Source organism: Quercus robur, chromosome 6, assembly GCF_932294415.1.
Source record: "Quercus robur chromosome 6, dhQueRobu3.1, whole genome shotgun sequence".
NCBI lineage: Eukaryota > Viridiplantae > Streptophyta > Magnoliopsida > Fagales > Fagaceae > Quercus > Quercus robur.
The window spans coordinates 700,670-803,225 of record NC_065539.1 but is presented as its reverse complement, the minus strand read 5'-3'; the positions used below and the strand labels follow the sequence as shown (position 1 = coordinate 803,225).

The following is a 102,556-nucleotide window of genomic DNA, read 5'->3' as shown; positions in this document are numbered from 1 at the left end:
CATATGATGAGCTTACTGTCTTGAGCTCTTGAGCCAAATGTCAGCCACATCAAAATAAATAAACATTGTATACAATATTTTTAAGATAGTTAACACATTGTGACGAACAAAGTGCTCAAAGTGGCAGGGCCATGAAAGTCACATTCTCTAATGCCATTAAGTGCACATGCATAACTAGTATTCCTTGTGATGATAGTACCAGAGTCAAGGCTTTCTTCATCAGAGATCTTTAGAACAAAATAGACAAAAAGTGAAGTCCAAAAGACGTGGATTCTTCTAAATAAAAGACTTTGCTTTCTTTTCTCTACTTTGAACTGCAACAGCACAAATGACATCAATTCAAGCCAGCTCTTCAACTCTTATACTTCATTTAAATTGTTTATCCAGCACCTAAAAATAAATGACCTAGTTCATTCCAACAATTAATCTCTATTCTCTTTGCCAATCAACTTCACCCTTGAATAGTCTATATGGATCAACAATACAGCTTCTAGAACCTAACCATCCTGAAAACTAATATCGTGCTAAGTTCCACAATTGTAGACAAATTATTATTAATCATTGATTGGTCAAATAGGTCTTCACAATACCCGAAAAGCCCAATTTATCATTCAAGAAATTAGATTCAAGATAATTTTAAAAATGTTGACACGTCTCTAAATGAGTAAATATAAAGCAGATGAGTGGAGTTGCAAATAGCCTCACAGTTTGCAAGTTCCTTCTCCTTGGCAGCTGCTAACCTCCTAAGTTTCGCAGCTTGTGCAAATGTGGATGGCCTGCAATTAACAAAGAAGCAAATCATATTGTATTCATATTTAATACACACTCATTGAAACTGTCAATTTGAAACCAATATAACCCAAAAGGAAAGAATATATGCTCAAGTTTTTCCAAAAAAACATGAAACTAAACAGAAGCTAATCATATCAAACAAGAAGCTATAAACATCAGAACAACTCAATTCTAAATGCCCGTGGCATTGACAACAAACTGTGATATGATGGATTTCGACGATGAGGTTGGAGAAAGACTTTTCATAAACCTCTAGAACCACTCACTGTGACAAGGAGCTCGCCTCTTTCAAGAGTTGCTTTATCTCTCCACGAAACTGGATTACTGTAGCATTAGTGGATCCTCTCTGCAAAGAAACCACATGACCAAAAAAGAGTATTTTAATAACAGGCAACTTAAGTATAAATCAACTTCATGTGCATCACTGCCAATATTTATTAACAATATCAAATAAATTGACAACCTTAAAAGATCTTTATCCCAAAAATCCACACTATAATTACTTGATTCCTGTACAACGGATAAATACAGTTTGGCAGCGTTTTTATGAGAATCTGAACTGTGTCAATAACTAATTTAATTTTTTCTTAGATTTTTGTTTGATTGGCAAAGAACATTGGGAACTTTGCTTGCTCCTCCTCTTTTTTTTTTTTTTTTTTTTTACTCTAGACTTCTTCTTTTTTGTGTGTTGCTTAGCTCATCAGGGGCGAATGCCCCTAGATCACCAAGCAACTGGTTTTGGCGGGTGGGATCAGTTGCCCGTAGGTTTAACTAGCCAGAGGCGAGTCTAAATGGCTAGTGTGCCCTTGTAAAAGGGCTTCCCCAGTTCCCCCTTGCTTTTCGACAATAGAACCATTATAACCAGGCAAAACCTAGGTACAATTCTATAGGTGTGCATGATCTTAGGTTCTCCAATTAAATTCAACCACGTGGGGGTGCATTGAACAAGGCAGCATAATCAGTGTTATCTTAACCTATTGACAATTAAATTCAACCATGTATAGTATCATTGTTTGAAACCAACAAATTGCAAGCTAACTCATGATCTATGCATTTCAGAATTGTGAATAAAATCAGCAAATTTCAAAAAAGAAAAATCTATTGGAATCTATCAACGAGTATCGTAAATCGTAAGCAACATGCAATGCGATGTCACATGAGAATAATTGAAAATTGTATAGATTCTGACCTTCTTCTTTAAGCGTTCGAGCCACCCGGAAAGGAGCTGAAAGGTGATGACAATCGTGAAGGTTAAAGGAGCTGCAGCCGATACTCGATGCCCCACGGATTCTACCTCTTCTCCCATCTCTCTCTCTCTCTCTCTCTCTCTCTCTCTCTGCAAATTGTATTGGTTAATTTGGTTATTGATCGGGGCGGGAGGGATTAGACTGGACTACTGGACTCGTGGGTTCTTGATTTAGATTTTAGAGCTCGGTCCAAGATCTTTTTTTTTTTTTTTTTTACTCGTTAAACAAATAAAAAATCAATAATAAGATATGAGAACTTTTTATATTGAATTTTTATTTTAAAAATCCAATTGAGAATAATAATCACTGGTGGAAGAGCATGATTAAAATTAATAGTTGAGGACAAAATTAAAATCATAATGTTAATTAATACTAACCTTTAAGCATGTGCATGTGCTCACGTGAGTGTTTAGAGGCTTTTTTTTTATTTTTTAATTAATAATTTTCATTCATCATAATTAGGGGTTGTTGTATTTTTCAATCACAAAATATATAAGGATGTGATGATATTTATATACAAACAAATTATTTTACCCATAAAAAATTAACTTGAGAGCAAGTTTTTATTTCATAAAAAATTTAGAAATAGCGTGAGATTACGAGTAAGGAAATCGCAATAAAAAATATATATATATATTGTTAAGCCTTTTTTTTTTTTTTTATGTGAAATGGTTAAGACTTATTAAAGGTAAAAAAAAAAAAATTGAAATTTTTTTTTTTTGAAAACGTGAGTTTAAGTAGTTGGAGCATTTTAAATATTTGAATAGAAAATGTTCCTATTTTGAAGTCAGTGTTTTAGTACAAGTTAGATATGTTTTTTTTTATTTGGCTTATCTTAAGTACTTTTTTTAACTGGATATCTCATTTTATTTTAAATAACAATAGCAAGTAGTAGTGGGTTTTAATCTCCACATTTTATTTAGTTAGCGGGTGATGTGGTAGTTTCTCATTAAAATAAAAGGAAATTTCAGTTAAAAAAGTATTGGAGGTAAGCCAAACCCTATATTTTTACTTGACTATCTTTTAATTTTGTCTCTACTTAAATTTAGGAATGTTGGGAAATTTTTTAACAAACAAAATGTTCAATCCAAATAAGGGAAGCTCCTTAAATAGTAGTATAGATAGAGACTGTTCATATTTTATAGGTAATGTTTTAATGCAAGTTAGACATGTATTTTGATTTGACTATCCTTTAGTTTTGTCTCTACTTAAACTTATGAGTGTTAGGGATGTAGGGATATTTTTGAACTAACAAAATGTTCAATCCAAATAGGGGAAGCCCCTTAAAAAATAGTATAGATAAGTAGAAAATTCTTAAATAATTGAAAAAAGATTCTAATTGGTTTATCTAATGTAGGGGTGTCAATATTTGACCCAACCCGCGAACACGACACGAACCCGACACAGGTTTTTTCGGGTTAGGGTTAGGCCTTAATGGGTTTGGGTCATAAACGGGTCAACTCGAAAGCGACACGATAAAAAATGTGTCATAAGTGAGTCAACTTGCGTAACCCGCAATAGACATGTTTGACAAGCCAATTTATTTGTGTCAACCTAAAATGACTCACTTAACACAACCCGTTTAACTCGTATAACAAATAAATATTTATTTTATTTTAGATTTGTCAAATACCTTTTATATCCAACATATATTTTAAATTTAAAAAGAAAAGTGAGTAATTACAAAAATTTACAAATGATATAATTGGAAATTGAAACTTTATAGACCCTAGAACTACTAATATTTTTTTTTTTTTTTTTGCATAAAACTTGCACAAATGAAATTGGATAAGCTTGTGGAAGATGTTATGAATTTAGACATCAACAAAGAATCTATGGATGATAATCGTGGTCATAGTCAAGATTAGTCTACTGTTTGCTCAAATTATTTCAATATTGATACTTAGCATTTGGCGAATTCCAAGGATATTATATATTTTGTTGAACTATGTTATTTTATTTTTGTTAAACTTTGTTATTTTGAATTTGGGTTGAAGTATATGCACTTCTTTTGGAGTGTAAGGAGTTTATTTCTAGATGAATGTTATATTTTTGTTGAACTATATTATTTTGAATGTGGGTTGAAGACTTGAAGTGTATGCATTGCTTTTAGAGATGTAAAAAAAATTATTTCTAAATGGATGTTATAATTAATATTATGTAGGTTGAAATGGGTTGTGTTACATTCATGTCAACCTAACACGACTCGTTTATTAAGCGTGTCAAATGGGTTGGGACAGGTCAACTTGCCTTATTACAGGTCGGGTTAGGGTTAAAGGATCATGAAACGATTATTAAATGGGTCGAGTTAGGGTTAAGCCATTTAGTCGAATATCCCTACCTCAACACGACACGAACCGGACACGTTAACCCGAATTGACACCCCTAATCTAATGTAATCATTTATATCTATTCTATTTGAGGGGCTTCCAAGCTGTTTTTTTTTTTTTTTTTTTCTTTTTCTTTTTTTTTCTTTTTTTTTGTAAAAAACAAGCACATTTTTATTTTTCTATATTTTATACTATTATTTAAGGGGTTTCCAAGCCGTAAACTCTAAGTGTTCCAAGCCATGGAGTCATGGACTATTCATGATTTTTCTTTTCTTTTTATTTTTTTAATTTTAAATTTTATTCCACTTAAACGATATTAATGCCTTACATGCATAAGGGCATGAAGATTGCACATATAAAAAGTAAAATAAAATATAGATGAAGATGTGAAATTTGATATGTTTTGGGGATTTTTTATTTTTCTTTTCTTTATCTCTATTCTATTACTACTTGAAAACGTGAATCTGATATGTTTTAGATTTTTTTTTCTTTTTTTTTTTGGGTTTAATAAATCATATAAAAAAAATGATAGATGAAGTTGTAGAATTTGATATGTTTTGGACTTTTTTTTCTCTTCCTTTTATATATATCACTTGAAAACATGAATCTCGTATGTTTTGGTCTTTTTTTTTTTTTTTTTTGGTTCCCTTTCTTTTATGGGTTTAATAAATTATATTTGTAAGGACCAGATTTGAAATCCTAGTCCAACGGATAAATGGACTGAGGTCCAAAAAGTCCAAAACAATGAATTTGTAGATAATGGGTTGGAAAACTATGCTCTAATGAATCAGACAGACACAAACGTAGATTTAGATAACAAGAAGATGTAAATTGACAGGTTTATAATGAAGAAAAGTGTTCTCAACAAAGTCCAAGGAGATTCGTTCTTATATATTTCTTTCAGATTTGATTACAAAGTCAATTATTGATGCTATAGTAATTTTCTCTCTTTTTCCCTCCTCCTTAATCCATGGAGGATCTCCTATATTATATAGTTCCTCTTGGACTATCTTGATCCTACTCTTGTTGATCATTTGAGCCATTACTTGAGTGTTTGTCCCATCAGACATCTTCTTTGGCTTTTTGTGAGTTGTGGTAGCCAAGGCAGCACTGTTCAGGGGTCTTCTCCACATATATACGGCAAGAAAATTAACTGCAGGACATTTAATGCAGTGGCAGCAACTTTTCCTTAGATATTTCCTAACTCCCATTCTTCCAGTACGTTCATAATGCACATCTTTCTCAGTGGAATTTCCTAAAATGTCATTTTGAGTGATAGAATACGCATTTGATCTATGCTTTTTTCATCCGAGGGGATGCTCCTCCTCAAACCACCTTCCCCAACCTTTCTGTTTGAATCTTACTCATGGGATTCTGAGATCAACACCCTCACTATTGTTTATCAGCTCTCGGACCAACTAACATCCTCGGCTAAGGCCCAAGGCCCAATATACGGATTTGGGCCCTCACCCCTACAATATTAAAGAAAAAAAAAGGATAGATGAAGATGTGGAATTTGATATGTTTTGGGTTTTTTTTTTTTTTTTTTTTTCTTTCTTTCTTTCTTTCTTTTATCTATACCACTTGAAAACGTTTATCTGATATGTTTTAAGTTTTCTTTTTCTTTTTCTTTAATTTGTTAATATTTTATTCTACTTTGTAAACTAATCAGTAAATGGAACTAATATTTTGTTCACAGAAGCCGTGTTCATTTGTTCTACTCTACAAAAGCTACTTCTTTCTATTGGGATTTGGTAATGTGAGGACTAAGGTAATTGTATAGAACACTCCACTCAGGTTTGAAAATGTGAATCTAATATGCTTGGTTTCTAGTGCATTAGGGGTCCCTTCCCACGCGTGTGCCCACATTATAATGAACAAACATTGATGTTGATGCTCAGAAACTCTTCTATTTTTTTGAAAAAAGTTAATAGTTTTCATTCATCATAATTTGAAGTTGCTATATTTTCTAATCACAAAAATATCTAGAGGGGTACTAACAAATTTTCAAATGTTATGTGCAAGACTTTTTTTTTAAGAGATTGTAAGACTTTTTAAAATCAACTCAAAAGTAACAATTTCTATTCTTACTATCTTGTGTTGTGTTTATTGCAAAATATCTTAAAGACTATGTAGCATTATAGATTAATTAAAAAAAAAGTATAACAGCATATAAAATTTGGTACATTCGTTAGGGATGTTGCAATAATATACCATCTTTTATATATATATATATATATATATATATATATATATATATATATATATTGTACAATATTCTTGTAATTGTAATTTTTAATGACTTGTGAATATATGCCATACGAGATTACAATACTCAAAATTAATGGTTAATATTTGAGTGGTACCATACCCAAAAAAAATAGTGTGAATTTATGCCTTTTATTTCTCTTAGGTTCTCCAGCCCCATTATGTTCTTTATTTTGGTTCTTGAACTCAAAAAACTTCCGACTAGTGTCATCTCTCTACTCCTCTTTTCTTCTTTCTTCTTATATAACATCTCCCAACTGCTTCCATAGCCATCATTCCTTCTCTCCAAACTAATTTCTTAGCTTATATAACAATACAAACAAACAACAAAATACACAAATTTCATAATATCGCATAAGCTTATCTTCCTATTTTCGAACATAAAATAAAGTTTATTTTTAGAGAGTTTCAACTTATGGTGTCCGTTCTTGATGATAGTTTTTTATCATCAGACCAAAACACCAATCAATTTTTTGATGTAGGCGGGGATTGAACCACATATCTCTTATAAAATTGAATGTCTTATGCTATGACATGTCAACCTATAACTTACAATCAAAATGGTCATTAAAAGTCCATTATACCTGTAGGGGCAAAGGCCCAAAATCATGTAATGGGCCTTGGGCCCCATCCGGGACAATTAGCAATGTCCGAGGAGAGGAAATGGATGCCAAAATGATTTCCAACCCAGCTCTCGTAGACAGGGGGGCATTTGAAGGATGGTCTGAGGATGAATGCCTCATCGGACGTGATGAGTATGGCTCAAACATGCACTCTGTCTATTAGAAGGACCCACCCCAACAGACATTAGTAGTAGGGATGCGTCCCACAAACCCGCAGGAAACGTAAAATATCTAAGGATAGGCCGCTGCTACTGCATTAAATGCGTTACAGCTACTTTTCTAGCCGCATTAATGTGGAGAGGACCTGTGAACAGTGCTGCCTTGGCCACCACAACTCACAAAAAGTTGAAAGGGGGTGTTTGATGGGACAAGCATTCAAGTAAGGATCCAAATGATCAACAAGTATAAGACCACGATGGCTTCAAGAAGACTATATAAGAAGGGGAGTTCCCATGAGGAAGGGGATGGAGAAAAAAGGAAGAGAGAATACTGTAGCAGTACAAACGACTATAATTTTCAAATAGTGACCGACATATATTCATCTTATCTCCTCGGACTGAGGATCTATGGATACTAACGTGTTTTACTTGTATTCAATTGTTGTATAGCCCAATACTAACCGCTGTCCAATTCGCTAAGACCTAGTTCTACAGCCCACTCTCTACAAATTCATTGTTTCTGGGCTCCTTGGACCAAGACCCCATACCTTTTGGGCTTGGGCCCTGAACTGTGATCCTACAATACCAATGCAGTTACTTTTTCCTATGCGGTGGTAAATGGTAATGGTGTGGTGAAGTTTCTTCATATCACTTTTAACACCAAATGCCCTAAGTTTTGAGATTGTAGAGACCAACTCCATTGCCAACGGCATTTTTCTTGAGATGGAATGAAGAAAGGAGTTAGGAAAATTGAGAAGAAAGTGCAATTTTCAAAAGATTTAACGGGTCGAAATGTAATACGTGGAGATATGGGTTGTGTGCTTCAAATTCAAGTGTAACGTTTTTTTAAAAATTTAAGGATTGGTGAATTTTTTTTGGAAGATTAGAGGGGTAAAAGTATAATTAATTAAGAGTGGAGATGTGCTTCATTACTGTGAGGGAGTGATTTGACAAAATTGACATAGACCATTATAAGTGTGTTTTGATTTTGATATATATATATATATATATATATATATATATTTATATATATATTTATAAAGAAAAGCATCCAAACTTTTTTTAGTATCCGACTATTTCCTCGAGTATATGCAACCCATCGTCCCACACACACACCACATTATTACAGGGAGGAATCCCTTAGGAGTGGCCCCAAGATACTGGTAAGAGGTTTTAAACCCAATATCTCATGGATATCATGAGGTCTTAACAACCACTTAGCCAATCCCTTGAGATTAAACATATTTTAATCTTATTCCTTATGTTTTATGTTTTTTGTTCATTAATGTTAAACTAGCTAGTTCTAATTACTTCTGTTTTTTTTTTAGGCCAAATAAGAATTAGAGAACTAAAATTTTAAAATGAATTGAGACAAAGAAGCTAGAGTAAAGATTAGTAATGGGGATTAAAAATCTTTGCAGTTGTGGTTCTGTTGTCTCTATCTTTGTTCTGTGTATTTAGCTATATAGACATGTTGGATTAGGAATTTAGGCATCTGTTGTATTGGTTTAGTGTCCGTGTTGTTTGGCCTTGAAAATGGGTATTGTTTGGTTCATCTATCCAAATCAAAGAATATTCATTTTTCTTTTAGAAACATCCTATAACATAACCAAGGTCAATCCGATCCATACACCATGTACCTTTCCTCCCTAAGCCCACCTCCTTCTATGGTCATCACCACTTGCCATCGCCATCGTTGGCGACAACAATGACCCGACCTTAAAGTTACCCCTCAACTCTTAGGCCTTGTTTGGATTTAGTGTTTTCAATCACTCATCACTCTATTTTCATCACTCATCACTCAAAAACTATGAGTCCCATGCACCTCTTGTTTGGATCAGTTTCTACTTCTGTTTCCATCATTCATATTTCAACAAATTGAGTTATGAGTGATAGAAAATGAAAAAAAAAAAAAAAAAAAAAACCTTGTTTTTGAGTTATAAAAACAAAGTTATGGTGGCATAATGGTAATTTCTCTCATAGAATGGGACCCACAATTATAGTGTTGTCACATGACAGTTCAAGCTTTGCTCCCCATCAACGGTCATAATTTATTTTCAAACCAACCAACATTTTTCCTATACGTCACACTTCATTTTATTTTTCTTCAGCTCCCAAACCCATTGCTCTACTCCCTCCCATTTCGGTCTAAGACTCCATTTGAATGAGAAGTTTGGTGTTGGTCGGTTTCTTCATCTGGTGTCCTCTATTCTTCTACACAGATAAATTGAGTATGCTTCAAATGTATAACAACAAAAATGAAGAGTTCAATCAAATGCTTGAAGGTTCAAAGAAATGCTTAAAAGTTGGAACCAATACCAAATTGAAGAACATAGTCAAGAGCTTCCATAGAAAATTTACAAACTAGAATCTACAATGCAATTAACTCATCAAACTACAAACCTAATTGATATAGAACAAGTAGTGAAATTCAACTCAATAATCAACTTAATTCCTTTGCCATATTCTCACCCTTTTATTTCCTTAGCAACAACACCCACATGGCAAATTCCAATCTCCACCCACTACTCCCAGCCAACATGAAATCCCAATCGAATCATTACAATTTGAAACCAATACCACATAAAAAAAAAAAAAACCCATGTATACTAGTATCCATTCCTCATTTCATCTATCAACATAGACACATAAACAACAACAACAATAAAGAAATAAACTCTATTGAATACCATGACATCCCCAGAAAAATATGCTCATTTTTTGCCTAAAATTTCAGAAAAGATGAGGGAAAAATTCATACACTACTCTTGTTAATTTTCCTTTGAGCCAAACACCTCGCAAACGAAGGGATAAGAGCAACGGTGATCGGAACTCTACGAGCGAAGAAGGGGTAAGAGCAACAGTGAGTGCGAAACCTCCAGTGGTCGATGCAGCGAGCTATGCTGTCTGACTCCTCATATTATTGATCACCATCGATCTGATCGAGGAGCAGAGCACGTAATGGAGCTTTCTGTGTTTAGTGTCAAGGCTGAGGATTACGGAAGGAGGTCTAAAACTACTTTATGGGTTCGGTATTAGGAATGAGGACAAAGGAAGACTATTAAATTTACCAAGAAAACATTCCACTGTCTCAAGTAACATATAGTAATGCAAAATCATAGTGTTTTGGAGTGTCGCGGAGAATTTGAGAGAATTTGGTGTCTAGGGTTTTAAATTGGGGATTCCTTATGAAGAAAGCGATAATTCGTTATTTCGGTTTAGTCTAACTTAGACCGCATCACTTTTGGTGCTCGTGCTTAGATTTGCTGTTAGAATTTAATAACAAAATACTGAAAATAAATGATAGGGGAAATTAAAATAGAGTTATCTACACTGTTTATAAGAGGATTATTTTTTTTTTGACTGAACTTTTATGTAGTTTAAAAATATCTCTAAATCTTATGTTTAAGAAGGAAAAAACTTGAAAATAATTTAATAAAAATATATCTCTAATTCTATTTAAAATACCTACAAAATAATATACTCTCCTACTAATCCATGTCTTTGAAACAAAATCATCCAAAATTAAAAAAAAAAAAAAAAATCCGTGTCTTTGAAGAGTAATAGGGCATTTCAAAAGCTCATTAGTGTAATCCGTTGGATTTTGAGAAGAAAGTGTCAAAAAAGTGTGATTTGCCCTGTAACATACATCATTAACAGCCTGGTCTAAAATATCAAGACTACGGTTTTACATATATACCCTTCAAGGAAATAATATCCGCAAAATCGACATCAGTAGCTAGCGTGAATCGTGAGACGCATATTTTTATATTGGACCTTTTGATAAAGCTCCAACTACCCAGCCTTGAAGGCTATATTGGTCATTTCACCTAAACAACCCAGCACGCACCAAATAATTTGTGTACATTTTTATCCCTCCCCGAGCGTGTGCCACCGAATTCTGGGCCACGTGTCCACTCCGCAGCAAGTTTACGAAGAAACACACAAGGAAACACAAATGAGAAGAGCCTGAGAGCGAATAGTGTAAGATCACACGGATCGATGACGTGGCGAAACATTTTTGAAATCCCGCCTAAACCCGGACTTCAATTTTTTCGCGATTCAATTTTAATTTTCGTTAGCGTTTATTTTTATTTTTTGGGCATAGCATACCCTTTCACAAAGGCCTTCTTATCCCTCATCACTCCAACAAAGCAAAAGCACATATCTCTCTATTATCTCTATCTCCAAAACTCTCTCTCTCTCTCGCTTTCTCTCTGCGCCGAAAACCCTAACCCTAGAGGTAAACTTCTTTGACTCGGACCGAGTCACGCCGATTCTCACCGTTCCGCTACCGATTCTCATCGTTTTTCGTCGTTTTTTTTGCAGAGTTTCGCCATGAAAGGTGGTAAGGCAAAGGCTGATACCAGAAGAACTGACAGCAGGTGAGTTTTTCTTCGTCTTTGATGGTACCGAGTTAGATCTCAGATCTGTTGTAGTTTAACTCACTGGTGTATGTGCGGTTTTTTTTTGTTGATTTCAGGCTGAAGAGTAAAGGTGCTGCAGCGGCGGGAAAGAAACAATCGAAGAAAGCTGCGAAGGATCCAAACAAGCCAAAGAGGCCTGCTAGTGCTTTCTTCGTTTTCATGTATGAATTTTCAATCTCGTACAAAATTTTTTCGCAGATCCATAATTTTCTCAGTTTTATTTTTTATTTTGTTGACTTTTTTGAGTTTTTTAATTGAAAATCATTGTTGCTTTTTGTTATAAAATGAATAAATAAAGGGAGGAGTTTAGGAAGCAGTACGCGAAAGAGCATCCAAATAACAAGGCCGTGTCTGCGGTAAATAATCGAACACCTTCAGATCTAAAAGTGTTTCTTTCGCTTTCATTTTCGTTTTTACATGCTTATTCGATTTCTGTGAGTACTTATAATTTTTGTAAATTTTTGTGAATGATTTAGGTCGGTAAAGCTGGTGGTGAGAAATGGAAATCGATGTCTGAATCTGTGAGTATTTTCATAATCAGTGATTATTTTCTGGTTCAAATTCGTAGAAATAATCGAATATTTGTTATTCTATTTGAAAATATTTTGAATGTTTATTCGTCGAATTTTAGGACAAAGCTCCCTATGTGGCTAAGGCAGAGAAGAGGAAGACTGAGTACAATAAGACCATGCAGGCTTACAATAAGAAATTGGTAATTATAGCTTGTGATTTTGTTAATTAATCATTGGAATTAGTTCATTTTTATTGTGAAATAATTATTCAATTGTGATTTAATAGGCTGAGGGTGGAAATGGAAACGATGAGGAAGAGTCCGACAAGTCCAAGTCTGAAGTGCACGATGATGAGGATGAAGAGGACGAGAGCGGCGAGGTTGATTTCGATATTTGAATTTCATTCTTCAAAGTTCAATTTTGACAGTTTATGTATATTTTTTGAAACTGACCGTGTTTGTTTGTTTGTTTGTGTATGTAGGATGAAGATGATGATGAGTAGATTGACTTGCATGGAGGGAAGAGAGCCATTGGTGTAGTAGTTATTGTTGCTTAGGACTTTGCATTTCAAATTTGACTCTCTTTTGTCTTCGATAAATAGCTGCCTTTTTATTTTGCTTTAATGGTAGGAAGGAATTAGAATTAGAGAAAAAAAAATGGGGATTGTTTTCAGGCTCTGCCTGAATTCCAATATGGTTCTGTACCTAATATTTTCAATGCTCAATCATTTAGTTTGACATTTGCCTGATGCTTCTTTATTCATTGCTGTTCATTTCTCGCTTTTAATTTGTCTTATAGAGTAGTGTGCAATTTTGGTTCACTGAATTACCTTGAGGAATTAAAGTCTTGGGGGGGTTGGCCTCGATTGCAAGCTTTTCTGGTGCGGTAAAACTTTGGGGCATTATTATTGCTCTATGGGAATGTTTATACTTTTGAGATGTTGACTTTGGATATGGACCTTTTTTTAGCTGAGTTCGTTTTGTATGGAGTAGTTATAACTTTTTGATACTGCTCGACGTCCCTTTTGTTGTGGCTGATGTTGATTGGTTTGACTTGTGCTCTCTTCTCCCTGCCCCAGGAGGGCCCTCTCTCGTTAGAATTATCATGGTGGATCTCTGTTGGTAAACTTTTGCCCAATGATTTCGTATGAATTTTGCCCTGAAAGTATTGGTTTATCGCTTCTGCCATCTTCAGTATATAAAATCTTTCGTCTCGTTTCCTGTGGTAATTGGTTCATCTAATATTTTGTTCAGTTTGTTAGGAAATGTCAAATGGTTCCTCCCCCAACTCCTTTTGGCTTTAGTGAATAGTAATGAGTAAGGATGGATTAATCTATTCGGAACTTGATTCGGTCAACGTACTGGAACGTAACGATATTTGTTAAATTCGGTCGGGCAATGTGTTTTTTGATTTTAACTTTCAATAGGCATAAATTCCATTTCCACCTCTTTTTGGGGGGAAAGGGTGCATTACATACAAAAACTATAAATCAAGTGGAAGTGCAACAAAGGATTGAGGTTAGATACAAATGTAAATTAGAAGTTAAGAAATACCATTGCACACTTTTGATGTAATAATCATTTTACAAATATAAGTGTTTATGGGATGTAGAGAGAGGTCATGGTTCAAGTCTTCCGGATGGAGGTTTATACATATCTTGATTAAGCTAAAATTTTTATCTTTTATAAATAATAATAAAAAGTTGGCTTTTATCGTTTTGATATGTAGACTAAAACGTGAGAGTGAAAATAATATTGTGGTTCGGCAATTTTATTAATTTATTCGTTGAAAGGTCAGGTGTCTTATATAATTTGCTAGGGGATGAATGATGATAATATATATGGAGGAAAGTTTGAGCGAGAATAAGAATAGTCGGAATATTTTTGAAATCCCATCTATTTTTAGTATTGTTTTCACTTTTCACTAATGAAGAGTCATAACATGAAGGATGGTGTTACTCTCAAGGGTCATCGAAGATGAATCATGCAGTCCAAATAATGTATAATATCCTATCGTTAAACAAAACATTATTTTTTGAGGATGGAATAAAGTACATGCATCATGCTACGGTGTGATCTTTATTTTTTATTTTTTTTATTTACTTAACTGAGATGAATCAAAAAAACCTGAGAGGCTGAGACGAATCATGAATATATATATATATATTTTAAATTTTTTATGGCTAAAACCCACTAAACATACGCGTACCACGTCTAGCATATTTGATTCCGAAACCCACTATCCCATTACCACACTACCCCCACCATTCTCGCGTGCATGGCTACACAAAACCCCCGGTCCCCAAGCCAGTCATCATCACCAAATATGAACTAAACCTGTTCAATACTCCACAGCCCATACATCAATGCTGCCAAAGTTGTGCCGAACTAATCCATACATAAAGATTGTCGAATTTGTCGTGTAGCCAAAATGACCATGCAAGTTTATATTTTTATCTTTTATGGTTATAACTTATACGTGACTATACGCATTTAATTTTTTTTTTCAAAAACATGTTATAGAAGAATCCCTATTTCTATAAGTCTTCCACCGATAGTGAATTGAACTCTAAATCTCTCTTTTAAATTAGGCAATAAACATTACTAAATTATGAATTAATTTAGTGACAATTTTTACATGCTGACATTATTTGTTACGATTAGTGTATAATAAAGGGTAAGACTTTTTTTTTTTTTTTTTTTTTTGAGAATAAATGGCAAAATAAAGGGCAAGACTTAAATATAGTATTTAGGTAATATTTTTTAGGTTCCTCTCTTAAAATTCTGTCATGTGAATTTTTTGTTATGGGATAGAAGTGTATTTTTTAGTTAAGTAGCCATATGGTTGAATTTTGAAAGGGAACCTAAAGACCAACACTTAAAGTACTGTATCTAAATTTTATCCTATAATAAAAATAGTGTCTATAGTAGGTTCATGTAAAAAATTATATTATTTTAATTATTATTTATCTGCTTAACAAGTTGTAAAAATGGTTTTTATTTTTATTTTTATGTTTTGTTTTTGTTTGGTATAACATTATTCACAAGCTCATTGGAAAGAGAAGTAAATACTTAAGAGTAAAGTAAAACAAAACATTATCCGCAGTTTTCAACCTTAAATTATTATTTTCTAATTAGATATGTGCCGTATTGGCATGGTTTTAAAATTGAGATCTAGGATTGATAAGATAGTATTTCAAATTGGATTGTAAGTTAAATAAAAAAAACCATAAGATTCTTTTTATAAAAAAAAATAATAATAATAAAGTGAAAAATCATCAGCAGTAATGATGTGTTCCAACATATAACAATGATAATTTATGATATCATGTAAATTTCAAAAACTTACAAAAAAGAAAAGTAAATTTCAAAAAGATAAAGTATAAATCATTAAATTTAGATCCTACCCCAAACGCACTACTTAAAGATTCTAGTGCAAGTTGAATTGTTTGACAATCTACAATCGCATCCTGTTTGGGATTTTATTAATTATTGGTACTATTAATGCATTTGAGTTAACTTTGTTCCATTAGTTCATCAGTTTATGTATAGTTTTTTAAAGCGATTTTCTTTACGTAATTATGATACATGCTTCATGTTGATTGCTTTTTATTATTAAAACAAAACACTAATTTGTTTTTGATGTAGCTAAGATTCAAATATAAGTTTCTTATTTGATGACAAAAAACTTTACAAGTTTAACTCCAGTATTATATACTGTACTTTTGTTTGTCGACTTTTAACTTATACACATATAGATTCTAAAAATTAAAAAAAAAAAAAATTATACACATAAATTACAACACATGTGATATAAATAAATATTTATAAATAATGTAAGGAGTAGATTTATGGCTCAGTTCAGGATGAATGCACTTAGGTTCAAAAAGTCCAAAACAATGAATTTGTAAAGAGTGGGTCAAAGAACTAGGCCCTAATAAATTGGATAATGGCTAATATGGAATTGGATAATGGCTAATATTCTCTACTCTCATTTATACTACATCTCTCCCTTCATCTTTACCCTACACGTGGACAATTGATGGTTTATACTGATACTTGTCCCATTAGCCTCCTCTAGAATTCTTTGGGGGATGGTTATAAGTCTGAAAAAGTACTGTTCAGCGTCTATGGGAAGAACTTGTGTAATAGTGAATGCAACGCTTAACTATGGTAGGATCAGATCCACACCAAGCAGAGTCTTTGGATCCCAACATGGCAATCATTTTGTTAACCTTGGGTAGAGAGGTAACCGTGAGGGAATTGTGTATACCACACATACTGATAGGAGTCAACCTCAATTGCACGGGGAGGATTGCTAAATGGAGCACAGTTCTAGGGGCTTTTGACATTAAGTACATGCCTCGTACCTCTGTCAAGGGCTAGGTCCTTGCGGATCTGGTTCACTGTGCCTCCATTAGAGGAAGTGGCAGTGACTCAGAGCATAGATGGAAAATCAGTTGGCACAATCTCCCTGCAAGAACCTTTATTTTGGAAGGCGTATGTTGACGGTGCAGCAAATTAAAGGGGCTCCGGAGTGGGGCTAGTTCTGGTTTCTCCTGAACAAATCACTATTGAAAAGTCACTAAGACTGGGCTTCTCAGTTACAAATAATGAGGCTGAATATGAAGCTTTGCTGGAAGGAATGTCCATGGTTCAAAGAATGGGGAGAAAGCAGTAAAGATGTTCTCGGACTCAAGATTGGTTGTTGGCTAAGTGAAGGACGAGCTAGAAGCAAGAGATGAAAGAACTCAAGGGCATCTTTATAAGTGGTTGAACAGAACCTCAGACATGCCTGATTTCTCGGACCACATGCTTTGAGGAAATTAACACACCGTGACATCTTTATAAGTAGTTGAACAGAACTTTAGACATGTCTGACTCCTCGGATTACATACTTTGGGGAAATTAACACATTGTGACATCTTTCTAAGTGGTTAAATAGAACCTTAGACATACTTGGCTTCTTGGACCATATACTTTGGTTTTTCACTAAGTGTCAAAATAGATTCAAGATTATATTCAGCCCCTTGGATGGTTGGCTTTGAGCAAGTTAAAGTCCTTAAATTATTTAAGTTTTGGGTAGAATAAATGATTTTAGTTCTTGTGAGATCAAAACCCCACCTTTTTTCATCGGATAAGAGGGAAAAAACTGGAGTTTTGAGGGACTATTGTAGGGGTAAAGGCCCAAATTTATATATTGGGCCTTGGTTGAGAGAGTGAGTAGTCTGAGGACGAACGAATGGTAATGAATGGTTCAAACTCAGGACTTATTGAGTAAGATACAAATGGGAAAGTAGTGCGGGGAGGAATATCTCCTCAGACAAACTAAACATAGATTAGATATAGATTCTCATGATCAAAGTGACTTTCCAGGAAGTTTTAGTGATAGGGATGTGTACCATAAACGTATAAGAAGGAGGGGAACCCCAAAATATCTAAGGGAAAGCTGCTACCACCGCATTGAATGCTCTGTAGCTAACTCCCTAGCCGCATTAATGAGGAAGTGATCTCTGAACAGTACTTTTTCAGCCTTATAATCATCCCCCAAAGACTTCTAGAGGAGGCTGATGGGACAAGTATCAGTATAAACCATCAACTGTCCACGTGTAGGGTAAAGATGAAGGGAGAGATATAGTATAAATGAGAGTAGAGATCCCAGAGGAAAGATATGGAAAAAAGAAAGAGAAAGAATACTATAGCAATCAAAATTGCACTTGTACTCTGTTTAGTTGATTTATATGAACACTTGCCTTCTCGGACAAGAAGTTCATTCATATCAGTACTTCTTATTTATGCATGATTGCCATCTAATTCCATATTAGCCGTTGTCCAATTCATTAGAGTCTAGTTTTTTGACCAACTCTCTACAAATTCATGATTTTGGACTTTTTGAGCCTAAGTCCATTCATCATGAACTGAACCACAAATCTGGCCCTTACAAATAACTTTCTATAAAACAATTTTATTTTAATAATGATTTCAAATCGACACTGTTTTGAAACCATTTGAGAATTTATCATTTTTTTTCTAAGATCTTGTTTTGGAAATATGTACTTGTTGAAAACTTGAAATCATGTTGTACTTAAAATTCAACTAAATTAACTTGTATTGTGTTCCTAAAACACGATTTTATGTGTTGAAGCATGATTTTAAAGAAAAGATTGTATCCCCCAAATAACTTCAAAATTGTACCAAACTCATGTAAAAAAACAAAGAAGTATCATCAATTAAAATAATTAATATTAAAAAAAAAAGTATTTTGCAAATTTTGTCAAAAACTTCAAAGTTCAAACAAAACCCGGTGGTCTTTTGCTAAACATAAACAAAGCAGAGAAATGGCAGGGCCCGGCAAATGCTTCCTCGTCACCGGTCCTCCTGTAAGAATTTCCATTCTTCTTCTTCTTCTTCTTCTTTAATATTGGAAGTTTCAATTTGTTTAGCTCAGCCCCATATGTGGTTTTTATGTTTATTCTTGCAGGGTGTGGGTAAAACCACACTGATCATGAGAGTTTTTGAAACCCTCAAAGCCTCTAACCCCAACTTAAAGGTTCAAGGATTTTACACTCGTATGCTCTCTATCCCATTCTCTCTATTAAAATTATATGAACTTTATGTATAATGATGATGATAGCAACGGTGATTTTGTAGGTGAAATCAGACAAGGAAGCGAGAGAGTCGGGTTTGAGGTTGTCACTTTAGACGGTCGCAGAGGTCCACTTGCCTCCACCACTATTTCAAGGCACGTAAAAAAACCTCTCTCCTTTTTGCTTCTAAATTATGTTTTTGGGTCTGAATGTGATAAAATGTAATTGGGTCTTTGCTTATTTCTATGGATTCAGTATGAATAGGGTTTATTGCTTTGTTACTAGATTTGAGATTTATATGGACTTTATAGCTGGTATTAGCATGAAATTCATTTATGGTATGAATTGGTTGGACTAAATATTTGTTATACACTATACTCTACCTAAGGTTACTATTGTGTTAAATGCTATATAAAAAGACCCATATGTTAAATTTTTGTTGGGGGAGTTGGGGGAGGGTAGTGAAGACCATTATTCTAATTTGGGATCTTTAGTATTGTCATTTTGTATATTACCGATTTCAGTTCGCATACCAGTACAGCTTCAGTTTGAGAGGTGTGGAATATTGCTCACACGATTACATTATTCTAGTTTCTAAATGGTGTTTATGCTTTGCAGAAGTAAATGAAAACTGTTGGGAAGGTGAATGTTTTCTTTTGAGATTGGTCAGTGTTAAAGGGAGAGAATGTGCTGTTTTTAACCAATGAGTGCAGACTCTATCTACTGATTCAACTTCTTTTACATGAAAGGATGGTCAGATATCTATTTTCACATCTGTCTCAAGAGTTGAACATTTTTGCTTTCATTTAAGAACTTAGGTTTTTTGACATGCACCTAATGTGTTTTGATTTTGAACCCATGATCTTATTGTTTACCCGTTCTTATGGGAGGAGGTGTTGTTTGAGATAGAGCTTATTGGTTAAATATTGAACCTTGAAAAATAACAAAGACTTGAGAAGAATTTTAGGATTTTTTGTTGAATTAATCACACCCCTTTTATCTCTTACCTCTCTAGAAATTCCACTAACGGTCAGGACATTTTCTTCTTTAGTAACTCTGACTATTGAATGCATTGCTGATGAACTATATCATGCTTCTCTTAGTTGGACATACATGTGAATCTTTCTTAGTTATTGTGTTTAGTTGATTTCTAGAATTGTTTTTATTTTTGTTACAAATTTCATGTCCAGCTAATGGATCCTTTGTAATGGCAGCCCTGAGTCTCTTAGATGGCCTAATGTTGGGAAGTACAGAGTAGATATTGCGTCATTTGAGTCACTAGCACTACCTGAGTTGCAGGTTAGCTGATTTGTCAAAGATGGTTATTTATTTTTTATCATATGTGAGGTTATTTATCTTTTCGTGATTTCAAGAGGTGGTACTCTAAAAGCTGAAAGACTTGTTAATTGTTATTAGGTCAGAGAGGATACTGATCTCTTCATCATTGATGAAGTTGGTAAGATGGAGATGTACAGTTCATCTTTCTTCCCCGCAGTTTTAAAAGTTCTAGAATCAAACATCCCAGTTTTGGCTTCTGTCCCTATTCCAAAATTTGGCCGTGATATACCTGGAGGTACATTTGACTGACACATAAATCCATTATTTTCGGTGCTTGTGATAATTCTTTTCTAAATATTGAACCAAGAATCTTAAGGAAATGCAAAACATTATTGTATATTTTGAAAAACCTTTTTGACTCTCTACAATGACATCTCTCTTCTTTTTATAAACTGAAACACAAGGATTAGTCAGACATTGTATGACAAAGAAAGTTGCTATTTTTTTTTCTAGCAATATAGCTGTCTCTCCTCTTGCGTTTGTGCTGGTTTTATACATGACTAGGGGTCTGAATTTCTGCAGTTGCAAGGTTGAAGAATCATCCAGGGGCAACTATGTTTACATTGAGCACAAGTAACAGGGATGCTGTTAAAGATCAGATATATTCCATACTGGTAGACTCGATGAGAAAACAGTAGAAGTTGACCAATTCTTTGGTTCCTATTACCCAGATCAGATAAGCAGACTTCCTGTATTTTTGAGGTGTATGCAGTGCATCTGGAATAAGACTCGGTGTTGGTGTTACCATAATGTACTTTGTAGGTTTCCAAATTGCAGTATTGAGACTTAGATATAAGGCTAAGAGCCTAAGAAGGTATTTCCTTTCCAAATTTTTTTGTTTACAATTTTTGTAATCTTACAGTGCCACAAGCTTAGGTTCAAGACTCCCCCTAGGGGGAGAAATTATACTGTTCTCTGATGGACCACGTCACTTGTCCACCATTTCATTAAGAAACTTTCACTTCTTTAAAATTGCTGAGTCAGTAATCAGTTTCAGTTTAAAATTTTTTTTTTTTAACTCAGCAATTTTAAACAAGTGTGAGTATTTTAGTGGAATGGTGGACCACGTTACTTGTTCACCATGTGGACCTTATAATTTCTCCCCTAGGGGCTCAATTTCATTAATTACATACGTTGTCCTTATCTTAACAATTATATCTATCTAAGGTGATAAAGGTGTTTTATAGTTTGTCACCTCTTTCTTCTTTGAGCTTAGTCTCAACTCTCAATTGAATCTAAGCTGTGCAAGACTAAGCAATTGAATGAAGGCCATTGATAACTTTTTTTTTTTCTTTTTGAGAATGAGTCCATTGATAACTTGTGTCTAAAACTAGACTGATATATTTGCTAGTCATGGTTTCAAGGATCATATTCATATATGAAGAAAATCAAAACCTAAAGTGTGACACGATGTTAGCTGCACCTAGAAGGCTTACAAGATATAACACTTAGTTATTGGTCACTAAAATCGGGGGTATCCATGGGTTCTTAAGGCAAAACAACTTACCATTTTAAACTAAACGCATGCTGTGCTGCGCTGAAGAGTTATACATAAAAGGTGGAGGTGGGTAACAAAAACCCCATATGGTTTTGCGGGCACAATATTTTGTATCTAGGTAGGACATGATGGCAAACTGTTTATCAATGAGAAAGGACTAGGCTTTACAAATGATCTGAACCATTGGCTGTTGCTGAAAAGTTTTCTATTTAGGGCCGAACAACACACCATTTTCAATTGAAAGCTTCAGAATTCATTTCGGGTTTATCATGTTGCTTTTAGCCTTTGTAAATATAAAAGAAAACGTGAAAGAATACATATCTCCATCTATTAGATATGAACATAGCTAAGAAAAGATTTCTTTACATGTATGATGTATCTGTCCAAATGCCATCCACTACACACCGCAACACACAAATGCCCTCACATGGATAATGAATATACAAGCCAACGAATTGAATGAAGGTAAAAATAAAAAATTAAAACTTTTCATAAATTCACAGTGGTGTAATCCAGTTGAATATCGATAAGGCCCATATGGCTTATTAGCTTTGTCTATGTTGTTCAGTTCGTAGCACTTGTTCTGCCATAGATGAGAATGACTTTGCTGTGTCTTGCATCTCTGTAGCTCTCGAGTTGATGCCCTGCTCAATGGAGCAAAAAACTTCCATTAATAATACTTTACAACATTGAGATTTGAGACCCTTCTCTTCCTTAGAGTATAGTTGCACAAAAAGAATGCAATTGCAGGTAAATCAATTGCAAAATAAATAAGACCGAAATGCCCGTGAATCATCTCAAATCTAAGTGGAGCCAGCATCCACAAATCTCCCTTTTTCAATCGTTGGAATTCTTTCTTAATGGGAAAGAACCTAACATTGCTGTCTTGTCTTAGTATTAAGCAACATCTAGAAAAGTCACTACCTGACATTACAGTGTTTTAACTAAAGCCAAATTTGTCTACAAAAGGAATTTGTTTCTGAGATTTATACAATAAACAGAAAACATGAACTCTTAGTTCCTGCAACTTGATTAGAGAGGTACCTGCAACTTTCTCAAATTGTCATGGAGTTTGCTTTCTGCCATTTTAGCAGCACTAGATTCCTGCAATCAAAGACAATGAAATGATGCATTTCATCCAACATTTTCGAAAGATGCTGATATTGCTAGATAGAATCAGTTTTAAAGCATCCCAAATAGATTACAAATTAAATATTAGTGAAAATAATAGAGAATGCCTTAGCTAGATGGTGACTTACACCAGAGAAAGAAAATCCATATTTCTTCTTAATTTGATCGACTGCACCACCTTTCTCATCTTGTTGCTCCTCCTTCGTGGAACCTTTTGGGTTCTTGACCTTCATCTGTTTGAACTTTCCTGTAAGTCCTGTCAATTGAAACATTTTTTTTCTTCTCAGTCAACCAGTGTGACTCTAGACATTCTTCTAGTCACTGTCTTCAAACAATTTAGGTAGTGCCTTTAGGAATAGACTGCTGCAATCTTTATAATTTCAAATTCACTTTATCATGCAGTTATAAACTTTTGCCTCAAGTACCATATTATTGCCAACAAAGTTCAAAATATTAGCGTAGTTCAAACCAAAGTCATATATAAGTTAAAAAAACCAATGCAGCTTTGCAATTTTAAATTTATGGTTTACTGCCTCAAATTTATGAAATTGTTAAGGCTAATCTGACGGATAAGATCTACTGTTATCCAATATAGTACTTAATTTTTACATTTCTCACATAAGTTGAGCCTAAATAGAAATAGAATTGCATTAGCATGCAAATGCTGATACATTCAATGTACTGTAATTAGACACATACTGCTTAATGCCAAAAGAAGCCACGTATGAAAATGATATGACCAACAAGAAAGTGTAAAAATGAAGTTTAATTGCTTGCACATACAGGGATTTATCTTTGTACCAACCTTTTATAGCCTGAATGCTTGCCAATTTCTGCTTATTAAGAGCTGCCAACATGTTTTGTTCTTTAGGCCTTTCTCCCAGATCTCCAAGGTCGATGTCATCTTCACAAACAAAAGATAATGTAGTTGGCTATCTCAAAGATCCTTTTGGGATTACAAGAAATTATAATATAATATGCAAGGGAGAGTTTGCGTTCAAAAGCATATGGGGAGACTAGAAATGGAGTCATATTTCATGATTTTTAGGCTCTTAAGAACTTGAGACACCCATATTTGGTCATAAATGAACAACATAAGCACAAACTTCCTTTATTTGCCATGGACATCAAGGATCAATCTTATTAATTGAAATCCAGTAAACAAATATGTTATGAACATGAAAATCATACCTATATCTAAGTCAATATCATCTTCATCCTTGACCAGGTTATCTCTAATCTCAGTGTCACTTGGAAAGTTAGCAGTCAAAAAGATCGTGTAAAGTTCTTTGATACTTTCTGTAGCATCTTCTGTTTCCACTTCAGGCAAAGGCTTAGCTTTACTGCCTGTAAAATCTTTAATAACCGAGCTAAATATTCCCTGACATGCCAAATGATGCACAAAACCATTATTTCAGAACAAGGTCATAGATATAGGTCAAAATTTATCAATGTACTATCTACCTTCTTTCTTTCCTTGTGGACAACAGCCCCTTCTTGTGAAACAATCAAATCCTTCCTGTAGATGTGGCCGACAGTGTCCAAAAGCCTTAAATGAAGTCGAGCAAAGTGTATCAATAGTGGCCTTGAAGGCTTGAATGCACATTTTCATTACAAATCTAGTTATTAAAATAGCTCTCTTCTCCCCTCCACCCCCCAAACAGGTTCTTAAACAGAAAATGGATAATAATAAAAAATCCAACCCACTTGGGAATTTCTTCTACAAACCATGACAGAAATTTCACATTTGAGAGGGAATGAGTAATTCAAATAAATAACCGAAGTTATTCTAAAGAACATGTTTATACCTAAAGTTTTCCTTTTGGAACAAAACTGAGATGACAAAAATTTCTTGATCACTGTTCACCTGTACAGGAAGGAAGTTAAGCAATTGATCTGAACATCTTCAAAATTATTTTCCCAGCAACTTATTGAAAATAGCAAGTCTGATCTTTCATACCATAACAAGTTCTCCTTCCCGTGAAGTGCATATTGAAATGTCGGATAATGAATTTGGTTTTAAAGTAGAATTAGTGAAACCTCTTATTGAAGTCTCCTTTATTAAGGATAGCTCTGGCAAGGACCTAACATTTCACACATTTAGTTAGGGAAAAATAATTTGAATCACTTATATCATACCTGTAAAAGATGCACAAATGACGAACTAAAGTAATTAATTGGTTTAAATCCCTTTCAATGCACGTGTTGTTTGTTTTCACCGTGAATAATAGAACTACCTTATACAAGACAAAAGCAGCTCAAAATACTAGTTTTTTGCTAAACGAGCCTAAAACCATGTACTCTGCCACATTCCTTTCTATGTAAAAGAAAATTTTCCAGATTACTAATAATCATTAGTCTTTATCCCTTTCTTATTATAAAACATAGTTCTCATTTATAATATAGGCATCCAGTATAAGATTAATGTTACATGATAGAAGCTAACTACGTGCATAGAGCATTAAATGGCTAACAATGTATCGTCTTATGTATAATGGGACCTGACATAGTTGAGAATCTCTTTCGTTTCTTAAAAATAGCTACTATATCCATATGGAGGTGGAGTTAAATATTTTGTCCATTGACAAATGGGCACAAGTGGTATGACAACAATGACTCCTCACTCATCTGAAATTTATTCATGAAACTTGGAAAATACAGGTTAAGAAAACTTCACCTTATCTGAATTTTTCCACTAGTGAAAAGGAGAATAAGCCCGTTAACATCAGAGGAACTGTAAAATGTTGATGCCCAGCAACAAGAAGAGGTTTGAAACTTCTTCTTGTAGTGCACCTTCTTAACTCCCTGAAACAAAGGAGAAGGGAAGGTTAGGTATAATCTTATGTAGTTTCCCAGCTCATTGCCTACATAAATAAAGCACTGGTTACCTGAAAGATGTGTGTTAAAGAATAGACATACACAGCTTTCTCAGAACATAGCAAAACTAACTGCTTTGGTATGGCATCCTCCAATGAATTCCGTTTGCTCAGATCTGGAGCATTTGAATCCTGCCCATCTGTGAAGCATTCAAATATAATTATTTCGGTCAAATTCTTCAATGCTCTCAAGAGTATATTAACTAACCATCAAAGAGGTAATACTTAAGGATATCAACATGTATGACAGATTTTTTATTGCTGCCAAAAATGAAACCTGAAGCCAATAGCACTTACCCAAGCTCTGCATCAATAGAGCTTTCGAAGGTTTCTTGGGTTGAACTCTGCTAGTGGTTAGCATGTTTCCAGTCTCACTATCCAGAGTCAAGACAGATGAATCCTTTGTACCAACCACTAAAACATTCTTCTCAAAACCATGTAAAATGCAGGTTTGGAATTGAACAGAGATGACACCAGTACAAATTTCACTTGCAATGTGGTTTTGATATAATAGAGTAGGTCCTTCTATATCAATTACTGAAACCTGTAAGAAAAATGAGTTGGTGTGAGCTAGATTTATGTAACAATTACATAAAACCTGATAATAAACAAAACTTAATTGAAAAACAATGAAACTAAACTCTATAGTCTGAACAGTATAGTATTATTAATGTATAAAGTTGAATACAACAAACACTACAACAGAAAAGTATCACAATCCAGTTAAAGTAAATATAGAATGCGAGTGTCAGTTGTTAACTTTACAATGTCACACACCCTACTTATTTGCTCCTAACTCAAGAGAAGAGGCAGGAGTTTTTTTACTCATGTTTTTCAGTATTTTATTCTTATTTATTTATTAAAGGTGGTGCATTTTTTAGTAATTAGTTGAAGCTTGTTAATATTATCAATGCCATGTCTATTAATAACATAATAGTTTTAAAGTCCTCCATAAAAAATAAATTTTTTTTTTTAAGTCCAATCTTAACCCTGCTACTTTCTATCAAAATTTGTCTTGAAATACTATCTATTATCATTAAATACCATATCAAGGCTCTCTAATGTTTGTCAAATTAGTTTAATTGGAAAGATTTGAACTTAGGATCTTCCCTGACCCCACTGCACATCTTTACCATCTTAGTCAGGGCCCAGGGACTTTTCCCCTATTCAATTAATTGATACTTAATATCATTACCAATGTCTCTCTTCTTAAAGTAACTCCAAACCCAGATCACCTTTTTGATCTGTAAATTTGCACATACCTAATGTGGCAACCTAAACTAGATAAAATGAAACTTGCTGGGTAGATGAGTCAATGACATAAATCTGAGTTGAGTATGCAATCAACAACGCATTGATAATAAAAATAAAAAGTGAGAGAAAAAAGAAAGTAAACTTACATATCCTTGCTCAGATCCAACAGCAAGATGTCTTGAACTGCAGCTGATGTTCATAGAAAGCACAGAGCCATTAATCTTTATAAGTTTAACACTATGGATGATGTGATTGTTTCCTTTCTTTATACTGCCTGTAAAGGAAGGATGAAGTTGCGATTGTCACCAGTGGACACAGATGTGAATCATAAGAACTTGAGAATTAAGGCAACACTAAACACTTAATAGTTATAAATCATGCACTTAATAATACCTGGGAGTGACATGAAACTGCCTGTGGCATATGGCTCAGGTTTAAATTTAAAGATGCGAACCTGTGAATCATATATATATTAAAAACCCAAACAATTTCCTAACATTAAATAATTGATCATATACTCAAAATCCATCAACAGCAGCAATTCACCATTCCACTCTGATCTCCAGAAACAAGAAGCTGAGACTTGCCATCAAAGTACAATGCTGTCAATGCTATACCACTTAAAGAAAAGTCATCCTCACTCTGCATTAAAAAAGAAAAAAAAGAGAAAGAAAAAAGAAGTACAATAAGCACAACAGAAAAACATATATCCATTACTTAGCAACATTCTAGTAGAAAAGTTTAGAAATTTACAGCTTAAAAATCCATCTATGACTAGCTTGCATTTTAAAATCCCATTAGAGAAACAAGGACAATCCCAAGAAGTAGCTAGTCAAAAGATGCAGAATTGACTAGAAATAAAAATTGTTAATTCTTTACTCATTTTTGAGAGCCCCTTTTAGTAGCTCTGTCCTCCAAGCATACTCTTTATAGAAGTTAATTATAGTGAAAAGTCAGAGCAATGGTCATCTAGGCAGCCATGAGCAAAAAGCTTGGACTGATAAAATCGAAGCTAAAAAAAAAGTAGTCACTCATTTCTGTTCAGGTAAACAACGTAAAAAATGACTTAAAAATTACCTGCTGCTTTAACGAGAAAACTGGGATAAGAAAGGGACATGATAAATCCCAAAAATTTATGGCTCCATCACTATGTCCAGTTATGTACAAGTTTTTAATCTTCAAAAATCCACTGAAGTGGGCTGAATTTGATTGGATTCCATCCTTCTGTTTTGTCTCAGAGGGCAGAAGTGGTGGAATATTTCTTCCCATCACAATGTAATCCTAAATGACAAGAAAATATAAGGCCACACCACTGAAGTATTTGATAGTCACATAAATGTATGAAAAGAAAGAATAGAATAATTACATAATGCTAAGGATAAGAACAGATTTGAGCCTGTAAAGGAAAATTAGAAATTGCATTACCTCATCTGCAGGACTAATCATGCATTGATTGTCTGTGATAAATTTTGCTATAGTTATGCTTGAATCCACAAATGGCATCTTCAACATCAACTCCTTTGGGAGTGAGGGTGGGGACCTAGATTGGCATTGTAGAAGATACTTTTCAATCAAGCAATCATCATAAGCATAAACATGTCCTGATATTCCAAGCAAAAGGAGACAATCTTGCTTATGCTTGCTTTGCTCACTGCTTGAAATGATCTCCATGTCAATACAAGCCTCAGGCAAATGAAGTCCCAGCTTAATTGTGCGGGATTCAGTATGCTCATTCAACAAGACCACCTGCCTCATCAAAATATAATTTTTACAATTTAATCTCAAATTGTGACTATAATCCAAAAGCTGTATGTATATATTGCAGAATTAGCATCAAAATGTAATCTTGATCCAAACAAACCCAAGAAGGGGAAGTTAAGGTGACGTTTTCACACAGAATGTTAATCTGTTCACTGTGATACACTTGTGTCGATGACTTGGTCTGAAAAATACTAATCCTATCAGACCTTGTGGTGGCACCGAAGGTTTCAAACTACCTCATTCAACTGAAAATATTTATTACAAAACCAAGAAACTTCTAAAAAATTATTCAGCATACTTCTTGAATATAATTCATGAATAGGTTTTTCAGAAAGACAGACTCCCAAGTCAAAAAGGTAAGCATACTTGCTTCATTGACACAATGATATTGCAAGAGTAATTGCCAAATACCTGCAACAAGTTCACAGACACAGAGTTGGAGGCACCCATAACATATAGTCGACTTGCTTTCCCATCTGCATAAGCCCATTTTAATGATGCTATAGGATTTTTCTCTGTCTTGTACCCAAGATTGAGTTTGCATATAGGAACATTTTGAGAACCACGGTTTGATGCTTCAGTACTTGGATTTGCAGTAGAGGGAATACTCCAGATGAAAATCTCTCCATTGCTGTACCCAACAACAACTTTACTTCCAAAAGGGCATGCCCAGCATGCAGAAGTCACTTTCTTTGCTTCATGATATTGTAATTGCAACATATTTCCACCTGTTGTGAAAATGGATTTGCTTTCTCTAATATCCCATAATGATATTAAGCCATCTCTAAATATTATAACAACTCTGCATTGAAACAGATAATATAAGAGAAAAATGAGGATTTCATAGATTAATCAAGATGAGGAAAAAGCCAGAAAGGTTGGTGAAACTACCTTTTACTTTCAGCTGTTGGTTGAGGTAGTATATGCAGCACAGCATTATCATCAGAAACTTCAGTTACATTCCCTAAACAAGATGATTGAGCAGGTCAGATATTACAATAAAAAAAAATGCTTTGCAAAAATGTAAAGAAATAAATAAAAAATTATCAGACAATTTCGACAATGTCAAATACAAATTAGCCTGTAGTTTACAGCTGTTAGGTTACTATTCTGATTGATCAGATTCTTTTTCTTTACAAGTCTTAGGGACAAATTACTTGAACAAGACCAAATTTACATATTAACAGGTACAGTATGCATAGCAGTGTATGCTAATCTAACACACACCAACACATAGTAGCAAAAAACTCAAGAGGAATACAGAATCATCAATTCATTAGAAAAAGATAGATAAACAGATTAACACAAAGATTGGACTAAAACGTATCTCACCATGAGAAGCTGAGAGAGGTATGGTGTACTTCATTTGTACTATATGAAATGGTTCTTCATCAAGCTTCAAAACTGATATATTACCATCAGAATATCCAATATATCTGCCAAAAAAGATTAGTTGCTGACTCAACTTAGTTTGAAATAGTGTAGAATCCCAATTTGAAAGCAATAAACACTTACATAAAGAGACTATGTTGCATGACTGTAAAGGAGGTAATTTCTCCCTTAAAAACGTGCACATGAGATAACAACTTCTTGTCTATGTCCCAAACCTAGTAATAATATGGTTTGCAAATCAATTCCCAAAAATAGTATTCCAAAGGCAATGCATAAAACATAGACTGACAGCAGATTTTGATCTTTGAAAGCATAACAAAATTGACACGCCCTCTTATCAAACAGAGAAAACTAGAAGGATTATAAAAAATCAGCAACTAGTCTAGTGAAAGAACTTGCCTCAAGGTGATTCTTGGAAGTTGCATTTAGAAGGATGCCGCGGTTCTTCATGAACTGAAGATAAAGATCATGAACGATGTTAGATTATCAATATTCTGAACAACCTGATGGAAATCAATTTTTCAGGACATCAAGAAGAATTAGTACACATGACAGGCAAAACAGTAAATGAAAGGAAAGGAACACAAGACCTGTAAAAATTTGCTTGGTGATATCTCGTTAGATTCAAGTAAAGCTTGAGTGTTATCTTTTCCAAATAATTTAATTTGGCCATCCCTGAGTGGAAGAAATCAAATTTCATGTCAATTATACTTCAACATTTTGATGAGATAAATATCCATCTATTCAAAATTCATGCAGTGCATAGTGACTAGTTAAAATGATTTAGAATTAAGATTTTAGAGTCAAAGCTATAAAACTACTATGGACGCTAATCATTTCATTTTTATAAAATGTTTAAAATAACACCAAATGTTCATATAATTTAGTTATAAAGGCTCATACTATAGAAAGTCTTCATTCTACAACATATTTAAAATGTTGAATTCAATCAAATAAAATAAAAACATGATGAGGAAACTTAGTTTTTTTCCCATTAAAGGTTAATAATCTACTGTCGAAAGAAAGGTTACAATAATCAGCTACAAAGAACTCTAGCCAAGGTTGCAGTGTAAACTTCTCTAGTGCCCATTTCACCAATTAAACATGTTAGAAATACTAGTGTTTTAGGCTAGGTAAAAATAACATAGAGCTATTGAAATACATAAGGGCACAACTTTTGTAGCTGAGGCAAGATGAAAAATGAAGACCAAAGAAATGAACAAAAGCAAACATGGTAGACCCAGAAGGATCGGAAATGACAACTTACTTTGTAGAAATTGCAAGTATCTTTTGAATGGAGTCATAAGCAAACATGGTAGACCCAGAAGGGATCCCATAATGGAATACCACTCGTGGGTCTACCTCACTTGATTTCAAACCATCTTCATTCCCTCCAGGCTGCAACAAAAGCAGCAAAAATGTCAAGCTCAAGAGAGAAACTTAAATAAAATTTTCTGGCTGGCTTGTTAATTCTGATTGTCATATTTGATGAATAGGCATTGAGTTTTCAGTTTTAGCAGTTTTAAGCTTTTAGCACTTAGCAATCACCTGGCGAATTATCAGGAAAGTACACAACCTTAAGGTAAAGGTTTTATGTTAAATTTCATAAATAACAAATATACACCAAACTAATTCTTTCAGGCATTTTACACAAAGGACAAAGCTTGGTATTCTTAAAATATAGTTAATGTGTAACTCCACACCAATAAAACTAAGTCACCTTATATAAAAATTAAATTTTCACTCGAGTTATGAGCTTATGTCATTTTATTTTTATGAGAAAAAATAAATTGGTTTTTGGAGATAATGGGTCTTTCAGGTTTTAGAGAAGCTCCCAGAAATTCTGATTCAGCTTTTGTTAGCATAGTAATGTTACTAATGAATTGCGAAGACATAATTTAGCGGCCTGCAAATAAATTGTGCCCCCCACCATAGGAGCAGAGCTAAACCCAGCAATACAGCATGGCAGCATTGGCAGAACTCATATTAACTACATCATTCAAATTTCACCTAAACAGAGAAAAGTTATAAATTTTTTTTTTTTTTTTAAAAGCTTTATATTTTAATTGAAGATTCTGACATTTGGTAAAAATCATTGACCATCAAACTCATTGAGTCTATCCTGTAGATAAAAAGGACATAGCGGTAAGTATCACTCATACATTAACCACCGCCCATCACGTGGACATGTTGACGGTTTCATTATTTGGATCAACCCGTTGACTGGTAATCCATCATATATACCAAGCTCTTATCACCAATTGACACCTCTTGAAGTTTTTATTATTTAATGTCCCCATCAAAAAAATTCTTCAAATTAGGTTCTTCAAATCTCTCTCTCTCTCAAACTGAGTTCAAATTCAAAGAAATATTTATTTATTTATTTTTATATATGTTATATCAATAAGAGTTATTGACATGTTTATTTGTAAATATTTTATAACAATTGATAGTAACTTTAATATTTTTATATAAACATTTACTAACAACATATATATATATATATATATTACTTTTTCTTTTATTTTATGATAGTTTGATAACAACATATATTTATATATATATATATATATATAACTTTTTATTTTATTTTATGATAATTCGATAGTTACTATGGAGAATTAAAATCCTGAATGTTTTAATTGAACTCCAAAAAATATCAGCTAGTTGACTAAAACTTATATACTACTGCTACTAATAATAATATATCAACATCAACAACAACAATTATTTTGCACCATTTCTCTTTCATCCCAAAAGTCCTTTGTCCCTTGGTTTGATTTGCGTTATTGTCTTTTCAAGATTTTTTTTTTTTGAAAACATTGTCTTTTCAAGATTAGAAGCAGCTTCTTCTTTCTTTCCTTTTCCCCTCTATAACAGATATGTAGTTACTTAACAAAAAAAAAAAAAAATATATATATATATATATATATAGCAGACATAGTTATATGAATACACATAATACAGATATACCATTGTATTTGTGGCCCCATTAATGTAAAATGTGAATGTTTAAAGTTTAAACTGAAAAACATATATATATATATATATCATAAAAAATTTGATTTTTTTTTTTTGAGAAAAAACAAAAAAATTTGAACTTAAGATTTAATTTGTTGCCTATCACTTATCAGGGAAAAAAAAAAGATTAAAAATTATGAAGCAAGATCAGCGGATCATATATGGTATTTATGTATTAAAGAAAGAAACCTTGATTTGCAGAGCTGACAGCTATTATTTTAAATGCAGGTTGTCTTTTGAAAAAAAAATTCAGTAGTAAAGCACAGATGGAACTAAATCTATGGATAACAAATTAAAACAGTGAACTCCAAAAGTTCCAGACAGAGAAATCAGTGATCAATCAAACCCACAAAGGTGAAACATTTCACGTCAATATTCATGTTGATCTTTGATTCCAGAATGAACAAATATAAGAGATCAAGCAAAGAACAGAGAAAGAAAAAAAAAATCACTCACTAACCTTCTTTGCAGCCTTCTCAACAAGCTTTCTGACAAACATTGGATGATCTTAGAATAAATTCTCGGACAAAATGGAAAAAAAGGAATCCAAGAACTTGTTAGTAACCGATGAAGAAAGAGTAGTGAAGCCAAACTGTGCTTTGAGATAACCGACAAGAGTTGGAGCAGTTGATTTCAGTTTCTTTTTTTTGATACTAGACTTTGAGAAGTGAGACAAATCGACCGGTTTTTATGGGGGCAAATACGTGAGTTAGGATCACAAGGTATGTACACGTGGAGGTTGATTAGGTGACATAATCCAAACCTTGCTGATATGGAAAAATATTAAATTTCACCTTTTTTTTTTTTTTTTTTTTCTTTTTTCTTTTTTCTTTTTTTTATGCAAAAAGAAAAAATTAGCTAGATGCTTAGAAATAATAGTTTTATATGAAAGTAATTTATTCCAATCACAGTTTACCATTAGGAAAGATATTCTGCCTACCTGGGAATGCTTTTGAAAGGGTTAAAAAAGTACTCTATGGGGATTGAAAATATTTTAACTGAAATTGCCAGTCTTTTTTAGTAGTAGGAGTTTTAAGGAATTTTTTACAGCTAAGAGTTTAATATGGTTTGGTTTGACAGCTTAAATCCACAATAAAAGAATATTAATTATTGCTACATCTTGTGTATTCTTATTTGAGTTTATAATGAATTTAATATAAGGTTGGTATACTGGCTGGAGAACTCTAGCTACTCAGTTGAGTTTATAATAAATCTAATATAAAGTTTATATACTAGTTATAGAACTCTAGCTAATCATAGACAAAGCTTAGAATTAATGAATTTGTTTTACAATTATATGAACCTGTAATATGTTTTAACCTCTTAAACTATAATATTTCTAACATCAAAATGGTACAATTCACACCATTCATGTATTATAAATCCACATTTAAAAAAAAAACTATATTAAAGCTTTACTTCTTACCATGATACAAAACATGCACCTTTTGAACAAAAAAATTGTCCTAAACTGTTTGACCATCGAACTTCTTATCCATTAACTCGTTAAGCCGAAAAGGCAAAGATATTAATGGGCCAAAAAAGAGCTAGTGAGGGAGTGACACATAAAAGCAAGCAAAGTTATATATTATTTGGGCCAAGTGACCAACCAAACCAGCAGGTGGCCTTCCTAGGACAAGTCGGACAACAACACGTGTCACAATAAATGTCGGTGTGGGACCTATATCTGGTCGTTGGTTGTTAGCAAGGCACGTGGCATAACCGAAAGGGGCTTGCTTGCTTGATTGTATTTCAATCTTTTGGCTTTTTAGAATTCAATAATTTGTACTCATTCCATTGGACTTCGCTTTTAAACGGTTCTTTCTTCTCTAGCTCTCTCACCAGATAATAATCTTTCTTCCTGTTCTTTAATTTATTGATTTTGCAGAATCATCCAATGATATACACCTCTTTAGTAAGGATTTGATGGATCAAATTTTTATGATTTGTGTAAAAAAGTTTATCTGGTGCGATCAATATCATATCTTTTGCTTCTTTTTCTTTTTTTCTGCATAGGTGTCAATAATATTGGACCAGTATAAATTGCAGAGTGTGCATTAAGTTATATAGAACCTACTAGTAGTGGACACGTCCTATTGATGTTTTACATTTTAAATCGCAAAGGTCCTACCTGGAATTTTGATCTGCTAGTCAATATTATCAATCAAGAAAGTTGTTTATAGTAATTAAAAAATCTTCCTAGGATTCTTCTTGTGGGTGGCTCAACTGCTGAACTGTATTGGTAATTGACATTTACGCTATATTTGGTTGTAAATAGGAGAGAGAAGAGGAAAAAAGGACAATGGAATAGAAAGGATAAGGAACCAAATAACAAAAACATGTTTTTCTCTTGGACATAGTAAGAAAAAATAAAGAAAGAAAATTAAGGTTTTCAAAAAGAATACAAAGGAAAATTAAATGTTTTTTTTTTTAATCCATATACCTTTATATAAGTAATTTTATAAACTGATTTCTAAGGTTTTGGTGAATCGTTTGAAAAAATTCCTTGCCTGTGCTATTCCGGAAACTCAGAGTGCATTTTTATCAGGTAGACTTATTTCAAATAACGTACTTGTGGCCTTTGAAACTCTTCACTACCTTAAGAGGAAAACCATTGGGAAGGTGGGTCAGATGGCTTTGAAACTTGATATAAGTAAGGCTTATGACAGGGTAGAATGAGAATTTTTGGAGCGGGCTATGCGGCATCTTGGGCTGGGGGAGAGGATTGTGTCTCTCATTATGTCTTGCATTAGCACTGTGACCTATTCGGTTTTGGTGAATGGTCAGCAAGTTGGTAATATCAAACCTAGTCGTGGTCTACGTCAAGGAGATCCTCTGTCTCCCTATCTTTTCCTTATGTGTGCCATGGGTTTACAAAGTCTGTTGAATAAAGCTGAAATGGAGGGGCCTATCAGGGGTGTGGCCATTTGTAGGAATGGACCAAAAGTCTCTCATTTATTCTTTGTAGATGATAGTGTGCTGTTTTGTAGTGCTAAAGAAGCTGAGTGCCAGAAGATTCTTGATATTCTGGCTATTTATGAGAGAGGGTCAGGGCAGAAAATTAACCGGGAGAAAACTAATTTATTTTTTAGCTCCAATACCCCTCATGAGGTCCAGGTCCGGATTCAACAGGTTTTGGGTGTCCCTTCTATCCGTCAATTTGAGAAATATTTGGGTTTGCTGGCATTGGTGGGTAGGGCAAAAAAACAAAGCTTCATCTACATCAAAGAAAGGGTATGGAAAAAACTTCAAGGGTGGAAAGAAAAATTACTGTCACAGGCAGGTAGGGAAGTGCTGATTAAGTCAGTAATTCAGGCGATCCCGACTTACACCATGTGTTGCTTTAAACTTCCCAAGGGCCTTGTAAAGGATCTGGAGAGCATGATTCGCAAATTTTGGTGGGGATATAGTGGAGAGCATCGGAAAACTCACTGGGTAAAATGGGAACGATTATGTGAAGCCAAAGAAGTGGGTGGTCTGGGTTTTAGAGAGATTGAAAAATTTAATGATGCCTTATTGGCTAAATAAGTCTGGTGAATGATCAATAATACTGATTCTCTTTGTCATCGTGTCTTTAAGGCACGGTTCTTCCCGAATTGCTCCATTTTAGATGCAAAAGAATCAAGTTCCGGTTCTTACGCATGGAAGAGCATTATTGGTGCTAGAGATGTGATTCGAAAAGGTATGGTTTGGCGTATTGGGACAGGGGAGGCAGTGCGTATTAAGGAGGATAGGTGGCTGCCTGGACATGTAAACAGTTCAGTCATTTCTCCCCTTCCTTCTATGGCCCCGGATGTGAAAGTGAGTTTTTTGATTGATCCAGATAGAGCAGCTTGGAGAACAGAGGTTGTGCAGCAACTATTTCTACCCCATGAAGCCGACATGATCTTGGGTATTCCATTGAGCTCTCGACGCCCCGATGACCGCATTATTTGGGCATACACACCATCTGGTATGTTTACATCTTGTAGTGCTTATAAACTACTGGTTTCTTGTGATATCTCTACTAGTGCAGGTGGATCAAATCCGGACAGCCAGAAAAAATTCTGGAAAGGTATCTGGCAGCTTCGGGTACCCAACAAAATAAGGCATTTTGCGTGGAGAATATGCAACAATGCTCTGCCTACACTGGTCAATCTTCACCGATGCAGCATTGTGCCTAGTCCGATCTGTGCTCAGTGCCAAAACTACCTTGAAGACGCTCTCCATGCAATATGGTGCTGCGAAACCATCAAAGGAGCTTGGTCGGCCTTGGAGTGGATCCGTCAAACTACACTGCCACAGCTTGCATCCTTTAGCAAACTACTAGCTGGATTCTTGTCCTGCGGAGAAGAATTCAGAGCTGAGATCTTTGTGACCAGTGCGTGGTTCCTATGGAATAGAAGGAATGCTGTTCATTTCGGCTGCCCCCCATTGCCCGTGGATAGCATATGCAGCAGAGCAGGAAACTACTTGCAGGAATTTTTGCAGGCTCAGATAGATGAGCCAATTCCAATTCGTCTTCCTCCCAGTCAGCAGTGGCGTCCTCCGGATCATCATTGCTTAAAGATAAATTTCGATGCCGCGGTGTTTCGTCGATCAAGTAAGGTGGGCATTGGTGTCGTTATCCGCAACAATGCAGGTGAAGTTGAAGGTGCTCTGTCCTCTTCCATTCCCATGGCCCATTCAGTGGCTGATCTTGAAGCCTTAGCATGTTTGAAGGCTGTCCAGTTTGCTCTAGAACTGGGTATTACTAGAGCAGTGTTTGAAGGCGATTCAGCAGTTATCATTAACGCCCTTCTACACGGTGCGGGTGCATTTGCTACTTTTGGCAATATTTTGGATGATATACGCATGCTTTCTACGGTTTTTCAGTTTGTAGAATTTATTTTTGTTAATCGAGGTTGTAACTCTGTAGCTGATGCTTTGGCCAAAAAAGCTAAGCTTATTGTTGGGGCACAGGTTTGGCTTCATGATGTGCCAGCAGACATTGCCCCCTTAGTTAGTCTTGACGTTCATTGATTCTGTCAGTTTTCTTTCAATAAATTTTCCAGGTCCTTGATTTGGTTTCTCAAAAAAAAAAAAAAAAAAAAAAAAACTTAGCGTGTATTTAGATTGAAATGAAAAATTAAAATTATTTCATTATTTAGCTTATTTTTGCTATTATTTATGGGCCCCACTGCACTATTTGACACTATTCATGACTCTCACTGTATTATTTCAACTAACTTTTACCTTTATTTTCAGTACTTTCAGCAATAATTTTTCAATTTTAGCAAAATAAACTGTATCTAAACACACTCTTAAAGAAAGAAAAAGGAAAACACATCATCAATTTGGTTTTCAAAAAGAATACAAAGGAAAATTAAATGTTTTTTTTTTTAAATCTATATACCTTTATATAAGTAATTTTCTAATCTTTTCTATCACTTAGCGTGCCTTTAGATTGAAATGAAAAATTAAAATTATTTCACTATTTAGCTTATTTTTGCTATTATTTCTGGGCCCCACTACACTATTTGACACTATTCATAGGTCTCATTGTACTATTTCAACTAACTTTTACCTTTATTTTCAGTACTTTCAGTAATAATTTTTCAGTTTCAGCAAAATAAACTGTATCTAAACACACTCTTAAAGCTTTGTAGTCCAATTGCGTAAAAACAATGAATATATATATATATATATACCCAAATTTGGACAGAAAAAAAAACATGCAAGTATGGTAGAAAACTCTCCCTCCACGGAAGTAAAAAATTATTTTCCCTCCTTTTTATTTTTAGAAACAAACACACATAGAAGCACAAAGTTACACCAAATGTCAACCAAACACATGAAACTTATTCCTTTCCCTCTTATTTCTTTCTATCCAAACAAAGTATAGGATTACAAAATTGGTTGATTTTTTTAAAAATAAAATTAGAACAGAATTGGTTAAGTTTTTTTAACACTAGATCAAATGCAATATGTTTGTCATCATAATTTGTGTATTTTAAATGAATGAATTTGAAGTGTGATAGAAACAGAAGTAAAAAAATATTGTTGCAACTTGCACACTTAAAGGATTCTTATAGTAGAACCAAAAGAATATGAGAAGAACAAATCAAGATGGCATCCGAATCAAACAACAAATAGTGCCTAATATAATTGCAAAGATGTTGTGGCCATCTCCTGCTGTTTTCTTTCTTGGGCTGGGCTATAGGCCCAACTATTGATTATACACTGATGTAGTCTTGGTTCTGGGCCTCTACAAATGTGAAACATTTTTATCAAACCCAATTCACAATTAACAGCCCTTTGAAGTTGCTAGTGTCTACCACATCATCTACCCCCGTTTTCTTTCTTGGGCTGGGCTATAGGCCCAACTATTAGTTTTCCACTGATGTAGTCTTGGTCCTGGCCTATACAAATTTGAAATATTTTTATCAAACCCAAATCCCAATTAATAGCCCTTTGAAGATTCTTGTTACAATACATGGCCCACTTCAATCCAAGCTCACTGATCAATGGCCAGGCTATTATGGGTCCAAATTGAAGTTTTCAACCATCATTTCATTTGATGGGCCACACAAGTTATTAATAGCCATTAGAATTAGGATAAAAAAAACCCAAGTCCACGTGCAGCACAGCCGCCCCCTAATTATGCTGAAAGGTGACCCCCACAAGGTTCCCTAAAGTCAGTGAGGGCCGCCTCAACAAGATAATAATAATAGAGTGCAACATTTAGCAACAAAGACTTGTCCAGTTGGGATTGTGCCACGTGGTATCTAATCTAAAAGCTTGTGGTTAGGCATAGGCCTAGGCCTAGGTGCTAGGCCCCCATTGGAGGACCTAATTAACCAAACAGAGCTATCATGCAGTCACGTATGTATCTCACTTGCACAGAGGCTTTTGAGTTTTGAAGCACATGACGAACGCTCTTGGCATCATTAGTTAAAGGGTCACTTTACAACCTAAGCCCTACAATAAACATCATCTTCATGAGTTGTCGTAAGATAAAGAGAGATATATATGGGTTTCTTTCTCTTTTTCTTTTTTTGGGGAACCACGCTTTAAAATATCAAAACTTTTTTGAGAATTCCCTGTTTATTTAATTTTGAAGTCTATTTTAGTGTTTCAAAGGCAGCTCTGTATGTTGCTTCTCTATTCCATGCTTTGATGCTTGTCTCCTTTGCCTTTCTGCGCAGAGGACCTCAAAAATTTTAAACTCATGAGTAGCCAACTCTCCTCTTACATCAACTCCCTAATATATATATATTTTTTTCTTTTGATTGGCCTAATATATATACTTGTATCTTAGGCAATGTGGTTGTGAATTAAGTAATTAAATTGATAGTAAAATAATTGTATATCTATTTTTTTTTTTTTTTTGGTTTCCTACCGTGTTTTTTCAAAACTTTCAACTAGAGACTAATCACTGTTTGCGACAAGTAGGTCCATAGCGGGAGTTTTTTCAAAGTACTAGTGCCTAGACTTGAACTAGGAAGCTCCTAGTCAAACCCAAGACAACCACTTTGAAACCGAGTGCCTAACCACTCGACCAATCCTACTAAGTTAAATGTATCTATAGTACAATATGTAAAATACAAATTTGCTCTACATAATTTTTAACGAACACATTAAAAGAACTTGATTATACTAATTTGTGCTTCTTGTGCATGTTTTTGTCTGAACTGATAATAAAATAATTGTATATCTAGCTCAATATGTAAAATACAAATTAGCTTAATTTACATACTTTCCAACTAACAAAATAAAATAACTTGACTATATAAATTTGGGAAAAGATTCTATCTAATTGAAATAGATCCACTTAGTTTAAATATATTAAAAATTTTAATTATGTATCTGGTATTACATAATTTAAAATTACCATGTGCTGTATACACAATTTATATAATAAATAATAAATTTATCCTTGTTATTTCATTTATTTCTACAAAGTTGTGCTTCTTGTACATGTTTTTGAAGAAATAAAGACATTTACAATTACGTTTGTTTAAAAAAAAAAAAAACACTTATTTTGATTTAAGTTTAGTAGTTATTATGCAAAATCATAATGAAATATAAGAACGAAATATATTATCAAACATCTACTATCTCAAAGGAGAAAAAAAAGAGAAAAGGAAATCTATTAACATTCTCCTTTCTTCAATAGGAACAAAAACTATAATCCAATAATGACAATTTTTAAAGTATTTTGGTTTCAAACCATAATACTACACCGCCCATTCAGACAGCAAGGCGCAAAGAAAAAAATCAAATAAGCGGCTCTATCATTCTGGACACAATTTTTAAATGTAATTCAAAGCCACCAAGCGCTCCCTCCAAGCGTGTATTTCAAGCTCAAAGTACATCATCGTTTAATAGTCAACTAGCCAAATATTTTAAAAATTGAGCTTATTTATTTAATTTTATTTTGAATAGGAGGCAAGTTCAAGTTTATCATCAAATAAAATTGTATGTTTAAGTTTAGTTTATGTTTTTGTTGAACAAATTCAAGTTTACTCACGAGTTATTTAATTAACTTAAAAGGTAAGTTGGCCTACAACTTTTTTGTTTTTTATGTCAAGCTTAAATTTAGACTTGAAATTATGGTCTATTTGGTTAGATATTTTAGGGCATAAAAGTGCATTTTTAAACCCAAATTATAAGTATAATTTTTAACAAATATACATATAAAAATATAACATTAATCAAATATCATGTTTTCAAGTTTTTCACAAATATATTATTATATTTAAATTTGAATCATTTAATAATCAAAACTAAATTTTAGTTTGAACTTGACTTAATTACTAAAAAAAAAAAAAATCATAAATAAGTGCTTGAATATGCAGTTGGGAGCGTACTCCGCACGAGAAAGGCGTATTGGTGCGGAAGGAACCAAAAAAAAAAAGAGAGAGAGAGAGAGAGAGAAAAATAAGAATAAAAAAAGAAAAGAAATTGGTGGCGCCAAATGGAGCTGTCGTGGCAATATCAATTGTCGCTGAGCTGTTGGGTACGTGTTACAACAAATCAAATCCGTTCTTTTTTTTTTTTTTTTGATAAGAATCAAATCCGTTCTTAAATAATGAGAAGCGACACTTTTTTTTTTTTTTCTTTTAATTGTCACCATAATGTTATATCTCATTCATTCTAGAGGCTTTGAATATCTATCAAAAGTTAATATTCTTTTTGCTGGTTTTATTTGAATTCTAATCAAGAAGAGTAGTTAATGTTTTTTTCAAAACATAACATTTTAAATGTACAAACTTACATCTTTTAAATATGACTAGTAAATCATCATGTACTTTTTTAAATATGATTAGTAAATCACCACGTATTTTTGGTACAGTAGTCATTTCACAAATATAAGTGCTTGTGGGGTATGAGGAACAAGGACCGATGTTCAAGTTTTCAGAAAGAAGATTTACACACATATACACTTAGATTAGTCCAAAGTAGAATTTCTTTCTTGTATAAAAAAAAAAAATCAGAGGAAAAAAGTATTTACTAATAATTAAAGTTGAAAAACTCTTATATTTGTTTTCTTATATATTTTTTGGGTGATACTTCAATCACTACAAATAATTTTTTAAAATATAATAAAAAATAATTCAAAATTTTATTTATATTATGTTGTTTATGTGGCATTAATAATATTTATTGTCACGTTAATTAGTAATACAATTAGTAACAACTTTAATATTTTTCTTTATCTATTAATAATTTTAAATGATCTCATTTTGTTTGATTCTCAAGCTTTCTTCAATATGAAAGTTGAAATAATCATTATAGTTTTTTTTTTCTTTCCTTTTTTGATGATACATTACATGATCATTTGAATCTAGATCAAATAATGATTGATTTAATAGCTTTAAAAGGAACCCTAAATGTAAATTGCAATGCATATTTTTGCAGGATTCACTGTACATACACGTGAAATTGTAAAAGCAATCGAGCATTTCTGGCTTCAAAATTTTGTAATAATTTGTCCAATAAATTCAGACATAATATACTCGATTCCCTTTTTAAGTGCCTAACCACTACTTACAAATTTTTTTTTTTGCTGAATACCACTACTTACAATTAAAAATCTGTTTGGAATTTCATTGACCAGACCTACATGTTTTTCTAATCATCGGAATCATTTTTACCCTGGTCAGTCAAAATCTTACTTTTATAGTTTTCTATGGTCCAACTAACTTATAGACTTTAGGGCTTTTTTGTTTTTTCCACACCTAAATGATTCCTAATCTTCAATGTTTACGACACAAACTATCTGATTATGAAGCCCTTCACATTTTGAGAATATTATATTATTCTTTCTTCTAAAAGTAAAAATTAAAAAAAAAAAATCTGAAAGTTGTTTCAAATTCAATTAGCTCTATTAATAAATATCATCATTTAATATGGTACCTAGATTTTTTTTAAAAAATCCACTTATAGTAAAAATAAATTAATTAGTGTCTTGATAGTAAAAGATAATAAACATAAAACAGATAACACAAGTTGAAATCTGCTTGAATTGGGAAAAAAATAAGTAATAAGAATATTTAGGACACTCTTAACTTTCTTATTATTAACCCGTTCATGTTTCAAAAAATATTATCTCGTTTATTTCTTATCATAGCAAAAATAAATGTTTGAGAATTTGTTTATATTAAAAAGAAACTTACTAGTGGTGGCTTAAGGGTTTAACCTGGTCCAGCGGATGCTATCATGTATTCAGAAATTGCCACATAGTATCCTATTGTATCTAATGTACAGAAAGCACCGGACTTAAGTCTCTATTATGACTTAATATAATGATAATGAATAATCATTATAGAACGAACACTACAAGTAAAAGCTTATAAGTGTCTTGATCATAAATATTAATCATAATAAAAAGAATGTCATAGGTACAAATTCATTAATATTTTGGCATCATGGCAAGAAAATAATGGAGCTGATGGCACTGCTTCTAAGTTATAATGCAATTCTATTTATATTATAAAAATAAAAATATTTTAGAAAGAATAAGAAGGAGAATAAAGAAACCAAAAGCACAAAAAAGGAAGATGTAGAAAAGTTTGCAGCAACGGACTCTTGCTTCTACTAACCAAAAAGCGTTTGCTTTTCCTGTAACATTATTATTGTACTATAATTACTATTACATTTTTTCTTCATTGTCTTTGGGGGGGCTCCAAACAGTGTACAAATCCAAGCTTTGAATTTCCACTTTTCATTCACCGAACAAAGACTCTCTCTGTGTGTGTCAAACTGTCAATCATGGCTTCTCTGATTTCTATGAACTTTTTGTAGTTTTACACACAAATCCATTTCTGGGTCTCTAAGACGCCGAGGTTGTTTCACTCTGAAACCCGACAATTCCGTTGCTGATGCGTTGTTACTTTGGACCCTCACCACCTCTTTGTTCTCTCAACGGTACGTTTTCGAATTATCACTTTTTCAGTGACGCTGAGAAAGTTTAGCAAATGGGGTAAGAAAATAATGTGTAAAAATCTATGCTTTGAATTGTTTTGGTTTTGGAACAAAATGAAAGTGTCTCAAGTCTCAACCAAGTCAATCTTTTGTAGTAGGCCTAGTTGACTTGATGTTTTGTAGTTTCAAAGATTCAAAATTTGTATGAATTCGGCTCATAGATTTTTTTTGTTACTTTTTGGATTTTTATTGTTCTCTTTATGTTGGGATTGGAAAGAACTTTCATTGCTGTATTATCATTTACAAAAAGATGAATCATATAAACTTTGAATCTAAGGCATTTTTAGTGTTGAAACTTGAAACTGGTAAATTGTTTAGTTTTATTTTCATTGGGGTGTATGAGCACTTATGCTCAGTTTTTTCTGGATTTGGATTTGAGGAAATAAATTCCTTGTCATTTTAAATTCACATGTAATTTAGGCTCCAATCCATCCACACACGCATATGTACTATATTATACACACTTAATTTAAGCAGTTTGAACTTAATTTTGATATCAAATTCCATGGCCGAATATCCGCCTGCAATCCTAAAGATATCTGGGTATTTTGTGCTGTTGCAGGGTATGAGGTGAATACAAGACAGTTACTTTTGGTTCTAATGGGGATAATACATATATAGAAGCAGTGATTAAGCGGTAAGGGGATGACAGCCTTTTGGTAGCCACTGGCTGCATGGGAGGCTTCTTGCAGTTTTTTTACTTCAATCAGGGTAACATGGCCAAGAAAGTTCATAAACAGAAAAGAAATTTAGGCGGTAAGTATCTTTGCCTTGTCTATGCGTCAGCAGAACAATGTTTATGCTAGGAAGGAACTCTTGGCTTTAGAATGAAACACATTATCTAAGGGGCCTTGGACCTTTTTTTATTTATTATTTTTTTTTATTGAGTTCTGCAATTATACTTTGACTATGTTTTCATTCCAAATTTGATAAAAATCTAGTCAAAATAGCTCCATAATTTTCTTGCTAATGGTGTAATTGTATTGCGATGCAATAAACATGGCTAAACAGTTAAGATTGGAAAGTTCGGGATTTTAATATCTTGCGTGAAAAGGAAATTCACCTGATTTATATATTAAATAAATATTGGAGTCTTTTGTGGTGTTAGCTGAGGTTGTGGAAATGTAGTCCTTGCATCACACCAACATTGTCCCTCCCAAAATTGAGACAATAATTTAAACTGTTTCATTCTGATCTTATTTCCTTAATCAGCTCAGCATAGAAAAGTGATGCGGTTATTTTGATTCCTTTGCAGGCCTTGAAGCTCCTCGGAATAGTCTGGAGTTGCAATTAGAAACTTCTCAAAGTTATTGTGCTGTAGGGGATATACCGGTAACTTTCATCTCATGCCTTGTTATAGCTTTAATTTGACAAGGTGGTTGTATTGTGTAGAGACTGCAATCTTGGGTAGTGACCATGTGGGTTTCACAGGTGTGTATTAATGGTTCTTGTTGAGTCATAGGGACTTGGTAGCCACTACTTGTGGGAGAGTTATATGCTTGAATCTTTACTTAGTATTGCAATAGAAGAGTTCTGTTTCGACTTGGGGTACTTTGTGTTAGCTTTTTCAAAATCTTCTGCTATTTTAATCTCATTTTTAGTGAAAATTCTTGTCTTATAAATGATGTGTTCCTATGAGAGTTGAACCTCATAGATCTGTGTTATGGAATCAGGAGTCCTGTAATCATTTTTTATTATTTATTTATTTATTTTTAAGACTTTGCTATGTTCTACCAGTTTAGCTAAATGTACTGCTATTAATTATCAGTACTCTTATCAAGTGGAAGAAGACTGGTCTGAAAAGAATTGTTATCCAATTGAGGCTTCGATGAAGAAATTGATAAATGAGGAAGTATCTAAACAATCAAGCACCAGACAAAATGCCCCAAGCATCGTTGCCCGGCTTATGGGAATGGACATGCTGCCATTAAATACAAATTCTGTAGTTCAGCCAATTGATAAAAAGAATGAAAATGCAGGAACAAAGTTCTCAAAGAAGGAAAGGAATGGAAAGGGTTCAGTTGGTCACACATCATCTGACTCAAATGCTTCCACACTGATGGAACTTGACTCATCTTACCATAATAAAGGCAAAAGTACTGATAGATGGAGCAGTGAGCAAAGGTTAGGAAAACCAAGGCGTCGAGAACATCCTCAAGAGGAGGAACTACAGAAATTTAAGAAAGAATTTGAAGCATGGCAGGCGGCAAGGTTTAAGGAATGTTCAAGGGTTATTGAACTTGATGACATCTCTGGACAGTTGCTTGCTCAAGAGGACCTCAACAAAGAAAAGATGGCACGTTATGCAACTTCTGGGAGAACAGCATATGAGAAGCCCATAGAACCTAAGAGTCATACATTAAAGGCAAGGTCACATGAGAGAGGCGGTTTACATCAACGTGGAGATAAAACAGAACTATTCCCATCTGAGCAAAGGGAATCTTTTCCTTTAAGAAGCAGGACCATGAGTAGAGACTTTGATGAGTCCACCCTTATGATTTCTAGCCAGAAACTAGATAATTCTTCTGCTCCCACAAAGATAGTGATCTTGAAGCCTGGTCCTGATAGGATTTGTAACCAAGAAGAGTCTTGGACAAGTTCCTCGGGAATTGTAGAGGAGAGGGGTAGTATAGAAGATTTTCTTGAGGAGGTTAAGGAACGGCTGAAATGTGAACTGCAAGGGAAAAATCTTAAGAGGAGTTCTGTGGGCCGTGGAAGTGGAATCGAGACCCCTTTCAGTGAAAAGCCATCAGATCCAAAAAGAATTGCTAAGCATATAGCAAAACAAGTCCGAGAAAGTGTGACTAGGGACCTCGGAAGAAATTTGCTCCGATCAGAATCAACAAGATCATATAAAAGTGAAATTCAGTTCAATGGACCAGGTTCCCCGGATTTCATTAGCAGAGATACTAGGAAATTCTTGTCAGAGAGACTAAGAAATGTTCTCAAGAGAGAATCACATCTTGACGTTCCCATAGTGGTCAATGGCAGCTCTACTTCATCTGCATTTGATGATGAAAAGGTCAAACTAAAACAAGTTAGAGATTCATTGAAGGCAAGGAATGAAGTGAGCCGCTGGGAAATTGTGAAAGATGAACCAGAAGTGAAAACCAGATCTTTCAGACATGGGTCAGATGATGGGGGAGTACTCCAAAGTGAATTATCCCCTAGAAATCTCATTAGGTCTTTGTCAGCTCCTGTATCAGGAACGTCATTTGGGAAGCTTCTTCTGGAAGACCGTCACGTTTTAACTGGTGCTCATATCCGGAGAAAGCATGAAGCCACTGATAATGGGTCAGTGGATATTAAAAAGCAGAAGAAAGAAAGGTTTAATTTTAAAGAGAAAGTTTCCAATTTCAGATACAGTTTCGCTCTAAGACGGAGATTGTTTGGCAAGAAGATAGAATCAATGGTGGAATCACATAGCTGTGAACTCGATCTTATGAAAGACATGATGAGCGGACCAACAGTTATTATGAACTATGGCGAGAGGCATGTAAGAGTATAGTATGTTTCTTATGTATTATTATTATTTTTCAATGAATAAAAGGATAGGATAGGCTCAATTGTTTTTCATATCTGCTTGTTCTCAAATTGAAATATCTTCTATCATGTGTTCTTAGGAGAATTCCACTGAGGTTCCCCCTAGTCCTGCATCAATATGTAGCAGTGGTCAAGAAGAGTTCTGGAGGTCTGCTGATCATATCAGCCCAATGTCTACACCAGATTTAACTTCAAGAGAAGATAATGTTGTACCACTGCTTTTTAGAGAAATCAGCTCCGATCTGAGTGGTATGGAAACAACTGATTTCTAGCTTTGACATATAAAACCCTGCACTGATGTTCTAAATGTGGTGTATGTATGAATGCAGAGTGTAGAAAACTTGTGCTTTATGTGCCTCATTGAATGTTTAGGTCTCAAGAAGATTGGAAACACCAAACTCTTAACTCAACAAAATGTGTGTGGACTGTGTTGCAGTAATAATTAATAAACTGTATCAAGCAATTTGTTGATTTTTGGTATATAATTGTGACTGAGTTTAATGGTTCACTGATTTACTCTATTTGACCTTCCAATTTGGCTGTCTACACTTCTGTTTCTGAACATGAAAAAAGAGCAGTAGAAATGAGAATTGTGAAGATCAGTGTACTTATCTGATGTCTTTCAACATGAATATATCAGCTATTTAATGTATGGAATAATAAATGATCATGTCTTTATGTAATGTGTGTGTGTTATTAAGAAATGTATGGATTATGGGCATTAGTCTCTACCCCCTGGACTATCTGATAAACCATGCATTCCTTTCCATTGTAAAAATTTAATTGTCAACAAAAATTGATAGACAATTCTGCAAATTTTTGTTCGGATACTCAGCTAACCTAGAAGTGTCTGATATGTTTTCTTCTGGAATACAACCAGCCAAGTGAATATCTAATGGTGTTCTCTGTTTGTTCATTTTACAGAGTTGCGGAAGCAACTAAATCAACTTAAGTCTCATGAGCCTGAAGAGACAACTGAAATGGAGTTTGATGAGTGTGAGATGGTTGAGCTAGAAGACCCAACAGAAGCTTACATAAGAGATCTGCTTGTTTCTTCTGGCTTGTATGATGGATCATCTGATGGGTCTTTATTCAGGTGGGACACATTTGCTAAGCCTATTAGCAACTCCGTCTTTGAAGAAGTGGAAGAATCATATAGAAAATTGGCCAGGGAGGATGAAAGTACGATAAAGGATCACAATGCAAAGTTAGATCACAAGTTGCTACTTGATTTATTAAATGAAACACTTTCAACGATTCTTGCACCACTTTCAACCACGTCTACATTCAAAAGAAAGATTATTAATTCCACTATGGTGCCACCTTTACGTGGAAGGAAGTTATTGGATCATGTGTGGGAGATTATCCATGTGTATTTACACCCTTCAGCTGACAAATCCCATTACTCACTTGATAGTATGGTTGCCCTGGATCTAGGATCAGTCCCATGGTCTTTATTGATGGATGATGAGGTTAATGTTTTGGCAAGAGGGGTGGAATATCTGATAATTGGAGATTTGGTTGAGGAAATTGTAAAGGACATACAACTATGATCATGTGAGTATTAAACTTCTTTGGTTTGACCATTCTCAGGTCAGCAGGTCATGTCTTAGTAGACAGGCAGAGGTTTTCAAGAGATCGGCGGTGTATATCTGGAATTGAAGTATATACATGCTTACATAGATATTCAAACTAAGGTTGCCATGTTTGCTTGATATAGTTAGGTGTTAAAATGGAGGATTGCATGTCCATGTATATATGTTCTGTGTTCATGATTTAGGAATTTGATTGAGTCAGGGCTAGACATAATGTACTAGTCGTGCGTGTATTATTAGGTTATCTACACCCCCCCCCCCCCCCCCCCCCAAAAACCAAAAAAAGAAAAAAAAAAAAAAAAGAAGAAATTTTGATTTATTATTTATTTGGGGATTTGTTGGATGTAATTCTTCTAGTATTGTTTAATAAGAGAATGTCAATATTCTATGTCCTAACAGTTTAACATACAACTGTCAGAAATCTAGTTGCTTGCTTGAGAACTTGGGTTGAGTGAGATGCTGGTATCAGCAGCTATATTTAGGCACATTTCATGTTGTTAATTCATCCATGCTCATCTTTTTTAAAAGAGCAACTTAAGCTTATTCCACAGCTGTTGCTCCTCTTTTCCTGATGGCCTTTGGGCTAATAGCTAATAGTTATCTCATGCATAAGATATATTCATTATCCTTCTTATATTGTGTGGACTCCATAGTCGTTTGGAACTTATAAGCTGTGAGAGGAAGGATGCATATATAGTATGAATGAGATACCTTCTCATAAGATAACTTGGTTGTATTAGAAGCTTTTAGTGGGAAATGTGGGATGTAGATGGGGAGGGAAGGGTAGCCCTAGAGTTTTGATGGTCCACAACATTCATCACCATTTTTAGCGTAGTGACTGGGAAAAGTACATCTAGAAGATCTACTCCCAAGTCCCAAATAAGACCAGTAAGTCATGGTTTGAAATTTCCACAAATGAATTGGTCCAAAATGTGTCTCATAGTCGAAATTGTAGATACTCCAGTCCAGACTATTAAGTTGTGTTCACGAGCTCAAATACATATTGTTTTTGTACTATTAATTTGCTGATTTCTTATTTGCTTAATGTATTGTAATAAAATTTGGGGGTGTGTGAGGCTGTCAAAATAAGTTCAAAAAGCCTAAAAAAGAAAAGAAAAAGAGAAGCTTTATTGGGCTTGGCAAAACGCACTCTATTGCCAAAAGTGTGTGTGAACAAAAGAAAGAAAAGGCTAAGTTGTTAGATGGGATTGCACCAGTCATCAAGTTAAGCCAAAATGATCTTCCAAAAAAAAAAAAAAAAAAAAAAAGTTAAGCCAAAATGACCCAAAAGTCCATTGTGAGGAATTGACCAAATTATCCAACTATAAAATATTGGCCACTAGGAATAGAATGGTATAAGTCATTTTTTGACCGACAGTAAATCTGGGAATGAAAGTGTTGAGACCAGAATATTCAAAACAAGACCTAAGAAGATCTTCCACTAATCATGGAAAATCTTGTGGAAACCACGAGAATTCGTTAAAAAATAGACCGACCACTTAAGAATCTTGGTGTAGACATTAGAAACATTTAGACGAGGATCAACCAATAATGCCATTCTACATTTTTCTCCGAATATGGACATAAATACTTTACGGTTTTGTTAGGTGCACCACCAAATTTGTCCTGTTCAAAGTTAGAGAGAGAGAGACAAAGAGAGATTATCATGATTCATGACCTCCTTCCTAACCAGAAAATTCTCAAGCCAGATTGAGCCTTTCAAGTCCAAGTATATGTGATCAATTTGAGCACAACCTTCTCTACCAACAGTAATAATATTCACAGCACACGTACAAATTTCACAATATTTTTTACAATAATTGATATTTTTTCTTTTAAGAAAACAGTCAAAAGACAATAATTAAGTTGATAAGTTTTTACTAATTTTTATTTAGATCAATTATTGATATCACTTTTTACTAAACATTAACAATATATGCCAATATAAAATGTTTTGTCAAATTTTTTTATATTTATAGATTTTCTCACATAAATAACTGTTTAAAGCGGGTAGATGGGTTCCACCTCTAACCAACAAACCTAAGGTGGTACTCGCTCCGTCGTTTCTTATTGGATTTGGGTCTATTTTCTTATTTTATAATGGAATTTATTCTAGCAACATAGAGATATACTATTCATTGCTGAATATTGAGTACTTCTTGTCTGTATGGTTGACAAGACGAGGCAGAGAACCAATCAACCAACAATATATGGGCCTAAAGCTTAGCTTAAGGTTAGTTTGGAGGTAAGAATTAAGATTGTTCAACGAATTAAAATGTAATGTATCATGTTCTCACATAAGGATGAGTTTGACTTATGAGTCCCGCACATGGGATTCAAGTAACGTGAGAGGAGGCGTATTATATTAAGTGTACAAGAATTATTTTTTGACAGCATTGATTAGGTTGCAAAGTTCATACTTTAGGTAGTACTTCAATCCTTGGACTTTTTTTTTTGGCTGAATCTTCCATCCTTGGACTTGGGGTATTAACAAAAGGACGAAATTTGGTAAGGCTTTTTCGGTGTAATTTTAGTTTTTTCAATCAAATTCAAACACGTCTTTATCACATTTAATTCTCATTAAAAATGATAATTTTATTTATGCTCTATTAATCAATAAAAACAAATGTTTGAATTTAACGTGTTGTACAGTTGTACTAAATTTTATCTTTAATGAAATACGTTGATATGCTTACTTTGACTTCCACGTTTATTTTTTCAAGAGTAATTTTTTTTAACCGAATTGTTACCAATTACGCCATAATGCATGTGTTGTAGCTTCCTAGCATGTGACAAATTTTGCTGCCAAGATACATGAAGCAACAATTGCTTTTCTTGATATTTCTCCAAGATATAACACCTTTAACAAGAAAGAAAATATATCATGAAGTAGGATTTCTTATGCCTTCCACCTAGCGAAATTGGAATCCAAATAATCAATCACTACCTCCTACTAATTAGTATGTCTACAAGTTGAGGTTGTAATCCTTGGTTCATTACAAGTATCTTGTAACATTTTTTGCAGCTTCCCAATGTTCTAAACTAGGGTTACTTCGATATCGACCTAAATACCCAATTGCAAACTCATCATCACGCCTTGTATAGACCTCATGCACAAATACCACCATCAAGAAAACCCTAAAAATTGCCCCCTCAAATCACATAAAGGGTATGCGTTCTATCATCTCGTTACCTTGAAAATTTTTGTTGAAGTTTATTTTGCAAGTCTCTTAATGGTCTTTAGTCTAGTGAGTAGGTCCTTTACTTTTAAACAAATCACTAATGAGTCGTTGGACATTCAAACTCCGTGCTCGTCGAAATCCATTTCACTATTCCAACCATGTCCATTTGTCAAACAAAGCTTTAAAATACGAATGTGGCCGTTGTATTCTTGGCTTTACATAACGCCAAATTATTATATATACTAATTATAAAAGTGGGACTTATAGACTATAGGAGCCACATTAGAAAACTATGGATGGAATACAGGCCTTTGGATCAAATGTGACATCAAATCTGTCGTGTGGCGCCCTCAATTTTTGACCCGGTGCTGAAGGTGGAGGTGCACATGCTATGTCGGGTCTTGCTCCTAATTAATTGTCACTTTTAAAGAAATCAAAATGAATAAGCCAAATCTTGTAAATGTAGCCTAATTGGATTCTATAAAGCTTTTACACGTGTCAAAAGCTTAGCGCTTGTATGAACTTTTTAAATGTTTTTTTTCTCACATTAATTAATCTAATTAGATTTCACAACAAGTCTGTAACATGATTAGGTCAAACACCACATAGATTAGTCGCAAATTTTCAGGGGCAGAATCACTAAAGTTGTGGATTATGTTCCAAATACACTTAACGGCGGTTTAATCAATGGTCTAATTGTATATAGTGTCATGATAATTGATACACAATGTAATCGAAGATCACATGCATGTTAAGATGAAGACATACTATTACATGTTAATATATCTACATTTGCATGCCTTGAATCTTCTTTATTAAATTAGAAAAAATGAAAAAGACGAAAAGAATGCATTTTTATTATTTTGTTATTGTTATTATTTTTTTGCTAAGGCACTTTTATTAGATTATATCAGTAATGGCTGAATACATTTCTTGTATAGTATAGTAAAGTTGCATAAGTTCTCACAAGGTTCCTGTATAGAGGTGTGTTTGGATAAGCTTGTGTTCGTAATATTTTAAGATCTAAATAATAATTTCAATAACTATGCTTTTTTGATATTATTTTATGTATAAAAAGTTGGATAAAATTGACTAATAGAGTTATATCTAGAAAGAAAGAAAAAAAATGAGGTTTACAAAATTATAAATATATTGGTATTTTTATGTTAAAATAAATAGACCCTACAACAACATAATTAATTTAAAGATAATTACCATCAAATAAATTAAAGATTTTTTTTTTGGTAAAAAATTAAAGAGATTTATGAATATGCAAAACTTGCAACTAGTACATTAGCATAGTCGGAAGTGTTTGGGTGCTTTTTTATAATAAGGCTAAGGGTACAATTTTATTTTACAATATATATTTTTTGACAGTTGTTAAGATAATATGCTAATATTATGATTTGTACTAATAACGATGATGTAAGTAATAAATAAATATGACCTAAATTTTAAATTTTATTATCTCTAAAATATTATAATATAAAAAGTATTTATTAAAATTTTGGTATGACGATGACATCAACCATATGATTGCTACCGTGTAATCTTGGAAATTATTGTTTTTGTTAAAAATAAATCCCCTAAAACAGGAAAAATAAAATAAAATTGGTTGTGAATTCTCAATAGACAGTAGTGACCTCTATTTTCTGGTGTGGATCACCTGTGAAAAAGATTAACAGCTATTTTCCAATGAGTAGATGACAGCAGCTATTCTCTCTAAACACAGTTGATTTCAGACAGAAAGCCGAGTGTGTGTCAGAAAGAAAGTGGGAAGCAGCGGTAGAACGGTGCTCCAAAACTGAAAATAATTTGATATTATTCTGTCCCAAGTTATTTGTATTATGATTCAATAAATAAGATATATGTAACTATTCGATAATACATGTTTTTTATTTGTTAATAAGATAGTTATTTTTTATTGATATATAATTTACTCACTGAATTTTAATACTATTTATATAATATCTTTTCAAAAAATATATCATATTTTGAATGCATGAGTCTCATCTCCTCTGCGAGAGTCGATCTCACGCAGACCATGCGAATACGAGATCCACCTTGATATATTTCTTATATCATGTTTTGAAGGCACAAGTCATTCTCACAAGTCAGGCCCCCGGCACTGGCAGTTGCACTTATTTTAAGCCACCCATGAGTATGACCCACCCGGTGTCAAAAACAAGACAATCAAGGCCCTGGCCCTGGCAGGCTCGCACTGGCCATGGTGACAATTTTCCTTTTTGGTTAAAATTAAGGATAGATTCATAAAACTAAACATACATCATATGTTATTAGTACTTATAAAAATATTATAATAATTGAACATTGGATGAGATAACAAATGACATACATTCCATCCATCGGAAGTAGCTGCTTGACCCATGTAACAGAAGTTGTCGGTAAAACCGTGTTTGTGGATGGGAGAGTCGTACTATGGGAATAAAACGATTTTCCACCGTTTAGTGAATAGTGATATGATTTGATGTGATTAACTGATTATTATAGCATCGGCGACAGGCTCAATGTATTTTTACTCTAATTGACCTCAAAATCTCTACTTTTATTACTTTTTTTTTTTTTTTTTTTGAGAAGATACTTTCATTACTTTAGGTAATGTATTGTTTTACATATCACTGCTTCAATCTTAAAAGCATCTACGTCAGTACGTGGAAAAAAAAAATTTTATTTTGCATATTGAAAATTTTATTTTTTCTATTTTACACACCTATTTTTATAAAACATTTACATCAATTTGTTTATTATACATGTTTATTTAAATAAAATATTTATTTCTTTAACCGTATCATCTCTCTCACTGTCCCAACACAACCCACACACGATCATCTTTCACAAGCCCGAAACAACCCAAACAACCACATAGCCACCATCAGAACAATCGGAACCCACACAAGATCGACAGATCGGCGATGGGAAAAGGATGTGTTGGCCTATAACAGAAGTAATTCCATAAAGAACAGGAGGAATTTCCATTTCCATTTCCATTTCCGTTTCAGGTTTGGCTTCGGTTGTTAATTTCACAAAGAGAAAGGTTAGCCGAAATGGGAAGTGGGTTCAGGAATATGAGGTGATTTGAGGCTGAAACTGAAGGAATTGAGAATTGGGTATCCCAAAAAGACCCATAAAAGCATGAAGTTTCGATGAGAAACATGAACGTATCGGGTGAGAAAATCGGTTCGGACTTAGGGAAGAATAGAATGGTTTGGAATTGCTGTTGTAGGCCAACAGATCGACGGCGTGGGTCGGTGAGAGAGTTGATTTGATGAAATGAGAGAGAGTTGATCGGTGAGAGTGAGGTGAGAAAGGAAATGAGAAAAAGAGAGTGAGGTGAGTTAGAGGTAGAGAGAGGAGAGAGAAAAAAATCATTTAGACATAGTGTATATTTGCACATTTTTACAAAAACTGATGTGAGTATTTTTTGGGTTAGAATGTGCAAAATTGGGAACTATTTGCATTTTACACATTTTTGCAACCACTGATGTGGTTGCTCTAAGAGCAACCGTATCAATCATCGCAAATTTTTCATTTATTTTGCACAAAAATATTATTATTTTTTATTTTACACATCTATTTTTACAAAACACTCATATTAGTTTATTTATTCTACACATTTATTCAATAAAATATTCATTTTTAAAATTTTTTTTATTATTTCCTCACTTACTACCCCTCTCTCTCACAGACCTAAAATACCAAAAAATTCTAAAATATTAAATGTAAGAGCTATAATAACCATGCATATATATACGGTTACTGTAATACTTGTGCATTTATACACAATTTTACACCCAATGATGTAGGTGTTTTTTGGGTCACAATGTGTAAAATGAAGTAGTTTTTGTATTTTGCAAGACTTTGCAACCACTGATGTGGTTGCTCCAACACTCTATATTCCATTTAAATATTACTATCTCCTCATTTTAAAAATCATCTTAGGTGGTAAAAATCATCTCAAGCAACACCACAACCTAAAACCAAACAAAAATGAATTCATAAGTTAATCCAAACCAAATAATCAACCCATAAATTTTCAGTCTACGAGCCTGCAGTGATAACATTAAGGGAAAGAGCATGTCCAACGTCAACAGAGAGAGCCAAATCAAAGCACCACCATCAATGCGAAGCATCTCACACCTTACGGCACCATCACTATAAAGTTCTTGCTAGAGCAGCGTCACTTTTACATTGGCTTGTTAGTAACACTCTTTTTGTTACATACATATTATATACATCATGTGAATGATTATAAATAAAGATAAAGTTGAAAAAAAAAATGTGTCACTAAATGCAATATCCCAATTGAAATAGATTAGAATAGTTTGTGTTGTATATATAGGTATATACAAGGAGAGGTTGTAATAATAATATTTGAGTTTGGAGAATATGATTTCATAAAGTTAAAATTCAAGTTCTAAAATTTTCTAAGTGAAAATTAAAAAACCAGCATTTTCAATCGGTTGAAGCTTTGGCTCGATCGATTGAAAATGGTAAAAAAATAAACCTGGAGTCTCTAGATAGCTTGATTGTTGTTCGATTCTTGTTCAACCAATCGAAAAGAGCACTCACTCGATCGATCGAAAACTGTGAAACAGGATTTTCTACAGAATTTTCTATTGAAGATGTTTCAAGCCTTGTTAATGGTTTTATGAAACATTTTTAACTTTCCATATGTGCCTTTTGATGAAATATAACCCTATGGGTATAAATAGAGGCTTATGTTCATTTGAAAATAGTAAGTTAGAGAGAAACACAAGAAATCCTGTGGTCATTCTTCAGAATTGCTATCTATAGAACCGAACATCTTGGTTGTATCATGGAGACAAATTTGCGATAACTCTTTAACAACAATAGTGGGGGGGGGGGGGGAATATTGTCTAAGAAAAACCATATATTGCCTCCAAATTATCTATTTTCTGTTTGTTTTTTGTGTTAACCTTATTCTTCCATTATTACTTTATGTAATATCCCCAACAGTTTGTGTTGCTAGATGTGTACTAAGTCCTATATCGAATGTTTACTTGGTAGATCTATGCTATATAAACTATTACGATAAGTCCTAAATGAAACTTAACTACTCCTTTTAGGATATAATGCATATGTGCCTAATGCTTTTTTGGTCATTGGAGGCTAGGGGGGTCCCTTAATTTTCCAAAATCCTCCCATCTACATGCATTAATAATAAAAAATTGAAATAATGTGTATGTTTTACATATTCCCCCTCCACCTTTATATTTTTGAAAAGGAAAAAAAAGTGTTGTACACAAACTCATTTAAAGCACTAATGTCTATTGCCATATATAATTCATTAAATTTAGGAGTATTACTCAGCATATTTTCCAAATGACAAAATTTGATTACAAACTTAGTTATAGCCTAAGTCTACAACTTCATTCAATATCTTTTTATTAGATGTGAATTTTGATAAATCTACCATTGGATTGCATTTGCTTCTTATATCCTCCGTACTTGCAAAATTTATAGAAGATTAAAGATCAATAGTTATGTTATTAATCAATTGTTTAAAATGCAAGTTTTTGTAATCTAAAATTATGTATAAAAATTAGTTTATTGATCATAATGTAAATAACATCCGATTAATATAAAATTTGACTGGTGTGTTAAGAGCATAAAGAATATGCAATCTAACTATTAGATTTTCAAAATATGTAGCCATGTTAATTGTTTTAATGGAAGTTATAACTTTATGCTACAACTAAGTTTGTAGCCAAACTATGTTATATTCCAAATGTATAATTAAATCTCTTTTCCAAATGTAAACAATCTTTGTAATTATAGAGTTAGAGATACAACAATACATGGATGTTTATTATTTTATTATTACTTATTAGAATAAAGATGTTATGATTAAGTGCTTTTGTAATTAAACTAGTTGGCACCTTTTGATATTTTCAAAAGAAACATTGAAGGTTCAAATCTCACGTATCTTGTTATAACTATCGAATTAAAAAACAAGAATAAAGATAATTTTTTTTTTAAAGGAAAATAGTATTTGTTAAATCAATAAATTACTCTCATAAGGGTTACTATGATTTTTTATAATTGGTTTAACACAACAAATATTACAATATTTTTACAACTATTAATATGGTAAATTGTCATTAAAGTAACATCAATTCACTTTCACATTTACTAACTATGCATCATCATTATTATTAGCACCATTATAATATGTCATTTCAATAATTATTAAAAAAATTATAAAAAGTTACTTATAATTATAGATTTTCTGGAAAAAATAGTAACAATAATAAAGATTTATGTCAAAGCATGTTATTTCAAAATCAATTCAACAAAATAAATTTTCGATGTGGTCTTTCTCCAGGTCTTAACCATGCTCTTGTATTATTATTATTAAAAAAAAAAAAAAAAAGAACAAACAAACAAACATACAAACATAAGAGTAGCGCTGTTGTTGAGAAGTCTTATAAAAACCAAACATTCTGCTGCAAAATCAAATTTGTACCGATAAGAGAAAAGTCCGAATTTTTTGAAATATGTGCCGGTAGGTACACGGTAAATTAGGAATGAACTCTTGCTCAAAGCTCAACATTAGTTTGCATTGCAAGTTGCAACAAAACAGAAAAAAAAAACGCGCACGACCTCAGGGTAATGCTAAAATACGCATGCAAAACGACACTGCGCCACCCAACAACTCAAACACACTTTTCTTCCACGCCTTCTCTTTTGGTCTATGCCCCATTTGTCTCTTTCTTCACTTTCTCGTTATCCTTCTCTGCTCTCAAAGACCACTCAACTCAACTCAACAACAGCAACCCCCCTTCCTTGTCTTCTTTTTCAAAGAAAGACATACATATATTGAAAGCTGAAACCTTGAAACACACCCACATAGACACAAAGAAAAGAGAGAAAAATACTAGTTTTTTATTTTTTCTTTTATGACTGAGTTCAACATGATGGAGTGGGAGAAGCAAGGACATCCTCATCCTCATCATCATCACCATCACCAACACCAACAACATCAACAACACCAACAACAGCAGCAAGAGAGAGAGGAGCATCAGAATGGGAATGTTGGTAATAATATTGAAGTTAATGGGAATGGAAATGGTGGGATGTTGTATGTCAAGGTCATGACCGATGAACAATTGGAAACTCTTCGTAAACAGATTGCTCTTTACGCCTCCATTTGTGAACAACTCGTTGAGATGCACAAGAATCTCACTGCCCAACAAGATCTTGCAGGTCTCTCTCTCTCTCTCTCTCTAGCTTTACTTCTGTTATGTTTGCTTTGCGATGTTTCATCTTAGTCCCCAAAATTTGGGGTCGGTTATGGATTTTCAACATGGTAGTCACATGTATTCTTTTCGGTCATTCTATTTTTTACTTTTTAATTAACTTCTAGTTCAATACAACATTTGTTTTATTATTAGATAAACGCAAATGGTTTTCTTGATAGTGGTCTCGCATGGGTGTTAAATGTTAGTGCTTTTATGGGGAATTCAAGTTATACCTTTTGGTTTAGTTTTTGTTCGTTTATGGGTTTTCTATGATGGGCTGGCTTTTGATCATTCTTCTGATACTTCTGTCATTTTGTCATTTTCTTTATGGTATGGTTTGGGGTTTATTTTTGTAGTCTCTGATATTTACAAATGTCCAATATTTGTATAGGGTTTGTCCCCCTAAACAAATTATGGGTTTTCTTTCCCTTTTCTTTTTTTAAGAATGTGGCTTGTGGTTTCTCCTTCCTTAATTATCATTCCTTGTGTTTCTTTTGTGTGTCTTTGTTATGATGAGGTTTCATCTCATACATCTTTGCTCTAACCATTGATCTATGTCTAGAAAATCTTTTATGGGCATAAAGGGGGAAAATTTGAGGCCTTAGTGCTCTGTATTTCAATGAATCATTTTTGAGTTTGTTCTGATACATGCTTTTGGTACAATAGAGTAGGGCTGAAAGGGATTGTGTGGATTACTTCCTAATTTCCCATATTTTCTCACTTAGGATAAGTTAATTTAGTTCCAGATATGTCAATTTTTTTGAATTTGTTATCAATTTCATCAAGGGGGAGTCAAACCAAGCTTCAGTAATCTATATAATGAAGCTTGCTATTTCAATATTGTGCTTGGACCACTGGAGCTCTAGGTATGAGCTTCCTGATTTTATTGCTTGATCTTAAAGAGCTATTAAGTTTTATACGCAGCTCTAAATTAAGAGAACTCAATTTGAATTTCTTTGTTTCTTGTTTTACAAGCTCACTCTAGCAATGTACGCATATTGGTTGATCATTTTATCACCAGTCTATTCCATTTTCTGCATTCTTCCCATTTGAAAGTGGAAATGATTCTAACAGAAGTCATTAGCAATGTGAAATGAATGGAGGAGAAACATTCACGATAGTCCCTGCCTCCCCAATCTATGGGGTCTGTGGGATTTGGATGCTAGATACGATCTTTTGGTAGACGAAAAAATTAGTACTTGGTGTGTAAAAGACTGTAGCTTTCAAAATGTTATTCCAAGCATTTTCATTAAATTTGGGCCTTTTCCTTCATATCTAATGTTATTTCTTAACTTGTTTGTTTTTCCTGCTTTAACTTACTAGACGCACACAAAATGTTGTTCTGTTTTCGGTGTCTAATAACTATGCTTGATCTAATGTACCATTTTATTCTTTTAAGCATCAAACATTTGTGAGTAAGCATGCCATGAATGTCCAGTCTTTTCACTGAAAGGAGGAATTTTGTTATTTCATTTATAGGAGGTTTGAATCCATGCAGCAGTTATGTGGTATGTTTTTCTTAAGTTTATTTCAATTGTAGTTGATTTTGTCAAGTTCTCTGTCCCCTCCTTCTAAAAACTTAGCTGATTTGAAAGGCAGCTGATCATTTTCAACTTATCAAGATGTAAACCATGGATCAGCTGCCTTAGATATGTATGCATAGTAGTGGCATCCAGTGGTGGATGTGAAACCTTCTTATTGCTCTGGTTTAATTCCATTTACCTACACTTTATTTTTTAATATGGGAGTTAAATATTCCATATTTTCTCAAACAAGACTTCCACTCTTGCTTACTCAGGAGTGAGGCTGGGCAATTTATATTGTGACCCCTTAATGACATCTGCTGGCCACAAAATCACTTCTAGACAGCGGTGGACTCCAACACCTGTGCAACTTCAAATTCTGGAGCGTATATTTGATCAAGGGAATGGAACTCCAAGCAAACAGAAGATCAAAGAGATAACCTCTGAACTGGGTCAGCATGGCCAAATTTCAGAAACAAATGTCTATAACTGGTTCCAGAATAGGCGTGCTAGATCAAAAAGGAAACAACAAAATTCAGCACCAAACAATGGTGAATCAGAAGTAGAGACAGAAGTTGATTCCCCTAAGGATAAGAAGACAAAACCAGAGGAATTTCACTCGCAACAGAACTCAGATCCTAGGGCTGAAGATTTGTGCTTCCAGAATCCTGAGATAAGCTCTGATCTGCATTTCTTAGACCCACAGAGCAGTAAAGCTGAGGCTATGTTTCCTTCAGATGATGGTTTAAAACCTGCTAGAAGTTTAGGCCAAATTTCTTTTTACGAAGGTTTGCTATCTAATCCAAGTATGTATGTTCTTTAACTACCTAGTTCTTTCCATTAGCTCACCATCTTACCTGGAATCTGACACATCTTCCTGTTATAGTAGAAATACTCAAGAGGTCTGATATATCAGATAATGTCATTTTTATCAAGTAATTTAGTAGATATAGTACTTTTAACAATCAAGAAAGTGTGAATAACAAATTCACAAGTTTTCCTCTATTTCATGTGATTTCCACTAGACTTCATTTCTATAAATGGTAAAACTATTTTGTTAATTATTCAGTAATAGTTAATGTTTTGCTTGTCTGTAGATTTATTTTGTTAATTATTCAGTTACAGTTCATGTTTTATTGATATATTTTGATTAGTATCCACCACTAATGAACATAATAATGCTTATAGAAAATCAGGGATGGACTTTCTAATTAAAAGGTCTATATTTTTGCTAAACTCATAGGTTATCATGTGTTTCTCATAATCTTAATCAACACTCTTTTGGGCCTCTGTCTTGTCATTATAGCACTTAATTCTTAAACCTAATTAGCCACACTCACTGAGATGCTGCTCTTTTCTTTCTCTACTTGATTTTTGTTATATATAGGCTCCCTCTATTCCTATCAAGTGTATCCTAGCTAGGAATAGAAAAGCATCATGTTACATTCATGTATAAGCACAAAGTATCTTGTTACACACACACACACACACACGCACATAGTTGGACATATATGTGTGCTTATTACCTCCCTGATAAACTCTTTCAGGAAATGACCATCTCACTGGAAAGATGGAAGTGCCAGGGAACTATGGTCTTTATCAGCATTCAGAAGACTACGGCATGTAGGTTGACACTCATTTTGTCCAGCATTGTTATTTTACTTGACGAAGATATATATATATATATATATATATATTGTCCCTAGAAGCCATACAGTTCCCAGATTGAGGTTGTTGGGCTAGCAGCGATCAGTGCTAATCGATCCGGTCTAATTGATATATCACGCCTAACGTAGTAATACTATATACTTATGGATCTATGATACAAATGAACTGAATTCAGCTGGAGAGTGGTAGATATACTAGTATGACATGGTAATTTGGAATTGGTTTTCGAGTTTGACTGATGATTAATCTTGAGTTGCTTTTGTCTGTTGTTAATAGAGTGAGCTTTAGATTTGTGTTGAGAAGTTTGGTGGGGGTGATGATGATGTTAATTTTTTTTTTTTTTTTTTTCCTTTTTAGACTTAATTATGATAGCTTTGTTTGCAAGGAAATAGTAATAGTTTGGGTGTTTGCCTAAATCACTTTTTTGACAATTTGCACCCATGAATGAAGAATCTTGACGTATGTGTTGTCTTAAAGGAAGCAGCCAACCGCAATTTAAGTTACCGCTAATCATGCAATCAATAGCATGGGGTATTTCTGTAATTATCAAGTATAGTAATCTGGTTGGAATCCTCTGTAATATTAGCAGTGAGTGCATTTCTGTGTAATTTGATATGAAGCCTCTAATTTTGAGCTTATTGATATTGAACCAATCTTACTGAATTATTAAAGAGAAGCCATTTGCTATCAATTGTGACTAATTTCTAGAGTAAACTCGTGTATGTTCTAACTATCTAGCTACCATAGCCCCAACCTGGCTTCATGACCTGCCCATTATTTGAAAGGGCCTGGTTAATGCATGCCAAACATTAACCAAGTTTCCTAAAATGGGAAATTAAAAAAGCTGTAAAAGAAAGTTAGTAACTTTTTTCATTTTTTTTATAAATTTTTTTTTTTTTAAATTGTTTACTAATGTATGCCTTCAAGGCAAATTATAGTAAAACCTCTTTTAAAAATGAGCGAAAACATTTTTTTTTTTTTTCATTTTAAAAAAGGAGATTAATATAGGTGGGCTGCAGGGGAAGGGGGTATCTCCTGCATCAATTGCATTCTGCATGCTTCTCATAGCACTTTGTACATTGCCAATCAGATCTAAGAAAGAAAAAAAAAAAAAAATCTTAATCATCCATTTCAATTGGAATAGGGAGAATCTTGTACATAGGAGGACCACATGATGGCACGAAACAGTTTTATAGGAAGTCAAACTATTTTTGGGCTAATGTTTAATCTCCTTGTGACATTTGAAAATTCACTAAGATTTTGAACGTGTCCACCACATCACTAGACACATTAGATATTTGTTCAGACTTATTGTAATTTGTAATTTCTTTCTTAACTGGGGTGTAGTTGCAATATCCCCTAAACTTTCAAATTGAACGATGTATACACTTAATTATTGGTATTAGTAATAAGCACTTTGACCCCTACAGTATTTCCATCAAATTAACAGAAAATTCAAAATTATGTTATTTTAATCAAATTTGACTTTGTTTTTAAATTTATTAGAAATCATCCTAATAATGACTGAAAGGAAGTAAAATGAAGAATAATTTGTACTAATAACTAAAATGGCACGTTGTTCAATATTGAAGTTTAGGAAGGCATTATAAATACACCATAAATAAAGGGAAAGTGTAATTAAACTTATTGGGGGTGATGTAAGGATGTAATATGTTGGCTTCTTTATTGCCCTCTTAAAGCTTAAAGGGTGATAACTATGATTTTTTTTTTTTTTAAGAATCGATAACTACGATTTAAGTGGAATAAGATCATCTCTATTTCATTTCATATTTAAGATTTTTATTTTTGGATCTAACAACTTAGAGTGCCATGTTGTTGAAAATATCAAATGACATAAAAACTAGATGTATATTTAAATTTATAATAATTTGATATGACTATGAGCCATTAAATGGATTCATTTCAAAGAAATTCTTTTTGGGCTTAAAATGGTTTTGTTGTCGTTTGAACTTTTGGCAAAACCGACCCCTGGCCATGGGTAGTGGGCCAAATCGTGCATTTCATTTGCGCTGGTTTCAAAATAAACGGTATGTCGTTTAAAAAAAAAAAAAAAAAAAAATCCCTAACTGACTACAAGTCAGTCTCCTTGTGGCGCTTAAACGGTACGTTTCGTTAGCTCATAAACTCTGAGAAAGTCTGAACCGCGAAGCTTCAGGGCGCAATAGAAGAGGGGATCCAAAGACATGCATACGGTGCGTTTCGACTGTGAGATTGATTTTGGAACCAATAAGCAACCATTTAAGGCAAGTAATCTCATCTATTCATTTCTTGTAATCTGATTTAGTAATATTTGGTGGCAGTGTTGCAATTCAAGTTTTCAGTTTAGTTTTTGCTATTTGCAATATTAGGAAAAAAAAAAAAATGAAGATTCAAAATTAGAAGAAATCAATGAAGCACTTTGTGCAATTTTATATAAATAAATAAATAAATATAATGGCCTTCAACTTCTGGTTTGTTAGTTTGTTTCTTTGTCAATGCAGGTATAAGCAAGAAAAAAAAATCTGAAAGCTTAAAGAGTATTGAGAATGGTGGAGAGTTGTATTAGTAATAAGATATATAGTTACAAACATGAATGTAAGTGGCCTAATTCTGAGGCGGCTGATGTGCACAGTATCATCGTTCGAAAGAGCCGTTCAAAGGGTTTCCTCGTATTCTTCTCGGCTCTTCTTATTTTAGCAAATGCCATTCTTCTTTTCCTTATCAAGGTACACACACTGTCTGTTCTTTTTTTCTTTTTTCTTTTTTTTTAATTATTATTATTATTTTTTTGTATAAGGTTGTCTAGTTGTTCCTTTACTATTTAATTTTTAGTTTGTATATATTAGGTGACAATCCATGCTTTATGCTAGCACACTATGAATTTAGTGAGACTGACTTTTTCGATATTTCCTATACATGGGTTAGTCTTTTAGTGTCTATTAGTGGAGAATGTATCTCATGCATCGGGTATATATATCTTTGCTCTCACAGTGTGTGACAGTTGCGGGGTCTAAACATTGTGCAAGAGAGGATGCATGTATGTGATGCATGAGATAATTATTGCTATCAGTGGAATGCATTTGTATGAGTTCTTTGGGTTTTGTTTGGTATTTGTCTTGAATCTTATTCATGTCGTTCTTCAAAACAATTTTCTTAAGCAACCTTTTTACATGTGATATCTCAGCTTTTAATTTGAATGTTTGTGAAGTTATTGTAATTTCAAGTAGCTGGATGGTAAACATATATAGTAGAGAAATGAGATGTCTACAACATTTTTACAACAAATCTTAAGTGGCAGGTTGTTACTGGTTGTTATTGTTGGGGTAAAAAAGTAATCTTCGTGTTAGGTTCAAATTTAACCAATAACAACTAATCACCATTGATTTGTTGTGAAAATGTTGTAAAAATGTTGTGGACGTAGCATCTCTCTATATAGTATATATTTTGTAAATTTTTATACAGCTTTAAAATTTGTCTTAAATTTTACTTGGTATTCTTTATTATGCTTATCATTATCTGATATGGGTGACAGTAAATATAACAGGATAAATCAATTGCCGTTGTTTTTTGGAGCTTTATTTGGGATGCATTAATTGTCAAGCTCTTGCTTCAGAAGCCTGTTGAGAAAGGTGCGAACCTAAGACATGGAGGATGGAGCTTTATCTATTATAGAAAAGATAAAATAGATCTATTACCTGTAAATCATTTCTAGAATCGCTCTTATTAACTTAATTTTTTTTATAAGTGAGTGTTGGCTGCAAGGTGAGGGGGAAGGGGAGATTTGCTCTTATTAGCTTCCTAACTGGTTTTAATTATTGATGACTCAGAGTCTGTTGTGATTATGCCAGCTTTAGGAGTTCAACTTGAAACTCACTATGTAAGGTATTTTTTTTCCCCTTTTTGGTCAAATGAAAAGTGGTAGCTTATTTTTGGGAATGAATGTACAAACCACTCTTTGTTTTAAGGTCTCCACTGTCCTACTAGATTAACTGTAAGTTTCTTTATGATATGGTATCTTTGTATCAAAAGTTATTACGATTTTCTTGTAAGTACTGTTTAAGCTGAGGTTTTGATGCATGAAATTCATAGCATTTTAGAAAGTTCATACTCATATTTGGAGTGATGAACTAGTTTGATCAGAATTCCTTCCTTCTATGAATGTTGTGAAAAAAATGGGGGAATTTATGCTGTTAATATATGTTATAAGTTTTTCACTATAATGGGATTTAGGATGGAAAAAACCAGGGTCTTGCTTCCTTCTTCTTCTTCTTCTTCTTCTTCCTTTTTTAAACCCCCACCCTCCCCCCCCCCCCCCACCCAATCTTTCACCATTGTAGCATATGCTCTTTCTTTTTATCCTGAAATTTTGACTGCTTATGCATCCTTAAAGGCCTGAAAATTTGTCTCTAGTGTTCTAGCTCATGAGAAACATGGCAAATCTTCTTTCTGTTGCATACATCTCATGTACTAGGGTTGTGCCCCTTGAAGTAAATCTAGCAATAACCAAGCAGGCTTTGTCCATGTTATATATTAATTTTATAAATACACTGTCTCAGGTTTTCTAATATAATCTTTTTCTGTGTTTCACTCTATACATATAGTGGTAACATTATCCGTCGCTTTGTACCCATTGACAAGATCTTGAAACCTGTACTATTAGAATGCGTGACCCCTGTTACTTGTTACTGGAGCCTGTCATTGATCGTACAGGAAGAAGCAGAATTGATGTTAGTTTTTAAGGTAAATGAATCCTGTTTATTTCAATGTCCTGTCCTTTTGAGAAATACTGATTGATGAACTTTTTTTAAGACATAGTATGATGTTATGTCACTCTTATGAGCGGATCACTCTATTATGAATGGATCCACTATAGAATTTTGATGTTATGTGGATTTTGGGTTCTATTGTAGCTGTTTAACAATAAATGGGATGATTAGTCACTCGTTTAAAATGACGCCTATACATGACAGATTTTTCTTATTGAAAGTCTTTCTTTTACTTTTGGCTCCTGAAACATGAATTCATTCTCTAGGAATTACGCCCACCGGTGAAAATGCTAGTCCCCATCTGGAAGGCCTTGTGTGCTGCCACTGGTAGTGAAGGAAGCCTCAATACATTTACTGAAGATGGGCCATGCTGTTGAAAGATTTTATTTTATTTTATTTTATCAAGAGCTGTGGTAGACTTCAATTGGCAGGGACCTTTCTGTGGGCTGATGCATTATATATTCACATTTTGGGATGAGTGGATAAAATACATGCTTTTCGGGATCGATTAATGCATGTGTAGTCAATTCAACTAACACAATGTGTATAGCAAAGGGATGAAATTTCACAGCATTGAAGATTATGCGGACAGAAGCATGGCATATTTTCTTTGTAGGATTACTGGACGTCTTTATCAAAATCAATGTATTTATTTGTACTCATTTCAATATATACTATTTGTTTTTCAGTTTGGTTATTCTGTTACAAAAAGTCAAAATGTACACTGTTCCAGTACATATTTTTGAGACAAGGTTCTTGAATGCTGGCACAGCTAGTAAAAGTCAAATGTAAGTGTTAACTCTCACTTCTCTCTCACAAGCACAATGTAATGTATGAACATTACGAATAATCTTAGTAACATGCTAAACAATTATACTCTCAATAACATAGTAACAGGGATATGGAATAGTGGTTAAAATTTGGGGTGATGGTTAGAGCTTGCCATTTAAACCGCACCAGTAATCTACATATTGGCATTTGATTTTTATCAGAACAAATATTTGATCATAATCTTCTGCATTTCCATGAATGTGAGGATATTGGGGAAGATGGAGATAGGGTTAGAACCAAATACTACTAGGCTATCGCTTCGTCCCCAATTTCATATTAACTTCTTGCAGATCCACGCTATTTGTGGAAAAATTTGATTATTTGTGTATATAAATATATATATATATATATATATATATATATTTTTTTTTTTTGGTTAAGTGAAAAATGAAAATAGTAAATAAGACTTATAAGTGTTAGTCTCAATTCCTTTTTAAAATGATGTGATTATTTTTTAACAAAATATAGTCGATACAATATATTAGATTTTCTAAATTAAGCTATTTATATTTGTTATTTGAAAGTGTTTTATATTTTGTAAGTTTTTTTTAAGAAAACATAATGCATTTTAAATTTAATTATTATAAAATGTGAGGTATTTTGTAAATAATATAGTGTGTGGTTGGAATTTGTTTCTAGTACTCATTGCAAACAATTCATCATCTATACATTTTGAAAGGCCTAAAGAAGAAATATATATATATATATATAAGTAAATCCATCACTTATATTAGAAAATAAAAATACAAGACTTTAATAACATAAGAAAAATGTAATTTTATCAAGAGTTTACCAACATTACACTAAAAATGTGACATAATTGTTAGTGAAGTAGCTTGTCTTTTTACACAAACCTCTCCTTCCAAAGCATTATCAAAGTGAACGGAATGGACCGAACTAGATCAAAAGGGATTGAATGAATCAAAGTGGACCAAATGGACTGAATAAACGGAAATGGACTGAATAGATGGAAATGAATCAAATGGACCGAAGTGGACCAAATGGACAGAAATAGACCTAATTGACTAAAATGTACCTAAGTAGACCGAATAAACCAAAATGGAGTGTACAATAAATATTATGTTTCAGCCTTTTGCCTTTAAGATACTATATAAATTTATTAGATTATCAAGTGATTATTTGTGGCTTAGAAGATAGTACAGGGCATAATGGAGGTGACAATTATCATGCTTAAAAACATCAAACTTTACGTTTGACATGACATACACAAGACAAATAGAATGATGCTTGACAATTAGAGATGCACTGATGTAGATTGGTTAAGGAGAAGAAAATATTTTAATATTTTATGTTTATTTCTCATTCCTAGTGGAATTAGGATTTATTTGCTCTTACAAGTTTAATTAAAACGGCCATCCAAATCTATGTTGTGTGAAGGAGGAGGAGGATCTCAATATCGAGGAGAAGGACTGCAATATTGAAGAGGATGATGAATACATTGAAAGAGTTTGTGCAGTATATTGAGATTCTCCACCAATTTATGATGACTATCTTGATGATTGTAGTCAAGGAGACAAGATTAAGCTTGATAAAAAGTAAAGTCATATGCATACGAGGTGAGCCCATAACTCACACCGTTGATGAGACTTTCAACATTCAAAAACACGAGGTTATTGATTTTATTGATTACAATCATACATTGGTACAATTGGTTTGTTCAACAATAGATGAGTTCTCTATTGATGAACGAAGTTTTGATCGACTGAAGCTTGAACTTGAACACATTAAACACTATAATTTCATTGGGGTTGATGAGCTTCTCAAAAATTTTCTTGATAATATAGTTAATATTAATTTGGAAAGATTAATGGAAAACGTTATTGGTCCGTTATGGGAGGATTTTATTGAACAAGAATTTATAGAGATCAACAAGAGGCATGAACGAGTGATTTTAAGTAATCTTTGTGGAGGAGGCAATATGAAGTTTATGGATGTGTGTGTGGATTCCTTTTTAGTATTTGCCTTGTTTATCCCATCGTGGCAAAAGAGGTCAAGAATAAAAATTCATACATCAAGATTTATTATGAGTGAGAAAAGATTGATAAGTAGCATATGGATTCGTCAAAGATTGATAAGTAACATATTAATTCATCTTGTCTTGTACAGAAGAATAGGGTGAAGAGGATTATTCGGGGTTCCAATTAATCGTGGAAGATTACCACAAAAACTCGAGGATGAGTTTTCCCCAACCTCGAGAGAATGATGCAGATTGATTAAGGGAGAATAAAATATTTTATGTTGTTTTCTCTTTCCTAGTAGAATTATGATTTATTTGCTTTTACAAGTTTAATTAAAAAAAAATTGTAATTGAATTAGGATTTTAATTGTTTTTCTTTTCCTAATTAAATTGTTTTTCCTTTCTCAAGTAGAAGTAGGTTTATTATTTCTTTTCTTGAAAGAAGTAGGAGAAATTTTATTCATATAAATACTCTTTATAAGAATGTGGATTATTATTATGTGTTGATTAATAAAAGTTTGTTAGAAATGTTTTCTCTATTATTTTGCCTACTAGTCAGTGTGTAGAATTTAAGTTTCGTGGAAGAGTTGTAGTAATTGTGTATTAAAGATTCTGCTTCTGCTTCTACACACATACGTTGGATCATGCACATTTTGATTTTATTGTAGTCTATTGCGTCGAACAAATACGACTCAATAAGCTAAATACCGCAGTAACAAATCCTCTTTATAACGCTTTATCCTTAGACAAATTAGTTACAAAATAACGCCGTAACATTCCCGAATCATCTCCAATAAAAATTCCAATTCCCTTCCGATCAAAAAAAAAAAAAAAATTCCAATTCCCTCAGAGAGTCTCAGAGAAAGATAAACAGAAAGACTCAAAAAGGAAAATGTACCAGTGGAGGAAATTCGAATTCTTCGAGGAGAAAAACGCCGGGAAATTGAACAAAATATCGCCGCCGTCTTCGTCAGAGGAAGAGAATTCGGCCGCCGTCAAAATCGAATGCTGCTCAAGCGGAAGAGGCAAGGTAGTGATCGGCTACGACGACGGCACAATCAGCCTCCTCGATCGCGGCCTCAACTTCAATTTCTCCTTCCACGCTCACTCTTCCTCCGTCCTCTTTCTCCAACACCTCAAGGTGACCTTCAATTTCGAATCAATTTCAACTCTCTACTTTCTACATCACCGTACTACTCTAAATTTTGATTTATTTTCTTCAGCAACGGAACTTTCTAGTGACGATCGGAGAAGATGAACAAATTTCGCCGCAACAATCCTCAATGTGTCTCAAGGTTTTCGATCTCGACAAAATGCATCAGCCAGAGGCCACAAGCACAAGCACAAGCACAAGCTCCACCACTCCAGATTGTATTGGAATCTTACGTATTTTCACTAATCAGTTCCCTCAAGCCAAGGTTTTATTTATTTATATTGTTTTTTGTGTGTTTGTTTATCTTAATTAAGCTTTTGAAAACTTAGTAACGGCGATTTTTGATGTGATAATGCTAGCAGATTACTTCGTTTTTAGTGCTAGAGGAAGTGCCGCCGATTTTGCTTATAGCTATTGGATTAGATAATGGTTGTATCTACTGTATCAAAGGTGACATTGGACGTGAGCGTATAACTCGTTTTAGGCTTGAAGTTGATGATAACCGGTCGTCATCAAATTCGATAACTGGTCTAGGTTTCAGAGTGGATGGTCAAGCACTCCAATTATTTGCTGTTACTCCGGTTTCGGTTTCCTTGTTTAGTTTGCAGGATCAACCGCCTAGACGACAAACCCTAGATCATATTGGATCTAGTGTTTATAGTGTTACAATGAGTGACCGCTTGGTATGCTATTCGTTCTTTGTTTTAATTTTAAGTTTGCATTTATTGATACTTGTATGGTATTGTGTCAATGCATGTTTTGTTGTGATCATGAGTTGATAATTGGTCAACCCTGACTAGTTTGTTGAAGATTTGTAATTGATACCAAAATTTTGGGATCATTGTTGTTGTTGTAGGAGTTGATAATTGGTCGGCCAGAAGCAGTGTATTTTTATGAAGTGGATGGGCGTGGTCCGTGTTGGGCTTTTGAAGGAGAGAAGAAATTCTTGGGGTGGTTCCGTGGTTACCTATTATGTGTGATTGCAGATCAGAGAAATGGTAAGCATACGTTCAATGTTTATGACTTGAAGAACCGTTTGATTGCACATAGTATAGTGGTTAAAGAGGTTACTCATATGCTTTGTGAATGGGGTAATATCATACTTATAATGGCTGACAAATCAGCTTTGTGTATCGGGGAGAAAGATATGGAAAGCAAGTTAGATATGCTGTTTAAGAAAAACCTTTATACTGTGGCTATAAACCTTGTTCAAAGCCAGCAAGCTGATGCGGCAGCAACTGCAGAGGTGTTAAGAAAGTACGGGGATCATTTGTATAGCAAGCAAGACTATGATGAGGCTATGGCCCAATATATTAATACTATCGGTCATCTTGAACCTTCTTATGTGATACAGAAGTTCTTAGATGCACAGAGAATCTACAACCTTACCAACTACTTGGAGAAGTTACATGAGAAGGGGCTTGCTTCTAAAGACCATACAACTTTGCTCTTGAATTGTTACACGAAATTGAAAGATGTTGAAAAGCTAAATAAATTCATTAAAAGTGAGGACGGTGTTGGAGAGCAGAAGTTTGATGTGGAAACTGCAATAAGGGTTTGCCGTGCTGCTAATTATCATGAGCATGCAATGTATGTTGCAAAGAAGACTGGGAGGCACGAATTGTACTTAAAGATCTTACTTGAAGACCTTGGTAGATATGATGAAGCCTTGCACTATATTTCAGGCCTTGAGCCAAGTCAAGCAGGGGTGACGGTGAAGGAGTATGGTAAGATTCTCATAGAGCACAAGCCAGTGGAGACAATTGAGATACTCATGAGACTTTGCACAGAGGATAAAGAATCAGTCAAGCGAGGAGCTTCAAGTGCATACATATCTATGTTGCCATCTCCTGTTGATTTTCTCAACATTTTCATCCATCATCCAGAATCCCTTATGGATTTTCTTGAAAAATATACTACCAAGGTAAAAGACTCACCTGCTCAAGTTGAAATCCACAACACACTGTTGGAGTTATACTTGTCCAATGACTTGAACTTTCCATCCATCTCACAAGCTAACAACAATGAAGATCTTAATCTTAGAGCTGTTGGGAAATTGGTTGCTGATGGCAAAAATTCAGCTAAGGAAACAGATTGTTTGGAAAGGCGTGACAAGGGCCTGCGTTTGCTTAAGGGTGCATGGCCATCTGAGCTAGAACATCCACTTTATGATGTTGATTTAGCTATCATTCTTTGTGAAATGAATGCATTTAGTGAAGGGCTGTTGTACTTGTATGAAAAGATGAAACTCTACAAAGAGGTGATTGCTTGCTATATGCAGGCACATGACCATGAGGGATTAATTGGATGCTGCAAAAGGTTGGGGGATTCAGTTAAAGGAGGGGACCCATCTCTTTGGGCTGATCTGCTGAAGTATTTTGGTGAACTTGGAGAAGATTGCTCTAAAGAAGTGAAGGAAGTTTTGACCTATATCGAAAGGGATGACATCTTGCCTCCTATCATTGTTCTTCAAACGTTGTCCAGAAATCCATGCCTCACACTCTCTGTCATTAAGGATTATATTGCTCGAAAGCTTGAACAAGAATCAAAGCTTATTGAAGAGGACCGGCGAGCTATTGAGAAGTATCAGGTTGGTGCTTAATTATTGCAGCTTTTTTTAGAGAAATTTTGTCAGGTACCTGTTTCTGTCATCACTTCCACCTTGAGTAAAATGGTGCTACAATTTTTTGCTGAAAGAGAATAAGAAAATTACAAATAGCTCCTAAAAAGGACAAAAGAGATAAAAAGTAAATAAAGGAATTAAAATAGATAGACATAGCTATTATTCAATACTAGTTGAATTACCGTACAGTATTTTGTTAGTTTCGTCCAATATTTCAACAATTTTACTTCTAATATTTAGTGTTCTATTTTATAAACAAATCAAAAAGACAATAAGAGTGGTGTAATAATTTGATCATATTATATGTGTTTACAAATTTGAAAATTGCATGATATTGTGACTGATATAAATAAATCTGTTTCATGCCTATTAAAAGAAATGCAAATATCATTTTGATAAATAAAAATAAAATTATCCTTTTATAATTATTTTTAAGCCTGAGATGTGTAGAATTTTATTGATTATATTTTCATTCAATGAGAACAGCCAAATTACTAAATGAGCTTCTTTAATTTGCAGGAAGACACTCTGGCAATGAGAAAAGAAGTTCAGGATCTCAGGACAAATGCCAGAATATTTCAGCTTAGCAAGTGCACTGCATGCACTTTCACACTTGATCTCCCTGCTGTACATTTTATGTGTATGCACTCATTCCATCAGCGTTGCCTTGGGGATAATGAAAAAGAATGTCCTGAGTGTGCTCCTGAATATAGATCTGTTCTGGAAATGAAGAGAAGCTTGGAGCAGAATTCTAGAGACCAGGATCAGTTCTTTCAGCAAGTGAAGAGTTCAAAGGATGGATTTTCGGTGATTGCTGAGTATTTTGGAAAGGGAATCATAAGCAAAACAAGTAATGGATCCACAGGTGCAGGTGCTCTTGGATCAGCCAACACTTCTTCCGGCAGTGGCCTCTAAAGTTGACATTTGACGCCAACAACACTAGCCGCTAGTGAATGTCTAAAGGTTGATTTTTTTTTTTTTTTTTTTGAAATTTAAAAATGTATATGGCTTGATTGTGAGCTTTGTTGCCCCTCGTTTTTTGATGATTGTACTTGCTTCTGTTTTGTCCCAGTTATTATATTTCTTTTTATGGACCAAGTTTTTTTTTGGGAAAAATCCAGAATGTAATTTCATATGAGGCCCAATTTGAAGTCTAAATATACAATACTTTTTCGGCTTTGACTGAAAACAAAAAATGTCATTCTTAACCTTGTTTTTATATCTATGAGCTACAAAATTACTCCTAAAGATTGCTGTCACAAATTTGAAAAAAAGAAAAAAAAGAAAAAAAAAAAAAAGAGGTTACAAAAAATGTGATTTCCACTGACAACCACCCATTTTCGGTTTTTGTTTAGCCCGGATTTTATATTTAGACCGATCACCCTTCAATTCAGAACTTTGTCAGTCAATGGCATTATGGTCGCTATAAAATAGTTGCTTGGAATCACGGGGAGTGTCGCCCAGTGTTGGTGGATTAAATAACCACGATCATGTTTGACATTCCTGGTTATATCCTCCAGGCTATTTACCAAAACGACAAAATTTCGGACCTGTTTGGTAAGAGATTTCTAGTAACGTTTGGTAAGAGATTTCTAGTTGTTTGTATTTTTTGAAAATACGTGTAAGTGAAAAAGTGTGAAAATATGTATAATGTTGTTTAAACACTGAAAATTGTTATTTAAATCACAGTAACAAATAGGCCCTTAAATACATTACTTAAATGTAGTTCCTTAGTTTCCCCTCTAAAAATTCAGCTACGTAATTTTTTTTCATAGATGGAAGTGTATTTTTAGTTAAGTATTGTCATATGGCTGAATTTTAAAAAGAGAACCTAAGGAATAACATCTAAGTAGTGTACTTAAGCTTTGGCCTTACCAAAATCATCTCCAACTTCGTGGTTATATCCTCCTATGAATGAAGACAAAAAAGTAAAGAAATCGTGATTTATTATGTCCAGATGAATTTACTGAGCATGGTTCGGACGTATACTGATTACTAAAAGTGAGCTATACACCAAATGACAAAGAATGAATTTACACTTATACTGATTACTGAAAGTGAGCCATACACCAGATGTCAACGAATGAATTTACACTGAACGTGTCAATTAACATGCATGTAGGGCTGCCACACTGATTCTAGTAACACCTTTGGTGTCTCCTCAACTCTAACCTCTTGCAGAACTTAACCGCTGTGCCGCACGTTCAATACTGAGTTTTTGTCGACGTAAACCATGCCACAACTCACTTGAACTATCACCCAAAAATCCGACCTTAGCTACCTGCTTGCGCAAGGCCTCCAAGTTGACAAGAGGGACAGTTGTGGGACGTCCATGAGCACACTGCACAGCACACGTTTCACAGTTATTCAAGATTACAGCTGAATAATTCTCTCATACACATGAAATCAATTTGCAGAGACCTATGTAAAATGTTTCTAAAGAAAATTAACTCACTTGAAAACAAAGTGAGGTCTTCTTTAGCTCTTCAACGATGAGGGAGCATTCTGAAAGTAACAATGAGTCCCCAAACATAATTGCACCTTAATAACAGAGTAACAACAATTAAGGAAAAATTCTAGAAATAAGAAGAAAATTCATCTTCATAGTAAGCGTTGTGCCAGATTCTTCTATCACATAAAATAAAAAAGAAAGGGCTAGAAGCTGGCTAAAAGGTGAAAACTTGCAAAGAGGTTAAATAAAAGGGAAAAGTCTCAGATAGTCAGATGTACCACTGAACTAACAAAGATTCACTTCCCTCAGTACACCAGCTCATATGGGAGTATTTTGTTAAGGTAATTACACATAATCCCACTCAATGATATTTTGTATGTAGTGTAAAAATCTCCTACCACATGCACAAACTAGAATAATAGTTGTGCTTTCAATACACCATTTGTTCATGACTCACATGTTTTTTGTGAGATCAAGTATTTACCTCTGCATGCTTTCATATTAAGGATTCGAAGAACTGAAGGAGGTATTGTTGAGGATCCATCTGTATCAGCAAGCTACAGATTGCACAATAAACTGGACTTAGAAAGGCATTGATTGTGTTTAAAGAAGGTAAAGAATAGAGGGTAACCAGAAGAAAAGGAAAAGTTCCAGTTAGAGGGTCATATGATACCTGCTGAAGAAATTCCAAAAGATCTACATCAGATAAATTGACACCTAAAATGTTGGGTACCTGCATGTTATTATAGAAAGCAATTATATTACTAAATATAGTAAATACATGAGAGGCAGCACTTATGCAAAAATTTCAACTTTGGCTGCAACCAAAACAAGCTGAGTGCAAATTTTTTGACTCGATTCAATTCAGTTTATATAGGCTTGAGCTTAGCTCAAGCTTTGAATCAAGCTTATAGCCTAAGAAGCTTAATCATTGCTAATCAGATAGTCAATCTTAAACTCAGGCTATTCACTTTGACAAGCCTATATCAAGATCAAGCTCAAGCCTGTTGAAAGCAAGTGTTAAATGCACATACTTATCAAAGTATGTTTATATGCTTTAACGTATATAGACTTGCACACTTAAGAATCAAGCATAGCTATGGTTGATCTTAGCTCAATTATGTAATGAGTGAAGTTGAGCCATCAGTGGATCAACAGTCAAGCAGCTCACAAGCAACTTGGCTCATTTGCAATGACCAAAAAGCTTTGGTTTGGACAATTATTAGAGAAAGATGAAAGTCCTTTTCTGACATGTTTTTAGCTCATAATAATACTGAACGTAAGAAGAAAATGAGAAAGGAGATTTTGCTTCACCGCAATAAGTGTGACAGCTGTTGGCCGCCTGTGGAGAATATTCAAATTCCTGCCACAATGGTTAATGTTACAAACCACAAATTAGGGTAAGAAAGACAAATAGGAAAAAAAAAAGGGGGGGGGGGGGGCGGGGGCAGAACTACAGAACATGATGAACAATATAACAGTAAAAATACCATCTAGCCTCATTAACAGTGTAAAAATACATGAACACATGCACGTTAGCAATGCCTCTTCAGGTCTTTCCCATCAAAAAAGTCTATATCTGTTGTCAATATTTCAGAATGCTGGATATTGATATGCTAAACCAGCGCTGTTTTCTTATAATTAGATAATCAACAAGCATGAAGTTTTTCTAGGTAGAGAATACCTCTTGAAAGACCTTGAATCTTGACCATAAATGTTGCAGATCCAACCCCAATCTTTTATCTCTTCAGCATAATATTGCAGTAACTGATAGGCATTCTCTGGCAGTGACTGTTATTACCATATTTAAGTCAAACTTTTCAGGATTAGAATACTCCATATGCTCACGGAAGAACCTAAAACAGCATCAAATTCAGACATACCAACTCTTGTTCAACATCAAGATAACTTCTTGTCTTTGCCTCTCCAGATAACACCTAAGTAGACATGGTCTTATAAGCCATGATATATATATTATCATTTCACAAGTTCAAACAACAAAACATTCTTACCTTCTTTCGCAGTTCTTCCAGTCGGATCCTTTCATCTGCAGCATGCTACAGAAGAGCACCATTGCCAAGTCATAAATCCATCCAAATTTATGCAAAGGCCACTGTGTGCGTGTGTGTATGTGAAAATATACATGTTTCAGGATGAGTGAACAAGTAATGAATGCATGTTTATATATAGGCGCCAAACTTATACTTTTCTCAATCAGTATGTCTACAAGTATGTTTACATAAAGCAAAGAGGCAACTGTGGGTAACTTAATTCCAATAGAAATTCCATCAATCACAAAATTGTATAAAAACTACAATTGATCACTAGTGTCCTTGATCCCTCCAAAGACCACCATGCAATTCAGTACAAGGCAGATATTGCATGACGAAGTAGAAAAAAATAGTATAAATAAACCTGGTCAATAACGGCAAGTGTTCCACCAGCCACAACTGGAATGAATTTCTTATCCACCTGCTGAAGAACTTTGGCATTACCCAGGCAGTTCTTGTTGATAGATTTAGGAATTAATGAATCACTGGCAAGATGCAAGAATCCCGAAGAGATGTCAAGAATTTTACTTTCATCATGAACACCACATGATCTATTTTTGTTCTGTACGAAAAAGATAAAACCCATCATTCACTAGTTAAATGGATTTTTAAATTACTTCTGTACACTATAGTAAACTTGAATAGTGATGAAAAGCTCATCTGTGTATTAAAACAGTCTTTCAATTTGCAAAATTACTCAACTGTTATCTGGGAAGAGCAATTCTGCCATTTGGACCATGAATCCATCGAATCTTGAGTTTCCTTTGAGTTGGAGACTGAATGATGAGATAGTGTAAGGTCAATGCTATGTTAATCTATTATGACAATGAAGACATAAGAAGCAAGATCCACAAGCCAAAATGAAACAAGGCTTTGGCTGGTAGATTTTTTAAAAAAACTTGATTACGAATGGCAATTACATCATGCAGCCTGCCCTGAATGGGGTGGGTTTTCCTCAATACATGAAAAGGATGGGAAGGGGACGGGATTCTAAATTTAAACTGAGGCAGGTTTGGAGTGGAGACAGGTTCTGATCTTCCTGCCCTGATGCCCTTGGTATGTTACTTCAAAAACCCATATGTTCTTTTCATTAGTTTTTTTTTCTTCCTTCTCCAGCCTCTCTCTCTCTCTCTCTCTCTCTCTCACGCACACACAAAGAGACAAAACTCAGTGCAAATCAAGTGTCTTGGCCTCCACAGAACCAAACCCCTTCAACCTTCACTGCTGCATCATTCTTCACCAGCAAGCAAACATCGATGACCTCCTCATCCCCAGACAAGAAGTCATCCACTGCCTCTGCTTCTTCAAATAGGCCATCACAAGTCATTTTCTTCAGAGAAGACAGAGAAATTCTCTAGATCTGGCCATTTGAGCTTTTTGGCTGGTTTTTCTGTATTGTGGTTGGTTATGTAAATATCGTAATTCTTCTTTGGGTTTATATTAAAGTTCTGATTCGTTTTTTCTTTGGTTCCTGGGAGGCTGGGACAACTTGGGGTAAAGGTAAAAAAAATTGACATTTGTGAATTTTCTGAGGGAAAAAATATCAAGCTTTTTAGAAAGCCAATTAATATTTATGTTCCAAGTTTTATTTTTCTGCTTGTGTTTATGTAACATATGTGATTAATTTGGAAAGTTTATTCAATGATATTGGATTGTAGGATGGAGGCAGGTTTCTTAGCCCTGTGCATGGGGCAGGGTGACAGGGAGGGGTTTTAAAACCTGAGGCAAGAATGGGGTGAGAACTGGGCACAAAAATCCCACATTGTTGCCATCACTAAACCTGATGCAAAATTAATTGCTTGTTGGCAAATTGATAAATGCTTCTAGCATTATTGAAGAACTCAATGTGCCAGTTCACAAACTTTTATTTACATATGGCACACTTTTGCCTAAATATTGGCTTACCTTTAACTGGAATGGTATCTTGAATGTCAAGATAATGGGACTGTCCATACTTTTCTCCTTCAATCTCCTTCAGGTCTGAAATGCCTGCCATCTTCTTCTCCATATCTGGTCTGAAAGCAAGAATAATGTAATTTAGGAATTCAGCAAGACAATATTGCATCAAAACTGCTATAATAAGAATATAAAAATTTAAATAAAAAAAATCTGTACTACCTAGCCTCTGACAACAAATGCTCCACAGAATTCGGCTTAGAAATTAAATGAGAAATACCAGAAGGTTGTTTTGCATGCTTCAACTTGTCTGCTTCTGAAAATTTACAGGCATATTTTAGTTAGTTTTGCATCATCTTGCCATGTCTTAAAGGGCAACTCAAATCACAAATAATACCTGGATAGGTAAGGGCATTATCAAAGGTTTTGGCATCAGGTTTTCCTTCAGGATGATTTAAGGAAAAGAACCTCCTTTTTCTTCTGTAAAATGGTGGAGCTGAATGGCTTCTTGATCTTTCTTTAGGAACATGATCCTGTTCACAATCTTGATATCTCGTTGAATCCCTTTGGCCTTTATACTTATCAATATCTTTATCTTTAGCACACGAGTTCAGATATAACCAGTCTGTCTCATCTGGTAATATATCTGGAAATCTACAATCTTGATTGTCTCTTTGAAGGAATTCGCAGAAATCTCTACTAGAATCAGAAATACCATTAAATTCTAATTTGCTATATGTACCACTTGAGGTGCCATTTTCCAGGCTGGAGACCTTTGACATGATATCATAACTAGATTTGCAGCCCCTTTTTCTGTTATCCACAAAATGCCCATAACCAGTGCTTTCACCTGAGTGAAAACTCACTACAGGGGCATTTTTATCCTTAAAATGCTCAACATCCCATGGTGTAGCTTGAAATAAGGGATCTGAGGTCGGGCAACACCAGTCTGAATTTGAGGTCCATTTACCAGAGCCAAAGTTTGCTATTTGTGTGAGTGAATCAGATTCAAGAACATCTTCAATGAAATGTTCTCCAAAAGATGGATCTGACTTTACATAAGCTCTGGACGAAAAATCAAATTCTCTAGGCAATTCACATTTTGTAATTTCTCTGGTGAAGACCTGAGAGCATGATGCCTCATCTTGCCACAAGCTCCTCGAAAGGAAATCAAAAGTATGGTTGCTGCCCTCAACTTCTAGAATATTAACTTTGTCATGAGCACCTGCTTGCTTCCAGTCAGTCATGGAGCCATTTCTTTGAAATTCAAATCCTTCATCATTTGCAAACAAAGACCTTTCAAGTGGCAGGCGTTGTTGTGAAGAGCAACCCTGCAGCAAAGGTCTTTTTATATCCCTGCTAAAAAAGTCACAAGATAATGCACGCCCTGCTGATTCAATGTCAACATCTGGAACAACTTTAAGGGACTGAACTCCACATGCTGAACTTAAACTATTTTCCTCCACATTATCATTGAATCTATTTTCCAAGAAATGACCTTCCATGGATAAAGAATTGTTATCAGATTTCAACAGATGGTTGTCATACCTACATGACACTGTGGGTATAGATTTGGCCTCAAGACCATCCCATGACTGTAAAGCATAATCCTTTTGACAAACAAATCCCATCTCAACTTGTTGCTCTTTAAATTCAGCAGAAATTTTCTGCAAGTTCCCAGAAGGAATTCTATTGTGTGTGTGAGACAAAAGGTTGACCTCTTTCGTTAGCATCTCTGAAGGTGAAGAGAAAATGTCAATAGAAGCTTTATGATTTTGGATCCTGCACTTCTTTTTTGCAATTTCAGAGGTTTCTGAAAAATCTACTTCAAGAAAATCTAGCAACAAAGAAGGTGATATTTAGCTTTGGGCTAAGAGAAAATCAAACCAAAGTTATGCATATATTCATAAAGCATGCTATGTAGATAGCATGTATGACAATATCTTTCTGCTAAAGTTTAAAGTATTTTTTAAACGCAATATCATAATTACGTACAACTTCTAAGACATGGAACCAATTTGATTCACATCAATGAAAAATGCGGCCATTTAAAATTCAAAAGAAAATAAAAGGTGATTTCTTCTGTACACAGCCTGTGTATCGGGATTGCTTTTTTATTAATGAATTTATTTACTTATCAAAAAAAATCAAAAGAAAAGGAAACATATTTTTACCTTCTTCTGCTGATATGATATCATCAACTTCCCTCCACATTTTGTCCTTTCTTATTATATCAGTTGCATGACTAATGGAGTCCCCTGAAAAGATCTCAGAGATTAATAAAAGTTTCAGAAGTCCCTAAATCAAATTAGTGTTAATAATCAGCAACATGTCATTGTAGTGGGTGTACCAAAAGCTAGATTGTCCTTCCAAAATCGTTGAATGGCCTTCTCAGTGAAGGCAAGTATAGGACCCCAATCCTGGCAAGAGAAAACAAGGAGAAAAGAAAAAAATCAGTGGTGCCCATGAAAAGTATTGGATTTCTTAACCATTTCAATGCTCTCGAAGCTTTACTTAAAAGGTGAGACTAAGAATTTCCTTTGTGCAGTGACCAAGGATTTTTATTTTTATTTTTAATTAAGTTTTTATTTCTATTTTTATGTCCCGTGGGAGTGTCCCCAAAAGATAAGAAAAAATATCACTAAAACTAAGAGATCAACTGTTCAGTAACACTCCACAAGGGAAGAATTATAAGCAATCATTTTGAGAGAGAAAGAGAGAGAGACAGTGGTAAAGGGACTCATAATGCAAATTTTCAATTACTGTCCTAAAGTCGAATAACCCCACCCCAAAATTTATGGACATTTCAACAAGCCTGGATAAATAACAAAGAAATCGCCCAGAACCTTAATATGCTTTATAAACATTGAGCCACTAGACAAAGTCAAATTAAAATAAACAGATCCAGAGAAACTCACACGATCAATTAGAAATTAAACGTAAATCAGTAGATCAGACAAGAAAGTGAATCACCTTGAACTCAACATATGTCTTTGATGGTTCAAAGATTAAATCATAGAGAGATCGAGGGCAAATTAGATTCAAAATATAAGCTGGGTATGCTTGAGACCTACTTCTCTTCCTGTTTTGGGACCCATCATTGACTGCCCATGAATCCAAACACTCAAACCTAGTGGCCAGTTGATTCAGCAGTTTGTGAATTGGACCTTTGCAAACGAACCGCGAGTTAATATCTGCTACTATGTAAAGGTCACAACCAAATTCTCATAACATATAATCCTCTCCAACCCATGACACTCACCCTAAAGACAAAGTACACTGTTGACATGTGTATACAAGAAATGGATACAGACATATTGAAAGGCCTGCAACAATAGACATTACATAATTAGAAACAGGTATAACAAAATAAATGAAAAAGTACATAGTTAATCAGTTAAATCTTCTACCTTGATTCCGAAACCATCACATGGACCGGATATGAAGCCAGAAAGCTTCAGTGTACCATCACTAGCATTCAATTCATGAAAAGAGTCAGACTCAATCCCAAACCCACTTGTCAATAGTGACAAAGGAGAAGAAGGATGAGTGCAAAGAAGTTCGTCCCCACTGCATGTTGAGAATAAAATATATAAGTAAACAAACATGATAATCAAACTATCCCCAAATTGCAAAAATGATAGGAAGTAACCTTTCACTATCAACAACTTTGAAGGAAACTTGCAAGTAGACAAGGGCAATCCTAAGTACACATTTCTTGACTGAGTGCAACACCTTCTTGGGGCTGTCAGTTCAGTAATGCAATTTGGAAATCACAAGTGCATTAAGTCAGTTCAAATGGATACAATGGTTATTTTATTTGAGGCAAACTACATCAAAAGCTGTAGTGGACCAAAAAAAGGAACCTGGATTGCATATATTTCCTCCGAACTGGCTGGTTGTAAAATAAATCACGAACAGTAACTGCAAACACTCAAGCAATAAATAATTGAAAGTTTATTGTATATGGTTATGAACAACAATATAGAAAAGAAAAATTATCCACATAAAGGTAATTTCAAGTTACACGTTCATTTGCGTGTATATATATATATATATTTCAATTTGTAAGCTACACCTGCATTTACACAAATTTGACAGATTAGCAGTTCATGTTCACTATTCAGCAATGATCAATGTAATTGTTGTTGTGAAGTATAACACATAATAAGTTACACAGATAGGTCAAAACATGCCAAGAGCCTTGTAGCTTAACTGACACCTCCTATTGTTTCCAATGGAGACGAAACAGGGTTCAAATCCCTATTCCTCCATTGTAAGTATGGAATTATTATTATTTTTTTAAATGATAGGTCAGAACATGCATTTGACTGAAAACTAAACTCGACAACCAACCCCACTGCCAAAAAAAAAAAAATTAAGATGGCTCAAATGATGTGCAACAGGTTTACTTCATTGAGAGAGAGAGAGAGAGCATAAATGGCATGAATGGATCTTCAAATAGGGTAGTATCCTAACATCAAATAATATCATTGACAAAAATAATATGTTACCTGTGGTGCCTACATTCTTCCTGTCATCATCAATTTCAAGATATAAACACTTGCATCCCTATACATAATAGATCAAAAGTCAACCAGAGCCAAGCTTGCATGAATAACAGCAAAATTAAGCAACTTGCTCATGGAATAGCAAAATTGAAACAGGAACAAACTGCCAATACCTTAATGACTTTACGATATCCATTTGGCCTCCCATATGCTTTTGTTACAATTTCCAACAATGAGACATCAGAAATGGAAGCCAATGCTTCTCCACGAAAGCCAAAGCACCCACTTGCAACATCCATATCAGCCAACTGGTGAAACTTTGATGTTGCTGCTCAGAATACCCAAAAACTATCACAACTTCATCTAGCAAATCCAAATCCATATAAGATAAATCCTCATTTTTAATGCATCTCAATTCAATCCACGAGAATTACCTTCAATGTTCCCCTATTTGAGTTAAATTATACTCCGCAAAATCCCCACCATTAGTTAAAAATTCCTAGACAGTCCTAGGCTCCCAGTCCTCTTGATGGATAGATACTAGCAGTTAATGACCACTTCTATTTCTTTCTTTATCAGATAAGCTTACAAGTAATATGATGTCCACACAAACTGTATGAAACAGTTAAGTTAGCCTAAGTAGTTACCGAGATTAACTTTTTCAAAACCTACCCATCCAAGTCGTTTGGTTTCATTAGGGAGAACAGTTTTTCTTTCAAACAAAACCCATTACCTACTACAAAGAAAAATTTTGGGTCCAAACATATATTACAGAACTCATCACTTTATTTTTCTGAGGCTAAATCTAAAAACAGGTATAAAAAAAAAATTAAAAAAAATAAAACAAAAGAGAGAGAGTACAACTTAAGGTTCTTTAGAACATTAAGCCAAGCCCATTGTACTTTACTTCCATACTATTGTAACACAGTCAGGTACTAGTACTACATTGTTGTATTGCTAGGCTAACTTCCCTTTTATATACAGGCCCCATGCATAGTTTCTCTATGTGATTCAGTAATACATTCCTGATTCCATCAAAGTTAAAACAAATGACTACTCACATAAGCACTTGAAAACCATTACAAGCATCAACTAGAAAGAATCCAGGCAAAATACACAAAAAAGAAAATATCAAATAACTTAGTTACCATATCTTTCTCCCAACAAAACCAATCCATCCCGAGTAATACCGGATCCTGCAAGTACATCAAATAATATTGAAACTGAACATGCCACACAGATTTAACCCACTGAAGGAGTTTAGTACTTACCATCATCCACCACTTTCACATAACACGTGCCAACCCCTACATAAACTGATACCTAAAATCACAACAACAACAAAAAAATTATCAATTCTCAGAATTTCGATATTGCTTTACCATACAAAACTTTCGCGAGCAAAGCCTTTTTACCTTTGTGGCACCGGCATCGAGGCTGTTAAAAACGAGCTCTTCCACAACCCTAGTGATGTCGAAGAGGATGATGCCGGAACGCACTGAACTCCGAACTGCCTCTGGCAAGGGATTGATGCTCCTCATTCACAAAATTCAAGCATCTGAAATCACAAGCAAGAATAGTTTCAACCATTGCAAATTTCCAATCAATTTTAAAGCAAAGTAATTGTACGAGTGTGAAATTTTCAAGAAGCAACCAATATTGGATTTGGACAGTAAATTTAATTTCGGGAGAAGTGAAATTTGAGAGAGGCGGTGAAAATGTAAAGAGGAATCGAACCTTGGTTGCTTACCTGACGATTCGATTCGATAATGGTTAGGGCTTAGGGTTTCGAAACGAACGTCGACGTTTTGAGCAGAGCAGAGCAGCACAGCGAGTTTCGATTTTTTGATATCGCGGGTTTCAAATGCGAAGCCGAAGAAGAAAAAGGCGGTCGAGAAGTGAGTGAGTGTTGTTATAAATGGATGGTAGGCAATGATAAGATTACACGTAAGGAGCTTTATTTGAGTCATAACGGGTGGACGCGTGTCACCCTAATGTAGTGCGCAACCGCCGCTACTTTTAAATTTCCTTTTGACGGCTGTAGTTTTCGCCGCGAGTAATGAAACTGTGAAGTATGAAAGTCATTAACTTATTCGGTATATTTACTGACTTTTAAAGTTTTATACCCACTCCAATTCTTACAAATTGCATTGGTTGTTTTACTTTATTACAAAAATACCTGCAATTTTGTATCTTGTAATTACTAATTAGTAAATTTTCTTTTTTCCTTTTTTTTTTTAATTATATGATTACAATTTTAATAATTTGTGGAAAATGTTTAGCTCCAATATGATTTGAAGTTTTCTTCCTCCAATTCATTATATGACGATTGAAGAAACTATTTATGATTAATTTTAGTCACATGACTTTTTTAATTAGTCATATGACTCATGTAAATAATATATATATATATATATATATAGATAGTCTTATAAATCATCACCTAGTGAATTAAAGAAGATAGTACTAAACTAATTGGAAACTAAACTATGATTAAACATACAATAAATACACTTAATGTAAACTTGTTGATAAAAAAAAAATGTCAACATTTTAGTAATTACAGTAAATAGATGTCCTTGATTATAAAAAGATAGATGTCCTTAATGTATCAATTTCTATTTAGACATGCGATTGGATGGGAGACTATAAGACAAATAACATACTCAATGTGCGTTTGGCATCCGCTTAAAAAGTCAGCTTATTTTACTATTCAACTTATTTTTGCTACTATTTATGGGCTCTATTGCCCTTTTTGGTACTATTCATGGGTCCCGCTATATTATTTCAACTAATTTTTCATTTATCTACAATACTTTCAACAAAAAGTTTTCAATTTCAACAAAATAAGCAAATTCCAAATAGACCCTCAATGAATTATCAGTTGAACATCACCAACATTAAACTTTTGCATATACTCATCAATTATCAAATGTTGGGTCCATAAAAGTAAGCAACTTGGACTATAATAATTTGTTGTTACCATTAATCTATTCTTTAATTAAGATTTTGGTATACCTCTCATTAATTCATCTTTAGACAAAATCGGGTACAACCCATTCTCCCTCTCCCACCAATTAAGGTTTCTCCTCGTTAAGAAGCAAACAGAATAAATTAGTAATAGAAATATGAAGATAATGGTTTACCTATCAAAGGGCATCATCTAGTGGTTAGGTTTTTGGTGTGAGGATGGCAATGGTGGGACATTGGTTCAGCTCAAATACTATTACTTCCTATCACTTAGAAAAATGTTGTATTCATACGTGAGATTGAGATTATACTATAGTTTAACCCATTTGAGAGAGTGCCAATGAATTTCTCATTTTCATACAAATTGTGGGCTTTTGTAAGTGAAATTATTCACTCCTTTGGGAGGAGCTCCCTCCTCTTACAACAAGTGTATTCCTACATGAGATTGAAGTTAGACTATAGTCTATGGTTTATCCCACTTGAGAGAGTACCAATGAATTTCCCACTTTCACACAAATTGTGGGCTCATATAGGTGAAATTATTCATTCGTTCGAGATGAGTCCTCCATTCTCCCACTGGAAGAGTGAATAATGTATTCTCGCATAAACCATTTAACATTATTATTTTTTTAATAGATAAAAAGTTAGTACAGTAACATTATAGGGGTCTCCTATATTTTAGGGGTAAAGATATATTTAATAAAAATAAATCAATTCACCCAATTGCACTAATTTGATGAGTTGTAGGAAATTTCAACCGAGTGTGAGATTGAAATATATTGATACACACGAAAACATAATAGTCAAGCAAGTCTCAATTTTGTTCCCCCTCCCCCCCCCCCCCCCCCTCCCCAAAAAAAAACAAAAAAACAAAAAAAAAAAACAAAACAAACAAACAAACTTATTGAACGAAGTTTAGACCAATCAAACTTTTACTCGTGTTGTGTTTTCATTCTTTATCTATTTCATATTTCATCAAATTATTATTTTCCATCTCTCTCTCTCTCTCATCAAGTACTTGCTAACCCCTCATAGTTCCTTGCCATCGTCAACCTTGGTTTGTTCAACATCACCATTTTAGGCCCTTGCTTGTTCACAATCACAATCCCTTTTGAAGCTTCAATGTCGATTTTCACTCAATCTACACCTGTTTGTTGTTGTTCACCTTTTTGTTACTAAAGGCTCATATGTTTCGTTCATAACTCCATCTCTCTCATTGTTTAGTGTTTGTCATTCATTGTTGTTTGGCTTTTTGCCACTTACTAAAGGCTTATATGTTCCATTCATAACTTCATCTCTCTCATTGTCAATTGTTTGTCATTCATTGTTGTTTGGATGTTGAATTTTGGGTTTGAATTGTATTTGTCTCATGCTAGGTTTTTTGTTTGATGATTTTCTTTATTAGTTATGACCATGAGTTCTTGGATATATATTTTTTTCATTTACGGGAAATCTATATCATATATATAATTAATTCGAAAATCTTATCAATCCCATGAAAGTAAAGTGCAATCAATTTCGATTATTTCAATGAACGAGAACGAGTCCAAAGATTTGTCAATCAACATGATTGGGTCGAGTGATATGTCTACCCTAAATCCGAGCCCAAATTTTTTTTTAATGAAATCCGAGCCCAATTAACCCATGAGGCTATTTTCCTTTTTTATTCAATGGGGGGGGGGGGGGGAGAATGTGTGTGGGTATATTGCAATTTAGGGTGTGTTTGAATACCACTTAGGGTCCGTTTGGTAATGTTGTTCTAGTAACATTGTTTGTATTTTTTGGAAATATGTGTAGGGAAAAAAGTGTGTAGAAATACGTATAATGTTGTTTAAAAATTGAAAACTGTTGTTTGAGTTGCAATACCAAACACCCCTTATTTTGCTGAAATTGAAAAATTATTGCTAAAAGTACTATAAATAAAGGTAAAAGTTTGTTAAAATAATATAATGCTGCCATGAATGGTGCCAAAAAGTGCAGTGACCCATGAATAATAACAAAAATAAGCTGAATAGTGAAATAATTTTAATTTTTCATTTCAATCCAAACGCACGCTTAATTGCACAAACAAATACATAGAGAGTTTTTTTTTTTTTTTTTGAAAATCATACATAGAGAGAGTTAATACTTAATATACTTCTAGTAAAAAGTAGGAGGAAATGAGGGGCATATACGTAGATTGGAAATGAAAACAAGGTTACTTGGAATAGTCACAGGAGTTAAATGGTTTTAATGGGATTTCGTCGTGGGGTTCTAGAACCAGAACCAATCGAAATTCTTCCTGACATCATATATAAGAGGAGCTCCGGTTTTCATTACGACCCTGGATTTTCTTCCTCATCTCTCTCCCTCTCTATCCGCAAACCCTAATTCCAAGTCTTCCTCTGTCTCTCTCTCTCTGTTTCAGCTGCAATAAATAAGATCAGCAGGTAATTTACGCTACCTTCTCTTCCTCATTCACCAACTTTAGCTGAGTCTGTGTTGTTTTTTTTTTTTTTTTTTGTACTGTGTTTCTTGTATTCGGCAATTTAATGTAATGGCGCTTGAAGTGTCATTGATTTGTTTAATTCTGTTAAATCGAGCTGGTAGCATGCTAGATTGAATCGTTGATACTGATTTTGATTTCATTTCTTGGTCTTTGATCTTAATCCTAGGATAGATAGGGAAATCCGATGTTTTGCATGGTCTGGTGCACGAATCTGTACATGTTTGCATGTCTGAATTTTGTTGCGCTTTTGATCTTCTGGTTTTGTCGGTGATTTAGATATCATTTGATGCTTTTGTTTGGTTGCTGACAAAGTGAGAAGAACAGGAAAAACTAAATTCTGCTGAAATAGTTGAGACAGATTTGTCTGAGTTTGTTATTCATGTTATTTTTGGAATCTAAGAAATGGGGACTATTGAGGGTATGGATTTGAATGCAATTTTATTCGTTGATATTGTTAACCAAACATGTACAGATTTTATGTGAATCATTTGAAAATGGGTTGAATTTAATGTTGGACTTGGATGAAATATGTATGTGGCTTTTCCAAATTTTCATTATGGATTTGGGATTGGATTAATACTGAAGGTGTAATACTGTTGATGTTTTGTTTTAGCCAGAATGTAAATAGAACGGTTGATTTATGTACGGGGAGGATTATTCAAATTTTGGGTGTGAGGCAAAATACATAATTGGAGGAACGATGGAAGCTAACATATGTGATGTTAATCACTTGGATTCGGATGTCCTTTTGCCTCCACGAAAGCGTCTTCTTGCTGGATTGAAAAAGCAAAGCTCAGAAGTCGATGGTGCTTTGCATCTCTCTCTAGTTGCTTCTTCTTCTTCTTCTTCTACTTTCACGTCTGCATCTGGATCTGCATCTGTTTCCGGTTCTGCGTCTGCTCCATCTTTTGCGTCTTCAAGCGATTATGTAACTCGTCTTAACAATCTAGTGAGTTCTCATCCGAATAATCCTAATGTTACACCAGAGGAGATAATTGAGGCCTCGAGATCAGCAGCTATTGCTGCAGCTAAGGCTGCAGAGACTGCAAGAGCTGCAGCCGAAGATAAGGCTGCAATAGCGGCAAAAGCAATGGCTGCTGCCAAGAGTGCTTTAGATCTGGTTGCCTCATTTTCTGAAGAGGCAGCCAGTAAGGAAAGATACCTGAAAAAAAATAAGCAGAAGAAGCATGTCCCAGTTCAGCTCTTGTACAAAAAATACCAACCAATTGAGAATAACAAGACCGACGAAGAGTTGGCCCGTACGTTGCATCGAGCTATTAACAGCTCTCCAAGAATCTCAAAGAATTCTCCAAGTTCTGACTGGAAGGGTCATAAACACAGGAAGCCTAAAATCTCAGCAAGTCCTGAGAAAAGTAGGGAATCCAATGGGGCAATCTTATCGGAAAGAATCCCAAACCCCCCATCCATGTGTAATGGTCATGCTGTAGCAGGCAAGGTCACTTCTCAAGGATCCATCCGAGAGTTATACACGCTTAAAGCAGATGAAAAGGCATGCAAGTCTGATATAGCTGGCCAACTAGAGATGAATAACGGGGAAGCAGAATCAAGTCAGCCAAGGGATAAAACTTTGGAAGATGTGTGTGCCACTGGTAAAAAGAGGGGAAGAGTGAAGCTAAAAAAGTTGCCCTTAAGCATATTTAACTTTAGGGATCGGGCAAACCCCAATGGCAAGATGAATGTGAGTTCCCCATTGACTGAAAAGAATGTGGACGGCCCTACTGCTAGCAGTAAGCCCTTATTTTCAATGGAACCTTCAGCTGATGGTGTGATGATGCCAATTGGGGCTGCACCACCAGTGTGGAAATGCCAGGAGTTCAAAGCGCCTGCATGTGTCAAACAAAATAAAGTCATGCAGTCATGATGTTCAAATTGCTACTGCGATGGAAGTTGATAGCTGAGGTAGGATTCATGGTGCTCTTTCTATAGAAACGGCTTCATTTGATTTATCTTTTTGCTCAATTTTTATGGCTTTGTAATGAACTTATAACTGAATGTAAATTAGATATTTAATTGTTTGCATCCGTGCTTTACAGAATAGCAAAGCTTGAAGCTAAGATACGAGTGATGCAATAATTTGCATAATATCTGATGACAAGTTGCATATTCATCCCGGTCTTAGATCCAATCATAAATGAACAATACAATCCAGGTGTCTTTGGTAATGTAATTGGGGCAAATTAATTCTTTTCTTTTCTTTTTTACACCTTTTATAAACTGAAAGTGAAAGCTATGCATGAAATTATTGTCAGCAGAGTAATATATTTAACATTTGATGTTAATTATTACACCTGCAACAAGTTTACATTTTGAAAAATGGAAACACTGTTGGTGTGGTGGTTACTTCACTAGTATAAATGTTTATAGAGCGTGTACAACTTGATATCACTTGACATGCCTGGGACATCAAGTTGATACTCAATGTTTGCAATAGAAGTTGATACTTGTGAAGTCTCAAGCGTGTCAAGTGATATCAAGTCCCTAGGACACTCAAATAATTGTAAAAAAAAAAAGAAAAAAAAGAAAATGGAAACACCTTTAATATCACATATAAATTTAATGAAGACAGATAAAAGCTTTGCTTGAATGAGTTTTTGTTTCACCTCGAACGAGAGTATACAACTTTAAAGAGCATTTTCAACTTTGTATTTTTAACCCTAAGTTGCCTTAGTGGTTTCTAAAGCCTCATGATATCTTAGGTTCAAAACCTCTCGCCAACATCTTAGAACTATCTCTATGGGATTCCTTTCTGTAACAACTTGGTGCGTGAAGTCAGATACTCAAAGAGGTTAAGATATTCTCAATTGTCAAAAAATAAAATTAAAAACTTTGTATTTTCACACAATAAAGGGGAAAATACACTCTTCCAAACACACACGACACAAGCAATGATGTGAAATATCATTTACAATTAAACTTTTAGTAGTGTAATTTACCAATGTACCTGATTTTGTATCTTTCACTTTTAATAAGATTTAGCTTATTTTAGAAAAAATAAGTTAGATACGTGTACAATTGAAGTTTGATAAAACTAGGTCTTGCATGTTGTCATTTTGCCGTATAGCTCTCTTATGTATTACTATGAAGTATGGATACTGGCAAAACATGGAGACATGATAATTTTTGAAAAAATAGGACACGGTGTAGCGAGACATGTCCATTGTAGGGATGAAGGGCCCAAATATAGGTGTTGGGCCGTGGGCAGTGCTCGAGGATTTCAAGTAGCCCGAGGACAAATAGATACTAGCGAAGGCATACAAATTAATGGGCCGTGGAAGAAATCTGGTCGTAATGAACAGGAAACATTGTCTGAGGAGAAATACCTCCTCGGCTAAGTAGAGTAGAGGTCAAAGGTCCGACCATCCATCAAGAACAGGGCAACAAGCAATCTTTCTTGGAAGGATAAACATCAAAGAGGGATGAGACAAAAAAGAGTTGAGAAATATCTGAGAAGAAAGTTGCTACTACTGCATTGAATGCTCTGCATTTAACCTTCTGACCGCATTAATATGGAAGTGATACCTGAACAGTAACTTTCATCTTTATAACTACCTCCAAAGATTTCAGGAAAGGGTTGATGGGACAAGTTTCAAGAAGATTAGCAATCTGACCTACACGTGGAGGGCTAAGATGAAAGAAAGGGAGGGAATATAAAAGAGAAGAATCCCATTACAAAGGGGATCATCAGAAAATCTAGAGAGAAATCACTGTACACTCAAGAATTGTAATTTGGTATAAGTCTAAGAGAAATATATAAGAACAGACCTTCTTTGGACTTGGCCGAGGAGAACTTTTCTTGTTTAAAACTGTTTGCTTTATTCTTTGCAGTAATACTAACCTACTATGATAATTGTCCATCCAACTCATTGAAAATCACTCTCTAACAAATTCATTGTTTTGGGCTCTTTGGGCCATTGACCATCAGTTTGGGCTTTGGGATTAAATCGTGCCCTTACATCTATTAAATATATTTTTATTTTCTATATATTATTAAAATTTATTTTTCATATAATGTTAAATATATATCAAATTAAAAGAAATAATGGATAATAAAACAAATCCATTACTATTAAATGATGCTTACAAATTAGACTACAAACCAAGAATAAGGATATTCATTAATTTCACATACACTCTTACTATTTAGAGCATGAAAACTTTCTTTGTTTTATGATAAGGTATTTGAATTCTCTTATTTTGTGTCATGATCGTGTCTTGCATTTTTTTAATTAAAAAAAGGACATGGCTAGAACACACAAGCAAAAATATCCTAGAAATGTCAAGTGCCTGACATTAATACAACATAGGAATGACACTCCTAATAAAGTGTCCGTGCTTCTTATATGTATAATACATAATTTGTTTTTTATCAAGTGCATAGTACTTTTATTTTAGAATGTAATAAAGAAGGGGAGTAATAAAGATTTATAGAGTGAACAATTAAAAAAATAAAATTATTCTATACATTCACTATACTATGCTTACATATATGTAATTTCCATCCATATATGCCGAGAGAAAGTGTAGTATATTGTGTGCACTAACTCTAGAACTTTCATAAAAAAAAAAAGCACAAAAATCCACTTCCTCCGAATCTGATGTCAGTCTGGCAACCCCACATGTGGTTCTATTTGATTTAATGTTTCTAAAAAAGTTGGAAAAAGAAGTCAAATTAACAAAATTTACTCTCAGGGTATCCAACGATACTTTGTTACAGAATACAGTTTAAACGAAAAAATTAATGGTTGAAGCAGCAAGAGCAAGAGACAGAAGAGGTTATTCATTGGTGATTTTGCGGCTCCCAGTTGGCTGTTGTCCTGTGCTGTATTTCTAAGTAAGATTGTTATAAGTGTCGGTTGCTATAATTATGGAATATGGACTAATGTTGTTTATTTGTCCTCCGGTTTCTAGTTCTATTTGGACTAATTGAGATCTGTGTCTCTCGAACTTTTAGGACAACTAAAATATTGTTCATCTATTTTTAATTAAGATTTTGCTAATGTGTGCCCTAAGAGCACACAATAATTAATTATTTTTTAAAAATAATTTCTTAAAAATTGAAAAAGTATTAACAACTTTTTCAATTTTTGAAAAAATGTTTCAAAAAATAGAGGATTTAATGTACGCCTCAGACCCTTCAGACCATTTTAATTATATGATAAAATTTAATTAACTTATTTCAAAATTGATGGATAAAATTTTAAAAATTAGAGTTACCCTAACAAAATCTAAACATCTTAATTCCACTCATTGATTATTTATGCCCCCCAAAAAAAAAAAATCCTAAAAAAAAGAAGAAAGTTGTTGTAGAAATGGGGTGATCTGCTAATTCATGTGAGAAAATGCAAATGGTTTCTCTATTGCTAGCTGATGCTGTCCCGTCATTGGTCAATTACACTTAATAAAAAATATCTAACAAACATATCAGGGATTCATGACGTGTATTAATTTCATACGACAAGCGAAAAATATTAGGTGCAAGTCGTTGTTCCAAATACACACGTTAATTAACTTCTTTGAAATTTGGAGAAAATTTTTCAAACCCATTACGTGTTAATTGAACACGTATACACTTAATCATATGATCATTTGTTTGTTTAAATAATTTAATGAGTCGGTTGACCCGTTCGAAGTAGCTTATTTAGTTTGAAACTGAAATTTTTTATTGAAAATATTGTAAATAAAGTTAAAAGGTAGTTGAAATAGTACAGTAAAATTTATAAATAATATTAAAAAGTGTAATGAGACCTATAAATAATAATAAAAATAAATAAAAAATAAATTTTTAAGCCAATATAAAACACACACTTATTAATATAAATAGACAAATTTATGAATCGTCATTGTCAAATTAACTCTAATCGACTATCCGTCACAACCGTACTACGTTGCTTGACAAGCAGAATTTGAAGAGGACCCACATCATTTTGAGAGTTAAATCATATAGTGCAAGTTGCCTCACAAGTGCACAGGGTCCCCAGTGCCAAAATTGCCAAATCTTTTCCTTCATAAATGCTATCTGTACTTGGGTCACGTCGCATGCTAGCTCTTCCCTTGTTATTGAAACAGTTCTTTATCTTTTTTGCTTTCGAGTTTGCAAATCTCATTGAGAAATTTTTTTTTTTCCCATATATGTACTATTGAATTCCCGAACTGAAGCTATCATCATCATTCATCACATCTATGACTTTCTGGCATTTAGTAATTGTATCGACCAATTTTAGATGATATTCATATTCATAGCAATTTTTTTCTAAATAAGGTGGCCATGATTAAGACAAGACCATCATCGATTGCTTGTATTATATTTGGCAATGAAACTTTACAGTACATTTAGGTGTTCAATTATTTTCACCCTGTTTAGGGTATGACTTTTATTCCTTCATCTGAAGATAGCAACAAAGTAAAGTATTAGATTAGAACATTAATTCTTGGGTTCTATTGAATTAACTCATTAATGTGTTCAAAGGGTGAAAAGTTTCAACTAGCTGCTCTTTGTAATGGTACTACTATTCATGGCCTCATTCAAGCCCAATATATATATATATATATATATCATTTCTCATTACGGCAAAATCTAAATAAGCACCATATCCAGGAGACATTTTATTAAAAAAAAATACAATTCCCTTCCTTGCAGAGAAGAGTGATTAGTGCTGCAGTGAGAAAGACTAAATTGATTTAAATGGAGAATAAAAAAAAAGTAAAGAAAGACTTAAAATAACATTAGTAAAAGTAGGGGGAAAAAAACTCAGTTAAGGAGGTAACAAAAAGTAAAATTTTGGATAAAATAGAATAACAAAAAAAATACATGCGATCAATCTTGATTAGCCTGTTGAATATCCATAGCCAATTCTGAAATTTTGGAATCAAAGTTGTTTTGTGATGGCGGTTGTGGCATACCATTCCTTGTGGACTTTAACATGACAATAATATATGAAATCCATACATACATAATTTTGTCTCACAACCTGTTACTCCAAGGCACATTCGCCAATTGCTACATTAAGGATGCAATGCAACCAATATGTAATAAAAAGCCACAAGGTCAGTAATGATGCATATAAAGCTAGCTCTAACACTGAAAAGGAGCCACTGTCAATCTGTCGGTTTTTCATTCTCTTTCGAGTCCCCAACTGGGCATGTATCTTAATAATGCAATGCAAAAAATTCACTCATTAATCATTACAGGTGGAGAACATAGATATCAATTGATCAGGTTAGCTACGTACAACCCACCAGAGTATCTATAATTGCAGTAAAAAAATATCTTGCTGCATCATTTCCTCACATGAATCTTACTATTTTACATCTTATAGATAATAAAAAAATAAATCTTATTAGAATTGTAACAAACCAAAAAATAGATCACAATCAATGGTCATACATGTGGAGGGAGGGACTTGAAAGTCACGTGGCTGTGTCAACACCTTTCATCCCTTCTTCACTTACCCACCTTAATCTGAAGGTTGCTCATCCCAACATCCACATTTTTCAGATTAGCTTCATCTTTCATCCCATCCTGAGTTGAATTCCTGAGATTGAGCCATGGGTGTTGCAGACACTGCTGAGCAGTTGGTCGCTTCTCTGGTGCAAAATCGAAAAGCGGACAAAGAAACTCTGCTAACTCACGAGCATCATTCTCTGAAAATTTGTATTTATCAACCAGCAATCGATCAAGTGGCCAGAATTTCAGCCTCCGAATCCTCTTTAGATCCCCATGTCTATCAAAGTAATCTTTGGACCGTGCTCCTCCAATAGCTATCTGCCCACCCAAGCACAAGAGAAATGAAAATCAAAGTTATTGGATATAGTAACCATGTAAGGCCAGCGGCAGAATAATCTGCTCACCTTCCGAGGCATCTTTCCAAGAAGTTCCATCATTAGAGCAAGGTGATCCTGAAACCAACCAAATGAAAAGTACCGTTAAATTGCTATATCTAAATATGCTCAGAAAGACATTTGACATGAACATTGCTAATTCGCAAAATGATTAATTGATAATAACTAACGTTGCAATTACCATTTAGATTGTCAATCAAGAACTAATTTGTTAAAGGGAAATGCAATTCAATTTCTTTCCTTTTTTAGATCATTCCAAGGAAGTTGTTAGGTGGGTATCAATGACATGAAATTAAGGTCACTATATGTTAATAATTAGGAAAGTCATTCTTGGAATATATGCTGCTCATAATCCCTAGAAAGAAACCTAAAGTCCAGTAAACATCCATATTAATTATCACACAATCTATTTCAGTTAGAAGCTTTTTTTAAATTGCTCATCTTCCATCTGCCACACCAATGATATGAAAATTCAAAATCAGCTTTTTAAGACATGCTGGTAAAATGGTAATTCATACTTATGCCACACCAAGAAAGGAATCCAAGTCCAGTTAAATATAAATTTGTATTTATTTACATATGATTATATATACAATTTCTTTTTTCTTCCATATTTATCTTCCCATCCGCTACCTATCTCCTGCAGGAATGGGGGACCATTATGAAGAAAGGGAGAAAACTTTAATTGTTATTTTTTAGGCTCACCACACATGGTACCCTTTAATTTATTTTTTTCCCCTGTTCCCCTTTTCTTTGGGGAGGGGGTAATGAGTGGGATGTGATATGCCCCAAAAGGCTAAAGCTCATTACTTAAAAAATAACAGAATGAGTGAAGAACAAGAAAACTCAAATTTTACATTAGTCAGATATGGATATATATATAAACAGAGAGAGTCATATTGTTGAATTAAATTTTCCATTATCCTTAATCTTCCTTTATTTGCTATTTCCGTTCATAACTTCCAAGATAAATAATGAACTTATTCAGTCTAACAGATTATAATTCCTAAGGTGCTGCATATTGCAATGGATCAAACAGTAGGGGGAAAAAAGAAGAAGAAGCAAACCATCCTACCTCATCCTCACTAAAGCCTTGCCCGCCCTTAGGACAAAACAACATGTCACCAGTAGCAAGTTCAAATGCAGTGCAAGCAAATGACCACATATCAACAGGGAAGGAATACCCCGCTTGTAGCACAACTTCAGGAGCTCTATACTGCCTTGTTTGGATTTCTTCTGAGAATGGCTTATCAGCCCAACATGCATTTCCAAAATCCACAACCTTGCATCTCATATCAATCCCATCCAGGTTCCTTCCAGATTTTGCAGCTCCTCCCATGGAGGCTCTTCTTTCAGATATCTTAGCAACTGCTCTCCTTGCTCTCCTTTTCAACTTTTTTTCAATGGTACTCGTAGTAACCCCACCATTTGGGTTCCCTTCAGGCTTTTCAAGAACTGGTGTGAGCCCAGACCTAACTGGGTCCTTGGTAGGATCAATGGTAGAAATGAGAAGAATATTTTCTGGTTTAAGGTCAGAGTGAATTATACCAAGTTCTCTATGCAAGTAATCCAGGCCTATCAAAATGCACTTGCAGAGCTCCCTAACTTTATTCAATCGCAAGCCTTCGTATCGGTTATACCTGATCAGCCCAAGTATGCTGTCACCAAGAAATTCAAGGACCATGCAAAGATGCTGACCATTTGGGCCGGTATGCTTAAAGTGGTCCACAAGTCGCACAACATATTTCGAATTTGAGGGGTCACCATTGGCAATAGCCGAAAGGACTTCAATCTCATGAAGGGCAGCTTCAGCAAATTGAGCTGCACTTTTCTGAATCTTGAGAGCCACAAAATCCTAACAAATAGATTAAAAGTAAATGAGACTGAAATAGATGCAAGAGTTATAGTCTTGCCCAGAAAAAGGAAAAAGAATCAATATTGTAACCTTAGCCTCAAATAGTAATGATTTTTAAAGTAGGGAAAAATGACATTGCTTGCATTTACATTTTGCATAACCACTTAACCAGACAAAACCATGTTAGTCTATGTGTTTGAGGAAACCTGTCTACAATAATAGTGGCTAATTCAGATCAATTGGTAACGTAACTAAATAGATCATCATTTTATTAGATCAAAACTGAAACTCATATGTGGGTTCCAGCTAACTTGACTAATAAACTCTCCTAATCCTCAAATAAGGGACTCTGGGTTTGAACCCTGTCAACCCAAAAAAAAAACAAAAAAACCCAATTGGTATCTTGGGCTATTTTCAAATCATATGGTATCTATCAAATGAAAACTGAAACAAAAATCTGGTATTAAAAGTTTAAACCTTTATAAGCACCCAGGTAGTTTCATGTGAATTGAATTGTTTGTTATAATATATAACACCAAGAGGGAAAGAATCCAATATCTCTGGCAAGCATTTAATCCATAGATACAGACAAAAAAAAAAAAAAAAAAAAAAAAAAAAACTGATCCAAAAAACCATTAAATTCCAACGAATCAGGTTTGATAAATCCAACACATATATTTTCACCGAGTGAATGAAAACAAAAAAGCAAATACGTACAGAGGTGCGAGTGTCATAGGCGAGCCATACGGTGGAGAATTGACCCCAACCGAGCTTTCTCTGAGCGATGTATCGGCCCCCGGCAAATTGATCGCCGACTCTCACAGCATGGTATCCTCCTTTTCTGTACCAGTCCATTGCTTCCTCATCTTCCTCTGACCCTGATGATGATGAACACGACATCTCTGTCTGTCTCTCTCTATCGACCGTCTGATCTGCTTTGATTTGATTTGATTTGATTGGATTGGATTAGATTCGGTTTGATCCAATTCGATTTTGTTTTTGAGATTTCGAGAAGACCCACAAAGAGAAAAAAAAATGAACAAAGTTTGAGAGAGGATGATGAGTAGTTCTGTTTTGTTGGTTTTTCTTTCTTTGTTTCTTTTTCTTTATTTGTGTGCAGTTAGCTTTTTAATGCTTTTTGTACAATAATAAGGCTCTTCTTTCTTTCTATATTTTTTTGAGTATTATTTGGAGTTGTTGCTGTTGTAGATATTATTTTTTTTTTTAGGTTGTGTTGGGTTGTGTACTTGTGTTGTGTGGCCTTCAATACAAGACTCTCTCCACTTTTTTCTCTTTATTTCTTTCCCATCTCTCTGGCACTGACTGGTGGTGGTGTGGTGTGGTGGGGTGGCTCTTTCTTTTTGTGCCTAAGCTCTCTTCTCTTTCATTCTTACTTTTTTTTTCTCTTACTTACCCCTTTTTTAGTTCTTTTTTGGTATGGTCCTTTCCAATTTTTTTTAATTTCCCTGTCAAAATTTCTTCTGTTTTTTTCATCTAATTATTCAAGGACATATTTTAAATTTTTAAATAATATAGTATTGAATATATTTTTTAAAAAAATTTAAATGATGAGATATTGGATATATTATAAAAAGGTTTAAAGATAATGGACACCACATTTTTCTTATCAAGAAAACGCCACAATAGCTTTTACAATATTTTCACG

General features: G+C 34.1%; 11 protein-coding genes and 1 long non-coding RNA gene across 25 annotated transcripts in view; 7 read left to right on the top strand and 5 right to left on the bottom strand.

Moving 5' to 3' along the window:
* LOC126690436 (protein GET1) overlaps positions 1–2,191 on the bottom strand; it is a 5,738-nt gene extending 3,547 nt beyond the window's left edge. The window contains exons 1-3 of one of the 4 annotated variants that reach the window (XM_050385585.1): positions 1,987–2,191; positions 1,059–1,140; positions 706–776 (exon numbers count right to left, since the gene is read on the bottom strand). In XM_050385585.1, the coding sequence (XP_050241542.1) occupies positions 706–776; positions 1,059–1,140; positions 1,987–2,098 (265 nt within the window). In that variant the 5' untranslated portion in view covers positions 2,099–2,191. Of the gene's footprint in view, positions 1–705; positions 777–1,058; positions 1,141–1,981 lie in introns of all 4 variants that reach the window. The other 3 variants (XM_050385583.1, XM_050385586.1, XM_050385582.1) reach the window with 3 other exon arrangements.
* A 7,178-nt stretch (positions 2,192–9,369) lies between these two features.
* LOC126690435 (uncharacterized) lies at positions 9,370–10,726 on the bottom strand. The gene is made up of 2 exons (XR_007644632.1): positions 10,180–10,726; positions 9,370–9,632 (listed from the first exon to the last, which is right to left on the bottom strand). It is a non-coding gene; the product is annotated as an uncharacterized LOC126690435 (long non-coding RNA).
* Positions 10,727–11,493: 767 nt separating this feature from the next.
* Positions 11,494–13,098, top strand: LOC126690434 (HMG1/2-like protein). The gene is made up of 8 exons (XM_050385581.1): positions 11,494–11,661; positions 11,748–11,803; positions 11,902–12,006; positions 12,144–12,201; positions 12,322–12,366; positions 12,477–12,557; positions 12,644–12,736; positions 12,839–13,098. Exons 2-8 carry the CDS (start codon positions 11,757–11,759, stop codon positions 12,857–12,859), a joined length of 450 nt encoding a protein of 149 aa, XP_050241538.1. The 5' UTR covers positions 11,494–11,661; positions 11,748–11,756; the 3' UTR covers positions 12,860–13,098.
* A 5,287-nt stretch (positions 13,099–18,385) lies between these two features.
* On the top strand, positions 18,386–21,470 carry LOC126690432 (uncharacterized). Its single transcript, XM_050385580.1, has 6 exons — positions 18,386–18,736; positions 18,838–18,925; positions 19,008–19,098; positions 20,158–20,242; positions 20,360–20,516; positions 20,804–21,470. Exons 1-6 carry the CDS (start codon positions 18,695–18,697, stop codon positions 20,917–20,919), a joined length of 579 nt encoding a protein of 192 aa, XP_050241537.1. The 5' UTR covers positions 18,386–18,694; the 3' UTR covers positions 20,920–21,470.
* A 615-nt stretch (positions 21,471–22,085) lies between these two features.
* Positions 22,086–33,890, bottom strand: LOC126690430 (uncharacterized). Of its 2 annotated transcripts, XM_050385576.1 has the most exons (24): positions 33,675–33,889; positions 31,461–31,591; positions 30,784–30,868; positions 30,593–30,646; positions 30,317–30,408; positions 30,134–30,237; positions 29,693–29,765; positions 29,213–29,603; positions 28,466–28,786; positions 28,118–28,321; positions 27,587–27,682; positions 27,434–27,494; positions 27,187–27,314; positions 26,084–26,330; positions 25,799–25,926; positions 25,588–25,715; positions 24,871–24,994; positions 24,719–24,777; positions 24,375–24,459; positions 24,102–24,291; positions 23,716–23,814; positions 23,039–23,166; positions 22,824–22,883; positions 22,086–22,423 (listed from the first exon to the last, which is right to left on the bottom strand). In XM_050385576.1, the coding sequence occupies exons 1-24, from the start codon at positions 33,711–33,713 to the stop codon at positions 22,325–22,327; spliced, it is 3,126 nt and encodes a 1,041-aa protein (XP_050241533.1). In that variant the 5' UTR covers positions 33,714–33,889; the 3' UTR covers positions 22,086–22,324. The 2 variants fall into 2 exon arrangements, with proteins under 2 accessions (XP_050241533.1, XP_050241534.1); XM_050385577.1 differs by lacking the exons at positions 24,719–24,777; positions 24,871–24,994 and having other exon boundaries at positions 33,675–33,890.
* A 10,264-nt stretch (positions 33,891–44,154) lies between these two features.
* Positions 44,155–50,062, top strand: LOC126690431 (uncharacterized). 2 transcript variants are annotated; one of them, XM_050385578.1, is made up of 6 exons: positions 44,155–44,605; positions 45,225–45,418; positions 45,918–45,994; positions 46,431–48,158; positions 48,286–48,454; positions 49,130–50,062. In XM_050385578.1, the coding sequence occupies exons 2-6, from the start codon at positions 45,337–45,339 to the stop codon at positions 49,756–49,758; spliced, it is 2,685 nt and encodes an 894-aa protein (XP_050241535.1). In that variant the 5' UTR covers positions 44,155–44,605; positions 45,225–45,336; the 3' UTR covers positions 49,759–50,062. The 2 variants fall into 2 exon arrangements, with proteins under 2 accessions (XP_050241535.1, XP_050241536.1); XM_050385579.1 differs by having other exon boundaries at positions 44,156–44,605; positions 46,400–48,158.
* A 9,643-nt stretch (positions 50,063–59,705) lies between these two features.
* On the top strand, positions 59,706–63,918 carry LOC126690429 (WUSCHEL-related homeobox 13). 2 transcript variants are annotated; one of them, XM_050385574.1, is made up of 3 exons: positions 59,706–60,230; positions 62,064–62,594; positions 63,336–63,918. In XM_050385574.1, the coding sequence occupies exons 1-3, from the start codon at positions 59,924–59,926 to the stop codon at positions 63,413–63,415; spliced, it is 918 nt and encodes a 305-aa protein (XP_050241531.1). In that variant the 5' UTR covers positions 59,706–59,923; the 3' UTR covers positions 63,416–63,918. The 2 variants fall into 2 exon arrangements, with proteins under 2 accessions (XP_050241531.1, XP_050241532.1); XM_050385575.1 differs by having other exon boundaries at positions 59,708–60,230; positions 62,064–62,576.
* Positions 63,919–65,571: 1,653 nt separating this feature from the next.
* LOC126690428 (uncharacterized) lies at positions 65,572–68,910 on the top strand. The gene is made up of 6 exons (XM_050385573.1): positions 65,572–65,720; positions 65,958–66,182; positions 67,001–67,085; positions 67,284–67,338; positions 68,058–68,196; positions 68,489–68,910. Exons 2-6 carry the CDS (start codon positions 66,003–66,005, stop codon positions 68,597–68,599), a joined length of 570 nt encoding a protein of 189 aa, XP_050241530.1. The 5' UTR covers positions 65,572–65,720; positions 65,958–66,002; the 3' UTR covers positions 68,600–68,910.
* A 2,878-nt stretch (positions 68,911–71,788) lies between these two features.
* On the top strand, positions 71,789–75,878 carry LOC126690427 (vacuolar protein-sorting-associated protein 11 homolog). Its single transcript, XM_050385571.1, has 5 exons — positions 71,789–72,172; positions 72,255–72,449; positions 72,547–72,867; positions 73,041–74,774; positions 75,327–75,878. The coding sequence occupies exons 1-5, from the start codon at positions 71,924–71,926 to the stop codon at positions 75,720–75,722; spliced, it is 2,895 nt and encodes a 964-aa protein (XP_050241528.1). The 5' UTR covers positions 71,789–71,923; the 3' UTR covers positions 75,723–75,878.
* Positions 75,879–76,736: 858 nt separating this feature from the next.
* Positions 76,737–87,664, bottom strand: LOC126690426 (DNA mismatch repair protein MLH3). Of its 7 annotated transcripts, none has more exons than XM_050385569.1 (26): positions 87,468–87,660; positions 87,133–87,275; positions 86,989–87,040; positions 86,866–86,913; positions 85,891–86,045; positions 85,721–85,778; positions 85,073–85,130; positions 84,859–84,951; positions 84,617–84,776; positions 84,517–84,532; positions 84,180–84,403; positions 83,557–83,626; positions 83,381–83,464; positions 81,604–83,043; positions 81,429–81,522; positions 81,216–81,325; positions 80,013–80,086; positions 79,675–79,872; positions 79,272–79,316; positions 79,143–79,196; positions 78,944–79,050; positions 78,574–78,622; positions 77,933–77,992; positions 77,744–77,816; positions 77,263–77,312; positions 76,737–77,148 (listed from the first exon to the last, which is right to left on the bottom strand). In XM_050385569.1, the coding sequence occupies exons 2-26, from the start codon at positions 87,256–87,258 to the stop codon at positions 76,975–76,977; spliced, it is 3,672 nt and encodes a 1,223-aa protein (XP_050241526.1). In that variant the 5' UTR covers positions 87,259–87,275; positions 87,468–87,660; the 3' UTR covers positions 76,737–76,974. The 7 variants fall into 7 exon arrangements, 5 of the variants coding, with proteins under 5 accessions (XP_050241526.1, XP_050241524.1, XP_050241523.1 ...); XM_050385567.1 differs by having other exon boundaries at positions 77,263–77,348; positions 87,455–87,659; XM_050385566.1 differs by having other exon boundaries at positions 77,263–77,348; positions 87,468–87,658.
* A 3,251-nt stretch (positions 87,665–90,915) lies between these two features.
* Positions 90,916–93,395, top strand: LOC126690425 (uncharacterized). Of its 2 annotated transcripts, XM_050385565.1 has the most exons (3): positions 90,916–91,116; positions 91,789–93,095; positions 93,230–93,395. In XM_050385565.1, exon 2 carries the CDS (start codon positions 91,816–91,818, stop codon positions 93,055–93,057), a length of 1,242 nt encoding a protein of 413 aa, XP_050241522.1. In that variant the 5' UTR covers positions 90,916–91,116; positions 91,789–91,815; the 3' UTR covers positions 93,058–93,095; positions 93,230–93,395. The 2 variants fall into 2 exon arrangements, with proteins under 2 accessions (XP_050241522.1, XP_050241520.1); XM_050385563.1 differs by lacking the exon at positions 93,230–93,395 and having other exon boundaries at positions 90,917–91,116; positions 91,793–93,215.
* A 4,887-nt stretch (positions 93,396–98,282) lies between these two features.
* LOC126690424 (uncharacterized) lies at positions 98,283–102,264 on the bottom strand. The gene is made up of 4 exons (XM_050385562.1): positions 101,608–102,264; positions 100,111–100,890; positions 99,045–99,092; positions 98,283–98,958 (listed from the first exon to the last, which is right to left on the bottom strand). The coding sequence occupies exons 1-4, from the start codon at positions 101,788–101,790 to the stop codon at positions 98,638–98,640; spliced, it is 1,332 nt and encodes a 443-aa protein (XP_050241519.1). The 5' UTR covers positions 101,791–102,264; the 3' UTR covers positions 98,283–98,637.
* Between the last annotated feature and the right edge of the window lie 292 nt (positions 102,265–102,556).

Bases quoted from the DNA above. Each gene is read 5' to 3' on its own strand.
- LOC126690434 (XM_050385581.1), top strand. From the start codon at position 11,757: ATGAAAGGTGGTAAGGCAAAGGCTGATACCAGAAGAACTGACAGCAG. The intron at 12,007-12,143 runs GTATGAATTTTC...GAATAAATAAAG, and splicing joins AGTGCTTTCTTCGTTTTCAT to GGAGGAGTTTAGGAAGCAGT. The intron at 12,737-12,838 runs GTTGATTTCGAT...TTGTGTATGTAG, and splicing joins AAGAGGACGAGAGCGGCGAG to GATGAAGATGATGATGAGTA.
- LOC126690432 (XM_050385580.1), top strand. From the start codon at position 18,695: ATGGCAGGGCCCGGCAAATGCTTCCTCGTCACCGGTCCTCCT. The intron at 18,737-18,837 runs GTAAGAATTTCC...TTATTCTTGCAG, and splicing joins TCCTCGTCACCGGTCCTCCT to GGTGTGGGTAAAACCACACT. The intron at 20,243-20,359 runs GTTAGCTGATTT...AATTGTTATTAG, and splicing joins TAGCACTACCTGAGTTGCAG to GTCAGAGAGGATACTGATCT.
- LOC126690430 (XM_050385576.1), bottom strand. From the start codon at position 33,713: ATGTTTGTCAGAAAGCTTGTTGAGAAGGCTGCAAAGAAG. The intron at 30,409-30,592 runs GCAAGTTCTTTC...TATTATTACTAG, and splicing joins CTTCCAAGAATCACCTTGAG to GTTTGGGACATAGACAAGAA. The intron at 24,778-24,870 runs GTATGAAAGATC...CTTCCTGTACAG, and splicing joins GGGAAGGAGAACTTGTTATG to GTGAACAGTGATCAAGAAAT.
- LOC126690431 (XM_050385578.1), top strand. From the start codon at position 45,337: ATGGGAGGCTTCTTGCAGTTTTTTTACTTCAATCAGGGTAACATGGCC. The intron at 45,419-45,917 runs GTAAGTATCTTT...ATTCCTTTGCAG, and splicing joins ACAGAAAAGAAATTTAGGCG to GCCTTGAAGCTCCTCGGAAT. The intron at 45,995-46,430 runs GTAACTTTCATC...ATTAATTATCAG, and splicing joins GTGCTGTAGGGGATATACCG to TACTCTTATCAAGTGGAAGA.
- LOC126690429 (XM_050385574.1), top strand. From the start codon at position 59,924: ATGACTGAGTTCAACATGATGGAGTGGGAGAAGCAAGGACATCCTCAT. The intron at 60,231-62,063 runs GTCTCTCTCTCT...TTGCTTACTCAG, and splicing joins TGCCCAACAAGATCTTGCAG to GAGTGAGGCTGGGCAATTTA. The intron at 62,595-63,335 runs GTATGTATGTTC...AAACTCTTTCAG, and splicing joins AGGTTTGCTATCTAATCCAA to GAAATGACCATCTCACTGGA.
- LOC126690428 (XM_050385573.1), top strand. From the start codon at position 66,003: ATGGTGGAGAGTTGTATTAGTAATAAGATATATAGTTACAAACATGAA. The intron at 66,183-67,000 runs GTACACACACTG...TAAATATAACAG, and splicing joins TTCTTCTTTTCCTTATCAAG to GATAAATCAATTGCCGTTGT. The intron at 68,197-68,488 runs GTAAATGAATCC...TTCATTCTCTAG, and splicing joins AATTGATGTTAGTTTTTAAG to GAATTACGCCCACCGGTGAA.
- LOC126690427 (XM_050385571.1), top strand. From the start codon at position 71,924: ATGTACCAGTGGAGGAAATTCGAATTCTTCGAGGAGAAAAACGCCGGG. The intron at 72,173-72,254 runs GTGACCTTCAAT...TATTTTCTTCAG, and splicing joins TCTTTCTCCAACACCTCAAG to CAACGGAACTTTCTAGTGAC. The intron at 72,868-73,040 runs GTATGCTATTCG...TTGTTGTTGTAG, and splicing joins TTACAATGAGTGACCGCTTG to GAGTTGATAATTGGTCGGCC.
- LOC126690426 (XM_050385567.1), bottom strand. From the start codon at position 87,258: ATGAGGAGCATCAATCCCTTGCCAGAGGCAGTTCGGAGTTCAGTGCGT. The intron at 87,041-87,132 runs GTAAAAAGGCTT...TTGTGATTTTAG, and splicing joins TCGATGCCGGTGCCACAAAG to GTATCAGTTTATGTAGGGGT. The intron at 85,131-85,720 runs GTAACATATTAT...GAGTGTTTGCAG, and splicing joins GAAGAATGTAGGCACCACAG to TTACTGTTCGTGATTTATTT.
- LOC126690425 (XM_050385565.1), top strand. From the start codon at position 91,816: ATGTACGGGGAGGATTATTCAAATTTTGGGTGTGAGGCAAAATACATA.
- LOC126690424 (XM_050385562.1), bottom strand. From the start codon at position 101,790: ATGTCGTGTTCATCATCATCAGGGTCAGAGGAAGATGAGGAAGCAATG. The intron at 99,093-100,110 runs GTAGGATGGTTT...GGTTGGTTTCAG, and splicing joins AAGGCTTTAGTGAGGATGAG to GATCACCTTGCTCTAATGAT. The intron at 98,959-99,044 runs GTGAGCAGATTA...TTGGGTGGGCAG, and splicing joins TTGGAAAGATGCCTCGGAAG to ATAGCTATTGGAGGAGCACG.